General features: G+C 44.1%; 6 protein-coding genes and 1 long non-coding RNA gene across 10 annotated transcripts; 5 read left to right on the top strand and 2 right to left on the bottom strand.

Annotated features, from left to right (window-relative positions):
- Positions 1-2,295: 2,295 nt before the first annotated feature.
- LOC117061411 lies at positions 2,296-3,769 on the top strand. The gene is made up of 3 exons (XR_004428089.1): positions 2,296-2,632; positions 2,794-3,076; positions 3,723-3,769. It is a non-coding gene; the product is annotated as an uncharacterized LOC117061411 (long non-coding RNA).
- Positions 3,770-16,638: 12,869 nt separating this feature from the next.
- Positions 16,639-19,516, top strand: NUDT15 (nudix hydrolase 15). Of its 2 annotated transcripts, none has more exons than XM_033171579.1 (3): positions 16,639-16,813; positions 17,915-18,107; positions 18,902-19,027. In XM_033171579.1, exons 1-3 carry the CDS (start codon positions 16,668-16,670, stop codon positions 18,914-18,916), a joined length of 354 nt encoding a protein of 117 aa, XP_033027470.1. In that variant the 5' UTR covers positions 16,639-16,667; the 3' UTR covers positions 18,917-19,027. The 2 variants fall into 2 exon arrangements, with proteins under 2 accessions (XP_033027470.1, XP_033027460.1); XM_033171569.1 differs by having other exon boundaries at positions 16,644-16,813; positions 17,915-18,111; positions 18,902-19,516.
- Positions 19,517-22,532: 3,016 nt separating this feature from the next.
- Positions 22,533-31,560, bottom strand: MED4 (mediator complex subunit 4). Its single transcript, XM_033171558.1, has 7 exons — positions 31,463-31,560; positions 29,374-29,440; positions 27,857-28,027; positions 27,066-27,123; positions 25,624-25,710; positions 25,066-25,197; positions 22,533-22,973 (listed from the first exon to the last, which is right to left on the bottom strand). Exons 1-7 carry the CDS (start codon positions 31,546-31,548, stop codon positions 22,801-22,803), a joined length of 774 nt encoding a protein of 257 aa, XP_033027449.1. The 5' UTR covers positions 31,549-31,560; the 3' UTR covers positions 22,533-22,800.
- A 1,716-nt stretch (positions 31,561-33,276) lies between these two features.
- Positions 33,277-54,523, top strand: SUCLA2 (succinate-CoA ligase ADP-forming subunit beta). Its single transcript, XM_033171546.1, has 11 exons — positions 33,277-33,419; positions 40,781-40,958; positions 41,649-41,748; positions 42,257-42,419; positions 44,764-44,892; positions 46,807-46,945; positions 47,764-47,925; positions 48,018-48,160; positions 49,412-49,532; positions 51,599-51,687; positions 53,343-54,523. Exons 1-11 carry the CDS (start codon positions 33,324-33,326, stop codon positions 53,415-53,417), a joined length of 1,395 nt encoding a protein of 464 aa, XP_033027437.1. The 5' UTR covers positions 33,277-33,323; the 3' UTR covers positions 53,418-54,523.
- Positions 54,524-59,990: 5,467 nt separating this feature from the next.
- LIG4 (DNA ligase 4) lies at positions 59,991-63,033 on the bottom strand. The gene has a single exon (XM_033171532.1). The coding sequence runs from the start codon at positions 62,901-62,903 to the stop codon at positions 60,171-60,173; it is 2,733 nt and encodes a 910-aa protein (XP_033027423.1). The 5' UTR covers positions 62,904-63,033; the 3' UTR covers positions 59,991-60,170.
- Positions 63,034-65,586: 2,553 nt separating this feature from the next.
- ABHD13 (abhydrolase domain containing 13) lies at positions 65,587-72,560 on the top strand. Of its 3 annotated transcripts, none has more exons than XM_033171509.1 (2): positions 65,587-65,686; positions 71,347-72,560. In XM_033171509.1, the coding sequence occupies exon 2, from the start codon at positions 71,382-71,384 to the stop codon at positions 72,393-72,395; it is 1,014 nt and encodes a 337-aa protein (XP_033027400.1). In that variant the 5' UTR covers positions 65,587-65,686; positions 71,347-71,381; the 3' UTR covers positions 72,396-72,560. The 3 variants fall into 3 exon arrangements, with proteins under 3 accessions (XP_033027400.1, XP_033027409.1, XP_033027392.1); XM_033171518.1 differs by lacking the exon at positions 65,587-65,686 and adding an exon at positions 65,716-65,832; XM_033171501.1 differs by lacking the exon at positions 65,587-65,686 and adding an exon at positions 66,208-66,347.
- Positions 72,561-81,805: 9,245 nt separating this feature from the next.
- TNFSF13B (TNF superfamily member 13b) lies at positions 81,806-89,214 on the top strand. The gene is made up of 6 exons (XM_033171488.1): positions 81,806-82,485; positions 82,610-82,706; positions 86,537-86,593; positions 87,470-87,582; positions 87,665-87,815; positions 89,049-89,214. Exons 1-6 carry the CDS (start codon positions 82,177-82,179, stop codon positions 89,159-89,161), a joined length of 840 nt encoding a protein of 279 aa, XP_033027379.1. The 5' UTR covers positions 81,806-82,176; the 3' UTR covers positions 89,162-89,214.
- The last annotated feature ends 53,787 nt before the right edge of the window (positions 89,215-143,001 follow it).

Here is a 143,001-nt window from a genome sequence, read left to right as displayed (position 1 = left end):
GTAAATGATTGGTTGCACTATCGCCAAATCAATGAAATATTCAAAGAAGATTTAAAGAAAAATGGATTTGGTGATACTAAATTGAAATTTGAAATGGAAATATTAAATAATAAAGTTAAAATATTATCAAAAATGTATAAATAGCTATTGGAATGTCATTTGAAAGATGAAGAGGTTAAGTCGGTGATGATACATTGGGCTAAGGATTTTGGCTATAATATACAGCTAGAAGACTGGGAAAAATTATGGAGAGAATGAATAATATATCAAGAGTTTGATATATAATCTTGATCTTTTGCAGATATGTGGTAGGAAACAGAATTGATGTAGAAGTACCGGTAAGTATTTGTTATCTTAACATGCAATTTTAAAACACCCAATTTTTTCTGCATTTGTGTAAATTGAGATCTCCTTGGCAGCAGCCCTAGCACATGGACTAAGTTCCAGCTCCAAGGATGTAGGTGTGTGGGGTGGTCATGTGGGGAGGCAACAGCTCAACTGGCATAGAATAGTTGCTGTTAAAGTTTATTTCTGCATCCCCTTTCCGTTACAGTGGTACCTCTGCTTACGTATCCCTTCCTTTGCATAAACTTCAGGATACGTAAGCAGCAAACAACGGAAGTATATTTCTGGGTTTAGCCCCGCACGCATGTGCAGAAGCGCTCTATCGCACTGTGCGCATGCGCAGAAGCGATCCTCCGGGGTGCGAAAACTTTGGGGTATGTCCGGAGCTCCGGAACAGATCCTGTTCACAACCAGAGGTAGCACCTTACTTTGTTTTCCTTTTCTCTTCTCTTTTTCTGGAAGCAGAACACTGAAAAAAAGAGGAGGCATGGGTCATCTTTTATTTAGCCGGATTTGTTCAGCCATCTGCATAAGTGTCTTGTTTTCCTTTGGAGAAAATGTCTCTACCAAGACCCCACCCCCCTTCCAAGCCAGGTATGTAAAATTCATATTTTGTTAACTTCCTTGGGTTGGAATAGCTGCACCTAGCCTTAACCCTGACATGCTGACTTTAATTGTGAATAATTCTCAAAAATATCAACTCCTACAGACACAGATTTCCCACCTCAGTGAGATGTAGGTGTAAATTGTATCTCATTCTTGCAGAACTGATGTTGGTCTGAAAAGATGGTACCCAGCCTTAGAAAGGCTGTCTCCTCCTATAGTTCTCATGGCATTTGACCAACATGTCACAGGGCAGGAGAGCAGAAGACCCCTCTGTCAATACTGCAGCCTAGCCTGTGGCTTCAGGGCAGCTTCCCACAATGAAACCCAGTCACCCTTCTCCAGGTGCCTTGTTTCCCTAATCTCCGTGCCACTTTGTGACACAACAGTAGGTTAATCACTCTGTTCAGTCTGAATTCAATCCATGTCTTCTCTACTGAATCTACATGAGACACTGAAACACAGGTGCTCCCTGGCACTATTTCACCTTGACCCACTTAGAGGCTAGTTCTTGGTCCTTGCTGAACTTTGCCCTTCCTTTCACTGAAGTCCCAAATGGTGTCTTGGTGTGGGAACAAGGAAAGGATCTATTCTGACACTGAAGGTTAAATGAAGCAGACAGGTAACAGTGCTCTTTCCTTTTCTTACTTTTCAGACACTCCTAAAGCAGCTCCACAAGCCCCTCCGAGACAAGTATTTTAGATCAAATTCAAATGTTAGAATCATAGAGTTGGAAGGGATCCTGAGGGTCATCTGGTCCACACACCCCTGCAATGCTATCCCATACAGGGATCAAACCTGCAACTTTATCAGCTTCGCTCTGACCAACTGAGCTTCCAGTTTATGCTCTTGGGACAGTTGCAACAGTATAACCCTCTAAGTGTCCTGATTTTCCAGGGACAGTCCCGGAATTACAAAAGCCATCCCGGCTTCTGACTTCCCCCTTTCTGACTTTTCTTCCTAAAGCCTTAGGATTAAATGCAAGTTACACATTTCCGGTGATTTAATAATTCTGAAGCTGTGATCTATTAAAGTTGAAATGTCTAGGTAAAAAAATAAGTCTGATGGGTTGATTCCATGATTCCAGTCGCATGGAAATCACTTGAGGCCATATTTCTTCTATTATAATTATAATAATTATAATTATAATATTATATTATATTATATTTTTCATATGCCGCCCATCCAACTGGGTTGCCCCAATGCCCTAGCCACTCTGGGCAGCTCCCATCAAAATATTAATAACATAACGAACCATCAAATAACCCTTTTGCTCTTTCTCTATAGGAAATGAGAAAGGAGACAAAACAGCCTCTGAAAGAAGCACCAGTTAAGGTACCATCTTGTATCAAGAAGATCTACATTGTGATCTACAGTGGAACCTCGGAAGCTGAATGTTGCACCTCCCAAACTCCGACAAACTAGAAATGAATGCTTCTATTTTCAAACGTGCCTCAAGGCATGTTTCTCTTTCTGAATGGGGCTTGCTGACTGCCCCATTGAGTCCCAGTTTTTGAACATTTCTTTTTTCCCCCTTCTTAATTTTATTCCCTTTTCTTTCCGACTTTAAAAGCAAACCTCCAGTGTTCACACAAATTTGGCTGCCTTGACCAAAGATTCAGCTGTTTCCAGCCTAAAAGTAGCTGTCCCTCTCCAGCAGAAATCCAAGGCTGTTCACGAAAAGGTAAGTCCTGCATATCATAGATAACACCGGGTTGTGGGGGGGAGCATACAATCTGGCATTTTCAGAAGGTAAAATTGAAATTCTTTAGTTTTCCAAAAGCAGTTTGCGTAGCTGGTGTGGTCTCCTCACTCTGACTCACCAAAACCTTCCCCAACCCTTAGTACCCCCTTTACAGACAATACGGACTCCATCTTCGGAATTTGAGGAGCAAAGATACGGTCCAACAGTACCTGCAGGCCCTCTTCCAGTTACCTAGACAATTCCTAATTCCATCTCCGAGTGGCATGGAACAGAGGTCTCTAGCAGAGATTTGCATCAGAAAAAACCAAGCCTCCGGGCTTAGGGCTGGTAAACAAGCAAACAGCATCTTGACTCTCAAATTCCCCGCTGAGAGCCGTTTTTGAACATTTCAGAAGTTGAACAGGCTTCCGGAATGCATTATCTGTAAGTTTGACAGCCGAGGTTCCAGTGTAAATGATGATGATGATGATGATGATATATTATTATTATTATTATTATTATTATTATTATTATTATTAATACCCCGCCCATCTGGCTGGGTTTCCCCAGCCACTCTAGGAGGCTTCCAACAGAACATTAAAATGCAGTAATCTATTAAACATTAAAAAGCCTCCCTAAACAGGGCTGCCTTCAGATGTCTTTTAAAAGTCGGGTAGTTGTTTTTCTCTTTGACATCTGGTGGGCAGGCGTTCCACAGGGCGGGTGCCACTACCGAGAAGGCCCTCTGCCTGGTTCCCTGTAACGTGGCTTCTCGTAGCGAGGGAACCACCAGAAGACCTCGGAGCTGGACCTCAGTGTCCGGGCAGAACGATGGGGGTGGAGACGCTCCTTCAGGTATACAGGACCGAGGCCGTTTAGGGCTTTAAAGGTCAGCACCAACACTTTGAATTGTGCTCGGAAAAGTACTGGGAGCCAATGTAGATCTTTCAAGACCAGTGTTATGTGGTCTCGGCGGCCGCTCCAAGTCACCAGTCTAGCTGCCGCATTTTGGATTAGTTGTAGTTTCTAATTCATTTTCCTTTTTCACCGTCAACAGGCTGTTTAATCTGCACCATTTTGTTTCCAACAGCCCCTCTGCTAGAAAAGGCAAAAAATAAAGTGGACCCCTTCTTCTGGGATCGACTAGCAAAACCAAAGCAGAGGTAAGAATAAACTGTCAGACTCTGCTAACCCAGAAGTAGTACCTCGGGTTAATAATTTTACTTCAGGATGAGAACAGAAATCGTGCAGTGATGCGGCGGGATGCCCCATTAGCTAAAGTGCTACCTTAGGTTAAGAACAGCTTCAGGTTAAGAACGGACCTCCGGAACAAATTAAATTCTCATGCTTGCCTTTCAGATTTCTTCCAAAGATTGAGAAAGAAAAGAAGAGCCACAAAGAACATGTAAAAATCGAACTCATCCCCTCCTTCCCCTCTGGTTATGTCCTTTCCTTCCTGCCCCCCCCTCCTCGGTAATTCCCCCCCCCCACTGCCAACCCCTACCTGTGTTTTTTTTCAGTTTGGCAAAGAATTGTTCTGCAATGCCCTTTAAATGTTTTGGTTTTAGATTTTGAAAAATGATTTAAAAATTTTTTGTGTTCAACATTTTACAGCAGATTTTCAATTGGTATTTGTTTTCTGTACTGTTTAAACCAGATCAAAATGTAAGTATGTGTAGAGATTATATGTATTTATTGCTACAATTTAGTTGACAAATTGATCTTACTGTAAAGCCATACGTTCTGTTAAATAAACGAAATATAATGAAATGCCCATGCTGTTCATATAATTACAGTTCATGTCTTTTAAAGATATATCTTTTAAATATCAAAATTGAGCATGTTAATTGTTACACTTTCACTGTTTTGATCTGTGTGAAGTTTTACATTTGTAAGCTTTAAACCAGTCTTTGTTTTCCGTAACTGCCGTGTGTGTGTGTGTGTGTGTGTGTGTGTGTGGTGACTGGAAACTAATTGTAAATTATAATTTTCTATGGCATAAAATTCCAACTGCCTTCTCAAACAAGCAATATAATGTATATGCCACATTGTCTGGTGGAAATGTTAAAGTACTTCCACTTTTAGATGCAAATCCATTTTTATTTCTTTTAATCAAAAGTTACTCATCTATTTTAACATCATTTGTTTTCCTTTCCAGTATTTAAAAGCCAAAAGGATACTCTAAACAATGGCCAGTGACTTATTTTAGAAAGTGTCCCAAGCTACATGCCTAATACTACATTGCATACAGAAATAAATACAAATGTATACTGGTAAAACAAACAAGCAAACAAACATTTGCCAGGTTCAGTTCCTTCTTTGCAGGATAGAGCACCTGCCATGTTATCTCTGCAGAGCTTTTACTGGTGCATCATATTGTTACGTTTCTCCAACCAGTCTTATCTGATCTCAGTCTCCTTCAGTTTCTTTACATTGTTCTCTCTCTATGTTCTGTCAGCAAATGTACCTTTAAAAAGCATGCAGCAAGCAATGATATACAGAAGCAGATATTCAGCATGATTAATTAATTCTAATAAGCACAAATAATTGCTATTTCCAATTGATGTTCTAAACTTCCCTGGGGAGATTCTACCTATTGCAAAAGGTGAGCAAGGAAATGGTGGAAACAAGACCCTCTCCGCACCTTCCTCCTCTTCTTCCTTTCAGGTCGGCCTTCCGCTAGGCTGGGCCAGGCTGCACCACTTCCCCCAATGCCTTTCAGGTTGCCTTGCCAGCAGTGGCAGAGTAAGGGGGTTGTGGTGGGGCGGTGCGCCCTGAGTGTCATCCCTGAGGGGGGGGTGACATTTGGCGCGCCATTCCCCTGCGCTCCCAGCTGGAGGAGGCAGGCAGTAAGGCAGGGGACGGGGAGGGAAAGAGGCAGGCAAGCGAACAACGGAGGGGGGCGGGAAGAGGAGAAGAAGGAAGTGGAATCGGTGGATGCGCCTTTTATTCTGCCTGGAAGACTAGCGCCTACAGCTGGACTATCAAATGGATTTAAAGCATCACTTTGGGGGCAGCACTGCAAATGCAGTATGTTGACGCAGGCCTACTGGATTTAATAATGCTCCTCAGTGAAGGCGTGCCTATATCTGATTGAAGCCTCCTCCAGTGTGGTGCAGTGGTTAAGAGTTGGCGTGTGCATCGTACCATCTTTTCTGTTGTGCTCTTTTTAAATTACAGGATGATAGTTCCTTAAGTTCCTGTAAATCACTTTGTAGATCCTGAAGATAGGTTAAGACGTCCGCATTCCCAATGGGTTCCTTTCCATTCCCATTCCGGGCCAATAAAACCACGCTTTTATTCTGTCTCTGGTTTTATTAATGCCTAGATAAGCAGCCATGGGTGACTCCAGTGCCAGCTGTAAAACTTGTAGTTGGTATTTCCGGGGCAAAACCAACTTTTTTTTATTTTCCATTTGGCTGCACCTTTTCTCCTTTTGGCTATTTTCATTTTCCACTTGGCTGCACCTTTTCTCCTTTTGGCTATTTTCATTTTCCACTTGGCTGCACCTTTTCTCCTTTTGGCTATTCTATGACGTCTCCCTTCTATTGCAGTAAATAGGCAGGGATTCTCTAAAGTCACTTCAGAGTCAGGACACTGCACCTCATCCCACAAGTCTCTCAGAGATTCATCTTCCCTCTGTTCCACTAAAACCTGGGTGCTAGATTCCTGTGCATTTGGTAGCGTAATCAGTACTTCCTCTCCCACAGGCTCTGTGGTTGGTGCATTAATGGCAGGATTTGAACCCACAAGGGCTTCTGGTTTCGCTCTTGTGATAGCATGTATTTGAGGTCTCCGTTTGGCTAGGTCGTTGCCTATCAGGACAGGAACCTCCAGATCATCCCAAATACCCACTGTCCACTTGCCATTAAAATCTTGATACTGAATATTCACTTCTGCTACCTGCACCTCAAACTCCGGTCCCCATATACCTTTTATGCTGTAAGATTGGTTTGGGAGATATTGTTCCTTAGGAATACAACTAGATCTCATCAGAGTAACTTCCGATTCAGAGTCCTGTAGTCCCACTAACTCTTGTCCATTTACTCTGACAGTCTCCAAAAATTCCTTATTAACCTCTTCCTCAGATCTCCAGACCTGCATAACTTTTGCAGAAGCCTCTGTTTGACTATATGTTGGCTCCTGGACTGGCGTCTGCGGAAGGTTTTTAATATCCGTTTGAAGTAACAGTTTTACTGGCTTCGCAACAGCAGCTGCAGTTTGTGCTTTGACCACTAGAGGGCATTTAGCTTTCACTCTTAGCCGTAACTCCTCCAGCCTCAGTCTTCCCAACTGCAATTCTTTCTCCATAGCGAATCTCTCTCGTTCTGCCTCAACCTTGGCTAATTGTATTCTTTCAGACTGCATTCTCTCCTCAGCAGCTATCTTATCCTTTTCCTTTTCTGCCTCAACTTTGGCTAATTCTAATTTAAGTTTCATTAACTCCAGTTCGGAACTCGGATCTTCCCTTGCCTCAGATCCTTCTGTTCTCTCATCTCCCTTTGCCTCTTTAGCTTTCCTCAAATGTGCCATTTTCCTGACTGGAAAATCTTATCAAAATCACACAAAACTTGGCGTGTGGGCTTTGTATTCGAATCGCGACGCTGCCACCAATAAATGTGAGGGATCCCACTCCCTCACCCTTTCGATTACTTCCCCAACCGTGACTCTCCCTAAGTTTCACTGTCCACTAGGATGAATCCTTCAGTGGTTATATGGGAGTGTCTATGGGGTACCTCAGTGCTTTACGTTCGAAACAACTCTTGCCACCTTTGGGATCTCCCGCCCTGGGTTCCCAAACTACTGCAGCTTGCCTTCCCTTTTTGGCAACTGCGTGGCACCTTTGGCTTCCCTGCCCAGTCCTCTGTATGCCAGGAAAATAAGCCACCCGTTCCCTCTATCACAGGAAACCCTTAGTGCTTTTCCCCTCAGCCACACCTCTTGAGGCACTGACGCACTGCCACAGTCAGCGAACGTTTAAACACTTTTAACTTTATTAAGGTAACGTGAAAACATGGATGTCTTGAGTTGTTACTGGTACAAATCTTCTCATATAATCCAGCTCAGTTATAATCTTTCCTGCATCCCGTTAGCATTGGTAATGACCTTTTCTCCCATTCCCCAAAGCCTAACCTCGCAGTTTCTCTTTCTAAACCTCCACACCCAACTGCCAAACCCCCAACTGCCTTTTCAGGTTGTTCCCCCTCCTTTTAGAATGCCCAGTAGCTCCGCCTCCCAGGGAACACCTACCTAACATGGGAGTGATAGGTTAACCCATGATGAACCAGGCCTTATTCCGCCACATTCGTCCCACCCCCAAAGTCATTGCATAGGCATAGTTATACACTTTAAACAATGACGAAGCAATGTATTGGAGCTTAATCAAAACCCACAACATAGTACTTCCCTTTTGTACACAACTTCTATGTTGCAACATAACTTAACAAATAATTTACTTTTTCCTGTATCTTATTTCCACCATAACAACTACTTTGGCACTTATACACATTTCTAATTTGGAATACCATTTGCTATCTTTCTATTTTTTTTTTTCACTCTAGCATTCAGTCCTTAAAACATCTTGATAATGCATCAGCTATGACATTATCCTTCCCTTTTACATGTTTAATGTCAAAGTTGTAATCTTGCAAAGGCATACTCCATCGAATTAATTTATTATTGGTGCCTTTTACTTGGTTTAACCACCTCAAAGGAGAGTGATCGGTACACAGGGTGAATTTTCTTCCCCACAAGTAAGGCTTTAGTTTTCCAATCGACCACACTATTGCTAAACACTCCCGCTCTAACCTGTGTTGTTTTTTTTTGTGTGTGACAGGTCTAGGCCATTCATTAATTGCTTTGACCTTGCTGTGGTCAGGCCTGATGACCCCACTTCCTAAAATGTGTCCCAAATACCATACTTGCCTCATGCCAATTTGACCATTAACCTTCAATATTACCTGGTTTCTGTCAAAATATGGTTTCAACATATTGACATGAAAAACTTTACATCGTCTCTCTTCAACATTTAACTCAACTAGATAGTTCACCGCTGATAGTTTTTTTATCACTCTAAAGGGTCCATCCCAGGAAACCTCGAGCTTCCGCTGTCGTCTGGGCCTCAACACCAGGACTTGGTCACCAGTTTGTAAATTCCGATCTCTGGCGTGTGCATCGTACCATCTTTTCTGTTGTGCTCTTTTTAAATTACAGGATGATAGTTCCTTAAGTTCCTGTAAATCACTTTGTAGATCCTGAAGATAGGTTAAGACGTCCGCATTCCCAATGGGTTCCTTTCCATTCCCATTCCGGGCCAATAAAACCACGCTTTTATTCTGTCTCTGGTTTTATTAATGCCTAGATAAGCAGCCATGGGTGACTCCAGTGCCAGCTGTAAAACTTGTAGTTGGTATTTCCGGGGCAAAACCAACTTTTTTTTTATTTTCCATTTGGCTGCACCTTTTCTCCTTTTGGCTATTTTCATTTTCCACTTGGCTGCACCTTTTCTCCTTTTGGCTATTTTCATTTTCCACTTGGCTGCACCTTTTCTCCTTTTGGCTATTCTATGACGTCTCCCTTCTATTGCAGTAAATAGGCAGGGATTCTCTAAAGTCACTTCAGAGTCAGGACACTGCACCTCATCCCACAAGTCTCTCAGAGATTCATCTTCCCTCTGTTCCACTAAAACCTGGGTGCTAGATTCCTGTGCATTTGGTAGCGTAATCAGTACTTCCTCTCCCACAGGCTCTGTGGTTGGTGCATTAATGGCAGGATTTGAACCCACAAGGGCTTCTGGTTTCGCTCTTGTGATAGCATGTATTTGAGGTCTCCGTTTGGCTAGGTCGTTGCCTATCAGGACAGGAACCTCCAGATCATCCCAAATACCCACTGTCCACTTGCCATTAAAATCTTGATACTGAATATTCACTTCTGCTACCTGCACCTCAAACTCCGGTCCCCATATACCTTTTATGCTGTAAGATTGGTTTGGGAGATATTGTTCCTTAGGAATACAACTAGATCTCATCAGAGTAACTTCCGATTCAGAGTCCTGTAGTCCCACTAACTCTTGTCCATTTACTCTGACAGTCTCCAAAAATTCCTTATTAACCTCTTCCTCAGATCTCCAGACCTGCATAACTTTTGCAGAAGCCTCTGTTTGACTATATGTTGGCTCCTGGACTGGCGTCTGCGGAAGGTTTTTAATATCCGTTTGAAGTAACAGTTTTACTGGCTTCGCAACAGCAGCTGCAGTTTGTGCTTTGACCACTAGAGGGCATTTAGCTTTCACTCTTAGCCGTAACTCCTCCAGCCTCAGTCTTCCCAACTGCAATTCTTTCTCCATAGCGAATCTCTCTCGTTCTGCCTCAACCTTGGCTAATTGTATTCTTTCAGACTGCATTCTCTCCTCAGCAGCTATCTTATCCTTTTCCTTTTCTGCCTCAACTTTGGCTAATTCTAATTTAAGTTTCATTAACTCCAGTTCGGAACTCGGATCTTCCCTTGCCTCAGATCCTTCTGTTCTCTCATCTCCCTTTGCCTCTTTAGCTTTCCTCAAATGTGCCATTTTCCTGACTGGAAAATCTTATCAAAATCACACAAAACTTGGCGTGTGGGCTTTGTATTCGAATCGCGACGCTGCCACCAATAAATGTGAGGGATCCCACTCCCTCACCCTTTCGATTACTTCCCCAACCGTGACTCTCCCTAAGTTTCACTGTCCACTAGGATGAATCCTTCAGTGGTTATATGGGAGTGTCTATGGGGTACCTCAGTGCTTTACGTTCGAAACAACTCTTGCCACCTTTGGGATCTCCCGCCCTGGGTTCCCAAACTACTGCAGCTTGCCTTCCCTTTTTGGCAACTGCGTGGCACCTTTGGCTTCCCTGCCCAGTCCTCTGTATGCCAGGAAAATAAGCCACCCGTTCCCTCTATCACAGGAAACCCTTAGTGCTTTTCCCCTCAGCCACACCTCTTGAGGCACTGACGCACTGCCACAGTCAGCGAACGTTTAAACACTTTTAACTTTATTAAGGTAACGTGAAAACATGGATGTCTTGAGTTGTTACTGGTACAAATCTTCTCATATAATCCAGCTCAGTTATAATCTTTCCTGCATCCCGTTAGCATTGGTAATGACCTTTTCTCCCATTCCCCAAAGCCTAACCTCGCAGTTTCTCTTTCTAAACCTCCACACCCAACTGCCAAACCCCCAACTGCCTTTTCAGGTTGTTCCCCCTCCTTTTAGAATGCCCAGTAGCTCCGCCTCCCAGGGAACACCTACCTAACATGGGAGTGATAGGTTAACCCATGATGAACCAGGCCTTATTCCGCCACAACGCAGGCCTACTGGATTTAATAATGCTCCTCAGTGAAGGCGTGCCTATATCTGATTGAAGCCTCCTCCAGTGTGGTGCAGTGGTTAAGAGTGGTGGACTTGTAATTTGTGGAGCCGGGTTCACGTCTCCGCTCCTCCACAGCTGCTGGGTGACCTTGGGCTAGTCTCACTTCTTTGAAGCCTCTCAGCCTCACTCACCTCACGGAGTGTTTGTTGTGGGGGGAGGAAGGGAAAGGACATTGTTAGCGGCTTTGAGACTTCTTCGGGTAGTGATGAAGTGGGATACCAAATCCAAACTCCTCCTCCTCCTTCACATTTATATTTTCTATATTCAAGGCAGATTAATTCCCTAAGCACAAAGGACATGTACAGAAAATTGGAATTTCATACTCCCTTGTAAGAAATTATGGCTATACATAACCATGGCTGGCTGCACCATTGTAACATGATCTCTCTCTCTCTCTCTCTCTCTCTCTCTCTCTCTCTCTCTCTCTCTCTCTCACTCACACACACACACACACACACACACCCCTCCCAAGAACACAGTTTATCGGGCAATTCTAGACTTGTCTGCTCAAAATTCTAGACTTGTCTGCCCATTGTGTTCGGGACCTGGAAGGAGAGAAGCAAAAGGTCCCTCAACTCAGAACCCAAACCCTGCAACGCGCAGGAGGAGAGGTGGGGTGTGAGAGAAGCAATGGGGGCAACTGGCGCTTTAAAAGGGAATAAAATGGTTGTTGCCTTTCTCTCTATCTGAGCTGGCTCCCTGCCTGTTACATTATGTGCGGGGAAACCATGTAGGGTTCCTCTCTGTGTAAAGTCTTCATGCTGTGCCTGCACACACCTGCCTACACTCAGGTATTCCAGTGTGGTGTAGTGGTTAAGAGTGGTAGACTCGTAATCTGGGGAACTGGGTTCGATTCCCCAGAGGCGTAGCAAGGGGGGGGCGTAGGGGGCAGGCTGCACCAGGTTTCATAATGGAGGGGGTGACAAATTATCAAGGAACAATTACTGCCCTACTAGGGCGGTTCATATAAAACTTTTTTTTAATGCCCGCTCCAAAGGTCTTATATTTCTATACTAGGGATTATATAGCTATATATGAAATTTCATGCGGAGATTCCATTGTGGAACCTCGTGGACCACACCATTGACCAATGCTCAGTCTTTAAATACTTGGGCATTACTTTCCACCACAGATCATCTTGTTCAGCCCATTTAAACACGACCATTCTGGCCGCTCACCGAACTGTAGCTGCTTTGGTGAAATTCTTCGCAAAAGGTGGGCAGCTGGTAGCGCCAATCAGAATGATCTACCTCAGTGAAATACCCCCAATGTTGTTATACGGGGAAGAAATCTGGGGGTGAAACCAGAATATTCTCCAACGACGAGTCTCTGCCAAACCTTCTGGCAAGAAAGATCCTGGGCCTCCCCAATGGGACAATGGTGGCCCAACTGGGTCTACCATCCATCGTAGCAAGAGCCCACATCAGGATAATTACCTACTACAAATCGCTTGCAGAAACTCCAAACTCTCTATTAGCTAAACAAGCCCTCTTAGCCTTTATCAGCTTGAAATGCTGCTGTCCTCCAGCAGGTCTGCCTTTTCTCTGCTTTATTTCCACATCATCTCTCTGTCTCCATACCTTTGTAGCAATCTGTACTAATTCAGCAACCCCAATTAGTAAGTGCTTAAACAGACAAAGAACTGAACTCGCTATGCCCCTGTTTGTCCCATGAGGATAGGGTGGCGAAGTCTGGAAGATGGCAGGCGCGATCGGCCGGCACCCCTTCCGTGCGGTGCGGCAACCTTTAAGGCTGCAGTGCGTGAACAGCAGCACAGACGCTGTGCTGCTGTTCGCGCGTTGCAGCCTTTTAAAAGTTGCCGCGCCGATGGTGTTGATCGCGGGGGTGGGGCCTGCCCCCAGAGTGTCACCCTTCCCAGGGCGGTACCCGGGGCGGTCCGCCCCCCCCGCCCCACTTGCTCCGCCCCTGGGGACAAAGACAAAATTTGCGACTGGATTCCTGCCAGGAATGCAGCCCTCGATCTAGAACTATCCAACGCGGCCAGACTCTCCACTTGGTTCCCTCGTGTGAAGGCAGTTAGATCTCTGCCCCACTATTTGAGTGACCTTATAAATCCTACGCTAAGAAGGGCTTTCACACTAGTTCGATTCCATGCCATCCCCACAGCTTTCTTACAGGGTGTATTTTCCAATACTCCTCTGGTCCTTCGGCTCTGCCCATGCAGCAAGGGAAAGATAGAGGACTTCATTCATTTTTTCTTTTACTGCCCACTATATGTCTCAGTAAGATCCATCGTCCGGGACGACGACCGCATGAAATACTTATTGGTGGATTCCAACCCCCTGATCTCATGTGGCGTGGCCATCTACATATTACAGGCCCTGAAACTCAGGGCCACCTTCTTGGCTAACTTGCCTCAGCCCTAGTCCTATGTAACTTCTTGACATAGACACAGTCGACATGCCCTGTTATAGCTCCTTATTATGTCTGTATTATTCAGCATGATTTTACACTTAATGTTTTAACTGTATCTGTAGTATTCTATGTATAATTGCGACAGGTCTCTCACTATGTGCTATGGCCATATGGCTAATACAATAAATAAATTGATAGATAGGAACAAAATAAAACTAGAGGAAGAAAAGAGTGCAACTTTTTTTTTAACAGAAGTAGGCCAAAGTCAAAGAAAATGGAAGAGTAAGTGTTTCATTTGTGTCTTATTTTGTTTCAATATAAAAAAAATCATATGAATTCATGAGGATCCATGCCTCGGATCCATGCTTTTGTGGTGCTGCAGCACTAAAGTGTGTTGGATCCACGTTTTTTATAGTCCAGTCTGTAGGCCTGGCTTCCAGGTGTGATTTGACACTGGATTTGTCGGAGTTATTTTTTAAAAAATGGAGGACACGGGTTATACCCTTTTCCCTCCTGCTGTAGCTTCGGAAGAGAGAGCGAGAACGACAACTCCCCCTCCCCCCCATTGTCAAAGGGAGACCAGCAGCTGATTTCAATCGGTCCAACGTGTCCAGCCTGTGACTGGGAAGGAGCGCCAAGTGGTTAGAGCAAGCGGTCTGCCCCGAGGAAGGGCAGGGCCCCTCATGTGGCTTTCCTGCCATTTCTTCTGCAAGACGAGGGGGACACGGCTGTCCCGCTACATTCGTGACGCCGCGTTCTTGAGTCCCCCGTTGCTGTCCCCCGTTAGGATGCTCTTCCTTTATCTGTAAGCCGCCTTGAGTCAAGGGCGGAAAGAGAAGCGTAAAGCGATAAGGAACAATTTCCCATGGGCAGCTAAGGCTTTCAATCAGCGGGGGGGGCGGGGGCGGGGCGCTCTCCAGAACCGGGCAAAGATGCTCCGCTCTGCCTCTCCATCCCAAAACGCTTTGGAGGAACTACTGGAGCAAAAAGGGTTAACAGCTTCTTCCACGAACAGCATCAGCGCTTTAAAGGGGACGCATTTAATTCTCGCGCTCGCAAGGCTGAGCATCCGATCCAGCCAATCAGCAAGCGGCTTCCTGCCTGGCCTGACTCCACCCAAGAGACGACGGGGCGGGGGGGGGAGACCCGAGAAACCTTTTTAACCCCAGCACCACCACGGCCCTTTGAAAATAGACGAAGGAGGAAGCCAGGGGAAAGTCCCCCCCCTCCTTTTACTCATTTCTCGAACCTCCCTCTGGTCTCTTCTGCAGGATCGAGCGCCCTTTGTCTCATCGCCTCCCCCCCCCCCGCCTGAGATCGATTCGCCCACCCCCTCCCCTTAGACATTACTACAGTCCAACGTGTGGGCGGGGTTTGAGTGTCTACGTCACCCGCAGACCAATCGGAAACGGCGGGGGGGGGGGCGAGGCAGCTTTTTTGGAAGAGATGGGGGAGGCAGGCAGGCAGGGAGAGGACCCCCCCCCCCCAGGGTTGGCCGATGTTGTTTCCCGGGAAAAGTAGGGAATGAATCTCCCAACAATAACTGGGTGGTGTGTGTGTGGGGGGGGGGTTCTGGGGGGGGAGGGGAGGAGAAGCAGGATTTTACTCATCGTTTTTGACAAATCGAGGCTGCAGTTCTAACCCCACTTCCCCACTGGATACAATACGGCTTACTTCTGAGTAGGCACTGTTCGCATTGCACTACAGGGGGGGAAATTGCTATCATGCGGGTTGAAGGACACCCGATGTTTAAGAAACAAAACAAAAAGCCCAAGGGATCTGTTTACATTGATCCCTGCAATCATGACATCCTCCTGTTCCTGATGGAGGAAGAGCGGGTGGGGGTGGGGGGTTCTTCTCCCGTTTCTCGCCCCAGGAGCATGTGGTGAGCGGGGCTTTGCTAGGGAAAGGGGTGCTGGGCAGCCCCTGATCTTGGCGTGGAAAGTTAAATCCGCTGGAAGTGGGCAGGGGGCAAGGCTGCTTAGTTTAGAGATCACGATTTGAAGGGACGCTTTGCGGTTTGACAGCCAGCGGCAAGGGAGGCGCTGCTCTCGCTCGCTCTCTCTCGAGCCAGCCAGCCAGCCAAGCCCAGCACCGGGAGGAGGGATGACCCTGGCGCTGCAGAATGGAACAGGGTCCTAGCGCCTCCGGATGGGTGCTGGAAGCGTGAAGGCACCCAGCCTCCGCTACGCCCCGCTCTCCCCTCCCCGGACTCTCCTCATGGTGCCCTTCACAGCTTGGTGCTCCGGTTCACCGTGCCACTACGCCAAAGGGTAAAGCCGCCCCTGACTGTGTGTCAGACACTCTCCTTTGCTAGTTCCAAACAAAGAACTGATGAGTTTAGAAATATATTATACAATGCAGCCCCCTTGGGGTGGTCCCAACATCATATCCGTCAACTGCACTGGAAAAACTGGGACATCCCATTTTGTCCCAAACTGGCAGCCAATTTGGGTGCCTTGCTTTTGCGTGATTTCGGGCTGAGATTTTGCCATGGAAAAGTGCTTTTATTTGCTGACTCTTTGGTCTCATTAATTTTATCTTCCATTCCACTTCTTGATTTACCATCATGGAGAACTGAGTTTGCAACATCTTAATATTTAATATTTTGTTTAATTTCTTCATCTTTACTGTGTTAACACGGAGTTATTCTAAAGTAATGTGTAAAACGTGCAGCAAATAAATGCCATATATTGTTTTATGTTTTCAACATTCACATTTTAAAAAAGAAGTTGCAAACTAATGTAAATGCATATGATATAGAGAAAACAATTTGATGGAATCTAATAACAATTAGACGCGAACAATACATGACTATTTTAATCCAAAGCAAAATAATATGAACACAGTGTATATTCGCCAAAGACTTCCCGGTGGGCGGCTTGTGTCACAAACAAGCAGTTCAGATTAGAGTTTTGTATGTGTGCATTTGGCATGTTTGCCTCCACGCATTCCCATTTCTTTCATTTACGGATATTCATTTTTATTCCACTGCTTTTCATTTCCCCAGCCAGCAGGCAGCCCTTCATGGGCTGCATTTTCCTGTCGCTCCCTCGAATGGCTGCCCTCGCCCTGCTGTTTTCCCCTGCCCGCCTGCCTCGTCTGCGCCTGCGCTACGAAATTCGGAGCCACCATTTTGGATCGTGGAAAGTGGAGGGGCGTGGCCCGGAGGCTCACTGCCGATTGGAGCAGCTGAGGCAATGGTCCCGCCCTAATTGGGCCAGGCGACGGAGGAGAGCCCCGCCCTTTCCGGGATGGCCTGCGCCCGGGGGCGCCCGGGCGTGGGCGTCGGAGTGGTGGTCGTCAGTTCTGCCCACCCAGGATGCGTCCTCCTCGGCCAGAGGAAAAGCGCCGTCGGCGCCGGCATGTTCCAGCTCCCCGGAGGACACCTCGAGTTCGGGTAGGCCTGCGCGGGGCGATGACGCCATTCTCCGTCGTCGTCAGGCGACCTCCACGGCGTGGCTGGATGGCAGGAGGCTTGGCACAAAAAAAGCTCTCTGGGGATCTGCTCCCCGATTTCAGTCCGTCCTAAAAAGAAAGCTAAATCAGTCGTGCAAACTTCGCCTTCTGGTGCAATCCAGACCTTATGGCTGGTAGTGATTTCTGTGGGAACAATGTGTTATGTTTATATTTTCCTGACTTGGACCAATCACCTCATCTACCTACCGCATAAGGCTGCCGTGAAGTTATACTGTATAAATGGCTGCCTCATAGGCATCACATTTCGGTTCCTTTAACCAGACTCATGCATCTTAGTACTGCACCACGAAGGGTCATGCTTTCTGCTACCCCACTTTCAAATTAGTGCAGCTCTAATTTGCCCCACTTGTGTTCATTTGCGCTAACTCCTAGGTGTGTGCAGGGGATTGCTTCCAAAGAGGAGTTATCTCTACTATTTTATTTTGCTTGGTTTTAAAAGAGCATTAGACAGTTTCATGGAGGATGAGGCTACCAAGAGCTGCTAGCCATGATGGCTATGCTCTGCCTCCATGGTCACAGGCAGTTTGCTGCTGAATATTAGTTGCTGAAAATTACAGGGAAGAGGAGTCCTATTGCGCTCAGGTCCTGCTTGCAGACTTTCAGTAGGTATCCGGTTGGTCACTGAGAAAAGGATGAGTCACATGTAGCAGGCTCTTCTTATGGTATATTTATATTTAATCATCTGACTGGACTGGATGACTTCTCCCCCCTGCAAACCCAAAAGAATTTGTCAAGGTCAGCTAACTGGCTGGCTTGAGTGCAGGGGAAACACCCCCCCCCCATTTTAAATGACCTAATGGATTCATGTTTTTCAAATCTTCCATTCTTTCAGAGCCTCCTCTTCACACCTATATTGTCCCTTAAATGGGTGGGCGGGTGGGGGGGGCGAAGCCATTCAGTTATCATCTTTCATGTGGCTTCATGGCTAAGAAGCTGGGCTCTTACTGATGCTTCAAGCAAATAAAACTGATTATTGCCTTCTCAGTAGAACTACTATTTCTTTTTTCTTCTTGCTGTTTAGTGAAAGCTTGGCAGAATGTGCAGAAAGAGAGGTTTTGGAAGAGACAGCCTTGCACCTAACAAATGTTCGCTTTGCATCTACTGTAAATGCTGTTAGTCTGAACGATAATTACCACTATGTAACAATCTTAATGAAAGGAGAGGTGGATATGAATTATGAATGTGAACCAAGGAATCTGGAACCTGATAAAAATGAAAGTAGGATATTATATTTTTTACTCTTCAGTGAGCATTAGGTAGTATCTGTAACCACATTCTCTGCATAGTATTATAGCATTTTTCTTTTCTTGTATAATGTATGAAAATGCTGTCACATACACTGATTTTTATAATGTTTTTGGTGAGATTTAGGCTGCAACCTTATAAAGTATTACCTTGGGAGTAGGCTAGGGTTGCCATATCTTGAGCAAAAAAGAGGACAGCCTGAGCTGCTGCCAGCCCAAGCTGGGGAAAGGGGGCGCAGATGCGCATGGCCGCTGCCGCACCGGCGTGCCTCTTTCCCTAGCTTGGGTTGTTAGTGGCCGGGCATGCAGACCACCTGTGCCCGTGCGCCTCTTTCCCTGGTTCAGGCTGGCAGCGGCCGTGGCATTCAGAGCAGCGGTTGCACAAGAAAAATAATAATACATAAATAACTCCTAAACCCAGGCATTTCCTTTAAAATGTAAAAAATCTCCCCGGATGGGCATATTTGCCCCCCAAAGAGGACACGTCTGGGATTACCCAAACGTATGGCAACCCTAGATTAGGCTCTGTTAATTGTTTCCAAGATGGGATGGCATTTTGATGGGGACCACATTGTGTGGATGCTGCAAAATACTTTGCATGCATGAGTGGCACCAAGTACACAATAAACTGGGTGGGAGCACTCAAATTCAAATGCATCCTGACCCCAGGGATGAAAATATTGCGGTGTTACCTGAGCGAGGTCATAGTTCTGACTTCTGAACTTGCAGTATCTATAATCATTTCTCTTTTTCTTTGTTTACAGGTTGGGAATGGGTAAAATGGGAAGAGTTTCCTTCAGCAGATCAACTGTTCTGGCCTTTATGCTGCTTAAAAGAACAAGGTTACAATCCTTTCACAGAAGAATTTAATCACCTTGTGGGATACACTGGAAATCATTATGTGAAAAAAGAGTGCTAAATTTACTACATAGGAAATATGTGTTTTTACAGAGACATTTATTTGTAAAATGAAGAATTCTGTATCACCTGGGAGGGGGTAGTTTTATCTAAGCATGAAGTCAGCTACTTCCACCAAACGTAGCAAAAATCCTTGACACTAAACATGCCACAAAAATGCAGCCTTTTTGCAATCAGTATTGGTCTTTGTTGCCTCTACTCTTCAATCTATAATGGCAAGTAAGATTTTGATGTAATAGATATTATAAAGCAAGTGTGCAAGAGGGTGCTGTAGAGCAGCTTTCCTGAAAGCCAGATGAGCGCTGCAACCCCATAGTCACCTTTGACTGGACTTAACCTTCCAGGGGTCCTTTACCTTTACCTTATTAAATACAAGGTTGTTCCTTCCATACTCTGTGTGATAACACGCTGACTGCTTTTTGAATGTTGTTTTTGATAAACAAGTATTACGTTGTATGTTTCATGTTGTGTCTTCCTCACCAAAATAAGTTTCTCTGGCTCAATTTGGAGAGTTACCATCAAAAAGAAAACACAGAAAAGTAGTTAATACACAGAGTTTAGGGGAACTGTGGCTTTTCAGGTAGGAGAAACTCCCAAATTTCTCCTTTGCAGCCATGAAGAAAGCTAAAACATACATTATCTGACAATGAAGGCTTGAATGCCTTTAGGAAAGCAGTGAGAAACTACTAGTGGATGCTGCCAAATCCATAGTGACTATTGGCACACTTTTCCTCTCTCCCCAAAGGGTTTTCACAGGAATAATAGATTGCTGGTGCCAGGAATGATTGCTTACAGAGGGTTCCCCACCCCATCACTATTCATTTTGGCCCCTTCCTCCAGATTGCCCACTCGCACAAGAAATTTCTAGACCGAGGGCCACAGGATGCCACCTACGATGAGTAGCTGGCAGAGCAGTCCCCATGACAACAGGACATGCAATTTTTAAAGGTGGGGCAGCAGCAACATCTGACGACCAGAGGGCAGCAGTCACCATTGCCTTAGGAAAACACACACAGTATTTTTTAAGACGAAGTAAGCAATTAAAAATATATACAGTGGTACCTCTGGTTATGTACTTAATTCGTTCTTAACCTGAAACTGTTCTTAACTTGAAGCACCACTTTAGCTAATGGGGCCTCCCGCTGCTGCTGCACCGCCACAGCACGATTTCTGTTCTTATCCTGAAGCAAAGTTCTTAACCTGAAGTGTTATTTCTGGGTTAGTGGAGTATGTAACCTGAAGCGTATGTACCACTGTATAGGACTGCCTAACTTGAGGGAAAAGACTAGAGGAAGCCTAAAATATGGAGATAAAGCAGCTAACATGCAATGTTGCTGCAAAGGAAAAGAAACTACGCCTGCAATTTCATATACATTGCCACCATTAGATAGGCACCCCACTGTCCCGCAACCTTCCCGGCTGGGATGGGCAATTCCCTGTCCACCTCTGCTGAGGGTCTGCATGCCTGTGGTAAACAAAGCCAGTGATTTTTGAAGATTAAATGCGGTGGAAGAAGTTTACATACCTTCTCTGCAGGCCCAACAACCACCAGGTTTAACACTAGCCAAGGGCCCTAGATCACAGAAGCGGCCTTTCCCAGCTTGACTTCCTACCTGCTCACCACTGAGTGGAGGTGTGCAGGCACCAGTTGGGAGCCAAACGTTGCTCCTAACTGGTGGCTATCTCTTCCTTGGTTCTTTCAGTTGCTCTGAAGCTGTATACCAGTCCATGGGGGATCCTTTTAACTGAGGTGAAGTTCATTTTCCTAGACATTTCACCCAATTCAGACATTTCACTACACTTTGGCCTTTTCTCAGAGTCTAGCAATTTTTTTTTAAAGAGTTGGGATGGGGATAGTGCTGTTTCCATAAGAGGACAAGGCACTGGGCAGGGATTTGGCTGCTGGGATGCTGGTGTCGGGGGCCAAGTGCTGGACCATGCTGAGGTGCAGCTCTGTGGTATGTGAGGAAGTGCTGGGTGGCCCTGCCCACCCCTGGGGTTCCTGGAAGACTGGCTACAAGGGAGGGTGAGCCTCAATACTGCAGGTCCTGGAATATGGACAGTTGTAACATACTGCGTGAATTAAGTGGCGATGTTATTCCTCCCGATCAGTGCTTTTTCTTTCTAAATCACCCACTACTACCTCCCCCCCCCCCCCGCCCAAGCAACACACCTAACCTTCAAAGGCTAAGTACATATATACTGCCAGCAACCTGAGGGTGCAATCCAAATCCATGGCTGGCAGCAGTGGAGGTAGGAACTGTGTACCCACGGCACAGGAAAAATGTGTCTGCTATGTGGTCCCAGGCTGGCGCAGTAGAGAGGCAGAAATGAAATTCATTACCATCACAGCGCTACCCAGCTCAGGATTCAGTACTGGCCAATGCCAACTCCCAAAATGCCATGGCAGGGATACTACCACCCACCGTTTCCATGGTGACATTCAGGCACTCACCGGAAGGGTTCCTTTGCCACATCCAAACCCCTTCCAGCACAGCCGGTTGGGAGTTAGGATTGTTCTGTGAATAGTACAGCAATCTTCAATATTGCATATGCAATAGAACTCTTAGCACTGTATCTAAGGTTTGCATGAATGGAAAGCAGCTTGCATAACCTAGAGTTCCTCTACACCACCCTGTAAAACCTCCAGAGGGCTGTAAGGCCCTCCTGGATAATGTGCACTGTGTGGGGTGGGGGCTCTGGTGGGAGGGTAGAATAATGCAAAGTAGCAGGGGCACTTTGTGTGAACACCCACCTGATTTTAGGCGATTTCCCCCCACGCTGGCAGCAGCTGCCAGCACAGCCCTTGATGTTGAGAAGGGTCTTCAGCCCTATGGAGAGGCTTTTCAGAAAGATCGATGTGGGGTGGAGTGGGTTGAGCTGAGGAAGACTGGTTGGATCAGCTTTATTTTGTGCAACAACAAGTGGATACAACTTTATGCCCTCCCATTGCATGGTTTTCAGAAAAAAAATGACTTGTGGTATGCTTCTGTTTGAGGGAATGCTGTTCATAATACACCAGTTAGTTCAAGCTTATATTCTATATACTGGTCATAAGCTGAATCCAGCAACTAACTTCTAATATCTGTAAAAGTTTAACTGTTTTCACATTGCATATTCTCTCTGAAAAGTTAGAGCAGGCATCCCCAACCTGCAGCCCTCCAGATGTTTTGACCTACAACTCCCATGATCCCTAGCTAGCAGGACCAGTGGTCAGGGATGATGGGAATTGTAGGCCAAAAACATCTGGAGGAACAAAGTTTGGGGGTGCCTGAGTTAGAGAGATGAATCCAGAGATTCTGTGAGTGAAATTCTCCCCAAATAATATTTCCCCAAATTCCTTCATGGCCTCCAACTATCTATTCTGACAAGACTATTAGGGGGATTAGTGAAAATTTCCTCAGTCTGTTTGCTGTCACCACCACTAGAAAAAAGCCCCTTCCACAAATTAAAGGATTATCAGCTACCACTTCCTGTAGTTGTCCTTTCTATTTCTTCTTCAAGAATTTGTTTTATCTACACACTGAAATAAATTGTGTTACAGCTGCTGGAAACAAGCTTCACTTTCTCCAGGACTGTTTCCAGCCATAGCTGGGTTATTCTGAATGAACAGCAATTCATTAAATATAATGAAATAAATGTCCAAGTTGTAGACAGATTTTTCCTTGCACTGTGGCTATCTGGATTGCAGAGCAGGCGCTTAATGATGTATATAATATGCACCAAACAGACTGAGATGCAGTCCTTAATCTGAGTCACTACTGCTGGTTGATGAATCTGTTGACATGACTTCCACATCATCTTCATTCTCCTTATTATGTCCGGGAGGTTCCAGCATAAAGTCATTGCTGTGATTAGGAGGTAGCATGTTCATTGACATGTCACTTGATTGCCAGGGATACTGAGGTGCGAGTACATCTAAAGGGAAAATGAAATGATACAAAATCACACATCCAGTTATTTTCATAGCAATGTATTTTAATAGCTTGCAGTCCATTGTTATGCACAGTTTAGAAGTTCCATGGGACTATGCAGTTCTTTATTTCTAACTACAGTGGTACCTCGGTTTATGAACAGCCTAGTTCACGAACTATTTGGAACACAAACACTTCAAAACCGGTTAGCGAACTTTTTTTGGAATCTGAACGTACTCCAGGGGTGCACTTCCATTTTGAGTGCGACACTTCCGTTGTCCGGCAGCGGAGAAGGGGGTCGTCATGGTGTTTCCTGCAGCAGCGAGGGAGGGAAGCTGCGTGTCCGCCAGCCAGCTGGTTGACGGGAGTGCAACTCCCCTCCCCCCATGCCGCTGCAGGAGGAGAGCGTTTCCTGCAGCCGTGAGGGAGGGAAGCTGTGTCTGCCAGCCAGCTGGTTGGCAGGCGAGCAACTCCCCCCCCCCATGCCGTTGCGGGAGGCGCGCGCTCTAGGGAGCATTTCCCGCAGCAGTGTGTGTGTCGGGGGGAGATCTGTGTGGATCCCAGTTCAGCTACTGACTGACTGACTGTGTGACTGTGGAAATGGATAAAAGCCCCCCATCCAAACAATGACTCATCAGTGCAGGTAAGAATTTTTTTTAATTTTAATTTTTATCATCTACAATACTGTTTTATTTATTTCATAGTACAGTACATTGGTTATTGCTTTCATTTCAATTGCCTCATCAGACAGTAAAATTCATGTTAAATTGCGGTTTTAGGGGTTGTTTTTAAAAGTCTGGAATGGATTAATCCATTTTGCATTACTATCTATGGGAAAGCGTGCCTTGGTTTAAGAACGCTTTGGTTTAAGATCCGACTTCCGGAACAGATTAAGTTCGTAAACCAAAGTACCACTGTCAATATTTGCAAATTATGCAATAAAACTACATATCATTTCAACCTAAGACAAACCATTTAAATACAAGCCAACCAAAGTTAAATGTTTAGGCCATTTGATTTCAGAGGGAGATTGGTATAGACATTACATAGCCTAATTGTTGAACTGTGGTTTGCTCTCCTTCCCATTCAATTTCCCATTTTGGAATTGAGAATGCCCTGTCTCTCTCACACAAACTACACTTTTTTCTTTTGCTAATCACAGCTAGCCTAAAACCCTGTAATCCTGCTTCTGACCATGGCTTCAATGTTAATGCTATATTGTTGCAAAGCACAGTTATTTCCAAAGAGGGAATTGTTCAAGGGATGAGCAGGAGCTACAATATGGTTGTCCTGATTGCCATATTATGGTTTAGCAATTAAGTACAGTGGTACCTTGGTTCTCAAACTTAATCCGTTCCGGAAGACAGTTCCAAAACCAAAGCGTTCCAAAACCTAAGGCGCACTTTCCCATAGAAAGTAATGCAAAATGGATTAATCTGTCCAAGACTTTTAAAACTAACCTCTAAAACAGCAAATCAGCATGAATTTTACTATCTAATGAAACCATTGATCCATAAAATGAAAGCAATAAACAATGTACTGCAGTCACACACTCACACCAGAAAGATCTGCAAAAACAAAACACTAATAAACAGCAAAAACAGACAAGACCTCAGCATAACACTCAAAATGGAAGTGTGGCACTCAAATTGGAAGTGTCAGACTCAAAATGGAGCATGTTTGACTTCTGAAAAAAGTTCGCAAACTGGAGCACTTACGGAATTCCGGGTTTGCAGTGTTTGGGTTCCAAGTTGTTTGAATACCAAGGTGTTTGAGAACCAAGGTACCACTATACTGTTTCAAACATATTAAACCCCCTTAGCTTAGCGATTGCATGCTAATCAGCAGTACCAGAATGTTATCCACAACAAATATCACTTCTTTGACCATCTTGTTTTCGTTGATAAAACATTTAATAAAATTGAAATCATAAATGTACTGTATTTTTGTTCTCCCTGTTCAATTTAGCTGTTGGCTAACTAAAGCACATGTATTTTCTCTATCTCTGAAATAATATATAGTATTTGAAACAGCTCAAATGATTTGATTCAGTCACTGGCCAATGGAGAAGTTTAATTTATCTCATTTCCCATTACCTGGCAATCTGCCTGCTGCAAGTGCATCGCCTGGTAAGTGTCCGTTGACACCATTTGCTGATGGGTTGTTCATCTGACCCAGCAAACCACTCCTCATCTCCAGATCAGTTGGGTATGGCCTCCTAGGGTCGCCTAAAATATAAACAATTGGTTTGCAATTCTTTTTTTTATTAAGGATTTCTTGGTTTACAAAAGTATGTGCAATGTCTCTCTTTTCAAGTTGCATTTTCTACAGATAAGTTTTATTGTTGTGAGACATTAGTGTTACATTAGGAAGAAAAGGGGGAAAAGGTGGAGGGAGGTTGGTTTGCAATTCTGAACACAAACACACACGAACACACACACACACATAGCAAGACAACTATCCAATCTCCATCAATCCTCTCTCCTTTTAACTACTGTTCACCTAGCAGCACGTAGCACAGAAAATTGTGTTTGGCTCCATCTGCCTGTGAAATTCAGCCAAAACTTGTACACAAAGTATACACAGAGATAAAACATTTTTAGATCAATTTTTCAGTGAAAATATGTCAAACGTTTAATTGTGAAACTTGTTACCTGGCACCCATGTCAGAGGAGCGCAAACAGCATTGCTGGCACTAATTCTATGAGCATATTTAATTATTTCTTCAGATGAAACTGCCCCTATGAGAAGTGGAGAAAAAAAGATGCAGTAGGTAAAAAGCCTCATCTCTGCATTACAAGATTCAAAAGCCAGTGTTTCAGGAGGAAACATGTAAAAGCTGTCACTGCTCGTTTCCTGAGCCACCAATTCCCCCTCATTTTCTCATTCTTGCACACTGATTTTTAGACTTGTACACATTGTGGACCACTACTGTGGATTTTTTGGGGGGCAGATCATTATATGTTCTTACGTTATGGCTACTATGTAGTAGGCTGCCTGGAAGTTTCCAAATTAAAACAATTCCTGTTTATTAAACCATTCTGTTCTGCACTCCTAAGCAGATGTCATGAACACATGGGTATAAGTAAATTTATGTGTGCTGGTGGCAGTGATTAACAACCAAGCAAGTTTCTAATTGTTGCATGGTTTGAAATCAGAAACCTAGCTGAAGAAAAGTGTGTGTGTGTGTTGCATCTAGATGCCAACTACAAGCTTTTTTCTATTTTGGATACTATCAGGGTCATAGAGTCAGGAAGGGGGTCATGTAGACCATCTAGTTCAAGAAGAGCCACTATCCTTTTAAATAATTATTTATTGTCAAACTGTTCTTACTCATCAAGCAGTTTCTCCTAATGTTCAAATGAAACCTACTCCTCTGTAACTTAAGCCCATTAGATCTCAGGGCAGCTGAGTACAACCCTTCAGCAACTTCAGCATCTTCAAATATCTATAGAAGAGTGTCATCATGTCCAGGATGCTAAAGTGAAAATATCTTTTAGGAAATGTCTACAGGAATGTTTGTGTGTTTGCTTATATATGTAACTGTTCATCTAACTGCCATATATAGCTTGGGAGATGTAACTTTATAAAACTGAAAAAGCATTATGTACGTTTCACACACACACACACACACACACAATTTATATAATTTTATTGAGGGGATGGCCAAAGTTGTGTGTTGTTTTTTTAAGAAAACAAGATTGTTGAGCTTTTTCTTGGGACATTACTGACCAACCTTGCCTACTTGAGACATTTACTTGAGACACTAAAAAGGTTTTAGACATGTGAATATATAAATGCTAGAAGAACAGATTGAATAAAATCCAACAGTGAGTTGAACTGGATTTCTTCAGAAATTGATCCAAAAAATTGTTTAAAATTTGTAAAGATACAATACGATACATATATTTTCCATGTAATAAGATCTGTCATTAGTTGGCATTTAAATGCTCAGTTTCTTATTTTTTAGATGATCTTTAATAGCAGTTTTTCACTGGAAAGCTATTACACAAGAGATATAATCATCACACGTAAAATGTAGTTGTGGAAGCTGACCGTAGAACATCTTAAAATACACTGAAAATATAATACTCACCTTTTCTTGCCTTTTCTATTGTTTTCAGTTTTTCTTTTGCCTGATAAACAGCTGTGGCCTATATATATATAAAAATTCGTTGGTGAACAAATATGTAACCAGAGTTTAGTACAAGAGAATTTCCATACTAGCTGAACTAAATGTTTTGCAAGTTGACCAAACATTTGACAGTATCTTAAGAATACATTTCACTGATTGACAACACATACTTCTAGCTTTTGTTGTTGCAGAGAAAATATTAAAACAGCATACCCTCACAGGGATATATCAACAGCAAGGCTTGTCCACATATCCACTATGGTTGTAAATGATCACCAGGTAGAATTTCTGTGGCACCTGTAATTATTGCCAGGTGCTAGACTTCAGGAAACATTACTACATGGAACTAGAGGGAGGAGACAAATGTAGGGACGCCAATCCCAGTAAAGTGGAGAAATGCAAGAGTGGGAGATGAAATGGCATATTAGAAATAGAGGTCCTGGGGTGAAAAGGGAACAGAACAATTCAAATGAATGGGATGATTGAAGTGGAAGAGTCTAAGAACCTACCGGTAGACTTCTCAAGAGAGTTGAAGGAAACCTGGACCTTGGGTTGAGGATGCCATAGTAAGTGGAGTAAAGGCTGGGCTATTAGTAAAGTAATGTGCAGTGTATCTTATTATAACTGAGACATGTAAACCCCTAACCGTGTTTAGAAGACTAATTAAATGTTCACACTTCACAGCATGGCAGATTTATTAGACACGGGTGTCACGCCAATCTTCCGACATGCCATTTTTTTCACAGACTCACCAATATATGCTCTGCTTCTTTCAGTTGTTTCTGAAGCTGCTGGATATCACTGTCCCTCTTCTCCACCACTTTTTCCAACAGTTGCATCTCATGATGTATTTTCCCTTGATCAAGGGCCAGTTTCATTAATTCTTGGAACTCTTTATCCCTCTGAATCAACAACTCCAGGATCTGTCCAACAACCAATGTGTATTGCAATTTTTGATTGCTAAGTAGAAATTCTAAGCTGAATTGGAAAGTATATATACTGTCAATTTCTGAGCAGTTTCCTGAAACAATTCTGCTCTGAATCAGCATTCCCTAAACTACCTGCAAGTAGGTTATGAATCCTGTGTATTTGAATTGCAGGTTTTATGGATAAATCCAAAACAATTATTGCTTTAAATCCTTAACTGGTATGATGAATACCACATAAGACTTTTTGTTTTGTTGGCATATTATAACCAAATGTCAGAATGGCTTGAGCCTTACATTTTAACACTTGGGAATCACCCTCTGGTGGCAGATCTGGTGACAGTTTGCTGCACGGTCCTCATACAGGGTGTAGATCTGAGTGACTATTACAACCTGTCTCTGATGTGCTGGCTCCAAAGGCAGCAGCTACACACCGGAGGCAAGGTGTAAAAGTCACTCAGAACAACTCCCTGTACAAGCACCTTGTGGCAAAGTTAAGCCAAGGCTGATCTGAAGTTTGCTTATTCGAAATAAGAAATAACATCCGTATCCTACGAATCAACTAAGTCCGAAAACCATCAAACAGGTCACTTCATTGGCAAAATGCAGGCTCAGATATCTCACAGATACTTTTCAAAATAGACTTTCTTATGAATGCTGTTTAAAATATTCAGTTGGTTATAGCTAACACTGCTAGTGTAACGGTATACAACACAAACAAACAAAATTCTGAACATAACAAAGGAAGTTGATCCCAACTTGTTTAAGATTCTGTATGCTAGTACCCAGTGTTTGAAATTAGCCAGGCACATTTTGCACCTGACTATCTGCCACTTGCAACCAAGTGAAGATGCCTGGGTGCCAGTATAGCGCCTGACATCTCCACCATCTGGAGGTGCATGCATGGGGATCATTGGATCTTGACTGTTTTCATACACTAATACCACACCCTGTAGAATTCTATCCATTATATTGTATCTGCACAATCAGAATGAATTTCAGGAACCAAAATGCTTTTTCTGTGCAGCCTGAGCAGGACCAGTGAATGATGTTATAGTTAATTGTAGCTTGTCTTCACTTACCCCACCCCACTGCCCTGCTGACAGTGTGATTGTCAAACTTCCGGTGGCTGTTATGGGGGGGGGTGTTTCTGGTTTTTTGTGGTATAATGTACGGTAAGTTGCTGAGGCCTTCAGGTAACAAGTGACAAATAAGTCTAATAAATCATAATAATACCAATAATACTAGTATTTCAAGGAGCTGGTTTTAAGCTTGTATCTTATACAGGCACCTCCCAACAAAAATATACCCAGACCTTATGAGCTATTTATCGGTTTGCTTACCTGCCTCTCCTCCCCAGGTTGTGCAAGTTTCTGGTTTCTTGAAATTGCCAACATTTCAATCAGTTCCCTGAAGCAAAGTTTCCACACAATGGAAAAAGTCAGTTGCTGTTTCTGAAAACCGAGTTACATCCTTTACTCATCCAGAGTAAATAACGAGTCTAATTAGAAAGATCCACAGAAAGTACTATGTCCATGCCACTTACTTTGGCAAAGTCATGCCAAAAGTATAAATGAAACACTGCCATCTACTGTATGATAATCCTTGTAATGTTCACTTGTTATGCAAAGCAAGTATATTAGAACTGTATCAGTTAGTAGTCTTTCAGAGTCTTTTTGACTCGAAAAATATGGGTTGTCCTAAGACCCAATTTTCTAGGGTTTGGTTGGATCTCTTTTAGCTAATAACTGGCCTGAATTTCCAGCTTTCAATTTCCTGGCTTGTTACATATTCACTCTGTTAATCTGCATCTCTAAAACCTTGAAAAAACAAAACAGCCATCCTGAAAGTTTTGTGTGGAATAAGCATCTGAAGTACATTATGATTGCATATAGTGCACAATTAACCTGTGCAATTTCAACTTTGCAGTTGAAAGCCTGCTCATTAAAACTGCACAAATTAAATACAATACAATGTGTAGGTGTGGCAAAAACCTAATAGTAAATTGTCCTCTCCCCTTTTGGTGCAAGTCAACAGGGCTTCAGATGCAGAGGATTCACCATCCTCATCCTCTGTAGCCCCTGGCTTGGATCACTTATTTATTTATTTAAAGCATGTATACCATGTCCTTTAGTCAAAAATATGTCTCTTAAAATTTTCTTTTTGGGGTACATATTTCTACTCCATTTCTCAATGGTCCTGATGTGGAGAAGGGGGACTGAGAATGAAGAACTGCCCCAATATCACAAAACAAGCTCTCCCCCAGTCCAAACACTGCACTCCTCTCTCCAAAGGCTCCTTACAGGTGACAAACAAAAACCAACCTGTCCTTCGTGCACATACTCATATTTACTCAGAAAGAAGGTCCCACTAAACTCAGTGAGTGATTAACCTCAATGAAGATTACTTCTGAGCATGCATGCACAGAATTGGGTTGACTGCTTTGGAGCCTTTCCACATGTGCAAGTGGACCCTTAAAAAAGTGGATACTAAAAAGGAGTGGGGGTTAAACTATTTGCATATTTGGGGACCTTGAGTCCATTCCTGAGTTATCCTGGTCAATTTACTGTAAAAACAACCTATTAATTTTATTTTTGTGTGCTAATAAATAATTAATAAAAACTATGTCTTAAAAGGGATGCGTGTGTCGCTGTGGGTTAAACCACGGAGCCTAGGGCATGTCGATCAGAAGGTTGCTGGTTTGAATCCTCCCGTTGCTCAGTCCCTGCTCCTGCCAACCTAGCAGTTCGAAAGCACGTCAAAGTGCAAGTAGATAAATAGGTACCACTCTGTTGGTAAGGTAAATGGCATTTCCGTGCGCTGCTCTGGTTCGCCAGAAGTGGCTTAGTTATGCTGGCCACATGACCCAGAAGTTGTATGCCAGCTCCCTTGGCCAATAAAGCGAGATGAGCACCGCAACCCCAGTCGTCCATGAGTGGACCTAATGGTCAGGGGTCCCTTTACCCTTAACTATGTATTATCATTTAAGATTCCGCAGATTGCTAACTAGGTGCTTTTGATAAAAATCTAAACTATGCAGCAGTTGTTTACATTTGTGTATTTACAAATTGCCTTCCTAGCAACCTCAGAGCGAACCAGTGTGCATGGCTGTTTCGCAGCTGCCTTCAACTTAACATATAATAGTTTTATATGTTTAACTGGATTTTTAAAAAATATATATACATTCCCCCTTCCCATGTTTTTGTTTAAACTTGTAATCCACCTTGAGTCCCTGTCGGGGGAAATAATAAAAATAAATTCCTTTAAACCTGCAATAAAATCCTAATAATGATAATAAACAATAAATAACCGCTCCTTTAAACCTGCAATGTGAATCCTAAGGGATCAACAGCAAGAGAGGCGGGCGGGGGAAGCCGCCGCCGCCACCGCGCAGGCGCACAAGCCCCTCTCCCGCCACCGCTGGCGACCCACCTGGCAAGAAGCTCCAGGTCGTCCAGCGCAGCCAAAAGCCGCTCGCGGGTGCTACCCCGCCCTCCGCCGCCAGCCGCCGCCGCCATCGCCTCCGCCGAGAGTGCCGCCGACGAGGAGGAGCGAGCGACCGGAAGGAAGGGAGCGAAGGAGGACGGCAGCTGGCCGGGGCGGTGGGAGGCAGCGCCACCTGCCGGCCCCTCGGCGCAGCGCTGCCTCCCTGCCAAGCGCGCGCGAGGTTCCCGCTCCAAGCCCCCTTTTCTCCTCTGCCGGCGGAGCAAACCGGGGCTGCAGCCCGACGGAATGGGGGGGGGGGCGGGAGAGAAAGGGGGTCGCTGTTTTTCTGCGTCGCCCTGAGTTTCGTATTACTGCAACATTTTTATGTGCAGCTGTTGTTGTTGTTTTGTAAAATTGGTAACTGCTTAAGTTGCTTCAGTTTTTCTCTACGTACACCATACGTATATTTTTATATTACGTGTATGGAAATGGAATAACAAAAATGAATGGGCAGGATTTATGTTGGGGAGGGCAAGCTCCATTTTGGGGGCATACGGGGATCAAACCTGCAACCATGGCACCACCCTCTAACCAACCGAGATACTGTAGTAGAACATTTTATGTATATTTATTTATAACCCGCTTTTCCAACTTACATATAAAAATAGGGGAGGCGGGTAACAATAATAAAAAAAGAGTTTGCTGCACAATTACAGGTACACTATGATGTCTCTGTACTGCAAATAATCTCTTCCTGATATATAGCCCTTTATACAGAGTAATAATCTAGCAAGACAACACATTTTGCATAGCCATGATTCAGACCAAAGGAGGAGCACACATTAAATAAAAGTTAATAAATAATAATAAATCTATGGCCTTCAAAATGTGTTTGAAGGGAGGTTGGGTTTTTTAAAATGTATTTTGTGTTCTCATTTTGTATTTTTATGTTGTGAACCACCCTGTGATCTTCAGCTGAAGGGTAGTATACAAATAAATAACTATTAAATAGTGGGTGGACATACCAGAGACACAGTAATTCTCCAAGCAGCTCTCTTTATTCTCAGGAACAGAACTGAACTGAAGGGCTCAGCAATATGCAACAGTAACAACTCTCTCTCTACCTTCCCAATCCGTGAGCGGCACTCTCAATCCTTCATTTGCATGTACAGACCTGAGTGAGAACTGCAGCCACGGTGGGCAGAGTGAAACCATATACACAACACCCCTAGTGGCCTAGGGTGAGAACTTCAATACATAACAATAGCAATAATTAACAAAATCAGATGTCAGGATGCTTCTAGATGTCCTGCCTGTTTGTGGAGAGAGAGATCATCCTGATTTGTTTGTGCAAGGTTACATCAAACAAGTGTAATCCCACACTTTCCAATGCATTTCCCTGTCACTTTCCTTATTACAAAAGGCCTCACAATCTTTGGGGGAAATGGAAGCCAGGGCCGGAGCCTCCCACCAGATGCCTGCGGGGAGCCCCCTCTCCCCTCCCTCGCGTGGCTCTCGGCGACCGGGATCGGGAGCACCGGGGCCTCCGACCGTGGAGGGCGGAGCCTAGTGCCCCGCGACAGCCCCGCCCCCGCCACGCGTTTGCCGCCTCCTCTTTGAAAGCCGCCCTTCGGTGCCTCCTGTGGCAGGGAGTTCCACAGGTTGACTAGGACTCGAAAGGCGGAGCTGCGCACGAAGCAAGGCCTGGTTCAGGGAGGCCGCGGCGGGCGGTGCCGGGGGAGCCTGGGCTGGGCTGCAGCGGGGAGAGAAGCGGCCCGCCGGAGCCAGCGCGTCTGCGCCCCCCCCGCCGCCTCCTGCCGCGCAAGCGCACTGCCGGCGAGGCCAGTCCTGAGGGAGGAGGTGGATCATGGCCGCCTCCATGATGGGCGCCCGGGCGGCGGCGGCGGCGGCGGCGAAACAGCTGCTGGGCTGGGGCTGCGCGGAGCGGAGCGCCGCTGCCAAGGTGAGCGGGGCTCGGCCTCCCCCTGCTCGCCGCGCCCGCGGAGGGACGGCGGAGCGAGGGAGACGGGCAGGCAGAGACGGGGGCAGGGAGGGAAGGTCACCGGCCGACCCACCGACAGGCCTCCGGGGCGGAGCCAGCGGGGCGAACGGGAGGGCGCCGGGCGCGGGGTGCTTCCGCGGCCCCCGGGGGAGGCGGCGGTGTCGCCGCAACGCGCCCTTCAGTCAGGAGAGAAAGGGAGAAACCTGCGGAAATGGCGATCGCCGGTGGATTGTGATGGCGAGGTTCGTTGCCTGGACAGGCGTCGGCCAGGAGCGAGCGGGGCGGCCCAGCAGAGCCACCCCCGCCCCCGAGGCGCTCGGCCCCGCGCAGGAACCGCGACTCGCCTCCCCTCAGGGCCGGTGACAGCAGGGAAAGGAGGCTCGGTCTCCGTGCCCCCCACCTCCACACACGCCAAACTCAAAGAGGTTGACGTATTTGCAGAAGAAGAAAGCAGTTAACAGGTCATCGCGTACCTTGGATTTCCTTTGCTTTCTTAGTGATCACCTTTAGAGCTTGTATTTCTGAGGGCCTCACATAAAACGAGGATGCTGCTATTTCTGTTGGAAGCATTTACTTCACACATCTCAGCCTCCTGTGTAATATTTATTTATTTAGAGCATTTGCTCCCTGCTCCTCAGCCAAAAAGACTCCTAGTGTGGTTTACATACAGTCAAAGAACAAGGCAGTTCCTATCTGTAGAATTAACAATCTATAAAACCCAAAAGACACAAGAGAAAAGGATCAGCGAGGGAAGAGTAAATGCAACGTGACAACTCAGGCACCACTTTCTAAAGAGTTGTTCCCATCATCATGACCAGCTGGCCCAGTTCAAGGGGCAGGAGGTGCCTGAGGGAGCTGGGCCTCTGGCCAAGTGGGTGCCATGAGCCCTGCCTGCTTCCGGTCTCTCCCGCTGAGGCAGCTGGGTGCCATGGCTGCCCCTAGGTGACAGCTGAGAGGAGACCTGATGGGCTGGGCTGTCACAGCAGAGCCATGGCTCTCCCACTGCTGGAATGTAGGTGGCTGTGGTGTGTCATGTTCCTTCTGTTTGTAGCAACTTTGTGGAGGCTTTTTTCTTTCTCCATTTTGGCTTTATTTCGGTTTAAGAAATATTGACACGGTGTAATACCGTGTTTCTCCTAAAATAAGACACCGTCTTATATTTTTTTTCGCTCAACAAAACACAGTATGGCTTATTTTCAGGGGATGTCTTATTTTAACCGTGTCGCATCGGTACGCTGCATAGCCACGCCTCTCCAGGCTGTTTTAATGGGAGGTACCACGTCACTATGGCTTATTTTCGGGGTATGGTTTATTTTCGGGGAACGGCTTATATTTCGCAAATGCATAGAAATCCTGCTATGGCTTATTTTATGGCCATGTCTTATTTTAGGAGAAACAGGGTATGTTGTGTGGTGTTCATCTGAGGTTGTATTTACCTATTTTAAAGATCTGTTAAGGAACAGATGATTGTTATTATGTCCTGATATGTAAAACCACAGAATTCAAAGGGGTTTTACTTACTTTTCTCCATGACTATACCTGTTGTGCAGGCTGTAGAGTACTGGTAAGTGTTACGCAGATCTCAAGCAGTCAGCCCCTTAGTACAGTTCTGGGAAATTGGTATTACAGATTGAAGTAAAATGTGTTAGCCTTGGTCACATACTTTGAAGTATAATTTATGTTCTTAATATCAGAGTTACTGTTTTCTATGTGGTTGTATCTTTTTATTACCGGTAACTACTATACCAGTGTTTTTCAACCTTTTTGGGGCAAAGGCACACTTGTTTCATAAAAAAAATCACGAGGCACACCACCATATTCTAAAATGTAAAACAGAAATTTAATTTTAAGAAATTCATTCTTGCATCGTGATCACAACTTGCGTTGCACTTCTCCGTGCTTCGGGTTGCAATACCGCAGCAGGTTAACTCAACCAGAGGCTGACTTCTAAGTATGCCATGCTTGGGAGCGCGCTGTTAAAGCGAGAGCTTTGGGCATTTCCCTCCCGGGTAGGCAAGACAGAAGCCGTTCCAACTCCAACTAAAGCCGTTCCAGCTCCCAACTAAATCACTGCATCTCCGAGCAGGCAGAGGGCAACAGCACAGCAGAAGCCATCCGATTTCGCGGGTTCACACCTTCCACCTCTTACAGCAGGCAGAAATCCAACAGGTGCGTGCCATCCCTTCTCCCGCTGTGCTGGTGGAGGGGGAAGCTGTCCCGGCTTAATCTCTGCCCATCCCAAGGAAATCGGCATATACAAACAGACAGACAGACAAACAAACAAACAAAGGGAGAAGGAGCAACCAGGTCGTGTCCGGCGGCTCTCCAAGGAGTTCGGATCCTTGGAGTGGCCACCCTCCCGCTAGAAGCAGGGCTTGGAGGAGGCCAGAGAGCCCACGGCCCCCTCTGGGGAAGGCGGGCCTGCAACCCCGGACCCATCGGGATGCACCACTCGGCGCCCTCGCAGGCGGGGCTGGGCAGGAGGCGGTGGCAAACGCCGCCAAAGGACCACGATGCGCCCTCGGCACCTTCTTTATCCCCTTGGTCGGCGGCGGCAGGGACGGCGGCCTGCGATGGAGCCCCCGGAGCCAGGCTTGTTGTGTCTGCTGAGAGGCCGGCTTGCGCGCTGTGCGCCCTGGCCATGCCACGGCTTCTCCTACCCGGGGGTGCCGGGGCTAAAGCAGCGTCTGCTGGCGGTCGGGCTGTCCTGCTGCACTGTGCTGGCCTTCTACGCCGCCAGCAGCCTGCGGGAGCTGCCGCCTGCATGGGGGCGCGGCAACGACGAGGGCGACAAGCCGGTGACCGTCCTCATGTGGTGGGAGCCCTTTGGCCGCAGCCGGCCTTTGGGCGGCTGCGAGCGCCGCTTCGGCATCCGCGCCTGCAACCTTTTCAATTTTTCCCACGGCACACCAGGCAACATCTCGCGGCACACTAGTGTGCCGCGGAACAGTGGTTGAAAAACACTGCTCTAGACGACTTCCAACAAATGATAAAACCATGGTAAAACACCACACATTAAAAGCTTCCCTATACCGGGCTGTCTTCAGATGTCTTCTAAAAGTCAGATACAGGTGAAACTCGAAAAATTTGAATATCGTGGGAAAGTTCATTTATTTCAGTAATTCAACTTAAAAAGGTGAAACTAATATATGTGATAGACGCAGGACATGCAAAGCAATTGTGATGATTATGGCGTACAGCTGATGAAAACCCCAAATTCACAATCTCATCAGCTTTCATCAGGTTTTCATCAGCTGTACGCCATAATCATCACAATTATAACAAATAAAGGCTTGACATATCTCGCTTTGCATGTCATGTCATGAGTCTATCTCATATATTAGTTTCACCTTTTAAGTTGAATTACTGAAATAAATGAACTTTTTCACACTATTCTAATTTTTAGAGTTTCACCTGTAGTTATTTATTTCCTTGACATCCGATTGGAGTGTGTTCCACAGGGAGGGTGCCACTACCGAGAAGGCCCTCTGCAACCTCACTTCCCTGTAACCTCACTTCTTACAATGAGGGAACTGCCAAAAGGCCCTCGGAGCTGGTGGCAGAAACGCTCTTTCAGGTATACAGGATTCTTTGGGAGACACCATGCCTGTTTAAAGTGGTATGATACTGCTTTAAATGTACAGTGCAGATGGGCCTGCAACAGATACTGAAACCTGGAGACTATTACTGAATGTTATCAAGTTATTGCACCGTACCAGGGCCAGATGATTTTACAGAATAATATTACAAAACATTTATTGAGGGATTATCATATAATTCATTAGAAGAAATAAATTAAGTAATGCAGTATTTTCCCCTCAAAAAGGGATTAAGTCAAACAGGTGGTAAAACAAAAAAAGAACCACTATTTCTCTATAATAGAGTATTATTAACCCATTGCTTTACTAAACCAATATTACAAAATATGGACCACGATTTTGAGTAAAAGTTTAAATAAAATTATTGGTAAATACATTAAAGAGCATCAGCTGCACTTTATTAAAATCTACAAATTTCAGAAACCATTTGATTGTAATTTATTTTTGGATGCTTTGGGGTTTTGTTTTGTTTTGTTTGTTTTATTGGGACAACACTCTACTCATTTTGTAAAATCTTTCCATGAATAGAACAAGCAGTCATCTAAAGAAAGGTCTTGTACCAAGAGCTGCCTTTAAGTCTGGCTACCTTTTGAAGTAAGCGTGCAAATTCCTTGCAAACCTTTGCAGATGCAACTGAGGTTTCAGTGATACCAAAACCAAATTAGTAACTTTTGTGCAAAATGATAGCTATAATAAATAAAAAGTACTATTGGATCACAAGAAAGCTTCTAACCAGACAGAAATAATTTTTGAAATTTAGATTTTAAAGCTGGCTGTATCGACGACTGATGCAGCCCCAAGTGAGATTTCCAATGCTTCATCAAATCACACTTTATGGGATTCATTTCAGTTTTTGACAAGGTGCTTCTGGCTATGCACCTAACCAGTGTTTTTCAACCTTTTTTGGGCAAAGGCACACTTGTTTCATGAAAAAAATCACGAGGCACACCACCATTAGAAAATGTTAAAAAAAATTAACTCTGTGCCTATATTGACTATATATAAAGTAATTTTTCAACTTTTCCCACGGCACACCAGGCAACATCTCGCGGCACACTAGTGTGCCGCGGAACAGTGGTTGAAAAACACTGTACTATACTGTGTGGCTTTTGGTGGTTCTTTTTTCCTTTAATGAATTTTTTGTAATATAAACAGATCCAATACAATGGGACCTATGTAGTAAGCATATCATAAATACAGATTGTGTAGCTGCTGCTAAAAGCTGTAAATGAAAGTGGCAACCAAAATGTTTTCTTTGCTTGTGTGTTTTCTTCTGTTGGATTCTGATACCAGTCAGTGCATGGTGCTATATAGACGTTGCTGGACTCCAGTTCCCAACAGTCATGTCAATGGGCCATGCTGGCTGGACTGTGGTGCCAGGGCTGATGGGAGTTGGAGTCCAACAGGCTCTGGATGGCACCATGTTAGTTATTTCCAGTAATATGGAGTGGAAGCTCTTTAGGTGATTTGTTTTCCCACTGAATATATGCCATTTCATTAATAGGAATGGGGCACGGCTCATTATGTCTGTTCCTGTTTAGCGCTCATCACACTGATTCTCTTTGTGTCAATTATTGGTCCACTTTAGCAGTGCAGGCTCTGCCATGAACTCAACAATGCTATTGGGCTTTAGTTGAAAATGTTGTGACCAGTGCTCAAAATTAGCCAGGTGCCAGGCATATTTTGCACCTGATGATCAGCCACCTGTGACCAAGAGAAGCTGCCTGGGCACCAGGATGGTGCCTGACATCTCCACCATCTGGAGGTGCATGCCTGGGGATCATTGGATCATGACAGCTTTCACACACTAATACCACATCCTGTAGGATTCTATCAGTTATATTTTATCTGCACAATCAGAATGAATTTCAGGAACCAAAATGCTTGAGCAGGAGCAGTGAACAATCTTATAGTTAATTGATGTAGCTTGTCTTCACTTACCCCACTGCCCTGTTCACAGTTGTGAAGAATAAATATACTTGCGTTATGAATAGTCTGTCACCATTAAGAAACAGAGGTTGGAATAGGCTGATATATATGTGGACTGTCCCTGGATCAAGTGACTTTTCTTCTTTAAGTTTTCAAAGTTCTTATCCTAGCTCAAGATTGTCATCAGAACTAGCCATATGTTTAACGGAGTTGCCTTGCCCCCAAATGGCAACTAGACATTACATTTTGGTTTAAGGAGCCATTTGGCACCTAGCTTATATATCTGACTTTCTAACACTGATTGTGACTGATTTAGACTATAAAGCAGATAACCTGCCCCCAGGCACACAGTGACAGAAAAGAATGGCATTCTAAAACATATTCATAGAATCATAGAATTGGATGGGACCCCAAGTGTCATCTAGTCCAGCCCCTTACAATGCAGGAATCTCAGCTAAGGCATCCATGACTGATGGCCATGCACCACTTAAAAACCTCTAATGAAAGAGAGTCCACAACCTCCAATGGGAGTCTGTTCCACTGTCAAACAGCTCTTATTGACAGAAAGTTTTCCTGCTCTTTAGTTGTAATCTTTTCTTGTACCTTGAAGCCATTGTTGGTTCAGGTCCTACCCTCCAGAGCAGGAGAAAACAAGCTTGCTGCATGTGACAGCCCTTGGGATATTTGAAGACAGCTATCATATCTTCTCTCAGTCTCCTTTCTTCCAGGTTAAGCAAACCCAGCTCCTTCCAGGCTAAGCAAACCCAGCTCCTCTTGGTTGCCCTCCTCTGCACACATTCCATCTTGTCAATATCATTCTTAAATTGTAGTGTCCTGAATTGGTGGTCTGACCAAGGCGGAATAGAGCAGTACTATTACTTCCCTTGATCTTGTCACTAGACTTCTATTGAATACAGCCTAGACTAATATTAGATTTATTTACAGTATTTATTGCTGCTGCATTATAATGTTGAGTCATGTTAAGCTTATTTCTATCTTGTATATTCTAAAATATGATTTGCAATTGCTTTAAGATTGTTAGTGTCTTCTCAACATAATAAACAGTATTGCTTTGCCATTTTTCTTTCTCTGTTTGATATATTACATTATCATTTACATACCCCACCATCCCCTTCATCTCAACCAGAGGGTGAAGTTGCTGTTTATCCCTTGGTTGTGTCACTGTAAAAAGATCACATTTTGGTTGTTTATATAGTAACTAGTGGTTTAAGCCCGTAAAAAAAATGGGCGCTAGAACATATGTGGAGGGGGCTGGCGCCCCACCCCCACCCCCTGCCAAAGCCTGCTTTAGCGGGTGGTCGGGGGGGTGGAGGAGAGGCAAGCAGGGCTTTCTCCGCATTAGCGGAGAAGCCCTGCTTGCCCGCCCCGCCCCCCGCCCGCCTGCCAAAGCCTGCTTTAGCGGGGGGGTGGGGGGGTGGAGGAGAGGCAGCAGCGCCATGCAGGCCAACGGGGCAGGAGGGGGTCAGCAGCAACAGGCTCTCCTTGTAGCGGCGGGAGCAGCAGCGTGACCTCCCTCTTCGGCTTCCCCTCCTCCTCTGCAGCGCCGGCGTTCCATTTCAACCGCCCCGCTTGAACTGCTGACGCTGCTCGTGGCCCGATGTCTCTCTGCTCCAATCCCTGTGTCCCTGGGGCACATGCTCAGTTGCGCAAACCCAGAGACACACGGACTGGACGCAGAGACACTTGCATTTTATATATATAGAAGTATGTAAACTATGTTACGGTAATAAATGAAGACTTGTTAAACTGAAAGCTGTGTTCCTATTTTCCTAGGTATTCAGTGGAAGACAAGGTTTGTTTCCTAGCTATGTGTTCCAAGTGCAGCAACGAAGGAGCTTGTCGCTGCATGAATACTTAAGTATGGAACTATTAAAAGAAGCTGGCATTTCTGTTCCATATGGATTGGTTGCAAACACACCAGAGGAAGCTTACAAAATTGCAAAAGAAATAGGTATAGAACTGAAGTCTATAGATGTTGTAAATGTTATCTTTTTGTTGTTTTCCCCCAGGTAATGCTCCATGCGCAAAGTTTTAGAGACTTAATAGGTAGTGGTAAAACTACTTACATTTTTCAAATTCTTTCTTCTTTCTCAATTCCTGAGATCCTACAAAATCACTACATTCAGGATCCTACAAAATCACTGTAGGAGAGAGAATGCCATTCAGATATTTGTTGACTGCGACGTACCGTACTTAGATGTACTTTTTGACATTAGTTATGTTACTGACACTTTCTAAAACCCAATTGTCTATACTACTAGTCATGCTAATTTATAGCCTGTTCCTCTGCTGCATTGCAAGGCTCCCTGAGTTAAAGAAATAGCATTTTGTCCTCCTTGCTTTGGGGCTTTCGCTTGTTCTGATTCCATCAGGTCAGGGCTTCAAGAGGCCTATTTAGGGATGCCACATCCTTCAAACACCGTAATATCCTCTACTTCTGATACCATGACCCAGGGTGAGATTACTTTTGTTGAGGCCCAACATGCTGTCAAAGGCCCCTGTCTTGGCTACTGCAAAGAAGCTTTTCATTCTCTTTTCTAAAACCTAGATCTGCCTAGTTTTTTTTTTAAAAAAAACCTCAAATAGTATTTGTACATTATTTAATTTGAAACAATTCTTGTCTACCCTCCTTCTATTCCAGGTACGAAGGACCTTGTTGTAAAGGCACAAGTTTTAGCTGGTGGTAGGGGGAAAGGAACCTTTGAAGGTGGCCTTAAAGGAGGAGTGAAAATAGTATTTTCGTAAGTTGAGCTTCTAATTAATTAACACAGAAATCAAAAACATTAATAGCCCAGGGGCATTTACTATGCATAACCATTTACTAGAATTATTTCAGTATTTGTATTTTTAGAATGCTTGAAATATTACTTAAACTTCAGCAACTTCATTTTGGGACTTTGATCTCTTTTTTGTATAGTAGATTAGATAACATGGATCATACAGTGATTTAGTATTTTGTGAATATTATTTTTATTTTATTAGGGGACAGGTCACCCTACAACTCTGAAAAAGAGGCCTATTGCCTTTAGAGCTGCAATTTTAAGAAGAAACGTTTGTGGAGATAATAAATTAAATTCTTTAGGGAAGCAAACTCTTATTTGACAGAATAATACTTTAATAATTATTTTAATTGTGTCATATATTTTATTATGTTTAATGTATTTTATTTTGTTTAATGTGTTTTGTTTTGTGATGGCTTTGGCTACACAAATAAATAATAGTAATAAATAACATTTATTTATTTATTAGTCCAGAAGAAGCAAGAGAGATTTCCTCCAAAATGATTGGGAAAAAACTGTATACAAAGCAGACAGGAGAAAAGGGCAGAATATGCAATCAAGTGTTTATCTGTGAGCGCAGATATCCCAGGAGAGAGTACTATTTTGCAATAACCATGGAACGATCATTTCAGGTGAGTAGTCTATTTTGAGGAGAAATGTTTTTAGAGTTCAGTGTTTTTGGTTGGGATAAAGACTCTTAAGCTGTCTTCAGAAGTATAGTTAGTAAAGCAAAACATGAATTATACAGTCAAATCTCTGTTTCTGAACGGTTCCGTTTTGGAACATTTAGGCTCCCAAATGCCAAAAACCCGGAAGTAAATGCTCCGGTTTTTGAATGTTTTTCAGAAGCTGAACATCCGACACAGCTTCCAATTGAGTGCAGGAAGCTCTTGTAACCAATCTGAAATCGTGCCTCAGTTGTTGAACATTTTGGAAGCTGAAGGGGCTTCCAGTATGGTTTATGTTCGACAACCGAGGTTTGACTGTGGTACCCTATACACACACACACACACACACACACACACACACACATAATTGTTATTAATTCACCAAACAAATAAGGCCACATGTCTGAAAACAGCACAGAAAGACAGGCCTCACTCCTAGCTGGCCAAGTGTTTTCATCTGCAGGGAGGGAGTGAGAAGTCTCTGCCTGAGGATGGGCCATTTCCCTCACAATGGACAGCCATTAGCCCTACCAGCCAGGGAGGAAACATTTTGTTTTGCAGAAATGTGTGTCTGGGAGGGTCAAGGAGAGATGGCACAGGTGTGGAAAATTCCCAAGTTACCTCCTCTGACCCTTCCTAATTTGTGATGTAGCTCTGATGTATCTGGGGGGTGGTGGTCTTGGGTTACACCTCTTCTGTGATTGGATGCTGTTTCTGGGGTGGGGGTGGGCTACTCCAGGAGGGATTTTGAAATGTCTTTATAAGAGCATGCCTGCTTTGTTCTGGGTCTTTTTCCCTGAAAAACACCGTTGTTGCAACAGCTTTAATAAAGATCAAGCTTACTAGCTGCTTTGCTTCTCAATCTTCTCTGGTTGGCCTCTGTTTTTTACTCCTACCAATGGAGAACCTGCAAAGGACTTTGCAAGGGCTCTTGTGTACCCCATATGGGAATAAGGGCAGATTTTGCTTATTACACGGCAAAATCTTTTGTTTTTGTTTTTGTAGTATGTATTCTGCTATCAAACATTGTCAGTGTTATTTGCTATAGTATGAAGCAATTAGGTGCCTCATAGGACATATGAATTGTAAGGTGCTTGGTGACAGAAGTGTTTATTCATGTAAGGTTTTGACTAGGTATCTGCACATCTAAGTTTCTTTGAGGTTTTCCTTCTCCGCAGTAGCCTTTAGTAAATCCCCAAATAGCTTCTTACCTGTATAGGTTTAGTAAACAGGTGTGAGTCCTTTCAGGAGAAATACCATGCATGCATCTGTGACAAGTTCTACAGCAGCCTTTTGGAATCATCTTGAGGACAGCAGCTGAAAGGGGCCTTTCCTAGAAAATACTGGGTGCATTTTAAACCATCATCTTTTCCTTTGTGCTTAACAAGAGTGTAAATAAGAGCACAGCTTTAGGGGCATGAATAAGATTTAAAAGTAATTAGACTTGAATACAATTTTTCATTTTATAGCCTACCCTGGCAGAAATGGAGCCAGGCTGGATTATGAGTGGTAGCAAATTTGGGGGACTAACAGGCTGTGGTAGTGGAGAGGAGGAGGGGGGTTCTTCTTTGGCTTGGATCAAAATCATTTTAGCATAAAATGAAAACTACTGAATCCGTTTCAAATTCTTATCTTATGCACTGCATGTTGGTACTAAAACCGCTAATGTCTTTGGTTGTCTTCCGAGAATGAATTTTTAAAAACATAAAACGCTTTAAGAGTTTCCCAAAGTGCTGATCACGACTAATTTCTTCTAAATATATACTGATTCCTACTGGGGGTAGTGGCGCCCACTTTTTTTTAGTAGCTTGTTTCACTGGCCAATCGTTTGGGGGGGGGGAATATTAAATTTGAGTTCTACTCTGCCTTTCTCTGAAAGTTCACAGGCACATAAATAAGGAGTTCTTGTGCGAGTGATATAGCCACCTGTCCCAACCACATTCATTGGAATATTTTCAGACAGCTGGTTTTTAGAAGGTAGTTAAGATATGACAGCAAGACAGACTCGAGTCTCCAGGACTGAATTAGAGGCCTGTAAATTTCCAGCTGTCACACCTATAGTTTTTTTATTGACTAATTGATACCCTTTACCTTTCAGTCAACTGGCAGGCACTCAGATAGCTAGTTGGCAACCAGTAAATGAGTTATTCTGTGTTTCTAGGTTTTTTAGGTGTATAATTGAACACTCAGTTTCTTTGTAGTATCTAATTGTATATTTTTCATATTCAACCCACAAGTGTGTTACAGAATTACTTTAATATTTTGGGGATTATAAAAAGACCTTGTTGAAAAGTGTTTCTCTTTTTAGGGTCCTGTACTCATTGGCAGTTCTCAGGGTGGTGTCAATATTGAAGATGTTGCTGCAGAGAATCCTGATGCCATAGCTAAGGAACCAGTTGACATTGTAGAAGGCATTCAAAAGGAGCAGGCCATCAGGGTATTGAAATATGCATTGTTTGTTCAGCGACAACTTCCCTATAACCTGTACACATACGGTTTGTTTAACTAAAAGATATAACACTGGATCTTCAGATTTTTTTAATGGTTTGGATTTAGAGTTGTGCAGAGAAAACCCCACGGAGTGAATGCTGCTGCGAGTAGAAATAGGTGAGGAGGATATTTTTGCTCATTCCTCCTGTACTCCCCGCCCTACCTTGCTCCAGCAGCCTCCTGTGCCCCCAAACATCTGCTCCATAGTTTTCACCAGGCAAAAACATTCCTCTTCAACCAGCCCCTGGTTTTTATGATCTAGGACCTTTTAGAGGGGGTGAGATTTTTAAATGTGTTTTTGTTCTTCTTATCTGGTTTTAATTTAAGTTGCTTTGGGTTCCCTGTGGCAAAAAGCGACCAAAAAACTAATAAAACAATAATAATAAAATCTAGTCCAACTCCTTGCAATCCAGGAATCTCAACTGAAGCATTGATGATATGCTAATCTTCTCTGTATCATTCCAATTTTAGCATATATGCTGCTGGAGCAAGCACAACTAAAGCATCCATGACAGTTGGCTATCCAACCTCTGCTTAAAAGCTTCCTGTGAAAGAGAATCCACCAGTTTCCAAGGGAGTCCATTCCACTGCCAAACATCTTTTACTGTCAAAAAGTTCTTCCTGATGTTGGAATCTCCTTTTGTAACATGCAGCCATTGGTTCAGGTCCAACTCTGGAGTGGGAGGAAACAAGCTTGCTCCATCTTGTCCATGTGACAGCCCTTTAGATAAATGAGGTTGGCTGTCATATCTTCTCTCAGTCTCCTCTTTCCCAGGATAAACATCCCTGAACCATTCCTTATAAGGCTTCATTTCCAGGCCCTTGATCATCTTGGTTGCCCTCTTCTGCACATGGTCCAGCTTGTCAATATCTTTAAATTGTGGCACCCAGGACTGGACACAGGACTCCAGGTGTGGTCTGACCAAGGCCAAACAGAGCAGGACTATTACTTCCCTTGAAAAAGCAACACAACAGCAGCCGTATAGTACAGTACAGTAATTATATTACATTAATTATATTCCCTGCCTTTTCTCCTGACAGAGACTCAAGGTGGTGGTAGTGTTAATTCTATCAATGTTTATTTTATGTTTTATTTTTTAAAATGATTGTGTTTTCTATGTTTTAGAGGTTCTTATTTTTATCTGTAAACCAGCTTGAGCCCCTGTCAGGGAAAAAGCTTGGGCATAAATAGACATATAATACAACAACAACAACAACAACCACAACAACAGATTAGCCTGCACCAGGAGTGGGCCTAATTCCACCTGTGTGTGATTCCGTCTTGCCCACAGAACCTCTCGACCTTGGCTTTGCTCCTTCCACCATGTTGACTTCAGGAAGGAGCCCCCCCTTGTGGCTAGCAGGAAAATACAGCTACAGTAATTGTAGGCATGGAGACCCAATCCTGGCAGAGGGGCAGGAGGGTTCTTTATAACTCTTTGCTCCCTATTATGGTTCAAATCACCCCACCCCCCACAATCCCTGCAATCTGTCTTCCTGTTTGCTTCATTAGGAACATTTTATTCCAACACCAATAGCAGACTTACAGGGTCCGAGGAATGCTTGTGTCTGGATCTTTGTAGCTGGGGGAAAAGTTAACCCCCCCCCCCAATTCCTTGATGCCATAGTCTAGATCTGAATCTTCCACCTCCCCAAAAGAGTGAGTGAATGGATGAACAGAGGTTGGTTGTGTGTAGGTGAGAGAGCGAGTGGAGTGGCTCACTTGGGGAGGGGGAAGGTTCCCCATCTCTGGCTTATATGTAAGGCAGCTTGAAATGTGCTCATTTTCTTGTTTGTTTTTGCCCTCTTGTTTTTGATTTTCCATAAAGGTTTCTTCTGTGTTTTTGTTTTCCAATTCCAGCTGGCCAAGAAAATGGGGTTTCCTACTAATCTGGTAAATGAAGCAGCTGATAATATGATTAAAATTTACAACCTCTTCATTAAATTTGATGCTACTATGGTAGAAATTAACCCCATGGTTGAAGATTCTACAGGGATTGGTAAAGTACTTTCTTTTGGAATTGTTTCACTTTGAAAACTTAATTATGGAATTTATTAACTTAATTACACAATAGGAAATCGGAGTTTTTGCTCATGTTTTATTAAGAGGATTTAAAAAAACCCAAAAAAACCAAACTAGATTTACCTGTTTAAGATGTGTTTTGGCATTGTCCAAAAGCAATCTTATGCTTTAAATGGCTCTACAAACTGCACTGAGAAGACATTTTTAGGACTGTCAGTTACCTGTACCATGACAAGATTCAGAAATTTGGTCAGTGTATCCCTTAAATGTGCTCAACCTGATTCCTTTCTCTCTTTTTTTTGGGGGGGGGGTTGGCTCTTCTGAGTTAAATCAGTTTGGCTTTCCCATTTGTACCCTTTGTGTAGGAGCCTCTTCTACGCACACCATTTTCTCTGACTTTCTCATGTGTATGTTCTTGGCTTTGGGAAGAAATATTGTAACTTTGATGGTCTATACATGTAGCAGGAAGAAGTGAAAGAGTGTAGTGCATCACTTCAGGTTCCAGAAGGGGGAATACCACTCCTGCTGTAAAACGTTCCCTGCATGTACAAAACCAGCACAGCAGGCAGGAAGCATATTATTACACATCAGAGAGCAAGCAAGGCTTGTTTTCTGCTTTCAGGGAATTTGCATGTTATGGGGCAGTTAGAAATACAATATCTTCTTCATGTTAAAGTGGCTCAGGGCTCTGCTACCTTAATCTGCACTGTGTTTAGACTAGCCCACATAGATAACTTGGAAAGTTGCTGTTCTTAGCATTAAGGGGTCTAAACACAACTTGTTTGTTTTTCCAAGTGATGTGTATGGACGCAAAGATAAATTTTGATAGCAATTCGGCTTATCGTCAGCAGAAAATCTTCGGCCTGCAGGACTGGACCCAGGAAGACCAGCGAGATAGAGATGCAGCCAAAGCAGATCTCAATTATATAGGATTAGATGGAAGCATCGGATGTCTTGGTATGTTGGGCATGCTGAATGCTGAATATAGGAGCTAAAGATGCAGCAATGCCTGCAATAGTTATTGTTTTCTTTTTCTGCCCCTCTTTCAGTGAATGGAGCTGGTCTTGCAATGGCCACTATGGATATAATTAAACTTCATGGAGGCACCCCAGCAAATTTTCTTGATGTTGGAGGTGGTGCTACAGTGCAACAAGTAACGGAGGCCTTTAAACTGATTACATCAGATAAAAAGGTAAGAACACAGTTGCTGTTTAGAGTTCTCTGTGTAACCTGATGTTTAATTAATCAAGTATTGTTGCTAGTCAGAAATGAAGGTTACTGTTTCTCCTATGAGCAGGCATCTTCTTTCAAGGAAAATCCTGATCTCTAACCACAGTCCTGTGCTAGTTCCGTTGATGAAATCTATAGTGTAAGTTAAAACTGCAGGGTAACTTGAGCTTTAAAAACCTTTAGTATTTTTTTCAGGTTTCATTAATTTTAAAAATTTAGACTTTAGGTGGAAAGAAGACTTAGCTGAAACCAGAATATATATATATATATATATGTATGGTGACAGCAGTCACAAAATTAAAAGACGCCTGCTTCTTGGGAGAAAAGCAATGACAAACCTAGACAGCATCTTAAAAAGCAAAGACATCACCTTGCCGACAAAGGTCCGTATAGTTAAAGCTATTTCTCGAATTCTTTAGGTGGCAGGAAGCAAAAAAAGAGAAGTAGAATGTCAGGCTACCAGAATAGCTCTGCCGATGTTGCCTGATGCCATAAATCAGAAGTTGGCACGAGACTTGATGGCAATTAACTTTTATTGCTTAACACGCAGAGACTCAGCGCACACGCACACACATACACAATTCAGATGAGCTGTGAAAGGGGGAGGGGGAGGGCCTGGAACAACTCTCTTGCAGATCAGGAGATGCAGCCCCTGCTCTTTCCCTATCAGAGTCTGTGCCCACATTGAGCCTCTCCCCGTCACCCCCAATCTCTGGCTCCAATGCTTCCCTGCTGGTTCCCTTTGTCATTGGCTCCTCCCTGTCCCACCAGTCTGAATCACTGCATAGCTGCCTTGGTTTAAGGTGGGTAAAAGTAGGTAAAAACCCTGACTGTCCCGTTGGTCTGGGTCTCTCATGATTGCTCCTTTCTAAAAACTGCTGCCTCTGTCTGTGTGTCTTTTTCTAAGGCAAGGTATATTTCCAAAACCCAGTGTTCTGAACTTCATTAGTTTCAAACAACTTAGTCTCTTGTATATTTGGACATGTGGTGATGCATGCCAATCATGGATGCCTATAGCTATAAATTCAGAGGTATTAAGAAAAATGTATTACCAATTATATGCTCTTTTGCAGCCACATAATTGCATATTGTCTACAAATTAGCAAACTATTCAACAATCTTCCTTTTGCAGAACAGGCATTATTTTCTTATCAGAAGATGGAATAAATCTGTGCTCCATTATGTTTACAGTTCTATGTACTTTTTTACACAGGTGCAAGCTATTCTGGTAAATATTTTTGGAGGCATTATGCGATGTGATGTGATCTCACAGGGAATAATTATGGCAGTAAAAGATTTGGATATCAAAATACCTATTGTTGTACGGTTACAAGGTGAGCATTTTACAATAAAAGAATCATAGGATTGTAGAGTTGGAAGGGATACCAAAGGTCATCCAGTCCAACCTCCTGCAATGCAGGAATCTCAATCTCGGCTCTGCCACCCAAACAGTGACTGCAAATCTCAACTTGGTTGCTAGGTGGCACTCCTGAGTCACAAAAAGACACTGGCGATGGGTTAATTTCGAATGCTGCTGCTGCATGCTTTGTAGTACAGAATATAGAAAAGCAGAGCCTGTAACACAATGAATAATCTTCTACAGCTTCTCTTAAATCTGTAGCTTTTATAATTGTACAAAGTCCCTTTTACTGTTGAAGTTAGACATTCATTGACCTACCACAAGCTTATATTTTCCTCCTATATATGAAGATATATCAGTCAGTGATGCTAAAAATATAGACTCAAGCACTGGGGTTCATTAATAGAATCATAGAATTGTGGAGTTGGAAGAGACACTAATACAACCCCCTGAAATGCAGGAATCTCAGCTGAAGCATCCATGACAGATGGCCGCCCACCCTCTGCTTAAAAACGTCCAAGGAAGGAGAGTCCACAACCTCCCAAGGGAGTCCTTTCCGCTATCTAACAGCTCTTACTCTCAGAAAGTTCTTCCTGATGCTTAGTTCTTGTAACTTGAATCCAGGTTTGGGTCCTCCCCTCCAGAGCAGGAGAAAACTAGCCTGTTGCCTCTTCCACATGACAATCCTTCAGATATTGGCTCTTATATCTCCCCTCAATCTCCTCATATCCAGGCTAAACATACCCAGCTCCTTCAACCATTCCTCATAAGGCTTGGTTTCTTGACCCTTGATCATCTTGGTTGCCCTCCTCTGTGCACATTCCAGCTTGTCAACATCCTTTTTAAATTGTGGGGCCCAAAATTGGACACAGTATTCCAGGTGTGGTCTGACCAAGGCAGAATAGAGTGGGACTATTACTTCCCTTATCTGGAAACTGTACTTCTGTTGATGCAGCCTAAAATAGTATTAGCTTTTTTTTGCTGCTGCATTATACTGTTGACTCGTGTTAAGCTTGTAGTTTACTAAGACCCCTAGATCCTTTTCACATATACTACTAGTAACCCAAGTGTCCCCCATCTTATATTTGTGCATCCTGCCTAAGTGCAGAACCGTACGTTTGTCCATACTGAAATTCATTTTGTTAGTTTGGGCCCAGCTCTCCAATCTGTTAAGATCATCTTGAATCCCGATTCTTCTGTGGCATTAGCTACTCTCAGTTTGGTGTCATCTGCAAATGTGATTAGCATACCCTCAATTCCTTCATCCGTCATTTATTGAATGGGCCTTGAACAACGGGCCCAGGACAGAACGCTATGGCACCCCACTAGTCCATAGTACTGAATTACTCTTGCTGCAAGCTATCGCAGCACTGTGTTTATGCTCCTTTTGGGATTTCTAGTTTGTGGGTTTAATGTCCTCTTTGACATATAGAGTGACACCACTTCCAGTACAGTCTTGCCTGTTTTTCCTATAGATATTGTATCTGGGGTGACCATGTCCTCTGGGGGATACAAATTACTTGCTTCCTTGCAAGAATATGAGGGACTTTGTCAAAAGCCTTACTGAAATCAAGATATACTATGCTCATAGCATTCCCCTGATCTGCCAAGCTTGTCACTCTATGCAACCATACTGGTTTCTTTAGATGCTGCTCACTTTCTTGTTGGAATTGTCAGCATTTGGGCCTTCATTATTTCACCTTTAAGAAACTCCTATCCGTCTTGGACTCCCTTCTGTAATTTTAATGTGTTCAAGGAAGCTGAGGTGAATGGAATCAGGCTCTCGACTACTGAAGTCCAGTACTGACAGAGCTTTTGCCTCTTGGACAACTGGACTCCCATTCTAGCCTTAAAATATATTGTCATGTGATTTTGAAAAAGATCGGTTGTAAGGAAAGAGAAGCATGGTAGCTACTTCAATCAAGGCCACACTCACACTTTCTGTTGTACTTTTTACTATGTCCTGTGTTCAGAGTCAATTGTTTGGAAACATTGACAGAAATAACCTGAATCCTGAAATATAAAATCTTAACTATGTAGGTACACGAGTTGATGATGCTAAAGCTTTAATAACAGCCAGTGGTCTGAAAATACTTGCCTGTGATGACTTGGATGAAGCTGCTAAAATGGTGAGCTAAAATTTATTTGTAAAAATTCTTGCTGTAACATGAGAGGCATTGTTAACTTACCTAAACATAATGAAATGGCACTCTTAAGCTTTCAGTGTTACAGGATTCTTCACATACTGTAGTATACCGCAAAATGTATGTATGCACAGTCAGGTGGCTGTAAGAATCTAGTCCTGTTAAGGCTCTGTTTGATCACACAATTCTAAATCCTATGGGGGGAGGGGGGTGCGGGCTGTCCGGCTTCACCACATCCCTGCTCCATGCATGCTGCTCACCATGTTGGAGGGCAAACATCTGCAGCAGAGAGCCTTCTGTGCTTGAGGAGGCTCCCTGTGCAAGTTGAACCACTGAGTAAATAAGGGGTCTAAATTGCACAAGGAGCCCCCACAGGCACAGAAAACTCCCCGCTGCAGGTCATAGAATCATATAATTGTAGAGCTGAAAGGGACCACAAGGGTCATGTAGTCCAACCCCTGCAATGCAGGAATTTTTTTGCTCAATGTGAGGCTCGAACCCACAACCCTGAGATTAGTGGTGTTTGATTTCCCAATTCATGGAGGGCAGCTTCTGTCTACATCTGTTCATAATCAATATACTTATAACAAGACCTTATTCAGGATAAGAGACCATGCATATAGCTGTACATGTTTGGAAAGAATGTGCATATAATTATGTAAACTGATGAATGCATAGTAACATAATGGAACTTGGTGAAGCAAATGCTTGAGGCACAACCCTTTTTGCCCTGAACAGTGTCTGAGGAGTTTGTTAGGTGCTTCTGAGGGAAAGTTGGAGACCACAGGTAGAGTGAATAGACAGCTTAGAGAGAGAAGTGGATGAGAGAATTACAACCTTCCGTCCTACCTGCTACAGTGGTGAAGCCTTGTCACACCCCTGGCTGGTCACTTTGGCAGGTAATGGAGCACTTGGTGCCACAGCCCCATGGATCTCCTTCTTTGCACACCTTGATGGCACGGATGCTGGACTTGTTCAGGCCATATCCCCGTGCCAGCGCAGACAGTCACGCCGCCTCTCAAGCAGTCCAGCACAGCCAGTTTCTCTTGCATTGTGGGAACACTTTCTGCTTTTTAGCTTTCCCACCTTGTTTGGGGGCCATGCACTCAGACTGAACCTCTGCTTGCTTTCAGACCACCTTCCCCTCGCTCTTGGATCACCTTCACTTGCTCTTCATGCTCTCATGTCTTGTGAACACCCAGCCAAGGAGGACAAACGGACAATAGTTTAAATTTTTTTTGACAAAAGCATGCACTTACAGCAGCTCCTAAGGTGCACAGAATCCACACGCATGCTTCTGGCAACAACGTGGCCGGCATTACTTTCCCAGGTTCAGGCCTGGCAGAGCAGGTCCAGAGGGACCACATTTGGCCCCTGGCCCTAAGGTTCTTCATCCTTGTATTAAGCAGTCAGAGGACTTCATCTTTCAGTGCATTAGACTGATATGACTTCCTTTCTGAGGTTTTTTTTACACACTGTAAGCTATTTCTTCCATCTGACTTACCTGTAACATTTTGCAGTTATTCATACTGTTAATCACCCAAATTACTTTTTTATTGTTGTCATTTCACCTGTACTTGTTGATTTTAGTATCTTACAGAAACAAAATATCTCAAGATGTTTTTTGTTTTGTCTTTTAGGTTGTGAAACTCTCTGAAATAGTCACCTTAGCAAAGCAAGCTCAAGTGGATGTTAAGTTTCAGTTACCAATTTGATCAGACACGTAATGTTGTTGTGTTCGGCTTTCTAAAATACTGTTCTATTATTTCTTACTCCTTTTAAGTGTGAAGATTTTACTTGCTTGATAGGCAAGCTTGTATCACCTTCCTGTTAATATTCAAAGTGTTTGCTGTAATAAAAAAAAGTTAAATACTTAGTTGCAGTCTCTCCTTCAGTTACAGCTACAGAAACAGATGCTCTTCATATGGGGAAATATAACCTTGAGGTTGAAAATGTGTGTTCCAAATAAAAAAGTACATAGCTTATGTTGATCTCAGTGATAAACCTAACAGTTAGGCTTAGTAACATATTGTTGGCATTTGTCTCGAGACAATGGAGTGCACCTCCAGGGGTGAAGTCACACTGCTGCAATAGCACCACATTGCCCAGAAGTATCTACTGGGCAACTTTAAGAGAAACAATTCATGTAGCACAGAATACTATGGTAATACAGATGAATGTGTTGCGGTATTCTGTATATGCAGTATATCAAATATATTTATATTCTGCAGTACAGTGAATGAACTAGAACATACTGCTCACTATTTAGGAACAGGGCATTTTTACAGCCTGTGCTTTCTAAAGCAACAACTCTTTGAACGTTGTAATTTAATCAGTATAAAAGTACTGTCTTCATGATTTTCTGGTACTTAATTTAAACTAGCATGTAGATTTGTATACAAACTAATAAATGCTTGTTTCTTTTAGTACTGGGCAGACATAGTATTCTTTAGAGTTGCAAATAAAATTTATTCAAAGAGCTGAGCATTGTTCACCTTCACATATATATATATTTAAATGAAATCATTGTTACGGTAAATATTACTGTGAAATGCGTTACTAAAATCAGTGGGGATCTGAATGTTACAATCTTGGCACTTACATAGTGCCTTAGAGTGTACAAAATGTTCAACATGTGTTATCTCTAATAGTTGTGCCACAAAAACTTAGCTACAGCAAAGTGGGAATGAATGTTATGTTAATAGATACACTTCCTTTTTATAGAAAACTTCTTTTGGAATATATGTTTAACAAGCTGCGTACAACTGGGAACCAGGGCCAGATTTGTAACTAGGATAAATAAAGAATTGGAAACTCTTCACATGTTTGTGGCAAATGTGTTTTCATGAGTATTTGTGCAGCAAACATGTAAAGTACAGATGACACACATATGCGCTGACAAACACATCTTTAAACACAGCATACATATACATGATTGTAGTCATATGTGACTGTTGTTATTACTTGACAATTTTCCACATTGGGTTTTAATTGCTACATGCTCAGTTACAGGTGGGTAGCCGTGTTGGTCTGCCATAGTCAAAACAAAATCGAAAATTCTTTCTAGTAGCACCTTAGAGACCAACTGAGTTTGTTCCTGGTATGAGCTTTCGTGTGCATGCACACTTCTTCAGATACACTGAAACAGAAGTCACCAGATCCTTAAATATAGTGGGGGAGTGGGGAGGGGTATTACTCAGAAGGGTGGTGGGAATGGGTGATAGGCTGATAAGTGTGGAAAACTTGTTGACGACTCTAAACGGCTGCAATTAGTCTTGCAGGGAAAGGCAAGGGGTGAGATGGCTAAAGATGGCTTTGTTATGTATAATGAGATAAGATACATGCTCAGTGTTCCCATTTAGTTCAACAATATGTGCATCTCACACCAAGTCATAGACACAGTTTAATCTTAAATCTATGGACACTGCCCCACTAGTTGGTTTCATGACAAATTGTACTAGGGCAGTGTCATTTTACCTCTTTGCCATGTCTGGAATAGGCATCTACCTAGTACAACACTTGCTCTTTCCTGGGCAATTTGGTTGGAGGGGTGATAGTACTAGTCCATAGTACTAAATTACTCTTGGTGCTAGGTATCACACCACTGTCTTTCTGCTCCTTTTGGGATTTCTAGCTTGTGGGTTTGATGCCCTTTGACATATAGAGTGACACCACCTTCTTAATAATAAAAACTCTCATACAGTTGTACCTTGGTTTTCAAACAGCTTAGTTCTCGAATGTTTTGGCTCCTGAGTGTTACGGTTTGTGAACCATTTTTGGAAGCCGAACATCTGATGGGGCTTCTGCAGCTTCCGATTGGCTGCAGGAGCTTCCAGCAACCAATCCAAAGCCGCACTTTGTTATTCAAACATTTTGGAAGTCGAACGGATTCCCTTTGACTTCCAAGTATATGAATGTACTGAGAAATGACTTCAAAGAAACAATTCCCCCACCAGACCTTCACCCACATACAGCACCAGATCCAGCTGTAGGGAGCATCAGCAGCATTTGGTCTGTCATCCTCTCCAACTACGTCACCCTGCTCCAATCCTTGCGCAACCAACCCCTCGTGTGAGTCCCCGTAGGAGCATTCCTGCCCTTGAAGGTGGCCCAGCTAGGGCTGGATTGCCCAGATTAGGAGCCCTAATTGCCACAGGCAACAGCCATGGAGACATCCAGCCCTGCCTGGTGGGGGCAGGTCCAAATGGTGCAGGGCAACGTAGTCGAGTAGGATAATGGACCAAACACGGGGGCTCCCTATGGCTGGACCGGATGCTGTATGTGGGTGAAGGTCTTGTGGGGGGATTGTTTATTTCTCAGTGTAAGGTTTTTATTGCTGTTTAAGGTGGTTTACTATTTGAGGGGGGGTTGTTGCTGTTTGAGGTTTTCCTATTCTGTTCAAATAAAAACCTCTTTTCCCTCATATTGTCCACAAAAAATCCTTTAAAGAACCTGCAGTGTTAACTGGCAAAACAGAAGCAGAGAATCCTTGGGGACCAAAGAAAGAAAGGACAATTTTATACCTGTTTGGTCCGGCTTTATTTGTAAGCAAGGAGGAACATGGCCAAGAAACCCCCTTGGCCTATGAAAGAATATGGCTGCTATAGTAAGTCAGGACATTTGAATACTTGGGATTATTTCCCTTAATATAATAGGTTCATGTTTTGTAACCTTGTCTTTGTTCATCCATAATGCACAGAAGCTGGATATGAAAGCATAATGTACTTTCTTCTGAGCGGTAGCAAGATCCCAGGGGGTTCCAGGCGCTCACCCAGGGCTTGTGCTCCTTTGGAAATATGAGTTATTCACCTATTTACACCTTCTGTCTGCACAGAGGGAGTCTAGATCTTCTAGTATCTCAAGTAGTAATTGTTCCCTATTGCAGTACAGCACTGGAGTCAAAGGCATTTCTCCCTGCCAGACTTTAGCCAGCCTGCCCAAGAGGGATCTCTTTTTCTCTCCCCTCTTCTTCCCAGCACACCTTGCTAATGACTCCCTTTCCCTGTCACTTCAGATCCAGTCACCCTGGCAACCTTCTTTCTGCCCAGGCTCAAGATTCCTCTTGGAGGGACGTTTTGTCATGTTAATGCCTCTATTTCAGGTGTGGCCCTGGCTTGGAAAGGAAGCCTAGCATGCATTTTTTTACTGGCCTGCAATTTCCCCTTCAATATTCCAAATAATCAAAATTCTACCATTTATTAATGTCTAGGGTTGAGGAGGTCCCGTCCCCCAGCACATCTATAACAATAGTTCCAGTTACTACCTTCACATACCTGTGCTTTATTTAAACTTTATTTTAGGTCTATAATTGTATATGGACTATGTATAATGTCACCAGGTTCTATTAAATGGTGTATTTTGCAATATCTTATACAACCAGGGGGGGCTGCAGGAGGAGGCATCTATTTTGGGGGAGAGGTGGCTCTGAGACCAGGGGCTGCTGCAGTAGCTGCCCAGAGGACTAATAATAATAATAATAATAATAATAATAATAATAATAATACTCCGCCCATCTGGCTGGGTTTCCCCAGCCACTCAGAGGGAGATGGGCAAGGAGAGGAGGCTGAGGGAACACTCCACAAGGGAGGGTGTTCGAAGAGATGAGGGGCTGCTGGCTTTGCAGACAAGGGGTGACTTAAGTGGGCTTCTAAGGATTGAAGCCTGTGTTCCCACAGGGGAGCCACAGAAAGAATGTACTTGATCAAGGAAGCCAGGGACTCAAAAAAGGTTGAAAACCTCTGGCCTAGAGGAAAGTCACAAACTTTTTGTGATTCTGCCAGTCTCTGCTTCCTCCCTCTGCATTTGTAATATTAAGGGGTAACAAGGCTGGTTTGCAATACAGGGGTGTAAGTGCTGAAAAAAATGCTGATTCCCACCACCCTCACACCAATTTTAACAATATGCATTTATTTCTATTTGAGAGAATGAGGGGGGGCATCTTTTAAAAACAATTAATTGGCAGGATTAATCTAAACACTCCTTACTTTACTTCAATAACACTCTCCCTTCCTACTCTGTAATGAACAAGCACTTTCTCAAGGCTGCTGCTCCATTATTGGCAATCTTTGGAGGGGAGGGAGGGCAGCTAGTATGTTACATTGCATGAGCGACAAGCAAGTTTGGGTGAGCACACAAATGCCAATTTTTATTTTTATGACTTCAAAAACGGGACAAATTGGGGGTCAAACAGGACAGGAGACTCCATGCCCCCCAAACAGGACTATCCTGTTTTTAAGGAATGGGTGACAACCCTAGTTGACAGGATCCTTTCTGACATGCATTTTGTATTATTTCATGTGACCAGGCAGGCTTTTAAAAATATATTATGGATTGGGATCGGCCGAGGTGAGACGGACACACAAGGCTTACTTGAGAGTTGCTGCTGTTAAGGCAGCTGCCTTTGGGTGCCCTTTCTCTGCCACAGGATTAGGCCAGGGAAGGATTATCCCACTGTTCTCCACACATCTCACCTGCCAAGGGAGAAGCCACATCTGCCGGCTGTCATGGGCCAGGAGTTGGCTTCACCTGGTGAGCAGCAGCCTGAAGGAGCAGAAGACAAAGTGACTCCACCTGCTGCTGATCAGCCTTCTTGCTCCTGAGGAGAACCAGCTGCCTCCAGCTTTCTTTCTTTTTTTAAAAAAGGACAGAGTGTTTTTGAGAAACATAGTGTCTCAAGTACAAGGGGCAACTCTGGACTGTTGGATTGGCTAGTGTTGTAGTCCTGTGCTGCCAGCCACGGCAAAGCTCAGTGGAGCGAGAAGCCAGCCAACCAGCCGAGTGTCAAGGGGGTACTTACCTGGAGGCAGAGTCTGTATACAAGGTCCAGTCCAGTTCTAAGGTCAAGAATATCTCGGTTCACGTAGTCAGACGATCCAAGAAAGCCAAGCGTCCAAGCCAAGGTCACAAGAAGCAAGAAGCAGCAAGGTCTGGCCAGGAACAACAAATATTGTTTCCAGCAACTGAGGCTGGAAACCCTGCTTACAAAAGCTGGAGCTTTCTGCTGCTGCTCAGCAGGTAAAGCCGATTCCTGGTCCATGACACCTGCCTCCCGCTTGGGGGGGGGATATAAATGTGAAAATATAAATACAATGCAAGAAAGGGTATGTGTTGATGTATTTTAGTTGGTATGTGGCCTAAAATATCAAACCTTTTTCCACACTTGATCTGGAATTAAAAAAGACAGCAATACTGTATTAGTGTCTTCCCCTTTGGCTTCGAAAACCTAATGAGTGATTATGTCACCTAGTAGAAAATTTTAAAATGTTTGGATAACAAAGACTCTTCAACGTTAGTATTGTCAGAGTTCAAAATATATCAAAAAGTGTTCTTAGTATACTTGAAATACATCAGAAATTACTCTCAGCAAGTCTTTCTGATTTCAAAATCAGAAGCAGTCGTTTTTAAAAAAGTATTTTATTTGTATAGTTATTTACAGAGCTTTCTTTCAAAGGATGAATGCCTGGATTTAATTTTTTTAGACTTTTAAATTCATATTATAATCCGCAAACTGCAATCCCATGACCCCAGGAATATATCCCAAGAGTCCGAGGAAACATCAGAGCTCCCCCTCCATCGATGATGGAGAAATAAAATGTCAGATTCACCACACAACAGTTATGGAAACATTAACAGCTTTTGAACATTGGTAAGGGCCCCAAGCTGCTGTGAATCTCTCCCCCAGTTTCCCCCAAAGTTTTTTCCCAGTTGGAGGAAAATAGTTATTTATAAAAACATCTGGTAAAAGGACAGGAGTGCAAGATTACATATCCACCCTCATTTCTTTCCTGCCAGGAAGAGCAGAGCTGGAGAAGGCAGTTCAAACACCGTCTGTACCACCTCTGTAGGACTGAAGTCTAAAAATACCTTTGTGGGACAAGCCACAGTGGAGACGCCTGTGTCCTCACTGGTAGCTGTGCCAGCAGAGCTCTACAGAGCCCAGCACAGGGACTAACTAGATCGGGCTTCCTCAATCTCAGCCCTCCAGATGTTTTGAGACTACAATTTCCAACACCACTGGTCCTGCTAGCTAGGGATCATGGGAAATGTAGGCCAAAAACATCTGAAGGGCCGAGGTTGAGGAAGCCTGGACTAGGTCCACAGGACTGGAGGTGGTTACACTTGCTTGGTTTATAGTCCTATTGGGTTTAATTAGACTAAATTACTTCAGGTCCACTTTCTCCAGTTTAACTCATTTGCAAGTTGGGTTATTATGTTTAACAAATATTTGACCAAAGCAGCTATATAAATGTGCTAGCAACAGCTCAATAAAATGGGGGTGGGGTGGGTTTTTTTTAAAATAACCTAACTCTCAGCACTATACCCGAAAGCTTTTCTTTCATGTTCATACTTGTGAAACTTTATCTACAAACTTCAAAATGAAGTGAAGTATTAAAAAGAGCCTGGCAGAATGCTTTAAATAGATAAATGAAGTTAACAAAAGTAAATAATTTCCTATTAAATGAAATGATTTAAATTAAGTAAAACTTTTCATTTTGTAACTTGCCAGTCTTTATAGAATCCTTTACCCACTGCTCAGACAAAATTTTAAACTTCCTTTTGAATGTTCTTCTCACTGTCTTTATCTCCTTCAAATGAGCATGATCTCCACTGATTACATGGGACACACCCTCTTCAAGCTGTTGAACCACTTTTGCTCCATGAAATCGAAGTATCAGTGCTGCAGTTAATAGTTTTGTTTGTTTAATCCTAGCACCTGAATTACTCAATTCATCAGGAAGAGCCAGGTAAATCGTGTGCTGCCTGAACATACTTAGCGGAGAGCTTTCCCATGAATAACGTGCTTCTATGTCAGCAACCGCATCCTGAGAGATCTCTGCCTGAAAGTTATTCATTCTTGAGAACACCTCCTTTAGTTTGGCAATATCAGTATCACCTGTGTAACTATCACCATAGCAGTCATATTCACAGGCAAAATGTTGTTTTGTTTCTGGAGACATGTGAATCATGAAATCAAGCTGCCAGGGTACAAATGTTTTGGACTGAAAGCACTGTAAAAGCCACTCCGCTCTCACAACATCATACTTGTCAGAAGAAATAATATTTTTCACTCTGACATTCTCAATTCCTGCAATCACACAATAGGTGTCCAGGCCAGGATTCTGGACTATGCTGCCGCCAAATTCCGCTATTTTACTTTCCAGCTGATATTTTGAATATTTTTGTGTCCCTGTCATAACACAAAACTCAACATCTTCAAATATACTGGAAATCTGGTTTACATTTGAAAGATCAGGAGCTTTAAAATGATCCATTAAACCAATTTTTTTTTTAATCTTGGGCACAGTTTTACGTTTCTTTCCTTGTGGCTCATCATTATCTATATCAAAGTGCTTAGTCGCTAGCTTTCCACAAGCTTTACGTCTGAGTTGCTCTAGAATGTCAAGAGTCATACAATCATGCCATTCTTTATCTTCTCTTATCCTCTCAATACGAGGGAAACGTAATGTATAATCAGTTTTGTACATATCACTGCTCACAATCTCAGCTGCTTTAATTTGGACGATGACTGAATTACAAGGCTCAATATAGACTTCAGGCTTCTCAGTTCCACACAAGATATTAAAAGGAGGGTCTCTTTTACGATAAGGTTTCCAATATTTGGCTAATTTCAAGCCAAGATCACGAAGTTCTTCCATAGTGTAACCAGAACCAACACGACAAATGGAGTGGAACACTGATGGTTTTTCGCCAGGTGGAGGAGTCTCAGCAACAGCACATAAAAAATGTGACATCATGCCACCACGAAGACCTTTTCCCCAGTAGCCCCCAACAATTAAAAGGTCTAGTTCATCCATTAGCCCACTAACATACTCTGGTTTGATCTTGAACCATCCTTCCCCACGTTTGTCCGGCTTGTAAATTGACATGGGATCTTTAACCACAATTCCTTCTTCTCTGTGATCTATTGCTTCATTTAGAGAATCTATTACTTCTTTCTGAGTGTTAGCTTGATTTTTAGGAACAAACTGCAAACGACCTTCTATTGGTGTAAATATCTTATTCAGCATCTCATATCTTTTGCTCAACATCTCATGACCCAATTTTTGGTTATTAATCATTAAAACATCAAACACACAGAAGCATGTCTGTAATTCTGAATCATCTGACATCTTTTTGATGTCAAATTTGCTACCCTTCTGTACAAAGTTCTGTGTGGTGGGATTGTAGGCCATCATTTCACCATCCAGAATGCAGTTCTGAATATTATTGTTAAAGATATTATGAATATATGGAGTCAATGAACCTTCCAAGGGAGAAGCTCCAAACTGCTGAGTATAATCATACCCATTTCGGGAAAAATACTTGTAAACATCTCCATCTTTGTGCATCTGCATTCGCTCACCGTCTAATTTGGTTTCTATGTAGAAACTCTGGTGGTTCATTTGTTTTTCAATCTGTTGTACATTAGCAATAGCAGCAAGCATCGGTTTAAAGGCAGAAAATAATGTAATAGAAACATCACTAAGAAATACAGAAGGATTGTGTAACTGTCTACAGACTTTCTCCAAATCAGTTGTAACACTGTGCAACTCTGCAGCATCAGGATGAAAGATGGAAAGTAAGGTTTGCTGGCTGACACCAAGTTTCAAATCTTTTATGATCATCCTGATCAACCATTTCTGTTCAAGTGCTGAACTCTGAGTTATTAACTGAAGAAGGCTCTTCTTGACCAGATCCCTCCTTTTGGCAGCATTATTATTAGAAATGGAATCTAAAATATCGTTCACTTGTTTTATGGTCAGTTGACCTTTCCTGGGACATCTTTGTTTCAACACAAAATAGGCAATCATAGCAAAATCTCCAGCATCTCCCCGTGAGCCAGTAGGTGTTCGATAATTTAAGAGTTTTAAAGCATCTTTTCCATCTTTGGGTAAATTTAACAGTTCAATATAGAATTTAGCAAGCATGGTTTCTTTAATTCCATAAGCCATCCTCTCTCTTTCCAACTGTGGAAGAATAAGCCTCATTGCTGGATAAAAAGAATCTGTTACATCTTTCTCATTTTTATGAAGAGCATCATGATATTTCCTCCAAGAATCTAAAAACTCCTTGAAATTCTTGGTTTTCTCAGGTCGGGATTTGCATTTTTGTATTCGTTCTAAAGTCGAACAGAGATCTTCAAAAGGAACTTGTGATGCCACAGTTAGCTGGGAAGAACAGGAAGTAGAGCTGGAAGACATCTTGAGTATTTCACTACAAAAAGAAAGAAAATGGCAAGCTTGTTTTCAAATAGTACAACTCCCACCTTATTCCTGCTTTTCCTTGAATTAGCCACATAGCTCTACATTTAAAATGAATTAAAATCTCAGTTTTATTACACAACAATCGTAGTAGACAGAAGCAAAAGTTTCATTTGGGGCTCTATAGTTTAGAAAAATGGAAAGATGATACATACATCATTTTATTTGTATGCCATCTATGCATGATGTGGTAATAGCTGTGGAGGGATTTAGGAAGTTTTTCTCTTCTCATAACTCAGGGTTACCCTATGAAGCTGAATGTTGGGAAGAGAGGCAAAAAAGTACTTCTTCACACAGTGCACAACTAAACTATGGAATTCATTCCTGCAAGACATAGTGCTGACCACCAAATCTGATGGCTTTAAAAGAGGATTAGATAAATTCACGGAGCCATAATGGAAATGTTCTATCCCCACAGTAAGATGCCATTTGTCTCTTAATGCTAGTTGCTGTGACTAGAGATGTGAAGGCCTGGGGAAAAACTGGGGAAAAACGGGTTTTTTTTCCCCTGAAGCCTTTTTTGTCTTTCCCAGAAATATTGAAAAAATAAAAAATAGATTATGTTATTTTAACATGATGAATAAAATATTTTAAGATAAGGGGTTCAAATATTTTATAAATCATTTCTAAAAAAAATATGCATGGTATCAGATTATTCTAATTTCTGTGAGGACAAGCAAATCCTAGGTTACAAACTGAACTCTCCAATGCAAGAACAAGATACATTTCTTCCTTTAGGGGGTGCTGTTGTCACCAGAAAAGAAAAAGGTTTCCATTTTGTTTTTGCATGTGTGTTGTATGCATTGGTTCTGCTCCTCTTCACTAGGCCTCAAAGCACTGGAAGAAAATATAGAGCAACAAAAAGGGCCTGAAAGTATATACTTAATTACGGCTCAGAAAATGATTCTGATTAAACTTAATGCCCATTCATTGAAATTTGGTCCCACTTCTTCAGTTATCTTTATGAGAATGTTTTTTAAAATACCGTGGAGAGGAAATATGACTAATTGTTACTTCTGGATTTTTTAAAAAAATTGTGGAGTTTTTTTGTTCTACATAAACTAGTAAACAGTTCAGGAGATTGTTGCTCCATTTGTTACAAATACAAATAAATATTATTTTAAAAGTAAAGTCTGTTTGTAATAATTGTTTGGATACACTATATTTTTAATATGCTAGTTGTGATAATTTTATGCCCATTAAAATTGTCCATAGTTATATTTTATGTTTCTAAAGTAACAGAATGACTTTCAATCTGGAAAAGAAAAAAGAAGAGCTAATGTAGCATTTTTTCAATTTTTCCAGAATTTTTCATTTTTTTCCGGGGGGAAACCAGGGTTTTTTTCCGAGCGTCAAAATTTCCGGAAATTTTACATCTCTAGCTGTGAATCACAAGTGAGGAAAGAGAGAGCTGTTGCTCTCATCTCCTGTGTGGACATTCTTCCACAGCGTTAGCCACTGATAACAGATGCTGGACTTGAGGGGTCAGTGGTCTGATCCAGCTGTTGTTGTTGTTCAGTCGTGTCCGACTCTTTGTGACCCCATGGACCAGCTAGATGACTGCAATGTAGTGGCCGAAAAAGGAGAGAGCAAGAATTTATTTGTACCCCGCCCATCTGGCTGGGTCTCCCCAGCCACTCTGAGCGGCTTCCAACAAATACTGAAATACATTAAAATATCACAGATTTAAAACTTCCCTAAACAGGGCTGCCTTCAGGTATTTTCTAAAAGTCAGGTACTGTAGTTGTTTATCTCTTTGACCTCTGGTGGGAGACACACAAGAAAAACGATAGAAAGAAGTATCTCACCGTCTGCATAGGCCGTATTTCCAGGTTCACTAGAGAACAATGCTGAAATATCTTTACAGTTTTAAAATGTGGGAGGAGCACGTCGCAGACACCAATACAGAATTCTTTCCAGTAGCACCTTAGAGACCAACTGAGTTTGTTCCTGGTATGAGCTTTCGTGTGCATGCACACTTCTTCAGATACACTGAAACAGAAGTCACCAGATCCTTAAATATAGTGAGGGAGTGGGGAGGGGTATTACTCACTATATTTAAGGATCTGGTGACTTCTGTTTCAGTGTATCTGAAGAAGTGTGCATGCACACGAAAGCTCATACCAGGAACAAACTCAGTTGGTCTCTAAGGTGCTACTGGAAAGAATTTCCTATTTTGTTTCGACTATGGCAGACCAACACGGCTACCCACCTGTAACCAATACAGAAGTCAAATGCTGACGTAGCTGCGCCCGCCCGCAAGTGTGTCCCAACCACTTCGGGGGTCACTGGCGGCGGAGGCGACCCAGCAAGAGCAGCCTGGGGACTTCTCCTCCCACATCCAGCCAGAGGCCCCCGCGGTGGCAGCCCAGGGGTCTGGCTGGGAACGAGGCAGCTTCCCACGTCGCTTCCTTCTCACCCGACGAGCTTCCGCGGGGCGGGGCGCTTCTCCTCCACCTCCTTCCTCAGCTTCGGCCGAGCAAGTTCCGCCCTTCGCATAGAGACCAAAGCACAGCCTGCCTCGCTGCGCGATGGAAGAGCGGCTGCGGCCTTCCCGCCCTGCGCATGTGCGTGTGCGAAACCTCGTCTGTTCTCGCGGAGTTTCCTTCTGCCGCGCCTGCTGCACACTGATAGGCGCTCCCTGTCGAGGCGCTCGTTGGAAACCTTTGTCCTTCGAACTTTGACCCGGAAGCGTTGCCGTCCGTGCCGGTTTCCCGGAAGTGGTGAGTGGGCGAGGAGATTCCCGTCCTGGGGGGCGGGGAGGACGACGGAGGAGGAAGGAGCGGAGCGCGGGCATGTCCTGCCCAGGACCGCAATGAGGTTGGCGCGTTGGGGCTCCATCAGCCCGAGCGGAGCAGCAGAGGCTCAGGTAGGGGAGGCCGGGGAGCTGCGGGACTCTCTCCTCTTCCCTGCGCTCCTCGCGGCGGACGGCCTCGTCCCCCCCCCCCGCCGCCTCCGCCTCACCTGCGCCAGCGCCCGGGAGTTCTCGCTTGCCGCATCGCAGCAGGTAGCGAAGCGCGGCTTGCCTTGCGCTTCGTGCGCAGGGCGGCGGCGGCGGCGGCTCTCGGTTATCCAGGAAGGCCCCTTTCTCACGGCTGACACCTGCCTCGGTCCCCTCACGAGTGAAAGCTCCCTCCTGCCCAGAGCCCACATCCCGCGCCTCGCACAAAACGCCCACGCGCCTTCGACGGCAGCGCAGCCCGGCGCCGTCGGTTCTGACCGGTTGCCGCTCTCTCTCTGGCCTCGCTACGTGAGGATCTGCCGGCAGTATCATTACTTAGCGCTAAATTACATTATTTGGAATTTAGCCCTGCTGAGTTTGTATAGTATCTGAAATAAATGTACTTCGCAGTTCCAGTTTATTTCAGTGGGATTTGCTTCGATGTGAGTATGTTCACGGTGGTAGAATGGCTTTGTGCATGTTTACCTGGAAGCCCTGATTTTTCCAAGTAGTAATACATGTAGCCTCCAGTCTATTATAAGGCAAAAGTTTGGCTCTATGGCAGTGGTGGCCAAATTCGGCCCTCCATATGTTTTGGGACTACAACTCCCATCATCCCTAGCTAACAGAACCAGTGGTCAGGGATGATGGGAATTGTAGTCCCAAAACATCTGGGGAGGGCTGAGTTTGGCCACCACTGCTCTATGGTGTCATTCCAGAAGCTTTGGTGATATCCACAATAGAAATCCAGGAAAGCCGTCTGGGTATCTCTTATGTTTAAAAATGTAATGTATCATTAATTTTTATTTATTTAATAGCCTAAAAACTTGATTGTGAAAAATCACGTCATTCTGGAAACATCACTCTGGGATGCATAGTTGAGTTGTGAGTTCTCTTTTGTAAGTGAACATTGCAGCCTGCGATGCCCTATTTAAAAAGCAACTCTTAACTGGAAATTAATAAGAATGATGACTGATGCAAGATGTTTTCCAAAGCTACAATTACTTATTTGATAAATTTAGCAGTTATTAATGTAGCCTCATTCCTGTTTTTCAAAATTAACAATTATGATAGTGAGGCAATACTGGCTAATACACTTCCTTTTGTAACTTGGCACACCATCGGTACTCCTTTAAGTGCTGTATCTCCTGTTTCTGGATATGAAGGCCTAACAATACAGTATCCACTTGAAATGGAGCAATTACAACTACAGTATATGCAGTATTCCAAATGTGGCTGAATCATACATTTTGTGTGTGTGTGGCTATGGACCTAAAGGACTATGGAACTTCCCATGTGTGGTGGTGCAGGTGACTGTCTCTGCAAGCTTTTAAATAAGCATTAGTATATTTCAGATGGCTTTTACCTAACATATGCTGTAATCCTATTTGCTTTAACCAGGTAGCTTAGCAGGTTTTAAGTGGTGTTTTGCTGGTTTGATAAGTTGTTTTATTATTATAGGTTTAAATTTTCTGGTATTGTATATTCTGCTGCCAACACTACTACTAACTCAAATCATTGTCGTTCCTGGCCTTTTGATGCTACACTGTTCAGAATGGGGTGACCAACTATGGTCATGGATGGGGTGGAAGGGGGTAACTAGAAGAGCATGAGGGAGATGCAAGCAGGGGCCCCTAGAAGCAGGGGGTTTGAGTGATCAAGAGACATCAGGAGAAGGAGGGCCTTCCAGGACAGGCTTAGAGACTGAGAGTCACAGTGTGAGTGCCAACTTAGAGGAGTCGGAGGTTGGCCCTGCTACGCAGCAGCAAAACAATCCCAGTCCTGCTGGCTTGCCTCCCCCTCTGCCACCCTACTCAAAGAGAGTCCTGCACATTGCTGAGCAGCGGCCCAGGCAGGCCCAGAAAAGGAGCTTGCCCCCTCAATGGAGATTTCATCCTCTTGGGAGAGATCCAGAGTGAAAGGCTAGAGGTGGGAAGCTCAGAGCTAGTTGTCAGTTTCAGCAATGTCTTAGCTAGATTAAGATGAACCAGAGGAATCTGCTGTGTTGTTATTTTGGGTTCATAAAGAGCTAATTGCATTCCGTGCCTTTCGTGTGTGTGCCTGCCCTGGATTGTTGATAGCTCCTTGACAGTTGTTCACAAATTTATAAAGATACAGGTTTGGGAAACTACCCCCTCTAAATGAGTAAAAGACATATTTTGTGCACAAAATTTATTTCATCTTCAGCTAAATCCCCTATCTTGTCTTTAATTGCTTTACAAAGATCAATAAAATCTAACAACATTGTTTTTGTTGTTGTTTAGTCATTTAGTCGTGTCCGACTCTTCATGACCCCATAGACCAGAGCACGCCAGGCACTCCTGTCTTCCACTGCCTCCCGCAGTTTGGTCAAACTCATGTTGGTAGCTTCAAGAACACTATCCAACCATCTTGTCCTCTGCTGTCCCCTTCTCCTTGTGCCCTCCATCTTTCCCAACACCAGGGTCTTTTCCAGGGAGTCTTCTCTTCTCATGAGGTGGCCAAAGTATTGGAACCTCACCTTCAGGTTCTGCCCTTCCAGTGAGCACTCAGGGCTGATTTCCTTCAGAATGGATAGGTTTGATCTTCTTGCAGTCCATGGGACTCTCAAGAGTCTCCTCCAGCACCATCCATCACAACATTGTTTTAGGTAGTCCTATATTTTTATTTTATTGGTCCTCAGTTACCAGGCACCTGTGTAACTTTATCTATCCCATTATTCTGAATGGCTTTAGTTTGGAGTATTTAGGCATTTTGAGTATTGTCTATTCTATATCATGCTAGCTGGGATCCAGAGCCTCATTATGTGAAGGCACATCTGTTTCTAACAGTTTCACTTGATTCTCTAATCCTGTTCTGCACCCCAGACATATTGTACTGTTTGTGAGGGTAGCAGCTGCTTTGGGGGGGGCATAACGACTGGTGGGGTGTTCAAAAGATGCTAATCAAATAGTACTTATTACAGGTGGGTAGCCGTGTTGGTCTGCCATAGTCAAAACAAAATCAGATATCTGAAGAAGTGTGCATGCACACGAAAGCTCATACCAGGAACAAACTCAGTTGGTCTCTAAGGTGCTACTAGAAAGAATTTTCGATTTTGTTTTGACAAATAGTACCAGGTGGCGCTGTGGGTTAAACCACAGAGTCTAGGGCTTGCTGATCAGAAGGTCGGCGGTTCGAATCCCTGCCACGGGGTGAGCTCCCATTGCTCGGTCCCAGCTCCTGCCCACCTAGCAGTTCGAAAGCACATTAAAGTGCAAGTAGATAAATAGGGACCGCTCCAGCGGGAAGGTAAACGGCGTTTCCATGCGCTGCTCTGGTTCGCCAGAAGCAGCTTTGTCATGCTGGCCACATGACCTGGAAGCTGTCTGTGGACAAACGCCGGCTCCCTTGGCCTATAGAGCGAGATGAGCGCCGCAACCCCAGAGTCGGACACGACTGGACCTGATGGTCAGGGGTCCCTTTACCTTTACCTTTTTACTTAGTGATTGTATTCAGAAATGTGTCATTTAAGCAGCTCCAGAATTTTTTCTGCTTTTGCTATTGAGCTTTGGAGTTACTTCTTGTAGAAGGTCATCTCCGCACTTTATTACACATTATGCTCTCTGAAGAAATACTAATGGCAGTGATTACACACAATATTCTAGATTTCCTTCCCCCAACAGTATTTCAATTTATTTTTCTTGTAGTTAGATTGACTGCTGGAACCCATTACTTATCAGGAGGAGGAGATAAGGGGACACAGAAAACCCACAAAATACAGACTGAAGCTTTGGTTGAATCAGGGGTAGGCAACCTAAGGCCTGTGGGCTGGATACAGCCCAATCACCTTCCCAATCCAGCCCGTGGACGGTCTGGGAATCAGCGTGTTTTTACATGAGTAGAATGTGTCCTTTTATTTAAAATGCATCTCTGGGTTATTTGTGGGGGCTGCCTGGTGTTTTTACATGAGTAGAATGTGTGCTTCTATTTAAAATGCATCACTGGGTTATTTGTGGGGCATAGGAATTTGTTTATATTTTTTTCCAAAATATAGTCCGGCCCACCACATGGTCTGAGGGATGGTGGACTGGCCCATGGCTGAAAAAGGTTGCTGACCCCGGGTTGAATGCATTTTCTACATGATGGATACCTGGAAACTCGATTCAATGAGAGACAATTTTCAATTTGAACAAAGAAGTATATAGGCAGAAATTCCAACAATCAGAGCATTCCAACAATATCATTTGGTTACAGCTTTCATGTCCTTGTCTCCCTTGCAATCCAGTATCATAGATTCAAACAATTTTGTGAACCGCCCTTAGATCTTTGGATGAAGGGCGGTATATAAATTTTATTAAAAAATATAATTTGGATCTACCAATCATTCCCACCTCTCTGCCAGATACCCAATACATTATCAGCAGAGAGCAGTCAACTTTCTGCAACATCATTTGCAAATTAACTGTTTTAAATTAGACTTGTTAGGATTTGACCTTGACTGTTAATGTGTTGGCTATTTCTGTGTTGGGGGTGTGTAGGGCTGACAAGGGTTAAAGAAAGGAAGATTTGGTGGTTGGGAGGGTAAAGGTAAGAAGAAAGCAAGGGGACAGGTGGATAAGACTCAGTGGCTTGGGTCCAAAAGTGCCCTTCTGTGAGTGGAAAGATGGGCTCTTTTAGCTGAAGAAAATTGCACAAGAAAAGTGTACAGAATTAAATTCCAGAGTTGTTATTCTGTTAGCACAAGTCTTTGCACAGTTGTTTACACAAGATGGTTTGCTTCTTTTTCTTTGAATTCCATACCTTTCTATTTCTATTTCAGATAACTTCACATTTGCATAGCAAGCTCTAATTGGTGGGAAGTATGCAGCCATTCTTTTTTGCAAAGCTAACTATGTATTGGGAACTGCCTCCATACATCCTAGCCATTATGGATTGCTTTGTGATGAGAAACATTTACCGTATATACTCGTATAAGCCGAGTTTTTCAGCACATTTTTTGTGCTGAAAAAGCCGGCCTCGGCTTATACTAGAATGAGGCGGGCGGCGGCAGGGGGAGGAGCAGCTCGAAAGGAGCCCTTTCGGGCTGCTCCCTCCTCCACTGCCGACAGTGGCAAAGACAGAGGAGGAGGTAGCAGCCCAAAAGGGCTCCTTTCGGGCTGCTCCTTCCTCCCCCTCCGCTGCCAGCACACGCTATACTCGAGTCAATAAGCTTTCCCTTTTTGTAGTAAAATTAGGTGCGTTGGCTTATACTCAAGTATATAGGGAATAAAACAACATGGGGCCTCCTCCATCTCTGCATCGTATCTCGTGTAAATGCACTGCATGTTGTGATGTAGCTTCATACTTTCTGCAGTGCACCTATAAGCATGGAGCCCACATGTCTTTTGCACTACATAAAGTATAGGTATAAATTACCTTATACATTTGTTGTCCCTTTTTAAAGTTGTTTTTTAAAGAAGCTTATTTATTTTCTTTTTTCAGGCTTCATATGGACTAAAGATTCATTGACTACTATAATGGAAAAATCATGGATGCTTTGGACTTTCATTGAAAAGTGGCTCCTTGCATTGGTCTCATGGTCCTGGGCCCTCTGCCGTATCTCTCTCTTACCTTTGATAGTAACTTTTCATTTGTATGGAGGCATGATATTACCTCTGTTAATATTTGTATCTATTGCAGGTATATTATATAAATTCCAGGATGTGTTGCTTTATTTCCCAGAGCAACCTGCTTCATCACGACTTTATGTCCCCATGCCTACTGGCATCCCACATGAAAATATCTTCATCAAAACCAAAGATGGTGTGTTGCTCAATCTGATTCTTCTCAGAAACACAGGAGACAATTCCTCATATTCACCTACTATCATTTACTTTCATGGAAATGCAGGAAACATTGGTCACAGACTACCCAATGCTTTGCTGATGCTGGTAAACCTGAAAGTAAACTTATTGCTTGTTGACTATAGAGGCTATGGAAAAAGTGAAGGAGAAGCAAGTGAGGATGGCATCTATTTAGATTCTGAGGCTGTGTTAGACTATGTGATGACTAGATCTGATCTTGACAAGACAAAAATTTTTCTCTTTGGACGATCCTTGGGGGGAGCAGTTGCTATTCGCCTAGCATCTGAGAATTCCCATAGGATTTCTGCCATCATGGTGGAGAACACATTCCTTAGTATCCCGCATATGGCCAGCACTCTGTTTTCTTTCTTTCCAATGAGGTACCTTCCTTTGTGGTGCTATAAAAACAAGTTCCTCTCCTATCGAAAAATAGCTCAGTGCAGAATGCCTTCACTCTTCATCTCTGGGCTTGCAGACCAGTTGATTCCTCCAGTTATGATGAAGCAGCTTTATGAGCTTTCCCCTGCTCGGACTAAGAGATTGGCAATATTTCCAGATGGAACTCATAATGACACTTGGCAGTGCCAAGGCTACTTCACAGCACTTGAACAATTCATCAAAGAAGTTGCAAAGAGTTATTCCCCTGAAGAAATGGCAAAAATGTCATCTAATGTAACAATAATATAACTAATTCCTGTCTTTCTGTCAGATACAACTGCATTGTACCTGGATTTGTAGAAAGTGATAAAGAATGACAATTTTTAAAAGTGTGTACTTTGTCTTGTACTTATCTAAAGAGCAAAATTAAAATGGAGATCTAATAAATTATGAGCCAGATAGTTTTTACACTTAGCATTATAAATTAGTGATGTTTTTGATAAAATTAATCTTAATTTCCATTTCTTAGATTAAGACACATTAATAAACTTATTGCTAAAATTTAAGTTAACCCTGGGGGAGATCTGATGCGGTGCAAGGGGGATCCACTTGTGCAATGGGACTTATTTCCTTTGTAGCCCCCCCCCCCTTTCCAAATTTTGCTCCAAAGGATTATAGGATCCTCCATAGAGCGGGATGGGATGGGGCAGGGAGAAGAGAAACCGGAAGTTTTGTTGCATAAGCAGATTTCTGTTGGGCAGGCAGGCAGACATCATTGGATGTTGCCCACTGGTTTTAAGAGAAGAACAGAGCTGTTGCATGCAGTGCAGGGTGGATTTGATTTAAATCATGATTTAAATCACTAGTCAGTAAGGCTCAGGGTGGATTTAAATCAAATCAGATTTTTTTAAAATTTAAATCGGATTTTTAAAATTTAAATCCACCCTGAGCCTTACTGACTAGTGATTTAAATCAGTTTGATTTAAATCAAATCCACCCTGGTGCAGTGTATGTTTTGGCTGCATAGGTAACCATGATTAGTGACACACTCTAGCTAGAGCTTCGGGATGCATGATAAACCCCTGAATTCTTTTGTTACACATCTCTGATCGTGTAGTGTGCTTAACATTATAAGTAGCACTAATGGCCCCCTGGGCTCCTTTGGGAGGAAAGGCAGGGTAGGAATTAAAAAAAGTTATGGAATTACACTATTCAGTATGACATGGCTGCATTCATTGCTTATTACATCCACATGCAGGATGAATGGAAAAAAGATGCATTTAAAGTTAATATATTAGTGTTGATATTCTCATCCAGTCATGAAGACAGGCTGACTAGTGTTCATTTTGCTATGTTTGCTATCCTTGTGCATTGTGCCTCTTGTGCTTCTTCCCCTAGAAGCCATGAGTGCTAAATGCATCAAACCTAAACTCTGGTTGGAATATTGCTTTCTACTTAGCAATATGGCAATTGGGAGAAGTTGGACTACAGAAAAAGGGTGGTTTTTCTTTTTTAATCTACTGTCTAACATTTACTTCTGCTTTTCATATCAAACTCCTCTTTAACTACAGTATTTTAAAATGTTTAATTTAAAAGTTTTCTTGTAGGAGAATTGGTTTTCTTTCATTGTAGCATGGTTGTCATTTTCTAAACACTGTTGACAGATGTCATGTAACATGAATACAACTGAAAATATTTTGGTTATTAAAGGCCAGAATCCTAGGCGAATTTCTCAGGAAATAAGTCCCACCAAACAACAGGACTTCCTCATGAAAATATACTTGGGATTGAGCTATTAAGAGGGCCAGACTAAGTGATGAAGACGAGTATTAAATAATGAGTTTAATATAGAGTATACTTTACAAAATCCAATTACTTATTCTATTAGGATATCGTGTGTGTGTGTGTGTGTGTGTGTGTGTGTGTGTGTTGTTTTATTTTTGCTTTATAAACAATGCATTTATTGGGGGGAAAACTGGGCTTTTTATTTTCCAAGAAAGAGAAAAAACAGTTTACCCACTTAGACTGCTCCAGAAACTTACAGAATGCAATTTTAACCACTCATTTTTTAAAAATGCAGTAAAATAAAACATCCAGTTTTGAAAACTGGTTCTGCTTATTTGAAGAGAGCATAAATCAAGTATTATGCATATGCTTGTGCAGGAAGTGGAAAACTAATGGACAATACTCAATTGTTAGTCATACTCGGAGTATACACATTGATAGCAGTGGACTGAAATTTCTTAAATCCATTGAATTCAGTGAGTATGACTAATATTGGATATCACCCCTTAGAACCAATATTGAGTATCTATTTGAGCACATTTTCTTTCTGTTTTTCCTCTCTGTATCTTCTCTGACATAATTGTTTCCTGATTATTCTTCTTCCAACATCTCATTCATCATTCTATTAACATTTATTATATTACACAGAAATTGCAAATAATCTCTTAAATAATTTGATATATTTCAGCAACTACAGCATTTGTACTTTGCCATTCTTTTTGTGGTATGCTATTTTAGCTTCATCAGTTTTGGAAACATGCCTCTATTAGTGTTCACAGAAAGTAAATTAAGCCTGATACAAAACCTTCAGCATTAGCATACTGTGTAGGATGTAGATCATACCATCCACAGTCATCGAAAGCGTGAAGTTAAAAGAGTGCAGGAATGCTGCAATGACACCCTAGACAATGATCAGTGTATTATTGGCCTGAGTATTGGTTTGGAAGAGAATCTTACAGTAATTATCTTTTTATAATGATATGTGTATTTGCTATGTGCACTTTGACTTTGCTTGGAGCTCATCTTGTAGAAAAAATATAGGTTATATTATCTTTTGAATGGAGAATGATTTGTTGACTCCCCAGTTATGCCTGAAGAGATAAGAGAAGCTTATGCTTTCAAGTAAGTACTTGTGCAGAGCTAGAGTATGATGCTTATATGAAATTTGTACTTGTTTTCACAATGAGAATTTCCATAGGAACTGTATAAAGCCCCCTTCCATTTCAGATGTCCCCCTACCCCTTCAGGAAGGTCAGACTTTTAAATATAGCACAAGCTTATTGAGTCCAATTGTAATGACAGATATATTGTTTTGAATACATTTTAATCTTTGATAATTCAGCAAAAAATCTGGATTCATTTATGGGACCAGTTGAGGGTCTGTTCTCAAGGTTTTGTGCATTGTGGCACAAGGTGATACTGAAATCAGAGTAAGGATATTTAATGTCCTTTTGGTGCTCTTACTTATTTGCTAAGGTTATATACCCTATCTTCTGCCTTGGCAGATCCACAAAATTAAGACTATTGAAATTTCAGTAAAATTCAATTAGAAAATAAGTACTGTATGGGAAAACATTATAGATTTTTGTTGTTTGTGTAACTTTTTGCAAATGACACAAAACTTTATGGTAGAACTCTTGCCAAAAAATAAATTTGCTGCATGCAATAGAATTAAATATACTTATGGATTCAATTTTGAATGTTTCACTTAGATCAGAACAAAAATTAAAACTGCAGCCATATGTATTTTCACTTAAAGTAAATATTGTTGAGTTCTGTGAGATTTGCTTATAAGTGAACATGTTTAGGGCCAGACTGTTGGTGTATGTGTGTTTTCTACAGATTAAAAACAATACCAGTACTTGTCATTTCATATTTTTAGACATGCATTTAATTAAGCACTTTCATTTCCATTTTAATCTGCTTTTTTACAATGGTAGATTGATTTTCCTTTTACATAACCTCTATTTTTATGTACTAACATATGCAATAAATTGATAACACCTACAATTGCTAATAGCCTTTTCTGTGTGTTTGTTGTTTTTGAGTATAATTGATGTTTGGTATATAGCATGCCCTGTGGAGTAAGCTTATCCTTTTTTGGTCAGTGCGTCAAAATTGTTTCAGATAGACTCTTCTTCCTTACTTCAATATGTTGTAGCATGGCATATTAATACGATTACTATTTCACATCCTTCAGTTTCTCTTGTTATGCTGCTGCCTAATCCTGGCACATGGCACCTGAATATTTCACTTTTGAATGATTATTTCAAAAGGCAAACACAGGCTCTGAACTCCGGGAATCAGCTCTTTGGGCTTCAGGCTCCCAAGCTTTCTTCCCACCACCCACTCCTTAATTTGGAGTTGGGGAGTAAATTGAAGAAGTTGAAGTTGACCTGGAAAGGGGAGAAAAGGGCCAGACATTCATCCAAATTGCACAAATTCTCAGGAAGCACTAGTTACAGCAGAACCAACACTATGATGCTGCTGCAATCGCTTAGAGAACAGCTCCATGCAGTCACAGCAGCAAAGACTGGAAAAAATGAATGCTGCTCTTGTCAACTTCAGAGCCCCTAGTAGTTTGCTGACTCCCCTCCTCCCTCCGTGCCATTGCAAATTATTGTGAGGGGCAGGCATAGAAAAATGTTAAGGTGCATCAGGTTGATGGGCTGCTGGTACACCACCTGTATTCTGTGACAGCAGAGGCTTCCTCCTCTCCCCATCTCCCCTTTTAGAATGAAAGCTGGAAATTCAGGCCAGTTATTAGCCCAAAGAGATGCAACCAAACCCTAGAAAATTGGGTCTTATGCTAACCCATATTTTTCTAGTCAAGAAATACGGATCTAGTTCTTTTACACTGAAAGACTACTAACTGATACAGTTCTAATATACTTGGTTTGCATAACAAGAACATTACGAGGATTATACTGTAGATGGCAGTGTTACATTTATACTTTTGATATGACTTCACCAAAGTAAGTGGCATGGACATGGTACTGTAGTGTTTCTGTGGATCTTTCTACTTAGACATGTTATTTTCTGTGGAGGAGTGAAGGATGTAACTCAATTTTCAGAAACTGCAACTGACTTTCCATTGTGTGGAAACTTTGCTTCAGGGAACTGATTGAAATGTTGGCCATTTCAAGAAACCAGAAACTTGCACAACCTGGGGAGTAGAGGCAGGTAAGCAAACCGATAAGGATCTGAGAAAGAGTATCAAACAGCAACCATAAAAATTTAGATGAGCAATTAAGTTCATAAGCCACCGCTTACCACTCTGAAAGCTGGTATTTTATCAGCAACCCAGAGCAGTACTGACATAAAGCCTTGATTCACTTGGTGAAGAAAGGTCTTCATCTGACTCTAAAAAGGTGTTTGGTGGCTCCAAGCAGGCCTCACTCCAGAGAGCATGGAACTGAGAAGGCCGTCTGCCTGGTTGCCATACTTGTGCCTCTCAGCAGGGACACATGGAGAAGGGCCTCAGAAAATGCTCATAAGGTCCAGGTATTTTGTTGTTGAGAGGGGCACCACCCCCACAACAACCACAGGAAGCTTCACAATCACACTTGATAACATATCAATATCATCTCTCTCTGGAAAATATAAGTCTTTACCTGGTGCGAAAAACATGTCAAGGAAAGCACTAGATGGATCTTACTGGGCAGAGCATTCCTCAGATGGGGAGCCGCAATGGAAAAGGCCCTCTCTGTTGTCACCACCCTCAGTCTCTCCAGAGGGGGCGGGACCTGGAGAAGGGTCTCAGAAGAAAATATAAGGGTCCAGGCAGGTTCATATTGGGAGACACATTCCAGAAGATGTTGGGATCCTGAACTGCAAAGAGTTTTATAGGTCAAAACCAGCCAGCCATGCAGTTGTAACAGAATTGGTGTTATGTCATCTGCTTGCTTTGAATCTGTCAATAGTCAGGCAGCCACATTCTCAACTTATTTTCAAAGACAGTTTGGTGGTTGACCTGCTTTTGGAGGGTTTGCACTCCCCCAGAAGGTACAAGTTTGTTTATTTGTTTTTAATAGAAATTTATTGCATTTTCCAAATTAAACCAATTACAAATACCCATACCACATACAAAACAACACAATACACCCATTACACACAAAACAACACAAATTACTTAAAAATCCTCCACTTCTTTAAAATCCTACGCTTGGGACTTCCTCACGCCCTCTCTTGTGCGTTCATTTCTATTCTTCAGTAACTTTGTAACATTGTAAAATCTAATTCCATACAACTAATCTTAATCTTACAATTATAATCATCACATTCCAAACCTTAGCTTCTTATATCCTTTCTTCTCTTAACTTAGTAAAGCTGTTGCTCTTGTTACTTCTAATTCCAACTTCAAAAATATTTTAATCAACACATTTTCATAAAAACCTAAATATTTCTTCCATTCTCATAATCCTTTTTGCCCTCTGATGTTGGAGTACCATGGTCAGCATTCCTAATAAATCTCATAAATCCCTTTACCCCACCCCCCTCCTCACCATCTTCCCCCCTCCCATTTCAATCTCCCACCAGGCTTCCCCCCAACATTTTCCCAGTCCAGATTCTTCTCCCAAAATGATACCGTTTCCTCCTCCTTCCAGAATGTCACATTTTCCTTGATACATGCAAACCAAAACATTGTCACAAAGTATCTTTTCTCCACTCTCCAATTCAAATTGTATTTCCCAGAATTATTGTTCCAAAGTTTCTGAGCTGCCACCCCAGAAGCCCATTATTCTGTCTCGGTTACCAGCTTCCGACCTCTCACGTCCAGGAAACTTCTCTTCTTGTTGTACTTGTGCCTTTTCTTCTTCAGATAAAATCTCTGGAATATAATTCTCTCCAACTGTTTCTTGGAGCAGTTCATCAGTACAGTTCTTCCAAGTACTTTGAATCTGAAAAAACTTGTCAATGACACTCTGTTGCAAAAGTTGTAATTCCAACAGTATTTTCCTCTGCACTGGAATCATTGTTGGGTCTGGAAAGACTGTGGGAACCAAACAGGCAGGAGTAGGCAGGAAATAACAAAGTTTCAGTACTTTTCCATCTTCACCACTCAAGTCCCAGCCGCCATTTCCCCCTTAGGGGGTAAACTTTCTCTCTCTATAATTCACAATCAATCGGAAGAAATAAATCAAATTTCTCAGTCTTGCCCCAAACAGGGGTTTCTTAAGTATTCAGAATCAAAACCAGCATAAAATTTCAAGCCAGTCTTAAATAGCAACAGCCAAATCCGGTGTTACTTTGATCTTGCTGCATCAGGGAGAGACGGACTTCTTCATTTTAAGTCTCTCTCCGTAAGCCTAATTACAACATTTTAAGTCCAAATTGAGGTCCGTACTTACAGATTCCTTTTTAAAATCCAGATTGAGGAAAAGTGGAGCGCTCAAGATCCAGCGGCTGGCCGCCGCTTCGTTTCCCCGGTTGGAGACAGTTTCTACAGCCCCGTGCCGGAGCCCGTTCACTCATGCCTCCCTTTTACAAGGGAAGCCTGAGAACGGGTCGGCACCACGGAGCCCGCTAGAAACCCTGGACCACGGGACTCTCTTCTGGTGGTTTGCCGGAACCCGCAGCGCGGTTGCGGGGCTCCTACCCCCGGGGAAACCGGAGCTGTCTCGGAGCTGAGACAGCTCCCAACCGCTGGAGATGGCGCTCACACCGGAAGTCTCCAGAAGGTACAAGTTTGTAGTCTAGCAGTACTCCTGGATTTCAGCTTGTCCCAAGTGGCTTATGCACAGTTTAGGCTCACCAGCCATGCCTGTGAGCCTCATCTCCCACCAGGAATATTGGAATGTGAAGACTGTCAGGAAGCTGCTACTAGCGCAGAATACAGTTTCTATGTTGATGAGGGGGGCACCACAATGGGGCTGTGTGCCAAGTCTGGAGAATGATGGAGAGACTGCCAGGGAGCTACCAGACCCAATTCAATGTGTTAGCAGTGTTAGAAGCTCAGATAAGCTAGGCACCAAATGACTCCTTAAACCAAGGTTGCAGTCCCCAGACAGAATGGCTAGACCTTTGAGAACTTAAAGAAGAAAAGTCACTTTATCCAGGGACAGTCCACATAAAGACCTATTCTTACCTCTCTTTCTTAATGGTGACACAGACCATAACACAATAATATTCTTCACAACTGTCAGCAGGGCAGTTGGTGTAAGTGAAGACAAGCTACAATTAACTATAACATCGTTAACTGGTGCTGCCGTGGCTGCCCAGAAAAAGCATTTTGGTTCCTGAAATTCATTCCGATTGTGCAGATACAATATAAAGGATAGAATTCTACAGGATGTGGTATTAGTGTGTGAAAACAGTCAAGATCCAATCATCCCCATGCATGCACCTCCAGATGGTGGAGATGTCAGGTGCCATACTGGCACCTAGGCATCTTCACTTGGTCTCAAGTGCAGGTAAAGGACCCTTGACCGTTAGGTCCAGTTGCGGACAACTCTGGGGTTGTGGTGCTCATCTTGCTTTATTGGCCGAGGGAGCCGGCGTACAGCTTCCGGGTCATGTGGCCAGCATGACCAAGCCGCTTCTGGCAAACCAGAGCAACGCACAGAAACGCAGTTTACCTTCCTGCTGGAGTGGTACCTATTTATCTACTTGCACTTTGACCTGCTTTTGAACTGCTAGGTGGGCAGGAGCTGGGACTGAACAACGGGAGCTCACCCCGTCACAGGGATTCGAACTGCCGACCTTCCAATCGGCAAGCCCTAGGTTCAGTGGTTTAGACCACAGCACCACCCACGTCCTAAGTGGCAGGTAGTCAGGTGCAAAATGTGCCTGGCTTATTTCAAACACTGGGTACTAGCATACAGAATCTTAAACAAGCAGGGATCAGCTTCCTTTGTTATGTTCAGAATTTTTTTTGGTTTGTGTTGTATACCGTTACACAAGCAGTGTTAGCTATAACCAACTGAATATTTTAAACAGTATTCGTAAGAAAGTATCAGGATTCAATATAATCTTTATGGATCAAAGATCACTGCCCAAACTAACAAAATGAATTTCAATAGGGACAAATGTAAAGTTCTACACTTACTTAGCTAGGAATAACCAGGTACACAAATATAGGATAGTGGATAGCACCATGTGAAAAGGATCTAGGGATCTTAATCAGAGCTGTCAAGTATCCGTAGACCATAAGCTTAACAAGAGTGACCTAATCAAGGGAAGTAATAGTCCCACACTATTCTACCTTTGTCTGGCCACACCTGGAGTCCTGTGTCCCGTTCTGGGCACCACAGTTTACAAAGGGTATTGACAACCTTGGAGGTGGGCACCCAAGATGGCCTGGAAACCATGTCTTATGAAGAATGGTTGAGAAATTTGGGTATGTTTAGCCTGGAAAATAGAAGACAGAGGAGATATAACAGTTATCTTGAAATATCTAAAAGGCTGTCACATGGACGATGAAGCAAGCTTGTTTTCTCCTGCACTGCAGGATAGGACACAAACAAATGGATTCAAATTACAAGAAAGGAGATTCCAACTAAAGCAATGGGAAGAACTTTCTGACAGAAATAACTGTTCAACATTGGACGGTGGTGGACTACCATTCACTGGAGGTGTTTAAACAGAGGTTGGGTGACCATCTGCCAGAGATTCTTAGCTGTGTTTCTTGCATAGCACAGGATTGGCCTAGATGACTCTTGGGTCCCTTACAACTCTTAAGATTCTATGATTCTAAACCACACTGTGATCAATGAGCCATTTCCATAAATTGGTATAGGGCTGCAGCCTTAGTGTATCAATAAGACATACATGGTCTAGGAGCTTTAACATAATAATTATTTATTAGTAACTTTTGAAAAACAAGAGTAGCATTGTTAATCCTTGTAGTTTGATAGGATTTATTTGATGATGTCAGAGTTTTAATCTGTCACTGGATTGTATAAGAGGAAAATGAAAATATCTAATTATGTCATGTTTGGTACTCAGAGCCAATACATTGTATTCTCTACACCTTGCCAAGAATTTCCTACACAACTTGCTATCTAAGAGTGCAATGGAATTCAAAATGACCAGACATTTTGATGTGGTGAAGATCATGCACAGCTGTGTAGCTGAACATCAAGCTGAAACTGAAATGAGGAAGGCGAGTTGGGGAACCACAGAAACAGAGCCATAAAGCAGAAGCAAACATTAAATGTCATGCATATAGCATCAACAGACCCACATGACAGGAAGTAAGTGCTGTCTGCATTTTGGCCACATATCTTGGATGCAACAGGCAAGATGTAGTTATTCACCAGAAAGAATCAGCTGAAGTTTTCATCTGGTGTTTAATAAAGGAGCCATGGCATTTATGAGCTACACACGAGGAAAGAGCCACATCACCACCTCCCATCCTTTTAATGGCTTGGATCCTAAAGGGTTCTTACTAATATTTCTGGGGCTTGCAGTGTTCATGTCATCTTGCCTTGCAGCAGTCTCTTTTTACTATGTTACAGCATTAAAATCAGAACTAGCAATGCTGAGCAGCAAGCTGAACTGCAGGGTCCAGACAAGGACAGCATTTCCACAGCTCTTGAGGTCTTTGGAAAAGAGCAAAGAAGCCAATTCCTTCATTCCCTACTTGAATGTATTAGAAGGTGCTTCTAGTCAGGTGAGCTGCAGACCCATTTGGAAGGAAATGTATACTTCTTTGTGTGTTCTGCAATTTCCACTCGCTTTGGGGAAGGACAGGCGTCACAGCCCTAATATTGACTTTCTGCGTATGTTGTTGGCAGCAAATTTCTTCTGGACCACATCAAAGTAGTGAAGAGATAATGTGGAGTGGACACAAACACAGGGGGAAAAGGTCTCCTCTGCAAGCAGGAGAAGCAGGTAAGTGAAAAGAGCTTAGTAAAGAAGACAGGTCCCCAAGGAGTAAATAGTCTAACAACTATGAAAGCCAGAGATGGCATGTAAGCCTTTTTGCTGGGATTGTGCCATACAGCCAAAATTATGGTAATTAGACATTTCTTTTGAAAATAGTACAGACAGAAGTACAGTGGTACCTCGGGTTACAGACGCTTCAGGTTACAGACTCCGCTAACCCGGAAGTAGTACCTCGGGTTAAGAACTTTGCTTCAGGATGAAAACAGGAATCACGTGGCAGTGGCGCAGCGGCAGTGGGAGGCCCCAATAGCTAAAGTGGTACCTCAGGTTAAGGACAATTTCAGGTTAAGAACGGACCTCCGGAACGAATTAAGTTCTTAACCCAAGGTACCACTGTACCTAGGTCTCAGAAAAACCTATTTATGTATACTACTACAGCAGCTAGGATTTTGTTAGCCCAGAAATGGTGGGTGAGTGATGTCCTAAATAATGAGGATTGGAAATTAAAAATGACAGAATATGCAGTTAGCAGGTCTAACAAATAAAGTAAGAGAACAATTAATATCAAGTATATAAAGAAGAATGGGAAAATTTTGTGGAGTATCTGGAAAACAACTACAACCATGTTTAAAACAATAGTAGGAGTAAGGTAAATTCAACAGTATAACACACAACAAAGGAATAATAAAGGATTAAGGGAATTAAATGAATATACAAGAATGGGTGGGATAAGTGGGAAAATTAAAGGAACTGGGGAGGGTGAAGAAGGGAAGTCATAAATGATTGGTTTATTTTAAAGAAAGATATAAATGGGGAAATGTTTATTTTAATGTGAATGTGGTTTTGGAAAATGTAACATTGATACAAACACACACACAGAGTGCTTTTTTCTGGGGGGAAGCAGTGGTATGCCTACCCCTAAACATTTTGTGAATCTTAAGTTTGGCCTCACTGAGGGGCAGTATTTCAATATGGGTAGGAAAATGAGAGTACCCCTAAACATTTTTAAAGAAAAAAAGCACTGTGTGTGTGTGTGTGTGTGTGTGTACGTGTGCGCATGCACTAGGGGCGAGAAATCTCAGACCTGGGGACCGAACGGCTTGATCCATTCCTTAGGATTCCCCGGGTCACGATTTTCACCAGCCTTGCTCTCCCACCTCCCTGAGAGCTTTTGCCTCGCTACAGTGTGTCCTAGAATTGTGCTTGCTTGCTCCACACCCTTTTACCTCTGGCCCCGCCCACTACTAGCATGTGGCCTCCAGTGCCGGAGGAAGCAGGTGGCGGGAGCGGGCCACCCCGGGTGTCACCACTGAGGGGGGTGACAAAATGCCAGGCGGCACTCACCGTGGGGCCTGCAATGCACCCGAGCCACAAATCTCCCCAAATGGTCCACCCGCCCCCTCTCCCTCAGCTGTTGGGCGGCTGAGTGGGAGGAGGCAGGCAAACTCCTCGGAGGCCCTACAGACAGGGGCGGAGCGAGTCGCTCTGCCGCCCGGGGCGGCAAACTTCAAGGCACCCCTCCCCAGCGCGCCCCCGTCGCGACTTCATGATGTGTGCGCAGCATGTGTGGACATGCGCAGTCCACCCAAGATGGCGGGCGTGATCGGCCGGCACCCCTTCCAACCGGCGCCGCACCACGTTTTAAGGATGCAGCAGGCGAACAGCAGCGCTGCTGTTCGCCCGCTGAAGCCTTTTAAAAGTTGCCGCGCCAACGGTGTCGATCGCGGGGGTGGGGCCTGCCCCCAGAGTGTCACCCTCCCCAGGGCGGTACCCCGAGCGGACCGCCCCCCGCCCCCTTGCTCCGCCCCTGCCCACAGAGTGCCCTGCCCTGGCTAGCCATGGGCAGCTGGCCCTGCTCCCAAGCACAGGGCATGCGTGCCACCCCAAGCGCCCGATCGGCTTGCTCCGCTGGTGGTCTCCATAAAGTTTCCCACTTAGGTTGAAAAATGTTCCTCACAGCTGGTCTGATCCATTGTTTTCACACATGGGGACCACTTCAACTCTGGTAGGTTCACTAGTGTTATTTTATCTATAGAAGGTGAACAAACTAACTACACAGATTCATTGAAGCCACATGTGTCAAAACACTGCTAAAATTTGTAAACAGTAAGGGACCTTTTGCTGGTTTTCTCTCTTACAGTATATTTGTATTATTTTACTATTAGCCTTCAACACAATTTGGTGGAAAGACACAATACAGAATTAGCAGATAAATAAATAATGGTTAATCTGTAAAAAAAAAGAGAATACTGAATCTGTGTAGATCAATATATTCAGAAGCTGTAGGTATGTCAGCATAAAAATCTGTACTATTCTGGAAAAGTAGATTCATTATGTTTTGTGTTGGTTAAATCCTATTTTTGCTCAACTTAACACCTCTACCATAGCTGCCTTTCACTTTCTATATCTGTTGTATTTAAAGGGGCAAATTTTGAAGCTCAGAACTTTTAGTTTGGTATGGTCTTACTCAAACAATTCCTCAAAAGCTAGTCAATAAAGTACTCATTTCAAAGTTTGCTTTGCTTCATTCTGCTAACTGAATTAATTTTTGTTCAGAATTGCAAATATCTGAACTTAATGCCATGAAAATAAATCTGATGACAAAAAAAAACATTCTCCATTAACCTATAATTTTTACAGTAGTACCTTGGGTTAAGAACTTAATTTGTTCCAGAGGTCTGTTCTTAACCTGAAACAGTTCTTATCCTGAGGTAAAAGTTCTCAACCTGAGGTACTACAGCTGGGTTAGAGGAGTTTGAAGTGTTTGTAACCTGAGGTACCACTGTAATTTGAGCTCTGTACTACACTCAGCTGCATGAGGAAATATTCCATTTTAGACTATTCACACAAACAATTTTAGGCAGTTCTGCAGGCCTACAAAGGCATCCCAGAACAATTACAATATGAAATATAAAAACATACATGAAAACCAAAATAAATAAAATTTCATTTTTGTAATGAACAAGTTACCAGAGTAACTTGTTTTTTACCTCACTGAATAATTTGGTGTCATCTTCAAACTTGACCTCCTAAATCCACCCCTAATTTGAGTCCATTCATGAACAAGTTTCCCACTTCTTTCCCTGAAGAGCGGGGTACAAATAGCAAAAATAAATATCAGAAAGCACTATTTTACAAAATATAGCAGTAACTTAAGTTGGGTATGGGAAACTGGATCTGGCAACTTGGTAGGATCCTTATCCTACTTAGCACTTTTGTGCCACGTTTTGACAGGTGGGTGAGGCCACATATCACATGTCAGTCACCTGGCATCACAATGACATGAAGCCTTGACAATCCATGGGCTGCAGGTCCCCCCAACACTAGTTAGGAGGAGTAATTTGAGTTTGCAGGAGGCAGGGGGCACGGCAGGCAGTGGCGGAGCAAGCCAATTGGGCAGGGCCAGCTACCCGCAGGGTGGGGCCAGCCGGGTCAGGATGCTCCACAGGGCCTCTGGAGTCTGCCTGCCCCCTCCCACTCATCCGCCATACAGCTGAGGGGGAGGCGGGGTCAGGCGGACCGTTTGGGGCAGTGTGGAGCCTGTGGGCGCCCAAGCCACCACGTCACTCTCAGGAGAGACGCGTGGCTCAGACACGCTGCAGGCCCCGTGGTAAGTGCCGCCTGGCATTTTGTTGCCTCCCTCAGTGGTGACACCCGGGGCGTACCGCCCCCACCGCACTCCTCTTCCTCTGCCCCTGACGGCAGGAGAAACACACACAGAGAGAACCTACCATCAGTATTGTTCTGCTTCTGCAGCCACTGCAGGGAAATTGTACTTTAGTGTCTCGGCTGCTAGCATGCATATTTCAGTTACTTCCTTGTGTTTCCCCCTTCAGTTTTACAGTCATGTCTTCAGTTGATGGCTGACAGCAAGCGTGACATTCAGCAACATGGTAATGCAGCATTTTTTAAATCTCATTTTACTCGTCACAAATAAATGGGCAGCACCACCTGTGATTCCATTTCACTTGCTACAGAGCAAGAAACATCAAATTGTGCTCAGCTTTTCATTTCCATTGGTAACATCCCTTCACATTTCCAATGGGAATTTGTCAGCACAGTCTTACCCTGAAATGGTGACCCTGTCTTCAAATCCTGTGCACTGCTGCTTCATTGGAGCACATGCTCAGGTGAGCGTTGTAACAGAGTTCTGTTCAGTTATTGCACTTGTTTTAGTACAGGGTTGCTACCCTGTGGGCTGCAGACTGCATCCCAAGAGGCCTGGCTTGGTTCCTTCTGTAACCTACTGTGATTTCAAAATTGACAAATTTGGGAGGGCACAAATCAAGACCCCTCAGATGTGTTCTTTCCCCCCTTTTTCTTTTTGAATAAATGGCCACGGCCACTTAGATATGCAGCACCCAAAGAGTTGACCCATGGGTCAGTCTGGCTGTCAGCCTGGAGAAATGTTAGCCATACCAGCTTGAGTGGTGCATATCATGAAATTCTCTGTGCATACTAGGGCAATCCACATTTTCTCTTTTTGCTGCACTGCTGCAGTTGTGGGGGCCCCCAACCTTCCATAAATTTTTGGTAACATGAATCATCTGTGTTAGGGAGATGGTGCCTTATTCCTGGTGACCTAAGAGAAAAACAAGCAGGTATAAAGAAGTTGTTACCACAGCTCTTTGAATATCATCTTACAGGTAGAAACGACTGATTTTAAAAAATTCACCTGATTCACTTCAAGTCAGCAACATGCCTTGGATACTAAAAGGAAGTATAAACTGATTAGCTTATTCTTACAATATATTTTGTCTTTCTTTTAGATGGGTCAAGTATAGTTCCATGGCTTCTTAGCTTTAAAAGAGGAACTGCTCTGGAAGAGCAAGGAAATAAAATACTTGTCAGAGAAACTGGCTTCTTTTTCATATATGGTCAGGTAAAGAATTCAGTAAGCTTCTGGAGTTCTGTTTTCTTAAAGTTTCATAGTGTAATCAATTTTGTCTGTCTTTATTCTTCAGGTTTTGTATACAGATGAAATGTTTGCAATGGGACATTGGATCCAGAGGAAAAAAGCTCATGTAGTTGGCGATGATCGCAGTTTGGTTACATTATTTCGTTGCATCCAAAACATGCCTCTCACTAATCCTAACAACTCTTGTTATACTGCTGGTAAATACATTATCTGTCCTTAATACATTTTGTCAAGCCCCACACACCTGGAATGAGCTTAAAAATTATCTGACAGTGTGTTTCTAAGTGGTGTGTGTGTGTGTGTGTGTGTGTGTGTGTGTGTACCACATATTTCTGCAACCATTCACTGAACTCATTAAGTTTCATACATAAATTCCTAAATTCCTTATCTTTACCTACTCAGTGGTGGTTGCCTGTGAACAGTATTCAAAGACAATAGATTCTCCTCAGTGGAGTTGTGGCTGTTATTTCAAGCTACTTTCAGCAGAATGTGCTCAGTAATTTTGACGCCTGAGTGCAAATGCTTACCTGGGTGACAAACAGTCTCTGTGTTGGGGAGGAACAGGTGCACAATTCACATGACTTCCTGCCCTTGAAAAGTGTCTATATACAGGTGAAACTCCAAAAATTAAAATATCATGGAAATGTTCATTTCTTTCAGTAATTCAACTTAAAAGGTGAAACTAATATATGAGATAGACTCATGACATGCAAAGCGAGATATGTCAAGCCTTTATTTGTTATAACTGTGATGATTATGGCTTACAGTTGATGAGAACCCCAAATTAACAATTTCAACTTTAGAGTTTTTATCAGCTGTATGCCATAATCATCACAATTATAACAAATAAAGGCTTGACATATCTCGCTTTGCATGTCATGAGTCTATCTCATATATTAAACTCCAGTAGCTAATGAAAACAATTGCTTACATAAGTGGACTTTTCCACCATATTCTAATTTTTAGAGTTTCACCCGTATGTGTATATAGACCTGAAAGCTGTGGCCACCAACTTGGGCCACAGTTTTAGAAGTCAATCTTTATTTTTTAAATTTTATTACATTTATATATTGCACTTTCTCCAAGGATCTCAGGCAGTGTATATAATTGTCCATCCCTTTATCCTCTCAAAAATCCTATGAAGTTAGGAAGAGAGTCACCCACCCAGACTGATACCATGTGTGTCACACAAGTGTTGCTTCCCAACACTTGCTGGAGACCCATACAGTCTCTTTCCAGGTATGCTCTACTTGGGAAAATAAAATTGTTGATTTGTTGTATTTTAAGTTTTATTTTACATCCTGGGACCTTATTAGCAACAGCAGCAATAACAACATTAAATCAAAGAGGTGTCTCTGGACTGAATGATAACAATCTGTACATGTTTATATGTTTACATTTCTGTAAAGATATTCAAACTCTCTTGGCAGGTATTGCAAAATTAGAAGAAGGGGACGAGCTTCAGCTCACCATTCCACGGATAGGAGCCAAGATAGTCTTGAATGGAGATGCCACTTTTTTTGGTGCAGTCAGACTTCTGTGAAGCTCTTCGTTGTTCATTGTACAAAGGGTCGGATCTGTTGTGTGTTTCATTTTTAGCTACCGTATATACCCGAGTATAAGCCGACCCGAATATAAACCGAGGCACCTAATTCTCCTACAAAAACCTGGGAAAGCTTATTGACTCAAGTATAAGCCGGTTCACCTTTGCCGCTGTGGAGGAGGAGGAGTAACGAGCAGCCCAAAAGCAACCCTTTGGGCTGCTCCTTCCTCTTCTTCCTTTGCCAAGTTTGCATTTATGCGAGCAGTTCAGGAATGGAACAAGCTGCCTGGGGAGGGTAAAGAACCGCCGTTCTTGTACACTTCTTAAGGAATGGTTGACTGGGGAGAGCGGGTGGCGGCACGAGCGGAGAGAAAGGGCTTCTTTCTCGCCACCCCCACCACCCGCCTCACTCGAGTATAAGCCGAGGGCAGCTTTTTCAGCACAAAAAATGTGCTGAAAAACTAGGCTTATACTCAAGTATATATGGTATTTGAGCACTATTTTCTGTTTTATCAACTTACTGAAAACAGGAAGCTGAATGGATGTGGTGCACCCACCTCATGTGGGTTACCAGAAATGAAACTTCTAAGGAAAATATAAATATAGCATTTGTTACATAAGCGCCTAAATAGAGCAGTCAGACCAACATCTGATCTGTGTTTGATTAATTTAGTGTTCTACTTCCTACAGTGGCCACCTGGAAATGCAACACCCCTCTACTGTTTGTCTCCTCCAACAGCTAGTATGGCAGGACTTACAATTTTCAACATCTGTTCTTTTGAGGAAGGAGGGGAGATGCATTACTATTTCAGCAGAACGTGCCCTGTGGAATGACCACCCATTAGATGTCAAGGAAATAAACTATTTGACTTTTAGAAGACATCTGAATGCAGCCCTGTATAGGGAAGTCTTTTAATGTTTGATGTTTTACTGTGTTTTTAATATTTTGTTTGGAGCTGCCCAGAGTGGCTGGGGCAGCCCGGTCAGATGGGTGGAATATTATTATTATTATTATTATTATTATTATTATTATTATTATTCCCGTAGAGTGCAATAAAACTGAATTGTTGCAATACGTCACAGAAGTACCCAATAATTTATAATTATTTTACAATTCTACCACATATGAAAAAATGGCTCTCTTCCAGACTGAAAATTATTCTATGAGACAAGCTGCATTACTTGGATCCAGGATTGGATCAAATTAGAAAATACTGATTTATTAGATCTGAAAGGACATACCTCTTTTTCTGTTTCCCTTTCAAGAGCCTGAAACCAAAAGTGGGTAAGACAAAGTGGGTGTGTAAATAATCCTATTTCTAGGCCATCTTTTCTTTTCGCAGCTTTCAGAGTGGCTGACAAAATCATTTAAACAATATCAAAATATTAATATTTATAAAGATAATTATGAAAAATATTGGAATGAGATAAATAGGAATCTAGGAATAAAAGATAAAAAGGAATCTAGAAATAAGGGGAAGAATGAATCCTCTTTTTTGGTCACCATCCTTCACCAGAGGCTACATAAACTACAGGGATGGCAGGAAGACTGGGTGGAAATGCTAAGACTGTTATCGGCACAGTCACCCTGACATCCTTGGAGGAAACTCTTGGCACTCTCCAGGTAAAGCTAGACAGTTCCGTTTCCTTCCTCAAAAAGTTCTTTTACACAAATGTAATTTTTTCCTCACTTCTTCAAAGTTTACACTGTCAGGTAAACATGATCATATTATTTATACTTCCCAGGTACTATTATTTGTAAACTCAAGTTTTTTGTTTTTTTTTAGAACAACATTACAACTTCATTTTCCTAAAAACCAATGCTTATTCCACAAAAGGTTTTGTAATAGCTGGTTACAATATTATCAGATAGTGCACATCTTTAGCCAAGATAAGAAAATAGGATTTGAACAAAAAACCTCAAAACTGCAAAGTGAACTTATTCAACCAAGCAAGAAAGTTATCTCAAGAATGTATACTGGTAATTTACTTCTTCAATGGGAACTGAAAGATGAGATTATAAAAGAAACGGCCATAAAATGGTCGCAAGATATAGGCCAGACAATTCAGGTGACTAGATGGGAAAGGTTGTGGAAAACTGATATAAATTTCACAGCTTGCTATCTAGTAAAAGAAAACAATGAAAATGTGTTATTGATGGTATCTCACCCCAGTAAAATTAGCAAAAATTTACAAAAAGCATTCAAATCTCTGCTGGAAATGCAAGAAAGAGGTGAGAACATTATACCATATGTGGTGGGGATGTAAGGTGGTTAGACCATTTTGGAATGAGATACATGAGGAGATCAAAAAGATACTCAGGAGCTCTATTTTTTTTTTAAAAAAAACCCAACAGAGTCATATTTATTGAGTCTATTAAAAAACGACATTCCCAAGGTTAAACGGAACTTATTTCTGTATATAACTGCAGCCGCAAGAATTCTAGTGGTAAAATATTGAAAAACAGAAAAAGTACCACAAATGACAGAATGGCAAGTTAAGATTTATGAGTTTGCTGAGATGGCAAAAACGATTGCTTCAATCAGGGGCTGCTCTAATCAAAAAACTATAGAAAGGTCTAAATTTGTAAATTATTTGAAGGACAATTGCTGTCGAACGTGTCTCCCCCCAAGGGGCGGGGCCTACACTCACACATACTCTGAGCAGCTCTCTGCAGCAAGTGACAAAAATGGTTTAAAATGTTTTATGTGTTCTTAATCTGCTGCACCTCGAATAGTGGTTTTTTTATAATATAATATTTCATTATCTTATTTTTGTTTGGGGTGGGACAAATGTTTAGTCAGGGCAGGGAGTAGTTTAATTTTAGCATAATTGTTTCTTGCTTTGTTTTTACTTTCACTATTTTGTTAAGTTCTTGTAGTTTGAATTTTGCTTTTTAAGGGTAAAGGGTCAGGGCTGCCAGGGAGTGGGCCTCAGCCAACAGAATGGATGGGGCAGGTTCCACCGGGGGGGGGGTTGTACTGGGACACCTGATCTCAGTGATCACGGGCAGGAGGGGGAGTCATGCTAAGACCAGACCATGTCATGGCCAAGGAGGCAGGCTTAGTCGTTGTTTGAGGACCATCCCTGCCACCAGATCTGGTCCTGACTGGAAGGATACTGGAATCAGCAACCCACATGACCTGAAAGTGTTGCTGTGCAATGCCAGGTCAATGATGAATAAAACCACTGCCATCCACGACCTGATTGTGGATGGAGGATTTGACCTGGCATGTGTGACAGAGACTTGGTTGGATGAAGCAGACAGGCCTGTCGTTGCCACTGCTTGTCCACCAGGTTTCTCTTACGCACAGCAACCCAGGTCGTGTGGGCGGGGGGGGGGGGGGGTTTGCAGTGATTTTTAGGAAGTCATTAATTTGCACCAGGTGTCCTATTGGGAGGACAGAGTTTTCTGAGTGCATGTTCTGGAAGTTGGGCAATAGCGGCAGTACAGGATTCCTTTTGGTGTACCGACCTCCCTGCTGCACCAAGGATTCCCTGCCTGAGCTGCTTCAGGTCATTCTTGGTAGTGTCGCCTGCCCTGTGGAACGCCTTCCAATCAGATGTCAAGGAAATAAGCAGCTATCCTATTTTTAAAAGAAGGGAAGTTTTTAATTTTTAATGCTGTATTGTTTTTAACACTTGATTGTGAGCCGTCCAGAGTGGCTGGGGAAACAGCCAGATGGGCAGGGTATAAATAATAAATTATTATTAATTTTACTATTATTATAGGTGAACATATCCATTTACGAGTTTGAGGCTCTTGAAAGGGAAATGGAAAAAGAGGTAAGACAAAGTGGGTATGAAATAATCCTATTTCTAGGCTATCTTATTAATATTTATAAAGATAATTATGAAAAATGTTGGAATGAGATAAAAAGGAATCTAGAAATATGGGGAAGAATGAATCTCTCCTTAATAGAAAGAATTGTGGCTTCCAGAGCAGCATGCTTAGCGTGGGGTGCCAGCTGGGTTTTCCTAAGCATGTTCATATTTCCTGGATTTCAAGGCGCGGGATGTGATGGAAGGAGATGTTGCCAATCATTTTTTTTAAAAAACAGATTTTATTATTTTCTGCATTAAACAACACATAAATCCAACACTTAAACATTTAAACAAAAATAACTAACAAAGAATAAAGCAAAGAGAAAAAGAAACAAACACATTAAACAATATAGAAATAGCAAAGAAAAAACCCATACATACCCAAACCAACACAGACTTTTAAACTTTTGGATTACTTTGGACTACTTTTAAACTTTTGGATTACTTAGAAACTTTGGATTACTTGGACTATTTGGATTACTAGTGGTGGTGGTTGGAACTGCTTGGGACTTCTGGCTCTGTGATCCCTTTGCTCTCTGAAGGACTATGCTGGCCACCTGGTGTTTACTTAAAGGATTGTTTTGATTTGGACTCCTGTGAATGTCTGAGACAATTACAACAAAGAAAGTGACCTTGAAATACCAGCTGCAGAGTGTATTGGAGATGCAAGATAGTACAAGAGCCAAGGTTGCAGCAAAAGACGCACGAAAAGCTTCAATATCAGGAATTACTCCAGAACAGATGGCATCTGCGATTGAGAAGCTAAGTGCAACTATTTTGGATTTGTCAGAAAAGGTGGGAAAAATAGGAGAAGATGTGAAACAAACACAAATTTCAGTGAACACCTCAGTGAATACAGCTACAGAAAAATTACAAACTGAAATAAAAGACTCCACTCAGAGATTGGAAAAATCTATAGGTGCTATTGAGGAAGGAGTCAAGCAAAACAGAGAGCAAATTGATAAAATTGCTAAAGAGGTGACTGTTTGAAAAAAGGAAACTGAGGAATTTAAAGAAGTTAAAGAAAAAATAAGAACAGTAGAGACGAAATTGGAGAATATTGACTTGGGGAAAAATTGAAAAAATTGGCTCACAGCAAAGGAATGTAGAAGAATATCTTGCCTTTCTGCAACTCCGAGAGAGAGAACGGAACATCCGCTTAAGAGGACTTCCTGAACTAGAAAAGGACAGTTTGAAGGACTTTATAGTTAATGAATTCTCCACATTCTGGCAGCTGGAAGAGAGTAAGGTCTCAGCATCCATAGTGAAGGCCTTTAGATTTGGATCTAGAGGAAAGAAAGGATCCAAAGGGGTCAACGACTGTTTGATTGTATTACAGGATAGACACCAAAGAGACCAGATTTTGGACCTACACTATAAGAATAACCTGGTGGTTTAGCAGAAGAAGATAATATTTTTTAAAGACATCCCCAGATACTTCCTGGATAAGAGAGTTTCCTATAACGACTTGGCATCTGAATTGAGGACTAGGAAGATTCCTTACAGTTGGGAGTTCCCAGAGGGTTTGGCGTTTACATTCAAGGAGAGGAAAATCAGAATAAGATCCCCGACCGACAAGCAAAAGTTCTTGGACAAGCATTTGGAAGATTTTAAAGGATCTGCATTAGACCCGGCATTTTTGTACCGGCCTCCATTGCCAGGGATACCGGGACCAGAAGTGCCAGAAAAAGACAAGAAAGGAGAGGCGACTGGAGGAACAGATTAAAAGATGGCCTTGAAATTGATGACATGGAATGTTCGGGGATTGAATCAGAGACCGAAGAGACACAGAGTTTTTCACAGCTTGGAAAAGAAGAAATTGGATATTGTTTGCTTACAGGAGACCCATGTAGTCCGACAACACAGAAGAATTTTAACAAACAAAAAATTAGGCCAAGAATTCATTTCATCGGATAAAGTCAAGAAAAGAGGTGTGGTAATTTATGTAAAAGAAAAATATAGCCCAAGACAGTTATTTAAAGATGAAGAAGGGAGATACATTGCTATTGAGATAAAAGTACAAGGCGAAAAAAAATTGATACTGGGACTTTATGCACCAAATGAAGGAAAGTCAATTTTCTATAAAAAAAATCCATGAACTGCTACTGGACTATTTGGATTATAAAATAGTATGTCTCGGTGATTTTAATGGAGCAGTCTCCACGTTAATGGACAGATCTCAAAGAACTAAAATAACAAATGATGGGAAATTGCCAAAGACTTTTTTTGAAATGGTTGACAATTTGAATTTGGTAGATGCGTAGAGATTGAGAAATCCAACTGAAGCAGAGGCAACTTATTTTTCAGAATCTCAGAAGTCATGGTCGAGAATAGATTACATCTGGATTTCAAATGAATTGACACCAAAAATACAAAAAGCAGAAATTGGTCCCAAAACATATTCGGATCATAATCCTGTACAATTGAATTTAAAAATAATTTCCAAGGACTCCTTTAGATGGAGAATGGACGATGCATTGATGAGAGATGCCAAGTTGATAGAAAGAGCTGCAAAGAAGATGAGGGAATATTTTCAAATTAATTTAAATGCTGAAGTGGAAAAGAGAATTGTTTGGGATGCAAGTAAAGCGGTAATGAGAGGGTTCCTCATAAGTGAAAAAGCAAAAAAGAAGAAGCTGCAAAACATGGAAATGGATAGACTTTTGAAATTAATTAAAGGAAAAGAAAAAGAATTAAGAGGCCACCCCAAAAGTCAAAAAATTCAAAAAGAAATTAAATACTTGCAATCCCAATATGCAAAAATCATGAATCAAGATCTTGAATGGAAGCTAAAATTGATGAAGCAAAGAACCTTTGAATCGGAGATGTTGCCAATCATGACTGCTAGGGCCAAGGCCGAAGGCCCCCCTGATGCTTTGGTCTTGCAGGTGGGAGAAAATGATTTGCCTAGCCGAAAAGGTGTGGACTTGCTTCTGAATATAAAAAGGACTTGGACTATTTGGCTTTGACCTTCCCAAAAATGACTCTTATCTGGTCGTGAATGTTGGAGAGACGCATTTGGCGTGGTAGTACTAACCCAGCCGGAAACGCCTGAATCGTTCAGTGGCACAGAAGGTGCACATGCTTGGTGGCTGAGTGATTCCACATCCCAATATAGTTTACAACAAGATGACTTTGTTTCAAGATGGGGTTCACCTCTCTGATTGGGGAAATGACATGTGGTTGACTGACATAGCAGAGGGCTTGAAGTATTGGTTGCAGTTGTGAGGGTATGTGGCGGCGAGCCCTTCTTGGGCTCTTGTGGCGGTTAGGCATTGGGTGACCTTATGATGTGGGAGGGGAGATTTTGCTACACTGAAAATAATGCATTGGTCAGTCTGATGTTTGGATTTTTAATTCATTTCAGTGAGTCTACTCTGAGTAGGACTAGCATCTGAGGCAACCTGTGTGTGTGTGTGAGTGTGAGAGAGAGAGGAGGGAGGGAAAGCTATAAATAAATTTACATAGCAGGAGGAGGGCAAATGAGGGCTGACAGCAAAAGGATGCGATAGCTGCATATTCCTGCATTGCAGAGGGCTGGACTACATGATCCTCAAGAGAGTCCCTTCCAACTGTACAATATTATAATTCTAGGGGAAAGGAGCTCTAACTCTCCCACAGTGGTTCTAGGCACTACTATTATAGACAAATCCAACCTGTTGAAGGCTTTGTTTTAAAGGGACCTGAGCTATACATACTGGTATATCACGTTTCTGTAGGGATGCTTGGCATTTGTTGAAGGATGGAAGCCACCTTGAGTAGACCTTTTGAGAAGGAATGCAGGGTATCAATGACAAAAAAACAAAAAAAAACTGGGTCAAGATAGACATGACATTAATTGTGGGAACGTGATTAACCTAAACTCTTTATTTTGTTATGTTTCCCCTAGGATTTTGTCCTATAGACAGGCCTTACGTTTCCCCAAACCTGTCTATGCCCCATTGATTTTAAATTGTTTAAGATGCTGTACTTAAAAAGATGGAAAGTACTCAATGAATTGACAGCTTCTTTTTCTAGTGTAATGTTAATAAACTGACAGTGCAATGCCAAGCATGTCTACTCAGAAGTAAGCCCCAATGTGCTCAACTGAATTTACTCCAAAGTAAGCAGGTGTAAGATTGCAGCCTCTTGCGCTGCTTCTCCTGAATTCTCGCTGTTCCTTCTTCTCACTTTACTCAAAATGTGAAATCCTTGCATCTAATAGGGGGGGGGGGGATCTACTGACAGGGTTAGGGAGCTCACGAAAAATCCCAGCCCCGAATAGGAGGAATCTGGGCGGGGGAAAGCTCTGCAGGCTGCAGGAGCTCCCATGCAGTAGCCCTCGCCTTCCCCACCCCCACCCCGACTGGGGAGAGGCAGCAGTCGCAGACCTCGGAGCTGCCAGGCGGAGGGAGATGGTCGCAACCCTCACAGCCCAGAGCCCCAGCCGGCCGCTGCCATTCTGCTCAAGCCCCGCCCCCTGTCGATCAGAGCGGGATTCTCCCGGTCCTTCCCTCGCACCGGCCAATTGGATGCTCCGCTGAGCAGCTCCGCCCCCTCCTGTTAAATCTTGGCCCTTCGCTGCTTAGTGCTTGACACACTTAAAGGGCTAGAGTCCTACCACCGCCTCTCCGCCCCCCCCCCTCCAAATCTCGGCACCGGACTCTCGCCCGGGCGCCTCCCCCCGGTATCAATATGGCTAACCTGATCCAAAACACCCACCCCCCCACACGAAAACGAAGTTCACCACAGCCAATCACAAAGAAGCAACCGCACCCTGGCCCAACCCCAATTTCTCTCAGCACCAAAGGAACATGCGCAAACGACGCTGACACAAAAACCCGCACATACATTAAGCACACTGGAAACCTCGCCTCCCGACCCCCCCCCATGGCCCCCTCCACCTCCCCCCCCCTTTTCTTCCTAATGTAAGCCTAATGCTCAACAAATGAAACTGACCTCTGGAAAATGAAAGTTGAAAAAAGAGACATTGGCATGACTCTGTAAACCAAGAAATCTTTAATAACAATAATAATAATAAAGACGAGCCACATCAGTTAACCCGGGGGCAGGGCTAACCTCCAAGGGGGCGGGGCGAGCGTCTAGAGGGTGTCCCGCCCCCCATGACACCCGTCCTCTCCCTGCCTGCCCAATCTCTTCGGGAAAAAGCCGCCTCTGCCCCCCCTGCCGTTTCCCATTGGTCTGCGGGTGATGTAGACGCTCAATCCCCGCCTACAAGTTGGACCGTAGTAATGTATAAGGGGAGACGGGGTGGGCGAATCGAACTCAGGCGCCTGGGCGGGGGGAGGCGATGAGACAAAGGGCGCTCGATCCTGCAGAAGAGACCAGAGGGAGGTTCGAAAGATTCGAGCCCCTTCCTTGTCCCTCGGGAAATGAGTGAAGGGTGGCGCCGGGGCGAATTCTCCCCTGGCTTCCCCCTTTGCCATGTTTTCAAAGGGCCGTGGTGGTGCTGGGGTTAAAAAGGTTCCTCGGTTCTCCCCCCCTCCGCCCCGTCGTTTCTTGGGTGGAGTCAGGCCAGGCAGGAAGCCCCTTACTGATTGGCTGGATCGGATTCTCAGCTTTGCGAGCGCGCGGATTAAATACTGTTCGTGGAAGAAGCTGTTAACCCTTTTTGCTCCAGTAGTTCCTCCAAAGCGTTTTGGGATGGAGAGGCAGAGCGGAGCATCTTTTCCCGGTTCTGGAGAGCGCCCCCCCCCCCCCGCTGATTGAAAGCCTTAGCTGCCCGTGGGAAATTGTTTCTTCTCGCTTTACGCTTCTCTTTCCGCCCTTGACTCAAGGCGGCTTACAGATAAAGGAAGAGCATCCTAACGGGGGACAGCAACGGGGGACTCCAGAACGCGGCGTCACGAAGGTAGCGGGACAGGCGTGTCCCCCTCGTCTTGCAGAAGAAATGGCAGGAAAGCCACATGAGGGGCCCTTCCCTTCCTCGGGGCAGACCGCTCGCTCTAACCGCTCAGCGCTCCTTCCCGGGATGGCACCCGCCTTTCCCCACCTCTGCAGGGATGACACCCGTTCCCCCCCCCCCCCGCCTGCCTGCCTGCCTCCTCCAGCCGGGGGAAGCTGCGCCTCTTCGCCGCTCGCTGCAGGCTTGGGAGTCGCGGGAATCTGCGCCACTTTCGAACAACTCCCCCCCCCCCCGAAACTCACCTGCCAGGCAGCCCACGCACCCGCTCGCACAGTGACGGCGACGCCTTCCTCCCCCCATCTTTTCAGGAAACGGCTTCTGCCCTCCCCCGCCGCCGACTCTCCAGTTAACTTCCCCGGGGCCATTTCCGATTGGTCCGTGGGGTTCGTAGGCGCTCAATCCACGCCCACAAGTTGGACCGATTGAAATCAGCTGCTGGTCTCCCTTTCACAATGGGGGGGGGGAGTTAGTTGTCGTTCTCCCTCTCTCTTTCTCATCGGAAGCTAGAGGAGAGAGGCAAAATTGCGCGCGCTTTAAAGACCAGAAACACCACACAGGACAAACTTTTTTTTAAAAAAAGTCCCTTTGAGGCAAGCGAGGCTGTATTCCCCAAAGCTAGAGGCAGAAGAAACAAAACAAAACAATATTGATTTACAAACCCGGCCGCTTCCCACGGGATGGGGGGGGGGAAGCTAAAGACACGTGTCAAATCGTTTTAATGAAATAGCCCGCGAGCCTAACTTCATATTAGGGAGGACACAGTGGTGTAGGAAGGTCAAGTGGTACCGGTGCGGATTTTTTTTTTTTTTTTTGTCAAACAGAGCTGGGGAGGTGATCACAATGCAAATCCTGCCTTCTCTCCCCCCCCCCGTCAAAGAAAGCCAAGCAGGAGATGCTGCTGCTGGTCCTGATCCTGCCTTGCCTCCTCAGACCAAGGGCTCCTTTTCGCCTCCCTCCTCTACTCTCCACCCGTAAACCAGCGTGTGGTCTCGATCTCCCCCCTCAAACCAGCTGGACTGCAGCGCTCTCCCAGGCACCGCTTCTCCTCGCCCCCACCCCCAAACCAGCAAGAGAGCTTGAGCACATAACACCATTCCTGGCCTGACTACACTGGCTACCAGTTAGTTTCCAAGGCCAATTCAAAGTGCTGCTTTTCACCTATAAAGCCTTATGCAGTTCAGGACCCCAATACTGTGCCTCAAAGACCACCTCCCCCCATATAAAGCACCCTGGGCCTGGCTTTCATCATCTGGCAGATCTGGAGGGTGGCAATGTGAGAATGGTGGTTTCAGTGGTGACTCCCTGTTTGTGGAATGTTCTGGATAAAAATCCTTTTTAACCAGGCCTTTGCCTCTTAATTATCTTTGGCCTTGAGTGGGTGGAATGTTTTAATCCTGCCTTTTAAAACAGGATTTCCCTTTAGGGTCTTTATTTTTTTATTTTTTTATGGTTTCAATGTATGTGTTTGTATGTACATATATTGAAAGTTGCTTTAAATTACCTTGGTAAAAAACCTCAATAAATTTAAGTAATAGTAATAATACACTATGTCTTTTTGAACAGAATGATACAGAACACACTTAAATACTGTGCTAAGTTAACTGTCCCAGAACCATGTACTCCCTCAAACCAGATTGCATGAAAATAAACTCTGAACATAACCTCATATTGGCCCTGTTCTAAGAGCTGAATTTTATAGTACTTTCTTTAGTGTTTTAAGCCCTAAAGCCTCACATAGCTGAAAAACCTCACAGGTGCCAGGCTATCAGAAGCCAGGACTGCTGTACTATCGGCTGTGGGATTGGGTCAGGGTCCTGATGCTGGTGCCTGAGCCCAGGCCTTCAGGGATGCAATACTTGAGCCTGACTTGACAGAGAAATATAGTGTCTCTCATACTAGCATACCCATCCAGCAGCTCAGAGAGCATGTCAGGTAGGAGATCACAGAAAGGAGGAGAGATGCTTGTTGTCAGGCCAGGGCTTTGGCCCTTTAAGATTCACAGTCTTCAGGTCTCAACTTTGGAAGGGAGAACAGGTGAAAGAGATTCCTAAGTCTTCAGTCCCCATACAGTGTTTCTTGAAGCAGCCACCAGATGGCCTTGACCTCTTGGGTACCAGTTTTAGATGAGTCTCTCCCATGGCTCCCTGAATGTTCTTTGCTGCTGCTGCTTTTGCCACTGATGTTGATCTTTTGTTTTTGGGTGCAAATAAGATAGGTCTGCCCCATGCACTGCCTACCAAATAACTGTTTGGTGGGTTGGTAATATTGTGGTTGGGTTGGGGAAAGGTAAAGAATAAACTCTAAAATTGGCAACGATACTAAAATGCGTCAAAACATAAACTACTCAGCAAGTACCTCTTCCCACCACAAACCTTTGAGTTAAATCCAGAACAAGAGAAGATTGGAAGGCAGGGCGCGTTCTCACTTTATGTGACAGTTGTGTCATGCATATACACTTATGCCTCTGATGAAGACTGTAAAGTTCAGGTGGTTGTATGTGTATATGGTACATAGACAGGACACATGTGCTGGGGACCCATGACTGGCTGTTACTTCCTGGTATTTGCCCACATATTTAGCAAATTCATTTTCAGGCATTTGGGACTAGGGTTCCTGCCGCTTGCAGACTAACAGGGCCATCTTAAGCATATCGGGCGCCGTGGTGCGAAGATCCCTCCGGCGGGGGGCCATTTCCCATAATTGTCAACCTTTTTTAGGCAGGGGGACCCCCCAAGTTGTTGACCATTTTTAGGAAAGGTTCCCCACGGGGGTGCATAGCGTGCAACGTGCATGTCCAAATGGCAAGAAGGGGTGTGTGGGGGGGGAGAGGAATACTTCTGGAGCCGTTCCTCTCCTTGCCTCCCCACAACTCTCACGTAGAACCCTCCAAGCTCCTCCCCGCCTCACCTGTTGCTTTGCAGTTGCGGCATCGGCCGGCGGAGCGGGGAGATGGATTCCCCCCCCCCCCGTTGCTAGCCAAAGGCTCAGCCTGACTGCCCGGCCACAGTGCCTGGCTGGGGGAGGGCAAGGAGGCACTGCTCTCGCTCGCTCTCTGCAGCCAGCCAGCCAGTCGAGCCCAGTGCACAAGCACAAGGGAGGCACAGCAGAGCATGCAATCGGGATCTCAGAAGGTTATGGATTTGCCGGGTCCTGCGCCTCCTCGTATGCATAGCCAAGATCTCGATTGCACGCTTTGCTGCACCTTGTGTTTGCGTGCCGGGTTTGGCTGGCTGGCTGCATGGGGGCATGGCGCATGTCCCGGGAGGGCACGGGGCATGCTGGGGAGGGGGCAGCTGCAATGGCACGCTTTCCCAAAAGGAGGCTCCGGGTGCAGCGCAGCATGGCGGAGGCGGATGAGGGCGGCGAGCTGCCACATCCAGCCTCCGCCTCTTCCCTGGCACCCTCCAGAACGTGGTGCCGTGGTTCCCTGCACCACTAGCCTCTATGGCTAAGACGGCCCTGCAGACTAACATCACTCATGCTCCAGCCAGGTGCATGGCCAGCACATGTGTCATTGTCGTGGGGGATGTGCCCACAGGCCCTTTATGTGTTTGGAACTGATCACGCAGCAAGCACCTTTCTTAAGTGTGCTTAATTTGAGCAAATTGGGTTAGCTTATCCAACTTCATGAAGAAAGAAATTACTCCTACATTTATGTTATCCTGTACATGGTGATGTGCCTGCAGAGGCCTAGAATTCTTGACTTCCACACGGGAGGACTGTTAATCACTAATCCTGCAAGTCTGTTAGTGTTAAGTGAAGCATATAATGAGTTCCTGCTCCAGACTTTAATGTGCATGCCTGTGTTTTAGTTGGCAGGATTAGCTTGCCCAGCGTACTACCTATTGAGTGCCCTTGTCATAGTCTAAGAAATTACTTCTTATTAGCTGCCTTCACTCAAGCCCTTTGTCAATGGTGGCTTAAAACAAGAAAGTATCTGAATTCAAAGACAACATCCCTGCCTTTCTGGTAAACAAGGGCCGTCTTGATCTTCCTCAGCAGCACAACCATTGCAACTGCTGTGGTGAAGTTTAGCCCTCTGCCTAATTCTCAAGAAGTTAGAAAAGGGAAGGAAGAGTCAGGAACTTCATTTGAATATATCTGTATCCCACCTTTTAGGGTAAAACTCTCCCAAGAAGGCTAACAAGAATCAGCAAGACATATTTACAAAATAACAAGACATTAAAACAGTACCAATATTAGCAAGTAAAGCAGCAGCAATTAAAATATGAAGCCAGAAGTCAAATGCCAAGATAAACAAAAACTTTTTTAAAAAACTCACTGACAGAATTGCAAGTCCTGTCTCTCAAGAAACCTTCCCAAAGCATTCAAACTTCCCTTAGGTGTTTATGGGAATTGGCCATGGTCACCCACATCTGCAGGGGAAGTCCTCCACCATCAAACTAAACCTTGCATAAGGTCTCCTGTGATATTCCTGTAGACAAGGTGGTAAAGTATGGTGGTGCTGTGGTCTAAACCATTGAGCCTTTTGGGCTTGCTGATTGGAAGGTCTGTGGTTAGAATCCCCGCGACGGTGTGAGCTTCTGTTGCTCGGTCCCAGCTCCTGCCAATCTAGCAGTTCAAAAGCACGCCAGTGTAAATAGATAAATAGGTACCGCTGTGGCAGGAAGGTAAATGGTGTTTCCATGCGCTCTGGCACTCGTCACGGCCCTCAGTGCGCCAGTACTGGTTTAGTCCTGTTGGCCACATGACCTGGAAAGCTACCTGCAGACGAACACCAGCTCCCTCAGCCTGAAAGTGAGATGAGCGCCACAACCCCATAGTCACCTTTGACTGGACTTAACATCCAGGGGTCCTTTACCTTTTTACCTTTTACAGTCAGGCAGATTTATAGTTGGTTGATGGACTGTACCCAGAGTTCTCACTAATGCCTTCTCATCAGCCTGGAGAGAAGAGAGAAGTGGGGTGCTGCAGAGATCTGCCTTGTGCCTGGTGGTGTCTAGCATCTTTATAAATAACGTGGATGAAAGAGTGTGATACTAATCAAATTTGCAGATGACACCAAACTAGGAAGGCCAGCTCATATCTTAGAAGACAAAAACAGGATTCAGCATGAGCAAGACAGGATGAAGAATTGGTCGAAAACAAGATTAATTTCAACAGAGATTATTGTAACGTTCTGTTTAAAGCCATTAAAAAACAACAACCCTAAGGTAGGTGACACCTGGTTTGACAGCAGTACACATTCAAAGGGTGTGGGTTTTAACAGATGGCAAGCTAAACATGAATGACCAGGGTGATGTGGTCGCAAAAAGGCAAATGTATTCTAGGTTGCATCAACAAAAGGGTAGAGCTGGATTCAACCCAGTACATTAGTAGAAGCCAATGCAAGGACTCCCTGTGCCTCCCACAGATCTTCTCTGGAGAGTCAGAAGAACTCCTAGAACAGCACATGGTATGAGGAAAGGGGAGCTCATTCCATCTGGGAAGCAGAAATGCTTGCGCTGACAGAACAAGCGTATTAGCACAGCACTGATTCCACCCCTTGTGTCCAGGTCACAAGAGTATGTCTCCAGTTCAATTCTCAGGACCCCAGTATTAGGAGGATATCAACAAAATGGAACTTTCCCAGAAAAGAGCAACAAAGATCAGTGAGCACCAAGTCCTATGGCAAAGGGTTGAAGGAGCTTGGGTATCTTTAGCATGGAAAAGAGATGACAAAATATCCAAATACCTGAAGGCCTCTCACACAGTTGATGAAGTGAATTTCTTCTCTGAGACTTGGAAGGGACCCCAAGGATCATCTAGTCCAACCTCCTGCAATGCAGGAATCTCAGCTGAAGCATCCATGACAGATGGCCGTCCAACCTCTGCTTAAAAACCTCCAAGGAAAGAGAGTCCACAAAAACTCCCAAGTGGCCTTGTGGGTCAGTTGTGTCTCATGAGCTGCCAGATGGCCATCCCTGTCTTAGGTGGTTGTTCTATTTATTTATATAAAGATCTGCTCAGGGAGAAATTTTTATGACTGAGCTTGAAAATAGGAAGTGAACCATATAATACAGTATGACAGACCTGCATCCAACGACTGTCAGCAAGTCATGCTCTAACTGGAAAACAACCTTTATAATCATTAAAATTCCTCATGCCTGTCCTCCACTATTTAAAAAGGCAATGTTAACTTTGTCAAATCATAGCCTTCACCATTATGATAATGAAGCTCTGTTTCTGTAAGGGCAGGCAGATAGAGTGACATTTTCACTGACAATTGCTCTTTTTCAGATTACATTTCTGAATGCCACGCTCTGACAGCCCAGGTTTATCATGCAAACAAACTCTGGACCCTTCGGCTTGCCCACCCCCCCAGTAACCCATCTTAAAATGGGCCCAGTTGATGCTAAGCAAAAGTGACTTTGAGGGCGAATTTTGGTTGCAAGTTTTGTAAAAGGGAAAACTCATCTTAGCTCAGCCGCTGCTGCAAAATCTGTGAGGACATAATATTTAAGGAGTTTCCCAAACAGTCTTGCAAAGCGCTTACTTGTCCTCTTTGCATGCTCTATGAGCTCCTGTTGGAGACCTATGCTAACCCCTAGGTTTGAAATTATTTTATTATCATTATCATTATTATTAGTAGTAGTAGTATTGGATATATCTGAGAAAACAATGAAAAACTGTAAATTAACTGGAATTAAAGAACATTTTAATGAGGGTGAAAGAGGAGAGCACAAAATATGGTCTGAAGCTCAACATCACAAAAAACTAAGATCATCACCTCCTGGCAAATAGAAGGGGAAGAAATGGAGACAGTGAGAGATTTTACTTTCTTGGGTTCCATGATCACTGCAGATGGTGACAGCAGTCACGAAATTAAATGGTGCCTGCTTCTTGGGAGAAAAGCAATGACAAACCTAGACAGCATCTTAAAAAGCAGAGACATCACCTTGCCGACAAAGGTCCGTATAGTTAAAGCCATTGTTTTCCATACATGGAATTGATGCTTTTGAATTATGGTGCTGGAGGAGACTCTTGAGAGTCCCATGGACTGCAAGAAGATCAAACCTATCCATTCTTAAGGAAATCAGCCCTGAGTGTTCACTGGAAGGACTGATCCAGAAGCTGAGGCTCCAATACTTTGGCCACCTCATGAGAAGAGAAGACTCCCTGGAAAAGACCCTGATGCTGGGAAAGATGGGGGGCATAAGGAGAAGGGGACGACAGAGGACGAGATGGTTGGACGGTGTTCTCGAGGCTACCAACATGTGTCTGACCAAACTGTGGGAGGCAGTGAAAGACAGGTGTGCCTTGCGTGCTCTGGCCCATGGGGTCACGAAGAGTCGGACACCTCTCCTATTTTCCCATGACTACTAAACTAACTTGCTTATCGAAAGCTTCTTGGAAGTCTCAATACACATTGTCAACTGGATCATGCATAAGATGTAATACAGATGTTAAGGCCTGAAGAGGGAGGAATTCCCCTCCCATTTTTTTCTGGGCTTCCACATCTCTGCCCATAGTGTTCTGTTTTCTATGTCATTTTAACCAAAATTAGAGCTCTGTTTGATTTGAAAGCAAAGATGGCTGAGTGATTGCTTTTTGCTTTGAGCCATGAAAATGACAATGTGTAAGCCCAGAATTGGATGCCAAGATTCAAGCCTGTCTAGAATTCACATCCCCTGTCCTAGAATATCTTTTTCAGTTTCCAGGACGTGGGTGGGCTACTTGTGGTTACTCTGGTGAGAATCAGTATGCTCCATTAATTCCTTTTTGTTGTTTTTGGAGATGCAAACAATAACTGCTAGATCAGTGCATATCTGTGAACAATAATGTGTTCTAATAGGATGGAGGAAAGGAAATATTTCAGCTCATACTGTGAATCAAGCCTGCTTTTATGCGTTTCAGCTATTGCCTTTGAAGAGAATCCCCAACGAGTTGCCTTTGTCTTGTTAATATCCTGTGGAAAATAATACCAAGAAATTGCTTGCATTCCATCCAGAAGAGTCAAAGCACAAAAGCCAGTCTCCCAAAGTCACTGCCCCCCCCCAGCTCCCAAGAGATGGAGAGGATTTATTGGTGCAGGCAGCTTTGCCTGTGTTACCTTTGAACTTGCTTTCAGTGCTAAAATTAACCCAGCAGCTGAGCTAATACTTGTTTCCTTTGATTATTTCTATCCCAGACGGCCTTTGTATGATTCCACAGCTTCTTTGTTTGTGGACCACTTGCCAAAAAGCAGGGAGATCAGCCATGCCTCAAATGTGTTCTGCACTGGTTTCATTGCTGGGACAGGTAGGTAGCCGTGTTGGTCTGCCATCGTCAAAACAAAATATAAAATCAAAAAATCCTTCCAGTAGCACCTTAGAGACCACGAAAGCTCATACTAAGAACAAACTTAGTTGGTTTTATATTTTGTTTTCATTGCTGGAGTAATGATAAAGCATTAAGATGTTTATCCAACCCTCCCCTATCAGCCAATGACTGCTATCACAATGCCATTTCCCCACCACTTGCAGTTTGTGAGGAATGCTGTGTGCTAAGTCTCCTGCAAGGTTACCCTACTTGAATTCATCATCGGAACCCACCCTTGGAGACAACAACTCAAATTATCATCAGTTGTCATATTTTAATAACCCCCCCCCAACTTGCCTCAGTCCAGCATTTGTTGCACGGTAATGAGATAAATCAGAGACTGACACTAGTTCCAAGCAAGCTTTAAGCAAAACAAAGACTGCATGACTAAATGCCGTTTCTTACCTTACTTTGTGTGAGAAGCTTTGGATTTTCAAAACAAGAAAGCTGAGCTACACTGGCGGTTGTTTCAAGTTTCTAAAGCTGGGCTCAAGCACGCGCGCGCACACACACACACACACACACACACGAGAAATGGGGAGGTGTATGTGCCCCTGAAGCAGCAATAGCCCCTGCTATGATGGGGAAGGAGATGTTGTTGTTGTTCAGTCGTTCAGTCGTGTCCGACTCTTCGTGACCCCATGGACCAGAGCACTCCAGGCACCCCTATCCTCCACTGCCTCCCGCAGCTTGGCCAAACTCATGCCAGTTGGGGAAGGAGATACAGTCTGTCTAACTGTACTCTTTCCAGAGGCCCATCTATCAGAGGTACAAGTCTGCTTTGAAGAGTCAAACAAGTGTGTGTGTGTGTGTGGGGGGGGGAGAAAACACAATTCACCTCTATTTACCTGCTTGCTCTGAATGTTCTGAGCAAGTCAATACTTCTGCTAAGAGGGGCTGAAGAGAGTTCATCTGTAAATCCATATCTGTCATTAAGAAATATTTAATGCCACTCCTTTGAATCCCAAAGCAGCTTGAAAACAAAACAATAAAATGATATTGAACAGTACAAACTAAAGGGAAAAGGGGGGTGTCACATTTAAAAGACCACTATATCTAGCAGCAGCAGGAGGAGGATTAGTAAGCAAAAATCCTGCTTTTTTCCAGGTCAGACAATTTGTCCCTCTAGCCTAGTATTGTCTATGCCAAGATCTCAGACAGAGATCTTTATAATAGTAATTTTTAATAATGTTATTATTTATACCCCACCCATCTAGCTGGGTTGCCCCAGCCACTCTGGGCAGTTTCCAAGACATATAAAAACCATAATAAAACATAAACATTAAAAACTTTCCATAATAATAATAATTTTATTATTTATGTCATCTGATACTTGGTTCTTTAAACTGGATGTGCCAGAGGCTGGATCTGGCACCCAGCACATGAAAAGCACATGCTGCATTACTGAGCTTTGGTCGTGCCCAAGGGACCCCCTAAACAACCACCTTTCCACAGCTCTCCAAAAGTTGAGCAGTGACTGAGTCAGGCAGACCTCCCTCAGGAAAGCTTGGCACCATGCGATGTGGCACCATGGCGGAGAAGGCCTTTCTGAAGGCAAGGCAAGGGAACACGTGTCTCAGGTGATGGCCTGAGCAACACACAGAGGATAAAGTCTCCTTCAAGAGCAATCAATAATATTAATAATAATATTTATTATTTGTACCCCGCCCATCTGGCTGGATTTCCCCAGCCACTCTGGGCGGCTTCCAACAGAAATCAAATACAAAAATATCAAACATTAAAAACTTCCCTAAAAAGGGCTGCCTTCAGGTTTTTTCTGAATGTCAGGTAGTTGTTTATTTCCCTGACCTGTGATGGGAGGGCGTTCCACAGGGCGGGCGCCACTACTGAGAAGGCCCTCTGCCTGGTTCCCTGTAGTTTTGCTTCTCGCAGTGAGGGAACCGACAGAAGGCCCTCGGCGCTGGATCTCAGTGTCCGGGCTGAATGATGGGGGTGGAGACGCTCCTTCAGGTATACAGGACCGAGGCCGTTTAGGGCTTTAAAGGTCAGCACCAACACTTTGAATTGTGCTCGGAAACGTACTGGGAGCCAATGCAGATCTCTCAGGACCGGTGTTATGTGATCCCGGCGGCCACTCCCAGTCACCAGTCTAGCTGCCGCATTTTGGATTAATTGCAGTTTCTGGGTCACCTTCAAAGGTAGCCCCACATAGAGCGCATTGCAGTAGTCCAAGCGGGAGATAACCAGAGCATGCACCACCTTGGTGAGACAGTCCGCGGGCAGGTAGGGTCTCAGCCTGCGTACCAGGTGGAGCTGGTAGACAGCTGCCCTGGATACAGAATTAACCTGCGCTTCCATGGACAGCTGTGAGTCCAAAATGACTCCCAGGCTGCGCACCTGGTCCTTCAGGGGCACAGTTACCCCATTCAGGACCAGGGAATCCTCCACACCTGCCCTCCTCCTGTCCCCCAAAAACAGTACTTCTGTCTTGTCAGGATTCAACCTCAATCTGTTAGCCGCCATCCATCCTCCAACCGCCTCCAGGCACTCACACAGGACCTTCACGGCCTTCACTGGTTCTGATTTGAAAGAGAGGTAGAGCTGGGTATCATCTGCATACTGATGAACACCCAGCCCAAACCCCCTGATGATCTCTCCCAGCGGCTTCATATAGATATTAAAAAGCATGGGGGAGAGGACAGAACCCTGAGGCACCCCACAAGTGAGAGCCCAGGGGTCTGAACACTCATCCCCCACCACCACTTTCTGAACACGGCCCAGGAGGAAGGAGCGGAACCACTGTATAACAGTGCCTCCAGCTCCCAACCCCTCTAGCCGGTCTAGAAGGATGTTATGGTCGATGGTGTCAAAGGCCGCTGAGAGATCCAGCAGAACTAGGAAACAGCTCTCACCTTTGTCCCTAGCCCGCCGGAGATCATCGACCAGCGCGACCAAGGCGGTTTCAGTCCCATGGTGAGGCCTGAATCCCGATTGGAAGGGATCCAAGTGGTCCGCTTCTTCCAGGCGTGCCTGGAGTTGTTCAGCAACCACTCGCTCAATCACCTTGCCCAAGAATGGTAGATTTGAGACTGGGCGATAGTTGGCCATATTGGCCGGGTCTAAAGATGTTTTTTTAAGAAGCGGTTTAATAACCGCCTCTTTCAGCGGGGCTGGGAAGGCTCCCTCACAGAGGGAAGCATTCACCACCGCGCAGAGCCCATCGCCCAGCCCCTCCCGGCTAGCTTTTATAAGCCAGGATGGGCAAGGATCAAGGAGACAGGTGGTTGGTTTCACTCGTCCAAGCAGCCTGTCCACATCCTCGGGGGTAACAGACTGAAATTGATCCCACGCAACTGGACTAGACAGGACTCTGGCACTCTCCCGCCCTGGCCCTGCTCCCACGGTGGAGTCTATCTCTTTCCGAATCTGAGCGATTTTATCCGCAAAAAACTTTGCAAACGCATTGCAGGAGATCTTGGGGTCCCTACCAGGCCCCGATGACGAAGGTGGCTCCGATAGATTCCGAACCACCTGAAAGAGTCTCCTGCTGCTATTTTCCGCAGATGCAATAGAGGCGGTGAAGAAAGTCTTCTTTGCCGTCGCTATCACCACTTGGTAGGCTCGACGTTGAGCTCTAACCTGTGTTCGGTCGGATTCAGAATGGGTTTTCTGCCACCGGCGCTCTAGCCGTCTCAACAATTGTTTCATCGCCCTCAGCTCCGGGGAAAACCACGGGGCTGTCCGGGCTCCATGCAACCGGAGAGGGCGCTTCGGAGCCAAACAGTCAATAGCCCTGGTTAGCTCCACATTCCAGCGGGCCACCAGGGAATCGGCTGAAAGGCCATCAACATGGGATAAAGTATCCCCTACCACTCTCTGGAAACCATTTGGATCCATTAAGTGGCGGGGGCGGACCATCCGAATTGGTCCCACCTCCCTGCAGAGGGGAAGGGTTGCGGAGAAGTCCAGTTGCACCAGGAAGTGATCTGACCATGGCACTTCTTTAGTTTCACTTTTTTTTAATGTCAGATCACCAACATCCATAGAGGTGAATACCAGGTCTAAGGCATGTCCTCGGCTATGAGTTGGACCAGACTTATTCAGGGTCAGCCCCATGGAGGCCATGCTTTCCACGAAGTCCCGAGCAGCCCCTTGTAAGGTCGTGTCGGCATGGATGTTAAAATCCCCTAGGACGACCAAACTAGGCGACTCCAGGAGAACATCCGCCACGACCTGAAGCAGCTCGGGCAGGGAATCCTTGGTGCAGCGGGGAGGTCGGTACACCAAAAGGAATCCTGTACTGCCCCTATTGCCCAACTTCCAGAACATGCACTCAGAGAACTGGGTCTTCCCAATAGGACGCCTGGTGCAAACTAATGACTTCCTAAAAATCACTGCAACCCCCCCTCCCCGCCCACAAGGCCTGGGTTGCTGTGCGTAAGAGAAACCTGGCGGACAAGCAGCGGCAAGGACAGGCCCATCTGCCTCGTCCAACCAAGTCTCTGTTACACATGCCAGGTCAAGTCCACCATCCACAATCAAGTCATGGATGGCAGTGGTTTTATTCAACATTGACCTGGCATTGCACAGCAGCATCTTCAGGTCATGTGGGTATCCCTTGCTGAATCCAGTATCCGTCCGGTCAGGACCAGACCCGGAGGCAGGAATAGTCCTCAGACAACGACTAAACCTGCCTCCTCGGCAATGACATGGTCTGGTCTTAGCGTAACTCCTCCTCCTGCCCATGATCACTGAGATCGGTTGTCCCAGTGCATCCCACCCTGTGGAACCTGCCCCAGCCATTTTGTTGGCCGGGACCCCCTCCCAGGCAGCCCTGACCCCACCCCTTAAGAACAAAATTAAACCTATATAAAAACAGAAAACAAAACACAATAATACAAACCAAAAACTATAAAAATTACAAGTAACCAAAATTAAACAAAACTCAAAACCCCACTAAACATCTATCCCACCCCCACAACAAGAAAACTTAAAAAGATGAAAAGAAATAATAATAATAGAAACATTTTAAAACATTAAAAAAAAAAGAGCTGGACAGCAGCAGCACTCAGGCACTCAGGCAGGGGAGTCCTCCTGGGCAGCAGCAACCAGCAGCAGTGCAGAGGCAGCAGCAGTCCTGGGCCAGGTGGTGAGTGGCAGGAACGGGGCCCTCAGGCACTCAGGCAGGGGAGTCCTCCTGGGCAGCAGCAACCAGCCTTTATTAGTATCAATTGAAAGTCATAACGTTAAGTATTGAACTTATTTTTTAGTCCTCTTTAGCCTAGCTATTAAACCAACAAAAATAAATAAGAAATGGGGGGGGATACATGTTTCTGATGCAAGCATATTTGGGAGCCATCTGTGGCCATCTTACAAATCTAATGCAGGATGCTCTTTGCATAATGATGTTGCACCAAAGCATGTTGGGACAAACAAGGAATGGCTACTCTCCCTTTTGGAAATGTAAATGCTACCTTATTTGCATCTGTCTCTAGTACTTAATGGAATCCAAGTACTTAATGGAACCCACGAGTTTGGAACATGATGGTGTGAATGAGGGTAGCTGATTCCTGACTGTTTTAAAAGTAAAAAAAATCCCCACAAGGTGATTTTTCTCACCAATATTCATGTTAAAACTCTCTCTCTCTCTCTCTCTCTCTCTCTCTCTCTCTCTCAAATTTCCCCACTTCAAATATGGCATTACCTACTGTTTTCCAGGACATTACAACTTGGGAAAGCAAGGCTACCTTACTTCATGGGCCCTTCACTGCCCTGAATATCTTTGTCAGAGAATGAGTCACCTCAAGGCAAGATGGAAATGCTCTGAAGGCACCTCTGAAGGTTAGACAGTTATTGTGCCAATGCTGGGAATATTGCCAAATACTTAATTGGCAAAGACATGGTGTCTAGAGTTGTTAAACCATTTCCTGGTTTATTAAATATTAGAGTTATTTTGCATCTAACTAAGAAGCTCCTGGGGTCCTGCTGCAGTTCAAGGGGTTCAGCTTTAAGAGGTTCAGGAGAAGCACAGTCGGGGGATGTGGTCAGTACAATGGACAAAGAGTCAAAGACTCGGACCAAAGGAGGAAAAAGAGGTAAAATAGACTAAACAGAGCTGGGAGGAGCAAACGTGGGACTCACATCCAGCTGGACAGAGATGGCAGGAATCAGCCACAGGTAGTAGCAGGGAGTCCTTGCTTTGAAGTGAGAGGCTGAAATCTCAGGTGTGTGCTTGGGAGAGAACTGTAAAAGGGTTTCAAGGAACATGATTTAAGGTGCAATTATCAGTAATAATGAGTAGCAACTTACCTGCACATTTACTTGGATATGCTTTTTATATAGAAAATGAGACTATACTCTTATTGAGGTGATAAACCTGTGTCAGAGCTCAGGTGACTGAATGCAACCACGGCATATAGAAAACTACCATGCCAGGGGAAATTCTGGACCAGAACTAGGGCCACCAACAGGGGGTACATATGTACCAGGCCCCATACATGCAGAAGCCCTAGTTCCTTAGCCTTCATTTTAAAAAAAAGCCAACCAGACATTTCTAAAGAAAGTTAGAAAGAAAGAAAACATGAGGACAACTCTCAAGCTCTGGCACGTGGGAAGCAGCAGCATTGCTAAGGAGACTTAAGCACTTTTGCTAAGGAAGAGGTGTTGTCAACCCCCATTTGGGACTTGGGAGGGAGCCCTCCAAGAACAGCAGAAAAAGTAAGAGAAGCTGAAAGGAGGAGGGACCTGGGGCATGGGCATAGCCAGGGGGCAGCTGCCCCCCAAATCAATAAAAATGCATAGCAAAGTGAGGTTCTGCCCCCCCCCCCAACAAAAGGCATGTCCCCCCGCAAAAATCCTGGCTACACGCATGGCCCGGGGTGTGTTTGTTTAAGCATTTTCCTCCTGTCCACATTATTTCATTAAATCGCTCTAGTCTAGTGTGCTGCTTTTACAGAACATACCGGTAACACACAATTTTTGGAATGTTTTGCCTGGAAGGAAGTCCACTGAGAATGCAGGCACAAGTTTGTGCAGAAATGTAAGAGGCAATCCGGATCCAAGGTGCGCTTAGAGTTAGACTCTTAAACCGAAGACCTGCCATTGCATTAGCAGAGACCAATAAGCCCAGGAGTCTCAAGCAGGCTCCATGTGGACTGTAAAATGTTGGGAGGGGGTTTGCAATTATGCATGATGATGTACAAGGGCTGGGAGGAACCATGGGCCGAGCCATGCGCGGTGGCAGCGGCTGGGAGGGCGTTGGGCTCCCGTAGCGGTTCCTCCGTCCTTTTCTAGGCAGCCCTTTCGCCCAAGCATCGGTGAAGGAGAGAGGAAGAGAGACACCCTCCACGGACACGCAGGACTCAGCCCGTTTGGCCTCTACAGCCAATTAAGAGACGCCCACGCCGAACAACTCCAGAGCTTATCTTGCGAATTTGCCCTTTCAATGCTTCAATCATCATGGCAAAGGCTTCTGTTTCCAAAACAAAAAGCCAGGAAGGGGAGGGCGGATCTCTCCACCACTTTTAATTGTTCTCCGAGACGCAGAGGGAAAGAAAAACGGGGAAGCAAAGTTAAAGGTCCTCCCCCCGCGGCATAACGCTCTTTTGCTGCTTCCTGGGCTGCAAGGCAAGCAATTGGGGGGGGGGGCGGACAGGGGAGGAGGCGGACAGGTTTGAGCGCCCTTTCCACCAGCTGCCTCTCTCCCTTGACTCAGGAACGGACCACATACACTCCACTTTGCTGAGGAAACCCCTTTCGCTCTTTCTTGCACGCAGATACCAGTTGTAATAGTATACCCATGCCACCAACGTCTTCACCCCACCAACACCCCTATGCGCAGAGAGGGGACCTGAAATCCACTGTAACGCCATTTTAGGTCCACTTCTTTCCAGAAGCAGAAGAACGAGTTGGCCAGAGAGGGGAGGGGGGGAGGCGGACGATAACAATTCGGATGTTCAGATGCAAATCTGATCGCTCATAATCACCCGACCATCCGCACCTCCGAACCCCATCACCTGCAGCCGGATTAGCCTCCCCACCCAGCGTCTTCACCGTTTGCATATCTAAAACCCATCAGCCAAAGCCCAGTGAGTGGGAACAATAGACAACTTTGCCTCAGGTCCCAGGTCCTGGCCGAGAATAGAACTCCTTATCGCTAAGACTGCCCTTCCTCTGCATATCCCACCCGAATCTGCGAACGCACCGTAAAAGCGTGCCTTTTTCCTTTTTCTGACCTCTGTATCCACTGACTTAATGTACCTTTTACACCCCTGACATTCATGTAGTACTACATTTTGTGGTTCTCTGACTTTGTATCTGAAATGTAACTCTTGGTTCTCCAGCTATGTATCTTAAATGTATCCCTACACTCCATGTATTCTTCTTTGCAACAAGTATAATACACTAAGATTATCTGTGCTCTGCCTGTACCAAAATTACGCTGCAAAGGACTTCCTATTGCTGCCGCCCTTCATAAAGACTAACTGCCACTCATCCGGGAGCTGTCAGATTCCCGTCCTCAACATTCTAAGAACTGTCAAACTGCTTCCTCTATACCACAGCGCCATCTACTGGGTCTACCACCAAAGCAGCAGGGAATAAACAACGGAAACATCTGCTATCCAAGAAGATCACCTTTATTCATGTACAAAAGGACATGGACATTTACAATTCAGGAAGCTCCGATCACCGACTCCACCCTGTGAACGGAAGATAAACAAGAGTATTAACTAATCAAAAGACAGGCAGGAAAACCACCCTGATACTATTGTATAAACCAATCACCTTGTCATAAAATGTACTTACCTTATGTAAATCCTTCCCTCCCGCTCTTCTCCTTCCATTCACCTGTATAGAAACAAAAATGTATAAAACCCTCCCTATGACTATACTCGGGGTTCTCTCTTCGTGATTCCACACGTCGTGGGGAACCTCTGTTGCAACAGATACGGGAATAAACGGGAGGCTTCGCCTTGCTTTCCCTTCTCCAGCTCCTGTGTCGTCTCGGCTTATTTCAGTAAGTAGGGAGGCTTCAGCAAATTGCGGGCTTTCCAGGGTAAATCTCCGGAACTCCTCCTTGGGAATACCGGACCCTAATTTTCTCTATTTTTACAATAATTGGCTTGCAATACAGTACATGCCCTTTGGAAGGAGAGGGGCAGGCTCTAGGACCCCGTCAGAGCCCTCCTGCCTCCTTCCCCAAACCCGGCGCCAGGGCCCGCTCGGATCAAAGCCCAGTGGCTGCGCACCAATCCATGCCTGATTATGGGGGGGCCATAGGGACCTGGGCATCTGAGGAATCCTCTATCTGGAGAATCTGTGAACTGAGTGGTTAGTGATAGGAGTTTTCAAAGGCAACAGAGAGAGATTTGAAGCAGACTGAATGGGCCTGGACTGAGGGCAAAACAACAACTTAACTTTAAATGCCTTATTGCATTTAATGTGATTGGGATTTGAACAACAATAGCTACTCCAGGGAGACCCAGTGTTGTAAGAATTTTAAGGTGTTTTATTTATATATAATAATTGTTATTAATGTACCAAAAGCAAATAAGGCCACATGTCTGAAAACCAGCACAGGAAGACAGGCCTCACTCCCAACTGGCCAAGTATTTCTTTGTCTCAGGAACAAAGGGGGGGTGCCCTCCAGCTACTCAGCAGCCCTCTGCCTGAGTGATAATCTCTGGCATCCTAATATCTGAGTGTCAGACAAAAAGGTGTGATTAACTTGGCTGGGATATAGGGAAATGTAAATATCTTTTGTTTCACTTGATGGGTTTTTGGTGGAGGGCGAGAGGAGACATGGGGGCAGGGTCCAAGATGCTCAGGTGACTGCTACCAGACCCTCCCAATTTGTGAGGTAATTCTAATGTATGGAGGGGTGGTCTTGAGCTGGAGGGGGGGCAATTTCAAAAATCTATATAGGAGCTTGCACGCCTTTGTTCGGGGTCTTTTTGCTTGCAAAGACACCCTGCTGCAGCAGTTCTAATAAAGGGCAACCGCCTTGCTTTGGGAGATTCTGTATCGTCTCTATTTATTCATAAGTGCTCCTGAGAGGAGGGGAGCCCTACTAAGGCTCTCCCCCAGGTTCGTGGACTCCCTTCTGGGGTTGAACCTAATTTTTATTACACCAGTCAGGATTGGAACTGCAGTGGGAGCTTAATCCTCACCCATTTATTGCAGTTCTGATGAAAATTGCTCCAAACAAAACAGTTATGTTAATGCATTTTAATATAACATGCTGTAGGCATATACACTGATAAAATAATATTAACATAGAGAGATGGGTAGATATAACTGAGCATAAGTCAAAAGTTAAGGTGACCAATTACTTCCCAACTACATTCCTGGAAAAGTCACTCTGGAGGTTTCCTAACTCAAGGGTGGGAGAGCTTCAGATCAGGTCAAATTGGTTCAAATCCTACAGAAACCCCCAAAGGCACATCTGGACAGTACAGTACATTACATTATTTGAACAGAGTGCTTTGCCATTTGCTAAAGTCTGTCGGAGACATTGGCAACAAAACATGAAGCGACATACTTGTTTCTGTTTCCCAGTACTGTATATTCTGTTACATCAGTTTCTAAGTTAACATTCACACTTAAGCTGAAGGTAGTTTTTATTTGTCCTGTAAGATGAAATCTCCACATGGAAAACTTCATTCAAAACTGTATTTTCACTTTTGTCGTCCGTCCCCCCGCCACCTCCCCCCATTTATACTTGGGTCAGTGAAGCAAGTTCATAAAGTATCATCCTGCACACCAGTTTCGCCTTCTAGCCGCCCTTGGAAAGCTGAACTTCCTAGCAGTAGCAATCTGATTCTTACTTGGGTGGCCTCATGCTTAAATGCACCTTTGCATGAAAATGTCCTAGAAGATGCAAGGATCGGTCCTCTGCTTTTTGAGATGTTTTTCTTGGAACAGAATAGACACTGCTTCATATACTGCCGGGGTGGGAAGCTGCCCTGATGAGTTCAGAGGTCTGTGCTCCTTACCCCCTCACCCCAAGTGCAAAAGGGCCAAATTTCTTCAGGGAACAGTCATCAGGGGCTGCATTCTGGTGGTAGCCAGGGTCAAAGCCCTAAGAGGTTGAGGGCTGGGGCCAAAGCATGCACACCATTCTCTCCCCCTGTGCCCACCCCACCCCACCTCTCTGTGTCTCACACACACACACACACACACACACACACACACACACACACACACACAGACTATTTGCATTAAAAAAAATTGGCCTCCTTTTCTCAGTTTGTCTTCCTCTCTGCCTAAAGGAGACCCTCTTGTCATTGTATGCAGAGGAAACACAGAAACCTGTGCCTGTCCAGCGGCTGACAGGGCAGAGCACTGTCCGAGGCTTCACCAACTGATCCAACTTCCATTACCAGCAGAGGAAGTGGTGAGAATTCTGGGGGCCATATTCCTGGTGGGCTGGATTTGGCCTGTAGTTCCACATCCCTGACTCAGACTGGAATTGATTACATTTTGCAGCTCAACTGGATCATATTGAAATGTTACAAAAGCAGAGATGTAAGCAGCTTATGAGAGCAGTAGTATTTCATACTGTATAAGTTGTCAGCACTTACAGTGTAGAAAAACTGAACTTCTAAATAGGCTGCAGTAAAGTGTGATGTTTGTTTTAAGGGCAGCAGGGGCACAGACAGTCCACTGAAGGGGTGGTTAAATGATGCTGCAGAATGCAGAGGTCTGGGGAAGCCAGTATAGGGGTGGTCATGGGAAGCAGGCAATGGCAGGGCAGGACATGGAGGGAAATAAAGGTAAGCCCTGCTCAAAGGGGAAAATAGGTATAGAAAGAAGAATCACTTGGATGCCAAAATACAGGTTTGGGGCAAGTATCTTTGGTGAGAGAACTCCAACAGAGACTTAAAATCACAAAATATGCAGCAAAGCTAGGAAATATAGGCTGTTTTACCTTTAAAATATTCCCTTGTGAGTTCCAAAATGCCCCTCTTCCCCCAGTATAGAAAAAGACCACACATTTGGTAAGTTAAAAATTGGTCCATGTGCTTTTCGTACATCACTCAGAAAAAATTACATAGGCAGTAAAACTTGGCTTCTTTAGAAAGTGGGGAAAGTTCCTAAATTATTGATATACAAACTCAAGAGAGGCTTGTTAGAGCCATGCAGGCTGAGCTCAGAGCAACCAGCTCAGGCCTCTTCACATGCTGAGCTTCTCAAGTAGACTGGAGGGGAACAAAGGTTTGATTACCTAATTCCTCCCAAGATGAGCTAAGCCTGAAAGGACAGCTTTCTCTATTATTTTCATGCATTACTTAGACTTAAACATGTTGCTTATATAAGGCTGGTTATCCCACAATAAAGAGTCCTTATTTTATTTTAAAATCCTACTGAGTAGTACAGGCTGTCCTTAACCAACGACAAATGGGGGGAAGTTGGTGCAATTGTTGGCTCCCCCACCCTGCTCAGACAAGGAACAGATTTAAATTCTATATAGGGTTTTGCTGAATTTGTTACTTGCATGCCCCATCCATAAATGGAATTTGTCTCTCTCTTTTTGCTCTTGCCACTACAGTGAATACAAAGAGGCACGATGGTATCCAGGTGTGAGAAGGGAGGTGGGCTTCTGGCGAGCTTCTTTTGACTTGCCTCCAGTATAAGTCAATCGCATTTTGGTGGCCTTTGAAATTTAGCTCCTTGAAGATGAAGAACAATGAAAACTGCACACTTATATAAATAAGATTTGTGGGTTTGTTTGTGATTTTTTGAAGATGCAAAGACAAAAAAGGAATTATCATTTTTAATTGGCTGGATAGTTGGTTCAGAGAATAACGGAATACACTATTAGGAAGGTTTGCAGCAGTTTGATCTATTTGCTGTGTTTAAGGTGCTGTGGACAAACGCTGGCTCCCTCTGCCTGTAGAGCAAGATGAGCATGCAACCCCAGAGTCACCCGCGACTGGACCTAACGCCGGTCAGGGGTCAGGGGTACTTTTACCTTTTAAGGTGTGTGAAACTAAGGGGCTCATACAAAATAAGTTGCCTGCCTTTAAGATAGCTTGGCTGTTTCATTTCATTTTTTTATGTCTTCTACGGTGGGTTGATGAGGATGTCAGGTGATGACTGATGAAGGACCCTGGGTGAGAGGCAGGAAAGGGAAGAATTCCCAGCGTGGGAGGCTGGGAGAAGAAATGGAAGCTCCTGGGTGAGACTTGGGATGGCCCACCCCCCTTTGTGTGAGATAAGGATTAAGATCTACCCCTGATAGAGGGCTTTGCATTCTTTCTCTCTCTGCTATCTCAAAAGCTTTCAGGTTTTTAGGGAATGGTAAAGCAAAACATGAAGTATTGAATAAGTTAAAACATTTTTTGAATCTACTTTTCACTGAAGTGTGATTTCCCCCCCTTTAGGACTAGGAAGATGCTGCCTGCGACAATTCTAATCAGGGGTTGGACCCTATATAAAGTAGAATCGTAGCATCATAGAATTGTAGAGTTGGGAGGGACCACCAGTCCTTTTTTTCTAGAAAAATAGGTGCTGATACTCACCATGAAGTTATTACAGTAAGTGCCACACTTTTAAACAACAACAAGAGGTGCCGCCACTGCGTACCCTTGAGTACCTCCAGAAAAAAGCCCTGGGGACCACAAGGGTCATCCTTTTATATATTTGAACACCTTTTATGTTCAAATATATAAAAGGATGTCATATAGAGGAGAGAGAAAGGTTGTTTTCTGCTGCTCCAGAGAAGCGGACATAGAGCAATGGATTCAAACTATAAGAAAGAAGATTCCACCTAAACATTAGGAAGAACTTCCTGACAGTGAGAGCTGTTTGACAGTGGAATTTGCTGCCAAGGAATGTGGTGGAGTCTCCTTCTTTGGAGATCTTTAAGCAGAGGCTTGACAGCCATCTGTCAGGAATGCTTTGATGGTGTTTCCTGCTTGGCAGGGGGTTCGACTGGATGGCCCTTGGGGTCTCTTCCAACTCTATGATTCTATGATTCTAGTCCAGCTTCCTGCATTGCTGGAATCTTTGCCCAACCTGGGGCTTGAACTCCCGATCCTGAGATTAAGACTCTCATACTGCTTGGGAGGAAAAGGCAGGCGCTAGCGTAGTTCCTATCACAACCAAGCAATGCTGCTGACCCCCTCCTATCCTGCTTCTGACTCCAATGAGGTGTCTGTGATTAGGTCTTGAGCAAGGACACGTGTGATCAGTTGACCAGTGGTGGTGCATGTTTGTGTGTCTGCACTGAATTGCTGGCATTTGCAGTTCAAGGGTGTGAGGTTTTGAATCTCATTAATGGTTCTGCAGTGCATTGTGAGTGTTTATTGTGGGGATTCCATATCTAGACCCTCAAGCTTTAAAATGCCCAGATAAGTTTGAGTCAAGAAAATTTAAGGAAGGCATCAAATGCAATGTCGCATGTTCCTTTGATACTGATTTCCAGCTTGTAATTAACAGCTGACTTTACTGACTTTTAATTAAACTTCACAATCATAAAACTGTGCACGTATAATAAATCATTGTTGCTGCTGACCTTGAGGCTTAATTGCCTATCATTAGCCAAGCCCCTGAACTGGGACAATGGTGAAGGGAAGGTTGAACTCTGGCCTCCTGAAAGTGGGCAAAACACACCTTTCATACACCTATGTTTACTGGTAACTGAGTTCCCAGATGAGGTGTTTTTTTTTTTTTTTTTTTTAAAAACAGCTTCTTCACATACTGTTGGGAAAACAAGTCCTAATGTTTATTTCTCTTGAGTCTTCACTAACAGAGAATCTTCTTGGAGCCCCCAAAGCTTCCACTGAAAAGGCATCCTTTGAAAGCATAACCCATTGAGCACTGGAGGCTCCACACAGATGCTTGAGTAACTTCCTGGGTGTCTCAGCCCTTCTTCATGGATGAGGGAGCTGTAAGTGAGAGGAGGAGGAGTGGGGTCCAAATATGTATGGAGGGCACTGTTTTTCATGCTGCTGTGTCTCAATTGCCCCTCTCTTCTGTGCATGTCAGCTGCTATACCGGTAATAACTGTCATTCTTACAAGCTCCCCCACCCATCATTTCCCATAGGGAATCTTAAAGATTTTTTAAACGCTGGATCATACATTTTGACACAACAAAGACTGGTAGGGGGAAATGGTTTATGTTTCCTTGGTGCAGAATCGGGTCTTTGAGTTGGCACAGACTCAGCCTTAGCCTTTGACCGCTGATCAGGAATTCCAGGGCAAACTATAAAGAGAAAGCAATTGGGGGGATGGGGACGGTCCATGATGCTATCCTATTAGATACGCAAAGTTGTCATGGCAACTACTGCATAATTAAAGGCTCCTTCTCTGTTCTTGCATGCTTCAATTGTGCTGCTGATGGCTTGCATCATTTGAGCTTGTAAAGCAAATGGCAACAATTTCCTTTTGCAAAAACAAGCTGTATCAGCAGCACTCTTGTGCATCAAAAAGGACACAGTCTTTACAAACAGTGTTTTCTCAAACAACACCTTCAGCAAAACAGTTTGCTTCCTTTAAGTACAATTTCCCCAATGAAACGGAGCAGAGGAAAAAGAAGAAAAGGTACCGGTAACCTGAAATATATCACTTTTTTGTGAGCTAATTCTAAATTAGGTTGATATCTCTGGCTTCTGGCAACCAGCTTCCACAACAAAAGATGACTGAAGACCCAAAGCTCCAGAAATGCAGTTCAGTTTTGTGTGGGATAAAAACAAACAAACAAACAAACAAACAAACAAACAAATGGAGTTACAGCAACAGCAAAAATACGAGGGGAGGGGAGGGCAAAGCAGATTTTGAGCAGCAAGTTTCGTATCCCGTTTTAAGTCCTGCGTACAGAATATATTTATATTTTGCATTAATGCTGGAATTCAAAGAAGACTGTGGGAAAGTCTTAGCATACAAAGTGATGTGTTCTGCCCACCTCTTTACAAACAGCTGGGCAAAGAACTTTTCTACTGCAGCATCTTTCATGATCCTTATTCATATAGCCACCTTGGCCTCATTTAGGAGGAAGAATGGGATACAAATTTAATAAAGAAAGACATTACTATGCATTGCAAGGTCATATGGGAGACAGACATAATTTTCTCACCATGCAGTGTAAACTAGGATCAGGAGAAAACATGGTAGTAGATGAACTCTGTTTACTCACAAAAGTGAAGTCAATCTTGCTTAAGTAACCTCAGGAATGCAGTTAGAGATGTAACCAGAAGTGTGTGTGTAGCTTCTGAGACTACTTCATTGTTTCAGAGGCTGATAACATCTCACCCCTTTGATTCACTTCCTGAGAGTGATTCTTTTTGTTGGTGGCACACAATCAGTTGGTTGATGGCAGTCTTTGTCTTTTCAAAACAAAATGAAAAATGAAAAAATTCCTTCCAGTAGCACCTTAGAGACCAACTAAGTTTGTTCTTGGTATGAGATTTCGTGTGCATGCACACTTCTTCAGATACACTGAAACAGAAGTCACCAGACCCTTATATAGTGCATGCACACGAAAGCTCATACCAAGAACAAACTTAGTTGGTCTCTAAGGTGCTACTGGAAGGAATTTTTTTTTATTTTGTTTTGACTATGGCAGACCAACACGGCTACCTATCTGTAACTTTGTCTTTCCAGTTCACAGGGCGCAGGGCGCAGGGCACAATGAACATAACAGTTTTGTGTGAACATTATTTATTGTGGAATTTAAGGTCAGTCACCATGGATCACTGCACAAATGCTGAACAGTCACTATTGCAACTGAAGTCAATAGGAGTTCTACTATCTACAATAATAAAGTGCAAATGTCTCTGCGTCCAGTCCCTGTGTCCGTGGGATTGCGCTACTGCGCATGTGCCCCACGGACAGCCGTTGGGACTTGGAACGCAGAGACACTTCGGGAAAGGTTGGTGCAAGGAGAAGGTGGGAGGGAGGGAGGGAGGGAGGGCGGGGCCGGCTGGCTGTCAGTAAGCGAGGAGGCGGCAAGCCAGCCAGGGAATGCCCGGACGTGAGAGCGGGAAGGGGCGGAGACGAGAGCGAGGGGGCGTGTCTGCGAGGCTGGGCACACGCGCGGAAGAGTGTCGACGTCGCCTCCCCCTCCCCAGCAACAGCGCTGCTCGCTTCTTGCAGCCCCGCCCGCGGTTGGAGATCATGCAGCCGAGCGTGACGCGGTGTCCTAGCGCCCGTTAATTTAACGGGCATAATACCCACTAGTGGAATATAAATACAAAAGTCTCTGAACAGTAATAATCCAGGAAGATCTAAGACTAGTCACACCGTTACTGCTTGTCTGGAAACCTGATCTGAAAAAAATCAGCAGAATCCTTTGACTTCTGTGACAGTTCAGAACTTTTAATGTATTTGAAAGCCAGGCAATGTTGCCTTTGGGAAAAGTGCAAGAAAGGATGACGGTTTCCCAGGTTTCCCTGCAATTCTGTGTTGTGCCGGGGGGGGGGCGGTCTGGCCATGAGGGGTGAGGTGATGCCTTTCAAATTTCTTAGTAAGGTAGCCTATACATAAATTTGTAAATGGTAAATGATAAATAAAAATACATTGTGGCAGGAGAGAGGGGAACAAAATATACTAACTGCATATTAACTGAAGTCTAAAATTTTCTATTCATCAGTGTAAAAAGCATTTCATGGATTACATTTTTAAATGAAAAAAATTGAACATGTAAAGCGTGAGTGTGTCACCCATGTGGATAATACATGATTGTGTAGCTTGTTGAATGCACACAAAAATGTACTTTAAGTGACCCCCCCCCGCATAATGTGTAAACTGGCTCAAGAGAAAAGGCCCTTTGTTGCTGTTAACAATAGAGTGGCCACTTACATATGCCAAAAATAGAACACAGATTTGCAGGATGTTTACATATGATTATATACACATAACTCTATAACATATGCAAATTTATAAATTATAATAATTCAGTATGACTCACCATAGTGAGTCATACTGAATTATTAATTAGTGTTAGCCGCCCTGAGCGTGTTAGCCGCAGTCTGCTCTCCAGCTGTGCCAACTGTTTGCAGGTATCTTCAAGGCTCCTCCTGCCAGAGGCGGAGCTAGTTGCTCCAGCACCCGGAGTGGCGCACATGTTGTGCACCTGGGGGTGGGGCTAGCTGGCTGCGGGGGTGGGGCAGGCGTCCCGGGGGCACTGCCTGCAGTGAGCAGCAAGCAGCCAAGGGGGGCGGGGCGGCGATGTCACCCCCCTCAGGGAGGACACCAAGGCGGACTGCACCCACTGCATCCCCTTCCTCCACCAGTGCCTCCTGTTCTCCCTTCTGCACCTTTTTTATTTGTAAACTGATTTTGGATCAGGCAGTGCATCATATAAAATATGCCTTCAAACTGAGAATTGTCCTATTTAAAGTAGGACACATGGCCAACCTAATAAGCAGTTAATATTTCAAGAAACTCGACATTCTTACTCTAGTGAATCCTTGGCTGAGGCTGATGGAGTCCAACAATTTGGGAGGGTCACAGGTTAGCCACCCCTGCTCTAGTTTAGTGCTTGCTTCTTTTGCGATTATGGCTTTCCCTGCTACAGTTCCTCTCCTCTCTTTTTGTCACCATGCACACACAAAGCTTAATTTGCACGAATGCTGTCAGAAATCTAGAGACAACTAATTTCTATGATCTCATCTCATTGCTGTGACCTTAAGCTGGTAAGTTTAAATTCTTAAACGAGCAACCCTTTTCTAGATCTTTCCCCTCCCCATATTTCATAAGGCGCTGCCTCTAACGAGCTACATTCTTTGCATGCCACTCCTATTATCTGTCTAAAGACTTTCCATCTTCTCAGTCTTTGCTATGCCTTTCTGAAACCAGATGAACATTCAGAGGAGCAAACTGTTAAGAAAGTAACTTGAGGTGGGAGGGGGGGGGGTTGCACAGAAATAAAGAAAGAAGTAACTCGCTCTGAAATTGCTGATTTATGTTTAGTTGTTTTTCTCCAGGGGGACCTTCTGTTGTCACTTTCCTGTTTATAGACTTCTCAAACTCAGCATTCACATAATCTTACTGTTGTGCATCTTTAATCTCCGCACGCCCCTTTACATAACAGGTACAGGAAGGCATTCTGGCCACAGCAGAAACTAAATTTGGCCAGAACACCATCTAATGGTTCAGCGTTTAGAAGCATGTTGGTTTATTTTAATTCTCAGTCCCCATGTCTTTCAGGCTTCTGTTATTGCCATTGTCCACTTTGGCTGGAAATGAAAACAAGGGGAACTGGGTAGGTTACTGTTGTCATTTGGTTTGCTTGTTCCCTGTTTATGACACCCTTTTAATAAAAAGCTTAGGCAATGTACATGGCCCATGTTCCTATCCCCAGATCAACCCTGTGAGGGAGGTGAGGCTACAGATAATGATTGCCAAGGTCATCCAGTGGCTCAGCAGAGATTTGGCATTCAATCTCCCTCGCCTAAGACAACTCTCTGGTCACTACACCACACTAGTTTTAGTAGTTGTCCTTAACAATGTATTAGTTGCAACTCTCCTTCATGGATCACGCCAGAGCCTGGTGTGCTCTGGTCCATGGGGTCAAGAAGAGTCGGACACGACTAAATGACTAAACAACAACAGTTACAACTGGGGACTGTCAAAGAATGTTGCAGCATCCTTTCACCACTATTTCATTTACTTACTTGCTTGCCACAACTTTATGGCCGCCTTGTATGGGAGAGTTGCAGAAATTAAAATAAAAAAAAACAAAAAATCTGAAAAGAAGAAGCATAAAACTTGTTATTTCTGGCAGAGAAAGTAGTGAAACAATCTGCAGCATCCATAACAATAAATTGAGGTACCTGGATGACAAAAGCACAAGTTACTTAAAAGGCCTGACTGAAAAATTGTTGCCAAAGAGACCATAAGGACCCCACCAGGCAAGCTTTGCTGGGGAGGTTTTCCATAACCAGAGTTCTACCACTGATCACCTGGCTTCTTTTGGTGTGGGCCCTCAGAACAGGGCTTCAGACAAACATTTGAACAATGTCGTAGGACATATAGGAGCAGGTGATCTTTCAGGTAACCTGGCCACAAGCGTAAAAGCCTGAATCTTAAAACCAGCACTTTAAAATCAGCCCCAAATGGACTGGGTCTGGAACCAGTGCAGCTGACCCAGGGATGATATTTTTCGGAGTTTGTGGTGCTAGACACCATAATATCCTGGGTCTAATAGGTGCCCTGCGCCCTCAAACGCCGCTGCCCACATAAGCAACAAGGACGCGGCGCGGCCGATGGCGGGCTCCCCTCCGCCCTCCCGGGCCCAGGGGAGGCCCGTGGCACAGAGAAAAGGCTGCGGCGCGGCCGATGCAAAGCCTCCCGCCGCCCTCCCGGGCCAAGTGGGAGGCCCGACGACGAGCGGCGACGGTGGCAGGGCCCTACGCCCTCAAACGCCGCTAAAACGAACAAAAAGGCCGCGGCGTGACCGATGCTGGGCTCCCCCCCGCCCTACAGGGCCCAGGGGGAGGCCCACGGCACGGTAAAAGGCCCCACAGTGAGCAGGCGGTGGCAGGGCCCTTCGCCCTCACGCACCGCTGCCGACCATGGGTCACGTTGCCCTCCCGCCTCGCACATCCACCACTTACCTGGATTCCCAGAGACCTCCTGGATCCTAGAACCTGCGGGACAGAAACTGAAAAGGGGGAAATCTGGGTGGCTATGCCGCTTTTACCTGGTCCTTGACCCTGCCCCCGGCCTCTGTCCTTTTGTGCATCCTGGCCGGAGGCTGGCCAAGGGCAGACCTGAGCCGGGGGGGGGGAGGGGAACCCGGCCAGGTGATCCCGCCCGGTGCCACAAACACCGCCCACCTGGGATGGGAGGGCGGAAATTGTGGTGCTAGACACCATAATATCCTGGGTCTAATAGGTGTCAGAATTTAATCATGACCCAAGTGTATTAGGCTGTGTGTCAGACACCTCTTTAATCCTAGGGAATCCACAAGTGTTAAAAGCCAGGCTAATTTCCATTTGAGGTGATAGCCGGGAGAAGAGCCATTCAGACAACAACACAAAGGGAAATTCTCATTTGTAAATGACTGGCTCTCTCCCACTCTCTACTTAGAGTTAGTTTAAAAGTCAATGCAGTGGTTTGGCTAAAGGTTTAGGGATGGCAGTTAGTCTACAACAGAGATAGTAAGGTAAAATAATCTAGCATTTTCTTCTCTGTTTCCCTCCCTGCACTGTGGAAATACCTTTGACAGTGATCCAAATCTTTGCTGTTATTATTTTCAAAACACCAACATGAAATGAAGTAAAAATAGAAGGGGGGGGGAGAGCCTCTGTGTATTCTTCCCATAAGAGGCAAAATGTTTTTTTTCTAGGCCAAGGGACAGTGCCTTTCTACTTCTTTCATCTGAACCTGCTGGTTTACATTATATTGAATTGCTAATCCAGCAAGTCTTGGGTTCAGTTTTCTGATGTAAAGCTTAATACCTCATTACCATGTAAAACCTAGGCTGTGAGGTGAGAAAATGCTGCATCCCATTAAGAAATAGTTGATGAAGTAGAAATCTATTGCCCTGTGTAGGGGGAACTCAGGAGATTTCAAATGCCAGTTGTACATCTATGATCATGGAACAAAAGCAAGGCTGCTATCGCTTTATTTGGATTAATCCTTTTGTGCTAGAGATTGCTGAGCTGAGGCTTCTGCAGCAACTCAGAATAGAAAGATTATTTCAAAATACATTAAATGCAGTTTAGGATCACTACTGGAGGTGAAGGCAGGAAAAGGAATTGGCATGCTCTGTTATCCTTCATGCTGTGGGATAACTGCTGCAAACATGAATTGTTTTTATTTGTCTTGAGTTCAGGCTCTGTTTAAAACCAGCTTGACCCTGCTTACATTCATGCCTACTACTTTTTCTTCCTTGGAGCAATTACATATAATTCTATTTCTGCGGCACTTTGTTCAAATTTTGTCCCCCTGCTGCAATTTTATCCATAGAATCATAGAGTTGTCGAGTTGGAAGGGACCCTGAGAGCCATCTAGTCCAACCCCCTGCAATGCAGGAATCTCAACTAGATCACACATGGCAGATGGCTATCCAACCTCTGCTTAAAAACCTCCAAGGAAGGAGAACCCACCACCTCCTTAAGAAGTCCGTTTCCATACCCTCTGTCATCTCGGAAGGGCAAATCGCACACTCACACACCTTGCACCATGCTGCTGGCTTACCTTCACTGGCTCACGCCATGCCAACCATAGAGCACACATGACAGCAGCTGCGCGGGAAAATCCTTGGCAGGCGTGCCAACAGTGGGCCCTCTCTCTTGGGGGCTGATGAGAGTTGCAGTAGAGAAGGGTGCCATGTTGGTGGGGAAGAAAAGCAGCTCTTATGCCTCCTTTCCAGTCACAGGAGCTACTTCCACAACCCCTGTCCTCAGGCCGCACAAATCAGGGCACCCTGGGACTAAGGCCGAGCCTGGGGCACCTTCAAAGGAATTGTGAGCATCCCACTTAAAATGGGGGACTTGGAAGGAATGTGTTCCACTGTCAAAGAGCTCTTACCATCAGGAAGTTCTTCCTGGTTTTTAGTCGGGATCTCCTTTCTTCTAACTTGAAGCTATTGCTTCGGAGCATGGGTGTAGCCAGGATTTATTTTAGGGGGGCAGGCTTTTTGTTGGGGGGGGCAGAACCGAATTATCTGCAATTGCAAAATGGTCAGTTAGTTAAGGATTTCTATTTATTTACTTGATTTAGGGGGGCAGCTGCCCCCCTGCACCTCCCTGGCTGTGCCCATGATTCAGAGCCTACCTTCTGCAGCAGGAGAAAATAAGCTTGCTCCATCTTCTATGTCACAACCCTTTAGATATCTGAAGATGGATATCATAATTTCCTCTTTCCCAGGCTAAACATACCAAACTTTCTCAACTGTTCCTCATAAGGCTTGGTTTCCAGACCATTGATCAACTTGGCCACCATCCTCTGTACACCTTCCAGCTTGTCAACATCCTTCTTAAACTGCAGTGCCCAGAAGTGGGCTCTGCTATACGGCTGCAAATAAAACATTTTAAGTGTGTTTTTAGTGCAATATACAATATGACACTAGATGGCGATGGAGAGTTAAATTCAATGTATTTTTAAAAACGCTTTTAAAAAAGCATTTTCAGAACGGTTTTTTTTAAAATATGTGCATAGATTCCACCAAGGTGTGGTCTGGCCAACCACCTCTGGTTTCAAAGCAAAGAAAATGAAATTGATTGTCCATTTGACACTTTTTCATTTTTTAATCTTGAAACTGTAGCTTGACTCTCTGGTAGGAATGAAGAGGGAAATATTAGGGTTACCATAGTTTAATCCAAGACTGATCGCCGAATAATTGATGCTTTTGAATTATGGTGCTGGAGGAGACTCTTGAGAGTCCCATGTACTGCAAAATATCAAACTTATCCATCCTTAAAGAAATCAGCCCTGAGTGCTCACTGGAAGGGCAGATCCTGAAGTTGAGGCTCCAGTACTTTGGCCACCTCATGAGAAGAGAAGACTCCCTGGAAAAGACCCTGATGTTGGGAAAGATGGAGGGCACAAGGAGAAGGGGACGACAAAGGATGAGATGGTTGGACAGTGTTCTCGAAGCGACTGGCATGAGTTTGGCCAAACTGCGAGAGACAGTGGAGGATAGGGGTGCCTGGCGTGCTCTGGTACATGGGGTCACAAAGAGTCGGACACAACTGAACGACTGAACAACAACAACAACAAGTTTAATCCAGACACCCCCCAAAGTTGTTGAGCTTTTCTTAGGAATACCCCAAAATTGTTGAGCTTATTTAAGGAAAATCCCAAGGTGTAGAGCGTAATATAGTGTGCACAGTCTTACTCTAGCACTGATCTGCACATTCTATGAAATAGAAGAAAACAGCTTCTCATTTCTTCAGGAAGCAGCATTACAGTTATGTCTTCAGAAGTAGGCGATTCATTGCAGGGGGACTAGATATTATGCAATTACAAGTGACTCAGCCTAGCACTTGTAGAGCATTAATAAAGCACAAACATGCTTTTGTTGTTGTCATCTGGAACCACCCTGAGTCAGACAGGAACAAAGTAAGGCAAAATAATAATCTCAGGGGAGCAAATTAATGAAGTAGCATTTCAATAGCATTCCCCTCCCCCCCCCAAATGCAGCTGTATTTACTGTAAGCTGGCAGCCTAATGAAAGCTCATGAGGAAACCCACAGTTTACCATTCAGCCATGTATGCTGAAGCTCACAAGTGCCAAATGATAACTCTTCCCATTTCTTGGAATGATCTTTGCAGTTGGTCATCCTCTGGTCACCAGCTGATCATCCTCTGAGTCAGAAGAACCTCTACCTATTAATCATATATTGTCCCAGAACAAATTATTTCATTAGAGCTGGCAGTATTGGCTTTCCTCTTTCATCACCATCTCCTAATCCCTTCCTTACTCTAGGAAGAACCAAGGAGGGCCTTCCTCAGAGCAAGGGATGACTGCTGAGGTGGCTGAGAAGTTCCCACATTGCCTCTGCAGTTTGCTGGGGTAGCTAGAAATGCTCTTGAAACTCAGAAAGAGGTGAAGTTTAAAGTTACTTGGTGTGGAGAAAAATCCTGAATCTCTTGCCCTTAATTTCACCTGAATGTTTGGACATGTCCTCCCAGGTAACTTCCCAAATACACAAGCACAGGATAGAATTTTTTTCTGGCAGGAAGACTGTGAAATCCTGGTGGCAATTTCCACCAGTGGTTAGCATCTTCTCCTGCTCCAGGAGACATCTACCATCTCCTCAGATCCCCAAAGATGTCAGCCATGCCCCCTCAACTTCCCTAAAGATTACCTGGCAAATGTTATCTGTGCTCTGATTGACTGAAAAAGGTGCCAGCACAATGTGGGGAGGAAATCCTTTAAAAATGATCTGTAACCATGTAGCCATGTCCCTCCCGTTCCCTCATGAGTTCATCATCAGTTATCAGAAAGCCCTGCAACAGCAAATAAATAAGTAAGTGTTGCTGTGCTGCCATGCAAATCACCTGCTTTGGTAGCACGGCAGCAGCAGCAACAACAAAAAGACACCTATACATTTTGTTTTGGCACCCACAACCTAGGTCCCAGGAGCCACATGGCTCCTAGATTTCCTATTCCAGTTTCTAACACTGAGCAAGACACGTCCTATAGTTTTACAGGATTCATTAGGCAGTAATACCTCTATCACTCCAAAGGCAAATGGAAGGTGTTGAAATCTCATTAGAGATCTGTCAGAGCTGTCGTGTTTATACTAGAAGGGATTTCACTTGTAAGGAAAGGTTAATGCTCTGAAACCCAACATTAATTGGGTTTTAATTATTATTTTACTAGAACTTTAGTAATCATCCGCTTTGAGATTGAAACAGTACAGTTTTTGTTAACCATGATATGGCTACATTTTCAGATTTCCTTTCCACAAGTAAACACAGTTCTGATCTTCTACATACTTGGGTTGTAAAATACTGCATAACCCTTATAACTCTTTGTGTCTCTAATGCTTTGAGAAGGCAATGTGAAGAAAGATATTAAAATCAGAAACGTCCCAAGGCAACTTAAACACTAGCAAGCTTATCGTATTTAAGATCCCCCCCCCCATCCACTTCATGCTTATAAAAGTTTATGCTGCAATAAGCTACTTAGCCTTTAAAATACCAGAGGAATTTTTCGGTCTAGTCACATAACGGTGTAGCTTATACTCAGAGCCAGCCTGAGACTTTTTGCCACTGTAGGCAAAATGCCCTGCCCCCCGCAGATCTGGGCCCCTCCCCCCCGTGCTGCCCTCCCCATTGCGACATCCTGCCTCTGCTTCCACCAGCCATGGCAACTTCACCCTTGTCTGCCGCTGCACCTGCGCTGCCACCACAATGCAGCAGCAAGGGCGCAGGGACAGCGCTGAGGGCAATGGTGCTGTGGTGGAGGTGCAGGTGGAGCCCCAGCAGTGGGAGGGGGGCAGGGTGCCCCCGGATCTGCTGCCCGAAGCAAATGGCTTCACCTTGCCTCATGGGTGGACCACCCCTGTCTATAGTATAGAATCCAGTTGGGATAGCAGACCTGTATTTGGCTGCCTCACCTCCATGAACTGGGCACATGGATAAGTGATGCACATCCATCGTGCAAAGGCCTGTTCAGCTGTGATCCTTATCTGTCCACCTCCCCCACCCCTCACATTTTACCAGCACAGGGTTTATTCCCTAGGAAGAAGGTGTTTTAGAGTCAGCAGCAAGCCCTAATGCAATTCCAACTGACCATTCATAAGATTGGTCTATACATTTTGAGGGTGAAGTCTGAGTAAACACTCTTAGGATCAGGCTTCATCATACTTTGGATTGGGGCCACACTGCTTATTTTACATCAAGTAGGCGTTGACCTCTTGATGGAAAATAAGCTACATTATTTTATTTTTGCACAATATGTATTGAACACATCAAAGCAATTAAGTTGGAAGCCACGGCAATATTTTTAGACAAAGGGGGTCCTATCTGAAGAGGCCAGACAAATTTAGTTTAATTATAGGTGGAGGCTGTACTGAAAACTGCAGGCAATACTGCATTTAATTTCCCTGCCAAAAGAACCAATAACGTCTGAAATGTACAATGACTATAATCACAGCTTGTCACATTCTCTTTCGTCCATTCATCAGTATATGTGTATGGTTCTGCTAGATGGGGTTTAAGTACAGAAGAATCCCCACAGAAGAAGAGAGAGCTAGAAGGAAGCTGGTTTTGGTATTCAAAAGTGCCCAGTTTATTATGGGAAGGAATGCTCTTATTCAGGGTTCCAACCAGCCATGTCCTCTTCCACACATAGTAAACTGGGTACTTTTGAATGCTAAATTTGTCTGGCCTCTTCAGATAGGACCATAGCTGTCAACTTTCCCTTTTTTGTGGGGGAATTTCCCGCAAAAAAAGGGAAGGACCCCCTTCCTCTAAAAACACTGCAGTTCCTCAAGAGCTCAAAACCTATGTGGTAGAAAGTAAGCAGTGTGGCCCTAATCCAAAGTTGCCTGTCTGAAATTTGGCAAGATTCATGCCCACAAATTTCACCTAATTCTGGCCAAAAATGTAACAAGTTAGAGACAGTTCCTTTGGGGGGGGGTATTTTAGAGATGTCCAGCACAAAAGTTCTTTGACTTATTTGCCTGTAATGTGGCAGGATTCGACCATTCTGAAAGGATTATTATGCCTGCAAATGTCATTCACTTCCGTCAAAAGAGAAAACAAGTTTGGATTTCCAAATAGTGATTGAGGGTGGGGAGAAGGATTTGAACTCAGACTCCTGAGTAGAACCAGCCTCCTCACTGGTCCAAGTTGAATCATAGTTACAAAGGCAAAATTGGGGTCTGAACTAAATCTTGTGGTCAATGCACACAGGGATATTGTTAACTGGCTGAGCCCCCAGGATGATGGCAGTCCAAGAAAGTTTCCTTTTGCTGCACTGTAACTATTAAAACTCTCCTTCTTTCAGCATAGCTGAAACTGATGATCCTATCAGGAAAATCTTGTGGGAGTAGAAGCAGGCTTCTGGTTAAGTTCTCCTAGGCCCCGGCTGACAGACCTTCACATAGCAGAAGTACCGGAAGCTTCTTTACCTGATAGAAATGGTATTTGGCATCTGCAAAGCAACCTGGTTCTTGCTTTATTTCAGATAACATGTAAACAGCTATGGCAGTTCTATTTGGATATCACTAGGAGTGGCTGGCAGGGAGCCACTGAGAGGCTGGACTGCAAGCAGCAGCAGCAGCACTATCACTATGGGTATAGGACAGGGCAGCATTGAGGCTGGGATGGGGTCAGTGGTGCTGACTTGGGCCCCAAACCGTGGGTGATGGCATGTGCATGCTACGCCATGACATCATGTGAGACACACGCGCTCTGGCATTGTGGCGGCAACTGGGCTGGGGCCTGGGCCTCCGCTGTGGGGCCTCAGTTGGGGCCTGCTGTGGCTGCCGATGTACCTCAGAAGCATGTCTGCAGCTGCAGCAGGTCCCACAGTGGAGGCCCTGGCCTAGTCACTGCCAAAGTGCCGGAGCACCAGAGGTAAGACAGTGGTGGGCAGCGGGCACTGACAGTGGTGGCAGGAGGCAGGGCCGCAGGGGGTCAGGCACCCACAGCAAAAAAATGTGGGTGCCCAGGCCCCCTGGAGTTGGCTCCAGTGGATGGGGTGATCATCCCAGTAGGATGCAGTGATGCAGCTGCCAGGAGGCCTACACTGCCACACCAACAATATATTCCTGAAGAAGACCTGCAATTAAAATGCTGCCCTTGCCAGTGTGTTGCTGCTGTGCAGTTTGGTTCCTTCCTTTCTTCTTGAGGAGTTTTGCTCAGGGTGAACAACAGCTGCACAATGAAAGGGTCATCAGGCCTCCTGAAGAGACCACTGGCAATTTCTTAAGGAGGCCCAACTTCTGCTTGGCAATCCACTGCACCAGAACACAGGAGGAAGTCTCTGTTGCCATGTCATTTCTGGATGGTGCTGATCAGGGCCATCAGGAAACAGCAAAAAGGCAAATATCCAAGGGGAATTTGGGATATCCCATCACATCGTTTTCTCAAAGTGGGATTGATTTATCAATAGTCCTTGAAAAGTGACATGCTTCTGCCTGAGGCAAAAGACAACATGGCGCCCTTCCCCCTCTCCACCTAAGGAGGCACCAGGGCTGGCAGCTGGATCTTACTTCAGCTCTGCTGATGGGCAGTTGCACCTGTGGCAGCAGGCTCATACAGGGTGTCCAGGGCTGTTTGGCCATGTAGCAGAGAAAGCCCTGTAACTCTCCTTACAGTGGGGGGTGGCCCTGGGGTTTAGGAGGAACAGCCGGAGGGCGGCTGCTGTCACTGCCCACCCAGCGCCTGATGCTCCCTTTGAGTAATGGCAGGGCCAGCCCTGCTCATGGCAGATACTGCCTCTTTCAAGATCCCATGGTTTGGAGTAAACATAAACGTGCCAGAAAAAAATACACTTGCAGACTTTTTATTTTGTTTTCTTGGGCAATCAGCTGAACTGCTTCATTTACTGTGACCCTGAAGCACTGAAAACCAAATGAATTCGTACCCAAAGGCAGCATGTTTCAGCTTGCAACAAGCGAGCCGGATACAGAACTGCCAAAAGCTTATCTTGAACAGTTTGAAGTCATCAGAGTGAAGCCTTGACAAGACACCCTTTGTTTATAATGCCATTTGGGTGAGAATTATGAAAGTGCAGATGAGAAATAATGGGACTTTCAGTTGCCAAGAGGCAGAAAGATACAAATCCCCCACAGAAGACAGTGAAAGAGGTTCTGTCCTTGTTGGTTAAGAATATATTTAATGAATCATGGATTCATAGAATTGCAGAGTTAGAAGGGACCCCAAGGGTCATATTGTCCAACCAGCTGCAATGCAGAAATCTCAACAGCTCTTACTGTCAAAAAGTTCTTCCTGATGTTTAGTCAAAATCTCCTTTGTTGTAACTTGAAGCCTTGGTTTGAGTCCTACCTTCTGGAGAAGGAGAAAACAAGCTGGTTCCATCTTCCACCTGCCCTTTTTAGATATTTGAAGATGGCAAGCTTATCTCCTCTCAGTCTCCTCTTTACCAGGTTCGATCAACTGTTTGTCAAAAGGTTTGGTTTCCAGACCCTTGATTGTCTTGGCACCCTCCTCTGTACACATTCCAGCTTGTCAATATCCTTCTTCAATAGTGGTGCCCAGAACTGGACACAGAACTCCAGGTGTGGTCTGACCAAGGCAAAATAGAGTCGTACTGTTAGTTCCCTTGATAAGGGCACTTGATTTCTGTTTATACATTAGCTTTCTTTTGCTGCTGCCAGGGGCGTAGCAAGGGGGGCGGGCCGCCCCATGTTCCATAATGGAGGGAGTGACAAATTATCAAGGAACGCCTATCCCACCCTCCCCGGCCAAAGTCGGGCTCAGGGTGGCTAACATCAGATACATAACATTGGTATAAAATCAAACAATAATTAAATTACCTCCTAAAAACATCTCAAAATCAAATTAAAGTCTAATTAGATGGCTTTCCACAGGGTTAGGGTTGGGAACAGTAAGTGTTCTCTGAACTGAAATTTCAGCCTTCGTGACATAGGAAAACAGCCAAGTGAACAGCTATTTTGGTGGAGGAGGGTCAAGATATTAACTGATATGCATGAAATTTCATATATAGGTATATAATCCCTAGTATAGTAAGATAAGACCTTCGGAGCAGGCATTTTTAAAAAAATGTTTTTTGTTCCTTGATAATTTGTCACCCCCTCCATTATGGAACCCGGGGCAGAACGCCCCCCTCGCCCCCCCTTGCTATGCCCCTGGTCCTCCCCTCCTTTGGTAACTTCACAGATAAGAATTAACAAGCAGTTGATAGTCCTTTTATGACAGCACCATGTTGCAAGCACAAATACACAGCTCTCCACCAGGAGGGCAGTTGGCTAGTCTAATCCGCCTTCTAGCTTCTGCAGCATTTTGGGCGCCAACAGGAAGTTCCTCCCTCCCTCTGACTCCTCTGCTCTCTGATACGTTTGGACCTCCGAGTTCAAGTTGTAATTGGTACTCAGGATTCAGGACTAAGAAAAATATTGCCTTGAGGACCTGGATTTAATCTTGGGGAAAGCAATCAGAATTTGCGAAATGGAGAACTTAACTGTGCCAGAATGCCTGGAGAGAGAGCAAGACAGTGGACGTTGCAACAGAGCAACAGTGTAAGGGGTCAGATCAGTCAGGATGGAAGGTTGCAATTTGAACTGTGCAAGGAATAGCTAGAATGAAACTGTAAAAGGTGACATCAATGACTGTGGAAGCGCACACAGATTCAAGCAATGCTCTGTTTTGGACAAAACTGCTACATTTGCCTCACACACTCACACAAAATCATTTTGCAAAAGTTTGAAAGCAAACACAGGAGTGGGTTCAGGAAAAAACAGAAAAATCAGTGTCCTGCAGTGTGAAGGAAACAGTGCCCCACTGTGCAGGGAAGATGACAGCAGCAGCACAGGGGAAAGCTTTTCCTTGACAAGTCTGCACTGATATTTTCTTTCTTAAAAGCTGGCTTCTAGAGACCAAGTAAATGTACGGTATTATCTGAGGTTACTGTGCAGGAGAAAGCCAAGCCGTGGTTGAATACAAACAGTTCTAACTTGCAACTTGCAGTGCTCAAACTTTGGGAATTGTCTAGGGAAACAATAATATGAGGACATTATCATTTACATTTGTTAGACATTACATCTTATTATCACTTCCGGCGAGGGCGCCATTGCCGGCGGTCGAGGGTTGTCTCGGCTGCGAGGCGCCCCTGGCTTCCCCGGGGGCTAGGAGCTCCGCTACCGCGCAGCGGGCTCCGTTAAGCCGCGGGTCGAGCGTCCCGCGGCGTGGGCTCTCCAGCTGGCCCCATTGCGCTGACCCTTTCTCCTGTTCCCCTTGTAAAAGGGGCGCAGGAGTGAAAGGGCAACGGCGCGGGGCTGTGGAGGTTTTGCCCCAGCCGGGGAAGCTAAGTGGCGGCTGCTGCCGGCGATGAGCGTATCATTCTTACCTAATTGAAGCAAAAAGAAGAACCCCGTAAGCTGTAAGTACGGAGTTTAATTGGCCTTAAAATTTCTTTAATTGGCTTATGGGGAGGAATGTCAAAAGGAAGTCCGTTCCTCTCCCTGCCGAATTGGAAGAAAGTAACAATGTATCTGGCTGTTGCTGCATTTGGCTGATACAATGTTTCTATTGGAGTTTCTCTGACAAGTATGATCTGTCAAAACCCCTGCTAGGGGAGGATTGAGACTTTTAAAGCATTTCTTCTCAAAGTCGGTGGAATATAATTTTCACACCCTGATTAGGGGGAAATGGCGGATGAAATTTGAGACGTAAAGATGGAAAAGTACTGAACTTTGTTATTTCCTGCCTGCTTCTGCCATTTTTGGTTTTGCTTTTAAAATGGCTTTAGATCCGGGAATGACCCAAGGACAAAGGATAATTCTTTTGAAACTAGAACTTTTAAACCAGAAATTAGAACTGCTGAATCAGAATGTCGACGAAAAGTTTTTTGGAATTGGTAAGGTTTCTGAGAACTTTGCTAATGAACTTGAGGAGAACCTTGCTAAGGAACCTGAGGAAATATCTGGAGAACAAGACACAGTGACTACGCAACTCCAAGAAGAAGAAAAACCCTGTTGGTGTGAGAGGCCCAGGGTTGAATTTAGACATATTATATCCGATTTCTGGGGTGGGATCCCAGAAATGAAGGAACAACAATTTTGGGAATTACAATTAAAAGTTGATTGGAAGTTTGAAATGGAGATGCCGGATGGTGACGTATTATATTTCCTGAGGAACTTTGCAAGGATGCTTTTGGACAAGGCTTTGGCCTTTAGATACAAGGAAAAAGAGGACATTCTGGACAATGGTTTTGGAAAGGGGTGGAGGGAAGTCTGGTGGGTGATTCCGTGGTGGGGAGAAAAAATGGCAAGACGAGGGGTAGGGTGAAAACTTTAGATGTGTAATCAGGAAGGCTTATCATGGTACCCCGAAGTCAGAGTGTTAAAAAATTTGATTTGGAATAGAGAAGAGATACTTGGACTATTTTTAAAGAAGGATAGTTTAATATTATATAAGGTTTGAATTAGAAATACCAGCAGCAGCTTCAGTGGAATAAGAGATAGATAAGGTTACAAGAAGTTAAGATTTGTATTAAGAAGTTGTATTTTAATATCTTGATGTTAAATGACTTAAATTTTAGAGATGAAGATTATGAATTTAGGTGAATGAATTGTTGAAATAGATAGAAGTTACTAAAGTAAACTAGAATTGGAAGCAGAGGAGAGAACGGGGGAAGTCCCCCTAATTAGATTCGAAATAAGATTTTAATTAAATGTATGGAGTGTTGGTGTTCCGGTGTAGGTATGTATTTTCTTTTATTTCTGTTTTTCTTGTTGTATTTGTTGTTGTTGTTGTTTTTCTATTGTATTTGTATTTGTTTTGATGTGGAAAACCAATAAATTCTTGTTAAAAAAAAAAAGACATTACATCTTATTAGGAAGTTGAGAACTTCATTAAGCTCCCTCCCAACACCTCCTCCAACAATTTGAGCACTGACAGCAATACCTAAGTCCTCAGCACTCTCCCCTTCAAGGGAGTCCAAGCGCTTGGGAGCCTGTGTGTCTTAAAAGGCATTCTAAAACAATTAAGAAATCCTGCTTACATTTTTAGTCCCTGTCCTAATGAATGCTAACATAGGATTCATTAGGAAATGGCTTGAAAATAAAACGGATAATATCATTGGACAAATCTATGACGCAACCACACTTGGAATACTGTGTAAAGTTCTGGTTGCCTTACCTCAAAAAGGATATTGCCGAACTACAGCCAATTAGCAGATGTTAGCCTACATACTTCAATTCCATTCACCTGGTAATAAATCCTATTTAACACATCAACACTAAGGGGTGCCAACTTGAATAAAATATGGGGGGCAGGTAAGCCCCACCCCACATAATTGATCACAAGACAAACCATATGCAAACTGGGGTGGGGGGCTGCAATGACAGTTGCTGCTGCGACTTTAATTTGGAAGGGGCTATGAAGAGAGAACTGAAGCCTTAGTCATAGCCAGTGTTGCTAATAAAACTTTTCTAGAAGAAGAAGAAGAAGAAGAAGAAGAAGAAGAAGAAGAAGGAGGAGGAGGAGGAGGAGGAGGAGGAGGAGGATAGACATCATTTCATGGCAAGGGTCCAGCTCAGGTAATCATATTGTGCCAATCTGAAATTCATTCTGTAATTCATTTTGATTTAGTGCTGGCCTGGAAAGGGAAAGTTGCCATAATGTTGAAATGTGACATGATGAACTGCTGATTGATCTTCACATTCTGAAAATGTATTGCCCCTGAACAGCCTTGATTCATTTTTTTGCTAAGTCAGAGAATAACTTTTGAATATTTTATGTTTCCCTACTGAGTCATTAAATGTTTATGTATCTAAATGAAGCAATGTAGATATCCTCAGCATAGCAAGAGAAGGAATCAGGCTTGTTCTGATCCACCTTGAATAGAAGCACCTCTCAAGGAGACTGTGGGCAAACTGTGTCCTGGCTCTTTTGGAGAGGCATGAGGTCACTGCCCAACTTCCATCTATGTACCGGTATCTCAGGGCCAGCGTAGGACTTTCTGCTCTCCAAGATGCAGCAGCGAATGGTGAGCCCTCTCCACCCCCATTCAATGTGCACAGTACCCAAGGCACTTGAGACAAAAAAATCCCAACTGAATCAGAAAATCTCCTTCTCCGTAACAGTAAACAACAACAACAACAACAACAACAACAACAACAACAACAACAAATTACCTTTCATGATACCCCAAATAAGCTGCTTGGAGTGACTGCCTCACTTGGCCTCATGGTGGGGCTGGACCTAACACCTAATAGGTACCTAGTAGGACAGGCTTCCCCAAACTAAGGCCCGCGGGCCAATTATCCGGCCCCCGACAACCCCTGCTGCCCGCCACCCGCTCTTACCAGTGCGGCGCAGCGCAGCACGGCTGCCCATCTCCGGGTCGGCATGGCACCGGAAATAGCTTGGGTGCGTGCACAAGCCTCATTTCCGGCACACTTCTGGCACAGCGCAGCACTGGAAATAGCTTTTGGGCATGCGCAAAGCGTCATTTCCAGTGCACTTCCGGGTCTGCGGAGGCCCGTGTGCATGCGCACAAGCTACCAGTATTTCCAGTGTTGCACTGCACCAGAAGTGCACTGGAAATGACACTTGCACAAGCGCACAAGCTATTTCCGGTGCAGCGTCACGCCGGAAAAAGCGAGTGCGCGGGCGTATGGGCACACGCTCCCCCGCCCTCCGGCCCACTGCGCGATTGGCGCCAGAGGAACCGGCCCAAGGCCAGGTAAGTTTGGGGACCCCTGTAGTAGGAGGTCCACCTATTCTTGGTAAAGCCGGAGGCACACAGGGAGGTTGTTGGTAAGCAAACCTGAGCAAAATCCCATATCACTAACTAGAGTACCACCTTGGTCAAGGAGGTTAGGATAGGAGTTGGGGGCAATGGTAGGTAGGGGTGAGAGAGCCTCAAAACTATTGACAATCAACTGCAAACTATCAGTGGACACAATGGAGAAGTCCTGTGGAGGCCATATGTATCCAGAATATAAATGTTCACCTTGTCTGTGCCCTGAAATTATTATTGAGTCCTGTGTATGCCTACTCTACTCAGAAGCAAGCCCCACTGAGTTCAGTGGGACTGATTTCTGGGTAAGTGTGTCTAGGATCACAGCCAAAGTGTGCGGATGCCAAGTTCTGAATCAAGTTTATTGTTCAGACAGCTGCAATATCCTGTCTCCTATTTAGAGTTCTACAAAAGAGGTGGGCAGGGTATAAACAATAAAATTGTTGTTGCTGTTATTTCTGGACAAATTTGTGGGGGCAGATCAATTGGTACTTGGTAACAATCACTATTGACTATGGAATCCATGTTGCCACCCATTTGTGCTTCATATCCTTTTTGCTGACTCCATACAACAGGAAGGGGGCCTGAGTTTATACTATTGAACAGGGATGCAACTCACAAAAGAGTGGATGAGCAACATAAAACTAATCTGTTCTGTTTCCCTTGCCGGCAATCAGTACTGTGCTGAAAATAAGGCATGAGAGCAGGCACTGAGTATCTCCACATTTAGGAAGCACCAGCAAAGAACTAGGCAATGCAAAGAGCACTGCAGTCATTTACTAGCTGTCATAATACTTGTACCACCAGAGGCTACAAGTACATTGCATTTTAAAATGCAGCCTCATGTTAAATCTATTACAACAGCATGCGACAGACACAGTACGATGGCAGCTACATTTGTACGGCTCTGCTCTTCCCTACTTGACATCTGCTAGTTCAGTCAGATACGGGCAAATAACTCAGTCCTGATCTGAAACTCTCATTTG

This window comes from Lacerta agilis, chromosome 1 (assembly GCF_009819535.1).
Source record: "Lacerta agilis isolate rLacAgi1 chromosome 1, rLacAgi1.pri, whole genome shotgun sequence".
Lineage (NCBI taxonomy): Eukaryota > Metazoa > Chordata > Lepidosauria > Squamata > Lacertidae > Lacerta > Lacerta agilis.
Note: the sequence above shows the minus strand (reverse complement) of the source record. Positions and strands in the feature narration are given on the sequence as shown.

Excerpts from the sequence above, each read along its gene's own strand:
- NUDT15 (XM_033171569.1), top strand. The coding sequence starts at position 16,668 with ATGGCCTGCGCCCGGGGGCGCCCGGGCGTGGGCGTCGGAGTGGTGGTC. Across the intron at positions 16,814-17,914 it reads GGAGGACACCTCGAGTTCGG|TGAAAGCTTGGCAGAATGTG; the intron begins GTAGGCCTGCGC and ends CTTGCTGTTTAG. Across the intron at positions 18,112-18,901 it reads GGAACCTGATAAAAATGAAA|GTTGGGAATGGGTAAAATGG; the intron begins GTAGGATATTAT and ends CTTTGTTTACAG.
- MED4 (XM_033171558.1), bottom strand. The coding sequence starts at position 31,548 with ATGGCGGCGGCGGCTGGCGGCGGAGGGCGGGGTAGCACCCGCGAGCGG. Across the intron at positions 29,441-31,462 it reads GACCTGGAGCTTCTTGCCAG|GGAACTGATTGAAATGTTGG; the intron begins GTGGGTCGCCAG and ends ACTTTGCTTCAG. Across the intron at positions 27,124-27,856 it reads AAGAAGCAGAGCATATATTG|GCCACAGCTGTTTATCAGGC; the intron begins GTGAGTCTGTGA and ends ATATATATATAG.
- SUCLA2 (XM_033171546.1), top strand. The coding sequence starts at position 33,324 with ATGGCCGCCTCCATGATGGGCGCCCGGGCGGCGGCGGCGGCGGCGGCG. Across the intron at positions 42,420-44,763 it reads CCATGGAACGATCATTTCAG|GGTCCTGTACTCATTGGCAG; the intron begins GTGAGTAGTCTA and ends TTCTCTTTTTAG. Across the intron at positions 47,926-48,017 it reads TGGAAGCATCGGATGTCTTG|TGAATGGAGCTGGTCTTGCA; the intron begins GTATGTTGGGCA and ends CCCCTCTTTCAG.
- LIG4 (XM_033171532.1), bottom strand. The coding sequence starts at position 62,903 with ATGTCTTCCAGCTCTACTTCCTGTTCTTCCCAGCTAACTGTGGCATCA.
- ABHD13 (XM_033171509.1), top strand. The coding sequence starts at position 71,382 with ATGGAAAAATCATGGATGCTTTGGACTTTCATTGAAAAGTGGCTCCTT.
- TNFSF13B (XM_033171488.1), top strand. The coding sequence starts at position 82,177 with ATGGCATTTATGAGCTACACACGAGGAAAGAGCCACATCACCACCTCC. Across the intron at positions 82,707-86,536 it reads TCTGCAAGCAGGAGAAGCAG|TTTTACAGTCATGTCTTCAG; the intron begins GTAAGTGAAAAG and ends TTCCCCCTTCAG. Across the intron at positions 86,594-87,469 it reads GCGTGACATTCAGCAACATG|ATGGGTCAAGTATAGTTCCA; the intron begins GTAATGCAGCAT and ends TCTTTCTTTTAG.